Raw genomic sequence first — 144,179 nt, forward strand, 5'->3', positions numbered from 1 at the left:
GTTTTCCACTTTTAATTAGGAGAAATGTGCCTCACCAAATCTTAAGAAGGTAATATTCTATTAAACTACAATATTAATAATGATTAATATTTTATTTATTTTGTATAAGTGTTAATAACTTTTTTAGTTTTTCCATATGCAGTATAAGGGTGTAATATCGTCAACAAGAGGATGTCAACTTCCATCTCAATGAGTATGCATTCGTGGAAGTTTAATTAATATTAAATTTGTTATGAAAAAACACAATAGTTTACAAATTATGTAAAAATATATCAATGGGATAATATTTAATTTATTTGATAATTAATTTGTTATAAAAAATATTTATTTTAAATTTTTGTATTCTAATTATTTTGGATGGACCTAGTTTTAGTTGTTTTGTATTTTAATTATTTTTATATTTTTACTATTTTAATCACTTTTCACAAAATTAAAAAAAATATAAAATTAAAAAAAAAAAAAGAAGGATAACAAAGTCGCCTAACATATTTGGCAACCTTTAATTTGTATTTTTTAGCGACTCATATATTTAGCGATGCTTTAAAAAAAATCACTAATACATTTTTAGCGACAGTGTGGTGAAGTGTTGCTATAAGTGGAATGTTAGAATGCGTCGCTAAAAGTCAATATGCATCGCTAAAAACTCAACGATAGGTGACTGTCCTGGTGCGTCACTAAAAATCTATCTGAGTCACTAAAAACTCACAGATAGGTGACTCTTATCATGCGTCACTAAAAATCAATATGCGTCGCTAAAGATACAAAGATAGACGACTCTTATGGTGCATTGCTAAAAATCTATATGAGTTGCTAAAAACTCAAAGATAGGTGACTCTTATCATGCGTTGCTAAAAATTCAAAGATGGACGACTCTCATAATGCGTCGCTTATTTTTTATGGCTTTAACGACATGATGTTAGACGATTCTGTGCGATACATCGTTATTTATTTTGTACGATCAATTATTGCATCATTTATCAATGCGATTTTAGTAGTGCTTGTTGGTTTCTTAACATTTTTGTATTTCTCTAGCTCAGAGCGTATCTAGCCGTCTTTCTTCCATGATGGAAAAGGCAACAAAGAGGTGACTTAATCCTTTTCTACTAATTAAAAAAAAAAAAACTCGTCTAATAATAATATTTTCATGTATTCTTCATTTTTTCTTTACTAATTTTTCATAGTCAAGGATGGAGATGCCTTTTGCTTAAAGGGGCCCTTTAATTTTTTTTTTTTTCAATCGGTTTCTTTAGTAATTTTCAAAAACATTTTAATTTTGTCTGTTAAATTAAACTTCTGCCCCAATACATTAATTTTTTTCCTTTTATCTTTGTTTTGGCTTGAACATAGCTTCTAGATTTCATTCCTTTAATGATTTGCATAACCTCTCTGCCAAATGCTATTGACATTAATAACTAACAGATTAAGTCTATTTCTCCATATATCGTAAAATTACAGAATTGTTTTTTTGATCGTTCATGAATCGTTTTTTAAAGGTTTAAAATTTCAAATTTTTCTAGTTGAAATCTTCTATACAAAATGTTTATTAATGTGCTAATTTTTATCATACCTAAATAGTATGATATAAGTAAACTGTAATTTAAAAGTTTTGAGATTTCTTCAGTTAATAGTTGTTTTCAGTTTTTATATTTTATATTTTTTTGTTATTTTTTATGTTTTACTTTCATTTGATTAATTGTTGTTTAATGAGATCAATTTTAGTCTATAACATATGTAAATATCACATTATTATATATATATATATATTGCTGGATTTATTTTAATTTAAGGATAGTAAACATGTATAATAAAATTCCATTAATATATAAAAATGCTAACCTCCAAACACAACCATTGACACACTACCCTTAAACTGATCTTCTGAAAACTCTAATCACAAAATATGGTCTATATCTGCTCACTTGCCCTAGCCTTTTACAGCCACATGCAAGTCACAGACCTACCTATTATTTTAACATACACCAAAATAATAATATAAAATATGGGTAAGTCAAATGGGCTTCTAAGGAGAGTAGGTCCTCCAGTCTAGTGGGCTAACTAGAGTATTACAAAGAGTCTGTGCCCAAGGGCCATACTACACAAATCAGTAATCAAGCCAGTCTCATTAATGACATAAATTGGGCTCTGTAAGTGAGTAATTGATTATGCCAAGTCCACAACATATTTATATATCTAACATTCTCTCAATTGGACTATATAATCATCATCACAAACATACATCATCCAAAAACTCACTACAGAATCTCCGAAAACAAAACACCAGTTCATCTAAATATATAGCATGCCACCAGAGCACAACAATATACTAAATTAGGTTGTAAAGATTCTCTTAGTAAATCTCCAAAAACAAGATACCATTTCAACTTAGCACTTTACCTTACCACGTGCAACGTCCCAAAACACAATATCATTTTATCCGAGTATATTGTGTATCGATAGGATACAACAATATACCCAAACTAGCTAGTAGAGATTTACCATGGTATCTGTGGATCAACATACATATATATACATAGACTAAAAGCCTCAAATAGACCCGTGAATATAAGAAATAATAATATGTGTAATAAATGTCTCATAAATAAATAATGATCCACATACATCAATGTGTCAATATAATACTCAAGAAATAAATAATACTCAATATGGATATTATTGCAGAATACATAATAAACTCCCATTGACTCACAATATGCTCAACTGCCTAACAATCTTTTAAGGGATACATGCTCCTCAAATATGACTATCGGTAAAGCCTTAGTCAGTGGATCTACCACCATGTTGTAAGTCCGCATGTGAGCAACAGTAATGAGGGCCTCTTCAACTTTCTCTTTCACTACAAAATACTTTGCGTCAATGTACCTTGCACCAGAAGTTCCTTTTAAATTATTGGAGAAAGACATCGCTACAGTATTGTCACAATATATTGTAATAGGCCTCTCGATGGAGTCAGCTACTCCCACATCATGAATAAAATTTCGAAGCCAAACTGCATGATAGGTTGCCTCATAACACGCCATATACTCTGCCGCTATAGGCGAGGATGCTATCACAAATTGCTTAGCACTCAACCAAGACACAGCTCCTCCTACCATGATAAATATATATCATGTGGGAGATTTTTTATCATTCACACAGCTTTTATAATCTGCATCACTATAACCAACTACATCAAGAGAGTTGGTACGTCAATATGTCAACATATGATATTTAGTACCCTGAAGATACCTAAAGACTTTCTTAACTATTTGGTAATGAATTAGATCAAGATTGCTCATAAATCTACAAGCACACCCATAGTAAAAGCTATATTAGGCCACGTACAAACTTGAGCATACATCAAAGTACCCACTGTTGAAGAATAACGAATATTTTTCATTTCCATCCTCTCTCTATCATTCTTGGGACACTAATTCTTAGAAAGTCTTATGCCCTTTGTGGCTAGTACACTTCCAGGAGAACAATTGTGCATATAAAATCTTTTAAGAATCCTATCAATATAGGCTCTCTAAGACAACTATAACACATAGTTAGTCCTATCTCAAACAATCTTGATATCCAAAACAAAAGAATAGTCACCAATATCTTTCATGTGAAAATGGTTGCACAACATCTATTTCGTCTCAACCAACAGGTCAGTGTCATTAGTAGCCAAGAGTATGTCATCAACATATAACACCGAAAATATGAAACTGCTCTCACTGTCCTCACATATATACCTATCAACAATATTCTCCTTAAAGCCATTTTTGGTGACAACCTCATCAAACTTGAGATACCACTATCTCGAAGCCTGCTTAGGACCATAAATAGACTTCTTAAGCTTGCAAACTAAATGACCATTCCTTGTTTGCTGGAAGCTAATTGGTTGAACTATATACACATCCTCATACAAATCACCACTTAGAAATGCAGTTTTGACATCCATCTGGTGCAACTTCAAGTCATAATGTGACACAATAGCCACAACAATTCTAAAAGAATCCTTTGTTGATACAAGAGAGAATGTCTCTGTGTAATCAATTCCTTCCTTTTGGCTAAACCCTTTGACAACAAATCTAACCTTATACCTCTCTACTCTACCATTAAAGTCTCTTTTAGTCTTAAACATCCATTTGCAATTAATAGGCTTGCTACCCTCTGATAACTCAACCAAATCATAAACACCATTTGATGCTAGGGATTTCATTTCATCTTCCATTGCATTTAACCAAAAATTTAAGTGTGAACTGCTTATGGCCTCCTTATAAATGACTGGATCTAAATCATCACTTATATCAAACTCATGCTCCTTTAAGTAAACCTCACAGTCATTAGGAATAGCTGATCTTCTAGTCCTCTGTGACATTCTGAAAGACACATCAGCATCTGCAATAGCTGGAACATCCTGTTCTTCAACAACAAGTTCATCTTGACCAACTACTGGTTCATCAATGACTGGATTAATAATATCTCTAGTAGGAATAACAAGATTGAGAATGAAAACACTTTCTTCTCTAACTTAGGGATCCCTTGGACCATTACTGTCATCAAATCCAAAATCATCTTAAAAATAAATAGCCCTATCTGGCTCAATAATGTTGGTGGTATAAGATGGACAAAAGAATCTTAAGTTGCTAGATCCTATACCATAGCCAACAAAATGTCCACTGATAATTTTAGGATCTAACTTCTTAATTTAGGGATTATAACTCGAGCTTCAGCTTTGCAACCCCATATAATAATGGTGCAAATTTGGTGCAAATTAGGCTTTCTTCCTGTCCACAATTCAAAAGGGGTCTTTGGAACAGATTTACTAGGTACCTGATTCAAAATATAAGCTGTAGTCCTCAAAGCTTCTCCCCACAAGTAATCTGACAAACTAGAATTTGCGAATATACATTACACCATGTCCAACAAAGTGCGGTTTCTCTTCTCAGCTATACTATTTTACTGAGGAGTATCAGGCAATGTATGCTGAGCATCAATGCCACACTCACATAAATAAATTGTGAATGGTCCTGGGTTCCATCCAGTCTCATCATATCTTCCATAAAATTTACCACCTTTGTCATACATCACAATCTTTATCTTATTATTCTTTTGAAGCTCCATCTTTACATTAAACTCTTTAAATGCAGTCAAAAAATCCAACTTCTCACGGATAAGCTCAACTTGTCCATAACGAGAGAAGTCATCAATGAAGCTATTAAAATATATATAACCACCTAAGGCAATTGATGTGAAATGTCCACATATATCAGTATGGATTAACCCCAAAACATCTCCACACCTAGCTATCTTATCCTTTCTAACCTTGGAAGTTAATTTCCCTTTTACACATTCTACACAAGTTGATAGGTCATAGAAATCAAGATTAAAAAGTATTCAATTATTTTCCAATCTTTTCTATTATTTGCCTAGAAATATGTCCCAAATGCTTATGCCATAACGTTGAGGAATTATCATAAACGTTTGGGTGTTTGGAAGTAACAATAAGAGCAACAACAGAATTAACAGAAGAATTGAGACCATTATTAAATAAATAAAATTTATATAAATTGCCACATAAAGATCCAAAACCAACAACTTTACCATCCTTAAACAGTTCAACTCTATTATTACCAAACAACAAATTATAACCTTGACTAATCCAAAAGACAAACAGATAACAAGTTCCTTCTTATTAAGGGTACATAGAAAACTTCTTGTAATTCCAAAACATATCCAGTGGCAAGCTTCAACTTGATTGCTCCCATGATATCCACCTTCACTTTTGAACTATCTCCCATGTAAACATTCTACTTAAGACTGGTTGGGCCCTTTCGACTTATCATCCCCTGCATTGAATTAGTAACATGAATTGTTGCTCCAGTATCCAACCACCAAGTATATATAGGCACATCAATAATATTGGTCTCAATCATTATAATATTACCTTTCTTCTCTGGATTTCCTTTTAATTTCCAATAGTCTACCTTCTTGTATCCAATCTTGTTGCAGTAGCCACACTTCCCATTAAAGTATTCTTTCTTCTCTCTTATGTGATAAGAACCATCCTTAGGCACTTTGGGCTTGACATCAAAAAACTTTTTTTTGTTGGGCTTAAACCCTTGTCCTTTCTTCTGGAAAAACTTCTTATGTCTGTCTACTTAATGTGACACCATAATGATAGACCTCGACCTGTTTAATTTAATAGCATCCTGCTCCCTAACAAGAATTGCAGTCAACTCTTCTAAGCTACAACCTTCCTTCTTGGTATTCAGACTAGACCTTATATTATCATGGAAGACTCCTCATTATAGAATAAGTTAAGAACTCCTCTTCAATGTCCATCTTAATGTCATGACCCATCCAAGACCCCTTTCCAAAACCCTATATAAGCCTTGATCCTAGAGGAAACCCTACTAGGCTGTCCTACAGAAAATCCGACAGCATCTCCCCTAAGGATAGAGCATGTCCCAAAAATTTCCTGCACACACTTCTAAAAGCACCACCTTATTCCTCCCACCTCACTACAAATAATTCAATAAGTTTTCAAGACTTTGATAATAAAAGTAAAGGTATGTAGATAGGAGGAATAACTGAATAATAACATAAATACCCTTTTATTTCACATCCGCCCGCACTACCCACTTAGTACCATATATGTCAACATTGTTTTTCAAACATACTAATGCGTAATGTAAAAAGAAGGGTAATCAAAACAACCACCACAATAACAATAATAATAATAGGCTGTGATACTTGCTCGAAGGCTATCATATAAAATAATAATGATAATGAATAAATAAATAATAAAAACAATACTAATAACAACCATAATATTAATAATAGTGGTAACAATAAGGCATATAAGAACAATATCAGGAAATCAAATCATGGATAGATAAGGAAACATAAGATAAAACAATATTTCAAAATTCATAAACATATTATGAAATACGCACACTCGTATTGGAGAGACATATGATAACATCTAACATGCTATGCGATCCATGATATCAACTGTTGTTAGCACTCTGCCAGTAATACAGCCAGCGGGTAGTTGTCCATATTGGCTGTCAGATCTCGGACTTGTAGTCAACATAGTTACAAGACTAGTTATTCACAGACTATGTCGGATCATTATCCCCATACATTGTAGTACGTACAAACATAATATAACATGCGCATATATATATATATATAAAGGTACTTGATGCACCATACTATATACCAATGGTGGGCATCTCGAGTACTACTTGACGACGAGGTTAAAGAGAGAAACCTGCAAACGGTTACTTTAGCATCCCAATGGCATCGATACTATCAACAATCATCCTAGCCATGGAGGGGGCCAGTTGATGCTCACTATATAATACTTGCCAACCTTCAAATCCATGGCATCCCATAAGATGACCTAATATACTTACAACAAATATAATACAGAACACCAGCACACATATACCAATGGTGCCAGGCAGTACCCAGCATCCCAAATATCACTTTGACGGGGAGCTTAAAGAGAGAAACCTGCAAATGGTCACCCTGGCATCCCAACAACGCCGATGCTATCAATAGTCATCCTGGCCATGGAGGGGGGTAGCTGATGCTCACTGTATAATACTTTCCAACCCTCAAGTCCATGGAATCGCACAGGACGACCCTATACTTGCCTGCAAATCCCATATACAGTATAGAATACCAGTACTCTATGATGCCTAAAAAAAAATAAAAAATAAAAAAACTATAATCAATTTTATAATATTATAAATACCGAAATTCAATAAAATGCAATTGACTTTGTACAATTTTTGTAAATCCGTAAAATTCCATATTTCTTTTAAACCATCAAAATAAATCCAATAATCTCATAAAGTAATTCCTCCCACAATAATTTCAATTTCACAATTATCCAAATACACAATATATTTTATACACCAAAAAATAGTATTCTTCTTAAATCATTAAAGTTTATTTATGTAAAAACTATATTAAATCACATAAATTTCGCATATAATTTAATTCCCATATAAATACATTTTAGCATACAAAATAAATACAATAATTAATAAACACAATTAATTTCTCTAAACCATATAATAAACATTATATAATAAATACATTTAAATCAAATAAAATGGCATAATAAAATTGAATAACAATTTTCTTAATTTTTGAAACATATGTAATACTTTCAATAAGTGGTCATCAATATTTCCTCCAAAACCATATAATAAATTTTATATAGCAATATATCTAAATCACATAAAATGACACAATAAAATTTAATAACAATTTTCTTAACTAATTAATTAACTTTTAAGGCATACATTATATTTTCAAAATATTTAAATAACACAAAATATATGCAACAATAATCCAAAATAATTTGAAAAGGACCACTTACCCTAATGATGTTGTCCATTCTTGCTCTATTACAGATTTTTCCTTGAGTCCAGATCAATATCTAACACATACAAAAATATTACCCAATTAACATATATATTTTCCAGCAATACTAGAATATTCTAAATATTCTAAAACTCACTCTTGCTAACTCAGGATTTCAAAGCTGGGCTTTAGAAGAATCCGACTATACAATGACCCAAACCAGTATCTTTAAGAATTCAATGTTTCACTATTTACAAATAATTTCTTCCATGAAATTAATCATCCCATTGGTCTCTAATATCCACTGTAAGTCTACATATGATAATCTTTCTTAAAGACTATGCCCAATACAATTCACTTTCTACAGCAATTCATAATTTAACTAAAAAATGGTGAAATATTAAATACATAATCATAACTAGTGATTTATATGTCAAATGAAAGCTTGCAAGACAAGGATCGAGAATACTTAGCTCAATCACTCCAATCGCACTGCCTATGATCAGAAAACAATCGGAAAACTTTGATTGAATTTCAATTCGATGCATCTCTCAAATGGTATAGAATTTGAGCAAATGGAGGTCATATTCGAGATTAGAAGGTCCAAAGGGGGAAGGGACCGATCACATGACCAGTAGCCACTGAAAAACCGGCTAACCAGAGGAACATTGACCATTGGCGTTGGGCGTCGATCCTGGTGCGTCCATCAACCAACCGACAGGAGATTTGACAGCTGCCTTCCAGCGCATGTGGCCATCTGGTGGTCAAAAAGGGGCATGCCGGTGGGAACCCTAGAGGGAGAGGGAAAGAGAAGGAGAGAGAGGAAGAGAGAGAAAGAGAGGGAGGAAGAAGAAGGAGGGAAGGGGGTATTTTCCTCATGTGGGGCAAGAGAAAAAAAGAAAAAGAAAAATGAAATAAAATAATAAAATAATCAATAAAGCAATAATATAATAATATAATATTTTATTAATGATGACATGTGGCACTTTATAAATGTAAAACGTGGTACATCCCAACTGGTGACACATGGCATAAATCAAAGACTCCTTTGAATATTTCATTACCCGATAAAACCAATTGTTGGAAAAATAGATATAATTTTACAAACTCATAACTTTTCAACCGTGGGTCCAAATTAGGCATGACGCTAGTCTATGGACTCGTATTGACAAGCACTTTCATATGACATATGTGTCAATGCCAAAATCTAAGTAAATAAAAAGTCAACTCCGAACTTGTTGATCAGTCTGGATCGCATTTTGTTTCGACCATAATGTTCTATTCTTATCTTCGATTTTGGCATACCACCAATCTATGAACTTGTGTTGATGAGAACTTTGCCATTGTACCTTAGTAAACATGAAATTTTACCCACAGTAAAAAAGTCAACCATGGGAACCATTTGGTCAACATCGATCAACATTGGTCAAACTTTGTAAAAAATTCAAACTTAGGGCATTTTCTCAAGTCGGGGTATCATACTTAAGGTCCTTAAGCTTATTGTAATAAGAATAAAGTAACATGACATGATCCCTTATTCCTTTAACTCTATCATATTTATTATTATTCAAAAGGTCCAAATAATGATTCTTCTCATTCATTTCAAACTTTATAAACTTCTTTCCTATCTCCTCAAGAAGTTCCTTTGCTGTATTAACTTTTGAAATACTTGTATATATAGATTCGTCCATATAATTCTCTATTATCATCATACAACACTTGCTAAAGTGCTTCCAATCCTCATAAGGTTTCTTAATTTCTACACTACTCTCATCAGTTGGTATCTTTGGTGGATGCATCTCCAAAGTCAAATCTAGTTTCATAAATGCTAGGTTTATAACCAAAGTCTTCTTCCATTTTTGATAATTTGTCCCATCTAATTTCATCATGACAGTCATTGGCAAAAATTCAAGGTACTACTAGTTGTGAAAATAGAAAAGACAATAAAGCATTCAAAATATAAAACAACATAATTACAATTTTCCAGCCTTCAACACAAAACGCAAAATATAAATATTGCTAGGGTCATTGTCGCATAAAGATATCCTTTCACAGGCCAGGGATAGTCAACCAAATAACCACAATCAAATGCATTGAACTGAATCACCGACAGGATAACTCAGAACTTGGAATTCATGGTATTCAATCAACTTCCACTGCCATTCCAAGAGTCATACAAAGCAACTAAAACCACCAACAGGGTAGCCTAGCTACCCGTATAGACCTTGGTTATTTAGTGGGAGATAATTAACATGCTGACAATTTTATGAAAAAGGTAAATACAAAAAACAACCTATCCGTTATGCCAACACACATTACATTGGTACACATAACGCAGGAAAAATAAGTCTCACTACAGGTGAGTACTTAAAATCCCACACTACTATACCAATTAGGCATAAAACCTCTTTAAGGAAAGCTAACACAATACAATTCTGACCATAGGTATTTAATTAATCAACAAATAAATAAATAAATAAACAAATAGATCAATAAAAAAATAAATAAGCAACAAATAAATCAATAAATAATATAATTTTTTTACCTAATTTAAAAATCGGGTTGCTGACGTCAGCACAGATAACATCATCATGCTACGTCAGCACTCATGCCATGCTGATTCCATCGTCTTATGTCAGCACTTGCCTGCGATGTGTCATCTGATGTCATGATGACATCAGCATGATAAGTTATGCTGACATCAGCGCCATATGTTCATGTCATTTGACATCATGATGATGTTAGCGGATGGAACAGCACGTCATTGGACCTTTCTTCCATAGCTAGTCGGGTTAGTGGGTTGACCCAGTTTTATCAAAACAAGTCATGCAATTCGATTTTCAACCTGACTAGAAAATAGCTTTTCGACCGTTTCAGTGGTGGTCCAAGCTTTCCAGTGATGGGCAATGGAATCCGGCCTTAATTTTAGTCAATTTCAACTCAAAACAATGATTTATCACGTTGTATATGCACGGGTTCAAAGGATTTTGTTTTTTAATGGGCTTTTACGAAAAGATTGTTGTGTTTTAGATCAAAATTAGGGCATACATAATATTCCTTTCCACACAGAAAACAAGATCTTACTATGCCCAGTTACAGAATTTAATATAAATAATTTTTTTAAGCAAATAAAAATTGGATTACTCAATACACATGTATATATACATATTCGTTATATCATGCAATCATGCATATTCATCAAAGGAAGAAAAAATAAAATTAAAAACATATACAGATTCATATACAAATCAATGGCCAGTTTCATATATATATATATATATGTATATAATCTATACACAGTTAATATACACCATCGATGTAATAACAAAACACAACTGAATGTATTATGCATAGGCTCGAATACCAATTGTTGGATTTATTTTAATTTAAGGATCGTAAACATGCATAATAAAATTCTATTAATACATAAAGTTATTAACCTTCAAACACAACCATTGATAAAAATTAAATCTGTTATTCTGCAAAATAAAAACAATGTAATAGTAGTGATTATGACCACACTACTCTCAAACTGATATTCTTAAGACCCTAATCACAAAATTTGGCCTATATCTACTCACTTGCCCTAGTCTTTTATAGCCATATGCAAGGCACAGACGTACCCATTATTTTAACATACACCAAACTAATAATTTACTAATAAATATAATAATAATAATAAATATGGATAAGTCGAATGGGCATCTAAAAAGAGCTGATCTTTCAGTTTAATGAGCCAACTGAAATATTACAGAGAATATGTACATAAGGACCCTACTACACAAATTATTAATCAAGTTAGTCCTATTAATAGTATAAATTGGACCTTGTAAATGAGAAATTAATTTAGCCAAATCCAAAAGATATTTATATATCTAATGTATATAACATTGAAGAAAAAATTTAATGGTGCCTGTAATACCCTGATACGAGAAAATATTTCAGAAGTCGAATTTGTGATCATTTAACAATGATATCTTGCATATTTAAATGCTGTACAATTTTGTTATTTAAATATTATTATTTCCGGTCTAATTAAAACCCATAAACCCGTCAACTATCTTTATATCTGTATATATATTATATTAATTTATCTAAATTATTAATATTTTATTATTTTTAATTTCTTTTATTTGAGATTTTTTTTCACTCTTCCACTCACTCCTGTTCATTCTCCGCCCCCGATGACTGAAAAAGAAAAGAAAGAAAAAGGAACCAGCAACACCACTTCACGGCAGCCACCTCTACCAAGAATTCCTTTCAAGATTTGGTCACCCACCAAGAAGAGAACACGCGTCTCTCCTCTATTTTTCTCTTCTTTTTTTTTCATTTCTTCTTCTTCTTCTTCCGCATCCTGCTTCTTCGGCCCTCACCTTACTAAACCCATGGGGATCGGACTTTCACCGAAAAATTATGCCAATCCCGACGTCATTTCACCCCACTACCACCATAGCTACCACGCCCAGTGGACCGATGACCCACCCACGGCAAGATCACTCCGAAAGACCACCTAACGAGCCAGGAAAGAGGTAAACTCCGGTGGGCACTGTTTCGGCCCGGTTGTCGGAAATCAATGGGTTCTAGGTCAAGGGGCCGACCCTTCCACCATTTATGGATTTGCTGATCTCGAAATCAAGCTTAGATTGGCTCAAGGCTTGCTAGGCTGTGAAGAACGAAGGAATCCACTTTCGCAGCGACATTCAGGTAGAGATTTCGGTCATTAGCGGCCACCGTTGAGCAAGTAACCTTGCAAACCTATTATCCTACTCCCAAGCTTTATGTGGATACATTAATTGTCTATGCTTGTTGGATATTCAAGATTTTGCCATTGTTGGAGCTAGAATACCGTAAGATTTATTAATAATGGGTAGCATCCTTGTATATTTATGCAATGGTTTCATGAAGATCGAACTTTTTGTAAGGTTAGTTACTGAAGTTTATGAGTAATGACTATGGGATTCGAGTTCGGTGGTGGTAGTAAATTAGTATCTAATTAAGGCCTAGAGTTTTAATGTTTAGGTAATTTTGAATCTTTGATCATTTATTATGAACACTTTTGGTATGTGAATTTGGAGTGGTAATAGGATTGTTCTGTAAATGGGTTATGTGCTGGTGGTTTGGCGTTGCGTAGGCCAAGTTAAAAGTAATTTGGGGTAAACAAATAGCTTGGTCAAGGTTTGCTTTGATAAATGATATTGCTTAGTCATCGTAGCAAGTTTGTGAGTGGCATATACATATACATATACATATATATATATATATATATAATTGTATCTTGGCTTTCCTTATAACTGCTTGTAGAAGTTAGGCTGGTATAGATGTATAAAAGTTCCGTGTGCATATATATGTATATATACATTCCCCAGACCTCTAAATGATTATATATATATATATATATATATAAATATATATATAAATAAACTTATATATATGTATATATATATATATATATATCCCTCCTATGAGTATAACTTGATTAAGCATGTTTTAAAGTTTTATCTATTCAGTGATAATTTTTGAATGTATTAATCTGGCTTATGAGAATGATTTTGCTGGATTTGATGTATATGGCTTCGGGTCAATATTGAAAATTAAGGAGTACCGTTTATGGAATTTATTTTATTTTGAAATGTTTAAGTGATTTTTGAGTTGAACATTCTTTTGTGTGTGTATGTATATATATATAATATTTCGATACAGATAATTTATTCTCTTAAAACACTTATGAAGCTCTGTTAACTATTTATTCATTTTTCCAAGGTGGAAATTTTGGAATTTCTATGGTACTTGATATCACATTTATATGTATGCTGGTATATATATATATATATTTACACACACATACCAACAAAGGGAGAGAGTGTTGAATAAAGAAGAGTAGAGAATATGAATGGAAGTAAAATAAGGAGGCGACAAAGCCATCCAAGGAACAAAAGATAATTCAATAAATTATTGAAGACGGTAGAACCAGCTAAACAATATAAAGAAAATATTAAAATATTTTGATTATATGAACTGAAAATACATTGATTGAAAAATAAATAATTTAAAATACAATGCTTACTTGATTATGTAGAACAATGAAATATGAGAATCATTCGTTTCATTCAAGAGATAAAAATTAAATATGAAAAGGGGAGAAGTTCTGAAATCTGTTAAGAAAAGAACTCTCTTCTAGCTTTTACTAGCTCCTTCTTGATGGTGGTGGAGAGGCCCTTTTATATAGGCAAATAAGGGTTGGTTGAATGATTGCGTATTATGTTGATCTTGTGATTATATCGATGAATAGTATTAGTGAACAGTATATATTTTTCGGTGTTTTTACTATTCATAAACAGTGATTCTCGTGATCTATTTTTCACGAGAGGAAGACCGAAAGTAACTCAGTACTGTTAGAGATTCCAAATTTTATGCAGCTTGATTGATTATGACTTAGCCTTCCATTATGTTGGTGATGTTGATGGCTTCTTCATCTTCAAATTGGTAGGCATTATCTTCATCTTGGTCAAAATCTAGATCTTCTGATTCCTGATTATCTCCAAGATTAACAGTCTTGTGCTTGTCGAACATCCTGTGATAGGCATCCATAAGGTTTGGATATAATGTCTTGTAATGAAAGGAAGTGTAAACATCATTCTAGACGGTAGAGAAACTATTATGGATATAGATCTTGGTGTATTGAATTTCTTTGGTCAATAAGTATTTCTTATAAATTCCTTGAAGATTAAAATTATCGCCAAAGACAGAAGCTCTCCAATGGCGTTGTTGTTTTGTAAATGGAGCAGAATATCTTCGGAGTTTTTAATCAAATCGGAGGTGATTATTAGAATATTTTGATTTTTCAAAAGTGATTACATGCCGTACTGGTTCTTAACCGTGAATCCATTTAGGAGGGGTTGATGTGATGTGGATAGCAACATATCCTTGTTTTAAAGGGCTATAATGATGGGGTATGCAGAGGCACGTAATTCCTATTTTCAATAAATCTGGGCAAGCTTGGACTTGATCCATGTGGAAAAACATGATTGCTCCGATTAATCCCTAATTGAATAATTTGGCCCATGTGATTGTTTTTCTTTGAAATATAAAATTATGAAAGATTTCGGCAAACAGTACAACTTTGTGAACAGCAAATCCAATCTAATGAGGGCATCCCATGTGATAAAGTGGAATTGTGGCAGGGTCATATTTTTCACTTTTTTTTTTTTAGGGTAATAAGGCTGCTTCTGCATATATGTACATTCCCCTTAGACAGGTGTCGGGATGTTCTACAAAGAAAATGAGCATTTTTTGGAGAAAATTGTACTTCTCATAAAATTGTTTCTTTTTTATTGTCCAAATAACAGAAATAACTTTACTGGGTAAGTTGGTTTGTTGTAACCATTGATTAGGATAGAAAAAGATACGAATATTATATCAGGATAAAGTGTGAGATTTGGTTTAGATTGTGAAAAAATAAAGTGTACTATTGTTTTGGAAACTAGTGGAGCCTTTGTTTTTTTTTTAGACTGATCTATGGTTTGATTATATTTTTTGGCCAAACAAGTCTTGTAATTTAATTTATTTTAGAGGTGATTAGATTGGACACTAAGGACATCATTCTTATGTATTAAAGTTTGAATTTGGTATTTTCAGACAAGTTTTGGTATGTTTAAGTTGATTAACTTGGACTTCTAAGGGGTGATCTAAATATGAGTTGCACAAAATAAGGTCAAATGGGTTTTGTTGTGGGGCAATATATGTCCTACTCAATAATTTATTTAATTATCTTTTGTTCCTTGGCTGGCTTTGATGCCTCTTTAATTTACTTCCGCTCATACTCTCTATTCTTCTTTATGCAACACTCTCTCCCCTTGTTGGTATTAGAGTCATAAGTGTTCCAATCTATATCTTACTACTTTCTTTAGCATCCGTAGAATGTTATATCTGTTTAATTTATTCAGCTACATATTTGCTTTCTGAATCTTTATTTTCTTCAATTTACTCTTATTATATTGCTTCTTTTTTTTCCTTACTGAACTATAAATCTGAGTCTGAACTATAAATCCTAAGAGAGGTCTGAGAGGATGTCGGTCTGAGAGGTTTAGGAACTTTTATAAAGCTTTAGGATTTAAATTTTGAAAATGGATAGATTATTTCGGTCTAATTCTTCTACTAGGTCTAGATTAAGTGCTAGTTCTACATCATCACTAAATGGAAATCAAATGCCAGAAATAATTAATGAAAAACATTATAGTTTTTCTTCTAATGAATCAATCAATCACAACCGGCGTATTCCTCCAGTACCACATAGTGAAATTTATCATCACAAAACTCAGTCTTTATCCTTATTTAAAAGTGAGTCACATATTAAAACAGTTGAACAAGTTTACACAATCAACAAAGATCACGAAACCTGCCAACTACTTAGGAAGGATAACATTAAAAAACATAGACAAGATGGTCACAATTTCCTACACATAGGTTTAGTTCAAATCGGAATCGAACCCCTAACAAAATTAGGAACCAATTCATCTATTTTATTATGTCTTCTCGATGCCAGTTTTCAAAACTTTAATGAAAGTGTCTTTGGAATCATAGAAACAAGTTTATGTAATGGTCCAGTTCATTTTAACTGTTATCCAAATTTTCCAGTAAGTTTATCAGATTCATATATATTAAACGTTTTAACTTTAAATATAAAAACATCAAGCTATAGGTTCGATGAAGGTCGCCAACCATTAGTTCTAATTTACAAAATTCACTACAAAATCTCAGGAACTAACATGAACTTTAAAGCTAAAAAACATAATGCTAATCCAAATTTAATATCAAAATCTAAATATAAAAATCCTTAAAATGATTACATGGTCAATTTACCCTCTGATTGGATATTAACAAATGTCCGATTTCCAAACCTCATTCAAATATTTTAACTGATACCGAATTCATCTCATAGTCTGTAGATGGGTCAGTAAGAATCACATTTGATAGACAACCTAGATCTAATCAACTCTTAGAGAAACCTCCTCAAGACAATCTTTTACTAAACCAATCATAGAATCAATATCTTCTGATGATATATCTATAAAAGATCAAGAAATTGAAAAAGATTTACAAAGAATTAAAATCTAAGAATTAGAAAGAGAATTAAAACAATTAAGATTAGAAAGTGAAATTAAAAATTTCAAATTAAAATCAATTCATAATACTGGACAGGTTAGTCAACCTCATTACAGTGATGAAGAAATTCAATCAATTCAATCACCTACAGATTTAGATTTCATTGATCACCAATTAAACACACTTAATAAACCATTTAAACCACATTGGAAACAATTAAATCAAGAAATGATGTCTGATAAAAATCAAGACAAATTAATGAAATATAGACAATCACACACTAGAGATCATAAAGAACATATATAGCAAAGTTGGAAACATTTAATGTTACAAGTCCAATCTGATATACAATTTTTTGACTTTCTTGAAAAACATTATGATGAATTAAAAGATTTAAAAACATTAACCAAAGAAAAATGGACTAAATCATATCAATCAACAGTTATATCTAGTCATCCCCTAGTTGAAAAAATAATCATTCCACATTTAAATAATCAAATCATAGCTTCACCATTTAAAATTTTTACCATGAAAGTAAAGATTTAATTAATGAACCTAGAAAAGTTATTGAACAAAATAATTATATGAATCAAAGTATTATTACTGTAGGCAAACAATTAGATAAAATAGAAACAAAAATTGATAATTCATCCAAAGAAGAAAATAAACCACAGTCCCTTATAAAATTTCCAGATATTACAAAAATTCCAACCCTTCTAATAAAAACAAATCAATTCAGTCAACTTTTAAAAAAATTACAATTAAAAGCTTCAAAAAACAAAGCCTCCTCTTCCAATCTGGCCACTATTCACAATCACTCTTCCTTTGATTCAGAATCCAATCAATCTTCAACATCTAATCACCTTCATAGGCTTAAAAATAAAAAATCACGATTTAATAACTTTAAACAATGGAATAATAAACCCTTACCTTCAGAATTTCAAGAATCAAATCATTAAAATCAATTCTCAGTCAGTTTCGATAAATTATATGAATGAAATATTGATGGCTTAAAAGAACAAGAAATCTTAAACAATATACCTCGTATGTCAATGGTTGCTAATAGTTATTTTACTAATAAAAACCTTCCACAACCAGAAATTGTTCAATTATTAGTCTTAGGCTTTACCGGTACATTACATTACTGGTGGGAACAAGATTTAATAGATCAATCTAAATCAGAAATAATTTCCGCCACTAAATTAGATGAAGAAGGATTTCCAATATTTAAGGAAAACATAGGTCAAGGTGTCTTAGACAGAGTCAATACCTTATTAGCCACAATAATTAGACATTTTATAGGAAGCTCCACTGCTGTTACAGAAAGAATATATAGTCAATTAACAAATTTACATTGTCCAATTCTTAGTGATTTCGAATGGTATGTGTAAATATTTACCGCCAGAATTGTGATGAGAAATGACAGTAATCAACCTTTTTGAAAAGAAAAATTCATTAATGGATTACCCTAATTATTTGCTCGAAAAATAAAAAATATCTTAAGTAATGATAGTGGTCACATCAATTATGATTTATTAATTTATAGAGACATAGTCTGAATAATAAAAAACGAAGGATTAAAAATGTGTATTGATATATGAAAATAGCCAATTAATTAAATAATGATAAAAGAAAAACAAAATATGAATTATGAAACTTTTGTCAACAATATGGTCTATCTTCAATAGCACCCTCTAGGAGAAATAAAATAAAATAAAAAAATCAAATAGAAAAAGTTTCAGACATAATAAATATTCCACACATAAATCTTATTACAAAACCAATAAATCCAATGCTGATAAATTTTACAAATCAAATAAACATAAGATTCAAAAGATAAAATTAAAATTAAATCCTTCAAATGTAATAAATTTGATTATTTTGCTAACAAATCTAAAGTTAAGCAAACCATCAAACAATTAGAAATTCCAGAAGATAAAAAACAAAACATAATCAATGTCATAGGAATTTACAACACAGACAGTGAACACAGTGAAAACAACATTTACACTGAATCAAGTTCCGATAAATCCAATAATCATTCTGAATCAACTAGTGACACAGATAATCCTAATATCACTCTCAGATGTTTAGATGCTTGTTGTCTAGGTACTTGTTGCAATAAATCAAGTAATGTTTTAACTAATTCTACCGAAGAAGAAGATATAATCTTAGAATTACTTAGCAAACTAGATAATCCAGATGATAGGATAGAATATATGAAAAAATTACAAAAAGATAATCACTGCTAATCATCCCAACACCAATTAGAATGATAAAAGTTCGCAAAAAATATGTTTAACAGAAGCTTTAAAACCATTGAATAAATCCAAAACTGAACAGATAACTGTCCAAGATTTACAGGTTGAAATCAAAACAATCAAGTCTGAGATTAAAGAATTAAAATTAGAAAACCACTTAATCAAACACCAATTACAAGTTCTCCAAGAAAATCCTAAAAAAATTATTCACAGTGAACTTAATCAAATAGCAGAAGAAGAAGGATCTTTCCATGAAAATTGTTTAGCTTCAATTTCAAAAATCCAGTTTAGAAAATGGCATATACAAATTATAATAATCATTAAAGATTTTCAATTCACCACAATTGCACTTTTAGATTCATGTGCAGATTTAAATTGTATCCAAGAAGGTCTTATACATAATAAATATTATACTAACACTAAAGAAAGATTAAATTCTGCTAATGGAAGCAAAATAGATTTACAATATGAAATCAATCACGCATATATTTATCATAATAAAATTTGTTTCAAAATATTATTTGTCTTCGTTAGAAACATGACAGATCAAGTAATTTTAGGAATCCCATTTTTTTCTTTATTATATCCATTCATCACAGAAAATGATGGAATAATCAGCTATCCTTTAGATGAAAAAGTTAAGTTCGAATTTATCCAGAAATCCCATAATATTCAAACATTAAAAGAAGAGTCAATCTCCAAAACAATCATTCGAATCAATCACATTCCTTCTCCAAACTCTTATTCCCTTGCTCCATTTAAACTCTGTCTTGCTCTACCAATCCATTTTCCTTTTCAATTATGGATTTCTTTTACATCCCTATTTCTTATTTTACAACAGAAAACTTTTATATATTATTATATAAAAAACACTGTTTTCAAATAATCAGATCAAATTATTCATAAACACATTTTCCTTTTTCATTTAATAAACTTTCTTTGCAGCATGTCTTGACCAATTGGTTACATGGTTATCAGAAATGATTTCGTTCCAATTTGGAGTGGAGAAGTTGTGGAAAGAAATTTTCCAACACAATTTGAATTAGATGTTCCCTAAAGAGCTTTAATCAACTCTGTTTGGAATGCCACACATTTCGACAATGAAGATCAAAGATCTGAACTTTCTAATGCCTTAGATAACATTTGCTTTTATTCACAATCAGTTCGAGAAAAACCAAATAGTCAATATTTTTCTCATTATGTCATATTCAATAGTCAAAACCCAAGCCTCTATAAAACAAGGTCCCAAGTAGCCTATGAAATAGCTGGACAATTTAACATCCAATATTGGGTATTCTATAGTTTAAGAGAAGCCCTACAAGTAATCCTTCATGAATTGGGCTTGCAAGCCTTCATTCACCTGTGGATCAGAATGGATCCAGACTTCTTAAAAACATTTTCCTTTGTCCAAAGAAACAATCCTAATCAACCTTACAGTTCTAGAAGTATCCTTAGGATGCAACAATATAACATCCCTCCTATCACTGTTCTTGTTGATCCACAAAATCAATATGCTCCTGTTACCCCACAACAAAGTCCATTTGATCTTATTTTGTGCAATCCATACTTATATCACCCCTTAGAAGCCCAAGTTAATCAACTTAAGCATATCAAAGCTTGTCTAGAATGCCAAATTCAAACTTTAATACATAACAATGATGTCCTTAGTGTCCAATCTAATAACCTCTAAAAGAAATTAGATTACAGGACTCGTTTGGCCAAAAAACATAATCAAACCCCAGATCAGTCTAAAAAAGATAAAGGCTCTACTAGTTTTTAAAACAATAGTGCACTTTATTATCCCACATTCCAAACCAAGTCTCACATTTTATCCTGGTGTAGTGCCCGTATCTTTTTCTATCCTAATCAATGGTTACAACAAACTAACTTGCCCAATGAAGTTATTTATGCTATTTGAACAAAAAAAAAAAATAAACAGTTTCATGAGGAGTACAGCTTTCTCCAAAGAATGCTCATCTCCTTTGTAGAACATCCAGACACCTGTCCAAGGGGAATGTATGTATATGTAGAAGCAGCCTTATTACTCTCAAAGAAAAAGTGTGAAAAATGTGATCCTGCCACAATTTCACCTTATCACGTGGGATGCCTTCATGAGATTGGATTTGGTGTCTACAAAGTTGGACAGTATGCTGAAACCTTCCATAATTGGCTAAATTATTCGATTGAAGATTAATTGGAACAATCATATTTTCCTATATGGATCAAGCCCAAGTTTGTCTAGATTTATTGAAAATAAGAATTACGTGCCTCTTCATACCCTATTATTATAGCTTTCTAAAACAAAGGTATGTTGCTGTCCACATCACATCAACCCCTCCTGAATGGATTCACGGTTGGGAACCAGTACGGCATGTAATCACTTTTGAGAAATCAAAATATGCTAATAATCATCTCCGATTTGATCAAGAAGTCCGAAGATGCTCTGCTCCATTTACAAAACAACTACGCCATTGGAGAGCTTCTGTCTTTAGCAATCATTTGAATCTCCAAAGAATTTATAAGAAGTACTTCTTGGCCCAAAAAAATCAATACACCAAGATCTACATCCATAATAGTTTTTCTGCCATTTAGAATGATGTTTATACTTCCTTTTATTACAAGACATTATATCTAGACCTTGTTGATGCCTATCACATGATTTTCGACAAGCATAGTACTGTCAATTTTGGTGATAATCAGGAATTAGAATAAGATATAGATTTTGACCAAGATGAAGATGATGCCTATCGATTTGAAGATGAAGAAGCCATCAACATCACCAACATAATGGAAGGCTAAGTCACAATCAATCAAGTTGCATAAAATTTGGAATCTCTGACAATACTGAGTTACTTTCGGTGTTCTTCTCATAAAAAGCAGATCATGAGAATCACTATTCATGAACAGTAAAAAGCACTGAAAAGCATATACTGTTTATATATACTATTCACCTACATAATTACAAAATCAACAAGATACGCAATCATTCAACCAACCCTTCGTTGCTTATATCAAGGAGCCTCTCCACCACCATCAAGAAGGAGCTAGCAAGAGTTAGAAGAGAGTTCTTTTCTTGGCAGATTTCATAACTTCTCCCCTTCTCATATTTAGTTTGTAATCAAAAACTTGTAATCAATAGAGATAAACACTTGAGTGAAACGAATGACTTTCATATCTAATTGTTCTACATAATCAATTAAGCATTGTATTTTAAATTATTTATTTTTCAATCAATGTATTTTCAATTTATATAATCAAAATATTTTAATATTTTTTTTATATTGTTTAGCTGGTTCTACCACCTTCCATAATTTATTTAATTATCTTTTGTTCCTTGGCCGGCTTTGCCGCCTTTTTATTTTACTTCTGCTCATACTTCCTACTTTTCTGTATATATATTTATATATGTGTGTGAGAGTATATGGTTGTACATGTGTTTAGATATATATCTATATAGATATGGTATATATATTTGTTAAAGGATTTTACTTTTATAAGAATGGGTTATAAATTGTGATTGATTGAGGGTTTGATTTTATATTAAAAGTGATTATATTTCCCTAAACTTTGTTTATGGATTTACTAAAAATATACAAATTTAATTGTATTTTATAAAAATTTGAATTTTATAATATTATAAAATTTTATCAATTTTCAATGCACCATACACGTATCGGGGTTTTGTAGTTGTGGATGTAATTAACGTGTGGACGGATTTTTATGAGTGCACAGGTTTATTTATAGGATTGTCCTGTGGTTACCATCGGACCGAAGGTATGTAGGGTACAATGCACATTGAGCATCAGCTGCTACCTCCATGGCCAGATGACTGTTAGCAGCAGTATGGTGGGACGCCACGCGACCGTATGTTGGTTTCTCACATTAACCTCCTCGTCAAGCCATACTTTGGGACGCTGGGCACTGTCGGGCACCACTGGTATATAGCATGTGCATCAAGTATTTTTTATATATATATATATATGTTATATTTGTGTGTATCACACCGTACAGGAACAACAATCCGATGTGATCCATGAAGAGCTAGTCTCGTAACTATATTGTCTACTAGTCTAGGGGATTGGACGGCCAATTTAGACAACCACCTTGAACTGTATTGATAGTAGGGTACAGGCGACAGCTGGAATCATGTATTTCGCAGCATGTTGGAGGGTATCGTTTGTACCCTCGATACGAGTGTATATTTCATAATATGTTTTAAATTTTAAAAATATTATTTTATCTATTCATAATCTGATTTTTTAACATTTTACTTGATTGCTTTTATTATCATTACTATTATTAATATTATTTTTGTTATTAATATTGCTACTATTATTTATCAGAGTTACGTTTACAATTATTTTCATTATTATTATTATTATTTTTATTGTTACCATCATTTATTTTTATTTTTATTTTCACTTTTATTTTTATTATTTTTATACGGAATCTTCAGACAAGTATCATAGCCTACAGGTAAGTGATAGCCTTTGGACAGGTGATTACCTTCGGATAAATATGATAGCCCTCGGACATGTATGGTTATATAGTACCTCTCGGGCAAGTTATTAATACTATTATTATCGTTAATATGGTGATTGTTTTATTATTCTTTCTATGTTACGCATTGGTATATTTGTAAAACAATATTTGAATGTATTGGAAATTTACGGCACTAAGCGGATGGTATGGGCGGACATGAATAATTAAAGGTAATTCGTATTTTTAAAATATTGCTAATACATGTGCCTATAGATAGTTTGATTTCAAAGTGACGTAAATTGTGGAATTTTTTGTAGTAAGGTGAGAGAAATAATGTGGTATCATATAGGAGTGCATTTTCATGTAGGAAGTTTTTAGGACATATTCTACCCTTAGGGGAGACACTGCCAGATTTTCTACAGGAAGGTCTGGTTAGGGATGTCAATTTGTCCAGTCCATCCCGAAAACCGCAGTGCACCGCCCCTAACGGGGCGGTTTTTCCCCGCAAAAACAGGGTGACGGGACGGGCTTGGGATAACTTTCTTAGACCCGAAGCGGGGCTAGGCCGGGACCAGGGATTAAAGATCCCGGCCCGAACCCGGCCCGTATATATTTACCTTATTATTGTTTTTTATATATTTTTTTAATATTTTGAAAATTGAAACTTTAAACTTATTCCTTCCTTTTCTCCTAGCCGGCCCTAAACACAAACACATTCCTCTCACACAAACTCACCAGACACCAGTCAACAGTCACACTCCGGTCTCCACTCAACTCCCTTCCCTTAGCTCCACCACCATCTCCCTCAGCTCTCTCATCTCTACTTAGTCCAGCTCCATCAGTGCTGCCACCACCATCTCCGGTCTCCCTCAGCTCTCTCAGCCGATTCTTCTTCACAGTCGCGGCCACCACCAGCAAGCATCACCTCCTCCCTCAGGTTAGTCTTGATTTTCTTTTTTTTTTTTTTTAATGAAATGATTGAGTCATCTGAATAAGTTCCCCTGGCAGGGATTGCAATGAAGAACACTGGAAACGTAGAGGGATTTAAACTTTCCTTTTTTTTATATTATTTGGTTTTTGGATGGTTCTGTATCTATTGTAATATCCAGAAACTTGGATTAGTAATCTTGTTTGTGTAATATCCTATTACATTAATTCAATTATATGAAAAAAAAAATGGGGAAACCGTCCCCGCATCTGCACCGATTGGGGAATCCCCGTCCTCGCCCCGCTTCTAAAGAAACGGGGAAAACTGCGGGGATGAGATGAAAAATCTCCCACGGAGATGGGGACGGGATTTTACAAACCGATCCCACCACGCCCCATTGACATCCCTAGGTCTGGTAGGGTTTCTGTAACACCCCGTCCCACATCGCACCGGAATTCGTGCACGTTTACCGAGGTTGACCGTTGACCGCTGACCAAAGGGGTCAAAAGTTGACTTTTTGACTCGGTGAGAATTTTGAGTTGACTAGGGTACCGTGGCGAAGTGCACGATGCCACGAGTTCGTAGACTGGTAGCACGTCGAAAACGGAGCTACGGTTTGAAAGTTATGGACGAAACAAGTTGCGGTCCAAACTGTCCAAGGGGTGCCGGAGTTGACTTTTTGTTTATGGGGAATTGATCTTTGACTCATGCATGGTTGTGAAGTGCTCGTCGATACGAGTTCACAGACTAGCGGCACGCTCAAAACGGACATCCGGTTAAAAAGTTATGGATGTTTGAAGTTTACCGGATACCGTATTATTTTAATGTTTTTTGGGTCGGTGAACAGTGAAACACCACGTGTCAGTTTCTGATTGGTCCACGTGGCATGAACAGTGTCACACAGGGGTTTTATTTGTTAAAACACTCGGAGAAGAGAGAGAAAGAGAGAGAGGAGAGAGAGAGAGAGAGTCACCGGCCGCCGGTCATTTTCACGTTTTCCGGCCTAGTTACTGTACATGCACCGGCCAGCCAGATTGCCCACCTCATTTCCGGCAAAACCTCCAAATTTCACGGCGAACGGCCGCCGGACGCGCCAGGATCGGACCTCCGAAGTTTGGCGGCGATTTTTCCCCCTCCACCGCCGGCCACCGCGAATCGGCACTATTCCGGCCGATATACAGTACACGCGCCGTACACCTATCATCCTCTCCTCAAGTCCGGCCTACCCACCAAAAATCACGGCCATCGGACCACCGACGCGCCGGGATCGGAGCGTTTTCCGGCGAGGGGTCGGAAATCTTCAAACGGTGATTTCTCCGTCGTCCGACCTCCGTTTTGCTCACCGTCGGTCCCGTTGGATTGATCTCCTCACGATCTACAAGTCTACAAAATTTCACAGCCAACGGCCACCGCACGCACGCGCCGCCGGCGACGGTTGCCTGTGACCGCGGCGGCCCGCCGGAAAATACTGTTCCGGCGAGTACCCGAAATTTCCGGCCGGCTCCAGTCCGCTGTGTTCGACCTCCTGAATCCGAATCCGGCTTCCGTTTCCGCCAATTTGCGATGGTTTGGGAGAATTGCAGAGCCGAAACTCGAAAAGCTTTCCGGCGAGATTCCGACCCCGTCGGGTCCGATCACCGGGAAGTAAGACCGAATCTGTGATCAGCATCACTCGAGCTTCGATTCGGTATATAACTCGTAAATTCTAGATATCGTTTGTGTTTTGACCCCCCCGGTACCGGGTATTATTTACCCGAATAAAATATTAATTTATTTGACTGTCTGTGAATTTTGTTCTAGGAGCACCGGTGAGTCGTAGAATTGATCCCGTAGTGGATCATGGGTTAATTGCGTGCTCCAGGTGAGTGACCCACCTTCAAATTAATTTTGGGGAATTTAATTGATGAATATATTATGTGTGAATTAAATATTTGGAATTTAATTTCTATGTGCCAAATATTTATTGGATTTATTGTAGAATTATTTATGAATTTATTGGATTTAAGAAAATGCGAATTCTACAAATTTATGCCGTGTGGAATTATTTTATGGTTTTGAGGATTTTGAAATTGGTGTGGTTTTAATGGTAAATTGGGCACGATTTGATTTTCAAATATTTCAAAGAAAATATTTGGTTATGTTGCTGATTTCAATTTTTATAAAATATGCCCATGGAATATTATGAGATTTGACTATCATATTTCGAGAATTATTTATGCTTGGAAAAATGTGGATATTTAAATTGATGGATTTGGAAGTTGGTGGATTTGAAAATCATGGAATTTATGGCATTGATTATAAAGAAATTGTGGAGAATTTCCCGGTTCAAGCGGATGGATTATGCCCGCTATGCTTATGAAAAATGTGAAATTTGTTTTATGATTTAAATGTATGGATTTTATGATTTTTAGATGCACCGTGCACGTACTGGTGTTCTGATTATGTGATATGGTATATGTGATATGGATATTGTGCACACGGATATGATTAGCGCGCAGGTGGGTGTGAGTAGCGCGCAGGTGATATTATGAGGGTGTCCTGTGGATGCCATCGGAGAGGGTGGCCACCCCCCATTGGCCGGGACACCAGGTTAGCAGCGGCGCTGTGGGACGCCACGCGACCGTATGCCGGTTTCTTTCTATAACCTCCTGTCTGGCGATACCTTGGGACGCTGGGTACTGTTGGCGCCACTGGTATATAGTGGGTGCATCAACTGATTTCGGAACTGTGTTTTAAGAATAAAATGTTTTAAAACTGTATTGGAATTAAAATTACTATTACTTTTCGGATATTTATTTGATGTCTTGGTTTTCGAGGAATATGAATAAAGGGTTTTGTGAAAAGGTTTTAAAAGGGGAACCTTTCCAACTGAGAGAATTGTAAGGGTTTTGAGAGAAAATATTATTTCCAAATAATTATTATTTATATACCTATTACCGTGGTATTATATTGTATAGTAGATAGGGTCGCTCACTGAGATGATTAGCATCTCACACTCTTAAATTCCGTTCCTCTAGGTACCAGGTTGTCGGTGTTCATTCGGAGCGGACTTGATCTTCATCGCTGTTTTACTTCGTGAAGTATCCTGTTCTTCTTTTATTGCAGTTGTACTATTTCTTTCACTCTTGTTGTATTTATTATGCACTGGATTACTGTATTTATTTTGAAGTGCTGAAATTTGTGGAATCAACTTGTAGTACTGTAGGAGGAATAAGGGGACAATTATAGAAGTGTGTTTTCAGTGCAGGAAATTTTTGGTTAGTTCTACCCTTAGGGGAGGTGCTGCCGGATTTTCCGTTGGAAGGTTCGGTGGTATTTCCCTGGGATCAGGGCTTGTCTAGGGTTCCGGGGAAGGAATTCTGGACGGGTCCTGACAGTTGGTATCAGAGCTCTAGGTTCTAGTATTCCTAAGGGACTGTGCATTGTTGTGTGTCCCATCCGTGTCTAATCTCTCGTTTTACCCGTGTGAAAGCGTTCTTTCCGTTTGTCTCGAAGTAAATTCGTTGCCCGAGTTTGAATAACTCTAATCTTCGAGGGTGTCAATTAGGATCATCTAGCCTAACGGGGACTTCCTATGGCCTAGTCGATGGTCGAGGATGCATTTTCTTTTTGAAGGTCAAGCTTATCATCGTGAATGGTATCCGTTTCGTTCATGGAGGAGAAGGATGATTTCCTAAGGATGTGTGTCGATTGATTTCAAGGCGTCAAAATATTTTTCCAATCGATTATCAAAATTAAATGCTTTTCAACGTGGTATTGGAAATTAAAGGTGTTTTATTCAAGTATTTTTGGTTTGTGCTCGTACATGTATCTGTATGTTATATTGTTGATATTATACGGCACCATATGGAGGCGGCGAACCAATGTGGTCCATGCAGAGCTAGCCCCATGATCATGTTGACTACGAGCCCGGGGAATTGGACGGCCAATATAGGCAACCACCCTGGTTTGTATTGGTAGCAGAGTGTCGGCGACAGTTGGAATCATGGATCACGTAGTATGTAGACGGTGTCGTACGTACCTCCATTACAAGCGTGCATATTTTATTTTATGCTATGGATTTTAAGACCTGATTTTATGCATTTATCCGTGTTTTTATTATTGTTTCAATGTGGAGTTTTAACAATTGCCTATGCAAGTTAGGTATATTGAAAAATATATTTTATTATTTGTTTTATGTTATGGTTTTTCCAAGAGCGACTTAAGGGTTAAGTATCGCCAGTCGAGAATCCAAAGCAGGGTATCGTTGAGTTCAAAAAGGAGACCCTAAAGAAAACACGCGATTCAAGGTATGCGATACACCCCAAGGGTACCAAGACGTATGGAATGCTCACTAGATGACATTGTGGTTTGGCACGATAAAGGAAGTTGCAAGATCCGAATAAAGGTACTTAGGTCACCGATAAGTAAAAGTAGGGAGATGTAAATATGGATTTCGTGCTTAAACTATCATTCACAAAGAGAAGGTACGACAGCGTTTAGAGAATCAAGCAAGATCCGGATAGCGACTAAAGTTCTACTTGGTGGTTGATGAGGTTAATGAGATGAGGATGATTCCTTAGGCATGGTTGGATGTTTAAGCATGGTTATTTTTCATTCTAGAAGCTAAGATCTTGATATCTTATTTCCTTGGAGATTTAAGGTTCGTATTGATGGTGCTTCATCGATTCAAGGTGGTTGATATTGTTGGTGATAATTTACAATGATAAGGAGTATGATTTTTGGGACGGAGTTAGAATTTAAGAAGTGTGGAATACTTTATTGGGTTAAGGATCTAGTGATTTGTTCATAGTATTGGTGGTGATGCTAGAATTAGGATTTAAATTCTTTATTGCTTGAGGTGTGGATTCATGGAATTTATTTGAAATGGGGGAAACTTAGGGTTTTCAAGAATGGTATTTGGATGTTGAGAATTTTATTCATGACCTTGATTTAGTTAAAAGAAAGATTGATGTTTGTCGAGGTTAAGACTATTGGTTAATCAATGAGGAGCAAGGGTTTTCTAATTGTAAGTACTAGGAGGGTAATCGAAGACAAGTGAATTAATCTCAACCTTAACTTGGTGACACCAGTATTTGAGGAAATTAGACTTAAGTTCTAATCTTACCTTTTAAAGTGCTGATCGAGTCACGAGAGTTGGTTGTTGGTTTAAGGATGCATGCTTTAGAAGCACCTTATGGTTAGCGTTCGACTATGACCAAGACTTGCAGATCGTGTTCTCGTGGACCAATTTGAATATCCTTAATTAGTGGGCATGAGAATGAAAGTTGCACAAGAGGAAAGTTAAAGTCACTATTAGGCGTGATGGTAGTGTAGTGATAGTGGATAAGGCCTCTAGTATACTTGCTAAGTTACGCTGCCGACAAGTGGAAGCGGGAAAGCAGACATCGGCATGCAGCGTAATTCATGTGTTGTTGCTACAAAAGAACATCGAATACCTGTCAGTTGAGGAAGCGATGTGGAAACTCGAGGCACTACTTGTATGGGGCCACATGCCACATCTATACCGACCACAAGAGCCTCAAGTATATTTTCACTCAGAAGGAGTTAAATATGAGGCAAAGGCGATGGATGGAGTTGTTAAAGGATTATGACTGTGTGATTGATTATCACCCGGGTAAGGCGAATGTAGTGACAGATGCTTTGAGTAGGAAGGCTACTGGATCCCTTGCTCACGTCCAAGTCGTCCAACTACCTCTCATGGTGGAGTTGAAGAACATGGGGGTGTTAATGCATATGCACCCTTCAGGAGTTCTTATGGCTAGCTTCCAGGTACGACCGGTGTTGGTGGATCGTATAGTAGAGACCCAAATGGAAGATCCTAAGTTAAGGACAATTAAGGGCAAGGTACAAGAAGGTCTTGATCCGGAATTTTCCATAAGGAGGGATGGAGCCCTCGTGTATAAAGGACGACTTTGCGTTCCGGATATCCCAGGACTCAAGAAGGAGATTTTGGAGGAGGCGCACAGCTCGATGTATGCGATGCATCCGGGAAGTACCAAGATGTACCGGACGCTTGTTAAGTATTATTGGTGGATTGGTATGAAGAGAGAAGTGGCAGACTTCGTACCAAAGTGTTTGATTTGTCAACAAGTGAAAGCAGAAAGACAGAAGCCTTTGGGACTACTCCAATCTTTACCGATTCCCGTGCGGAAGTGGGAAGAACTCAACATGGACTTCGTATTCAAGCTTCCTTCCACACCTAGAAGGTACGACGGCATTTGGGTAATCATTGATCGTCTCACCAAGTCGGCACACTTCCTACCGGTACGAGAACGTTTTTCACCCGAGAAGTTAGCCCAGTTGTTCGTGCAAGGCATACGTGGGATCAGTTCAAGATGGCCTTCTCTACTGAGTTTTGTCCTCCTGCCTACCGTGAAGCAAGAAGGAGAGAGTTCGAGGAACTACGACAGGGGAACATGACGGTGACAGAGTACGAGAGGAGATTCCGAGAACTATCAGAATTCTACATGCACCTAATTCCCGACGATCACACGAAGAAGGTGAGGTTCATAGACGGATTGAAAGAGAGTATCGGCTACACCCTTTCTGGATCAGTACATCCCACCTATCAGTCCGCCAGGGATGCAGCGCTCGAGCTAGAGAGACAGGAGGAGATACACAGACCCTCGAGGCGCAGATCATTCGAAGGTTCGTATAGTGGAGTACCTCGACAGGGGGCAGCTAAGAAGAGCCATAGCTCAGGCTCAGACAGTGATGGGTTAAGCCCACGAGGCAGATTCCAGAGGAGAGATAGTTATCGCATGCCCCAGCCAGCTCGCCATTCGATCAGTGTGGATGCAACCTCGTATCAGCAGTCACGCATTGGTTCTCCGCGGATTTGTCCACTTTGTAGGGGGAATCATTCTGGGCAGTGTCAGATGGATGGTTTATGCTTTCGGTGTGGGCAGCTAGACCACATAAGGAGGGATTGCCCTTATGGTAGCGGCAGTGTGCTAGAAGCAGGTCGACGGACACAGCATACGGGGATATTTCCAGGACAGAGTTCCCAGGGGAGTCAGCCAGTAGGAGTTTCTTCGGGATCAGTCCAGCCGTCTGCAGGATCGAGTCGAGGTAGAGGAAGGAGACCCCAGCAGACAAGTCAAGGCCGGGTGTTTGCTATGACGCAGCAGGGAGCCAGGACTACGCCCGACGATTTCACAGATCAAGTGATGGAAGCAGACCTGATCCTGTTGGATCTATCCGGACTTGAAGTAGTGTTGGGCATGGATTGGTTGGCAAGTAACTACTTAGTCGAGGAAGCGACATGGGAGCCCGAAGCGCAGGTGCGTGATCAGAACCCTTGTTTGTTCCAGTGACGCGCGGAAATTTCGAGGACAAAATTTTTGTAAGGGGGGAAGGCTGTAACACCCCGTCCCACATCGCACCGGAATTCGTGCATGTTTACCGAGGTTGACCGTTGACCGCTGACCGAAGGGGTTAAAAGTTGACTTTTTGACTCGGTGAGAATTTTGAGTTGACTAGGGTACCGTGGCGAAGTGCACGATGCCACGAGTTCGTAGACTGGTAGCACGTCGAAAACGGAGCTACGGTTTGAAAGTTATGGACGAAACAAGTTGCGATCCAAACTGTCCAAGGGGTGCCGGAGTTGACTTTTTGTTTATGGGGAATTGAGCTTTGACTCATGCATGGTTGTGAAGTGCTCGTCGATACGAGTTCACAGACTAGCGGCACGCTCAAAACGGACATCCGGTTAAAAAGTTATGGACGTTTGAAGTTTACCGGATACCGTATTATTTTAATGTTTTTTGGGTCGGTGAACAGTGAAACACCACGTGTCAGTTTCTGATTGGTCCACGTGGCATGAACAGTGTCACACAGGGGTTTTATTTGTTAAAACACTCGGAGAAGAGAGAGAAAGAGAGAGAGGAGAGAGAGAGAGAGAGTCACCGGCCGCCGGTCATTTTCACGTTTTCCGGCCTAGTTACTGTACATGCACCGGCCAGCCAGATTGCCCACCTCATTTCCGGCAAAACCTCCAAATTTCACGGCGAACGGCCGCCGGACACGCCAGGATCGGACCTCCGAAGTTTGGCGGCGATTTTTCCCCCTCCACCGCCGGCCACCGCGAATCGGCACTATTCCGGCCGATATACAGTACACGCGCCGTACACCCATCATCCTCTCCTCAAGTCCGGTCTACCCACCAAAAATCACGGCCATCGGACCACCGACGCGCCGGGATCGGAGCGTTTTCCGGCGAGGGGTCGGAAATCTTCAAACGGTGATTTCTCCATCGTCCGACCTCCGTTTTGCTCACCGTCGGTCCCGTTGGATTGCTCTCCTCACGATCTACAAGTCTGCAAAATTTCACAGCCAACGGCCACCGCACGCACGCGTCGCCGGCGACGGTTGCCTGTGACCGCGGCGGCCCGCCGGAAAATACTGTTCCGGCGAGTACCCGAAATTTCCGGCCGGCTCCAGTCCGCTGTGTTCGACCTCCTGAATCCGAATCCGGCTTCCGTTTCCGCCAATTTGCGATGGTTTGGGAGAATTGCAGAGCCGAAACTCGAAAAGCTTTCCGGCGAGATTCCGACCCCGTCGGGTCCGATCACCGGGAAGTAAGACCGAATCTGTGATCAGCATCACTCGAGCTTCGATTCGGTATATAACTCATAAATTCTAGATATCGTTTGTGTTTTGACCCCCCGGGTACCGGGTATTATTTACCCGAATAAAATATTAATTTATTTGACTGTCTGTGAATTTTGTTCTAGGAGCACCGGTGAGTCGTAGAATTGATCCCGTAGTGGATCATGGGTTAATTGCGTGCTCCAGGTGAGTGACCCACCTTCAAATTAATTTTGGGGAATTTAATTGATGAATATATTATGTGTGAATTAAATATTTGGAATTTAATTTCTATGTGCCAAATATTTATTGGATTTATTGTAGAATTATTTATGAATTTATTGGATTTAAGAAAATGCGAATTCTACAAATTTATGCCGTGTGGAATTATTTTATGGTTTTGAGGATTTTGAAATTGGTGTGGTTTTAATGGTAAATTGGGCACGATTTGATTTTCAAATATTTCAAAGAAAATATTTGGTTATGTTGCTGATTTCAATTTTTATAAAATATGCCCATGGAATATTATGAGATTTGACTATCATATTTCGAGAATTATTTATGCTTGGAAAAATGTGGATATTTAAATTGATGGATTTGGAAGTTGGTGGATTTGAAAATCATGGAATTTATGGCATTGATTATAAAGAAATTGTGGAGAATTTCCCGGTTCAAGCGGATGGATTATGCCCGCTATGCTTATGAAAAATGTGAAATTTGTTTTATGATTTAAATGTATGGATTTTATGATTTTTAGATGCACCGTGCACGTACTGGTGTTCTGATTATGTGATATGGTATATGTGATATGGATATTGTGCACACGGATATGATTAGCGCGCAGGTGGGTGTGAGTAGCGCGCAGGTGATATTATGAGGGTGTCCTGTGGATGCCATCGGAGAGGGTGGCCACCCCCCATTGGCCGGGACACCAGGTTAGCAGCGGCGCTGTGGGACGCCACGCGACCGTATGCCGGTTTCTTTCTATAACCTCCTGTCTGGCGATACCTTGGGACGCTGGGTACTGTTGGCGCCACTGGTATATAGTGGGTGCATCAACTGATTTCGGAACTGTGTTTTAAGAATAAAATGTTTTAAAACTGTATTGGAATTAAAATTACTATTACTTTTCGGATATTTATTTGATGTCTTGGTTTTCGAGGAATATGAATAAAGGGTTTTGTGAAAAGGTTTTAAAAGGGGAACCTTTCCAACTGAGAGAATTGTAAGGGTTTTGAGAGAAAATATTATTTCCAAATAATTATTATTTATATACCTATTACCGTGGTATTATATTGTATAGTAGATAGGGTCGCTCACTGAGATGATTAGCATCTCACACTCTTAAATTCCGTTCCTCTAGGTACCAGGTTGTCGGTGTTCATTCGGAGCGGACTTGATCTTCATCGCTGTTTTACTTCGTGAAGTATCCTGTTCTTCTTTTATTGCAGTTGTACTATTTCTTTCACTCTTGTTGTATTTATTATGCACTGGATTACTGTATTTATTTTGAAGTGCTGAAATTTGTGGAATCAACTTGTAGTACTGTAGGAGGAATAAGGGGACAATTATAGAAGTGTGTTTTCAGTGCAGGAAATTTTTGGTTAGTTCTACCCTTAGGGGAGGTGCTGCCGGATTTTCCGTTGGAAGGTTCGGTGGTATTTCCCTGGGATCAGGGCTTGTCTAGGGTTCCGGGGAAGGAATTCTGGACAGGTCCTGACAGTTTCTTTGGGATCAGGACTTATCTAGGGTTCCGAAAAAATATCCTGAATGGGTCTGACAGTGCCTCCCTAAAAAAATATCCTAGTTTTGCCCTTGTTTCGACCCTACGTGCAACATATGGCATTTTTTTCTTTTTTGGGCGATCTGGCGGTAATAAAAAGAAATATTAGTATTTGAAGTTTCTTATTAACATACATCAAACCCATAATCTTATTGATTCATTTATTAAATTATATATACCACCTTCAGGTATGCAGTTTTTACAGGGGCAAACAAAGTGATTGGATTTGGGGCTGTTAAAGAATTGGCTCTAGCAGCTAGAGATGAGAAGAGAGGACAACAAGTTGTTCAAAAATTGAAGGAGCTTGGTTGTTTAGGTAATGTGTTGTTTCATCAGCTTAATGTGGCTAATCTGGCCAGTATTGCTTTTCTTGCTAATTTTATCAAAACCAAGTTTGGGAAGGTTCATATCTTGGTATGCCAACTAACGTTAATTTTTGCTAATCTTGTTCTAACCATTTTAATTTTAATTTTCTTTTTCATTTTATTTTCCTTGAAACCAATTTTATGTTTAACTTGAAGATCTGGATGGAAATTGGAAACATTTTACTTAAGAAACAAAAGATAAACAAGAACATATCTTTGAATTAAGACCATTTTCAAGGACTATAAGAAGTATTTTGAAGAGACATTGACTAGTAAACATTTTTATAGGGAAACATAAATAAGTATTGATTTAAATATAATATGTGGTTTGGTAGTGAGGTTTATATAATTGATAAGCCATTCACACCTATATTTGAAAGGCTTACTATGCAAAATTAATGATCTGGTGATATTTATTACGCAACGCTATGAAATAAAAGCGTCAATAGAAAGAAAGCCGCAACGCTGAAGATAAAGCGTGGGCTAAAATGCTAAAAATATATGGCGCTTTAAAAAATGGTAAAGATAAAGTATCGCCTAATACCAAAAATATGCGACGCTTTTTTTCGGTGTTGCTGGATAGATAATTTAAAAACATTAGCTGACGCTTTTTTAAACAAGGCATCAGTTAAAATGATAAATATTGGGCGACGCTTTTGTGACAAAAGCATATGCTATTATAATTTTATTTTGTAATTAAAACTTATTTTATTTAATTTTAGAACTGTGAAGAAAAATAACTATACTAAAGAAGTATATAATCTTTTTTATTTTATTTATAAATTTTAACATTCTCTTGCATTTTTTTATATATTTTATATCTAAATATTGAGCATCAATGAGTCAACATTGCATTTCAATTAAAAAAAAAAAAGGCCAACATTGTAAAAAAAAATTTCAAAGAAAGAAAAAAGGGAAGACATAGGCGACGCTTGTAAAGGCAAAAGAGTCACCTATGATACTGAAAGAAAGAAAAAATTTTAAATTTTTACTTCATAATACTAATTAATATAATACATATATTACCAAGATCTTTACACATTATATTTAACCTTTTAAATACAAAAATTGAATCAACATAAAATTTTTTATTATGCAAAATTGATCAAAGTGATAGCAGTAGTATGCCTAATGGAGACACTATTGTTCTCGGGTTTTCATAAGCTTGATTTCTACAGGTATATATATCAACACTAAATTTATGTATCCTATTTACTTTACTAATTCAATAACCACTTATTCCTTAATTTATCTATATATACATATTTACATAATTATATGCATGTATATAACCAAAAAAAAAAAGAAAAATATTAAATTAAAAAAAAAGGTAAATAGGCTACGGTGACACTTTCCTTCAAAAACGTTGCCTACGATTGCTTCTATTTTTTTCCTTTAAATGTTTTTTTCTTCTTTTTTTTTTTCAACAAAATAGGCGACGCTTTTACATTTTAATTAATCTTGTCATTGTTCAGCTGCAGAAATATAAGGCAAAATTATTAAGTTGTTCCTTTAATTTGTTTGTTTTTCAATGATAGCTTTCCGTCTTTTAAAATTAGCGTGTATGTTAAAATGTTTTTATTTTCTACACAATAGGTGATACTTTTGATGCTAAAAGTGTTAGCTGTGTGTTCTACTTTTTTTATTTTTTTTATTTGCGTTTCAATTAATTTTATCATTGTTCAGCTAAATATAAACACTGAATATATTAATTAGAAATATGAAACAAAATTATTAAGATGTTCCTTTAATTTGGTTGTGTTTCAATGATAGCTTATTATCATCTTTTCATTTTTTTTTTTTGCATTTTAATTAAATTTGTCATTGTTCATCTGCATATAAATCATGAATAAATTAATGAGAAATATGAAGCAAAATTATTAAGCTGTCTTTTAATTTGTTTGTGTTTCAATGATAGCTTACAGAGTTTTAAATTATCATAGCATGTTAAAATGTTTTTTTTTCCAACAAAATAGGCGACACTTTTATTGGTAAAAGCGTCGCATATTGTCTTCTAATTTTTTTTAATTTTTTTTTTTTGCATTTTAATAAATTTTATCATTGTTCAGTTGCATATAAATGTTGAATATATTAATTAGAAATATGAAGCAAAATTATTAAGCTGTTCCCATTAATTGATTTGTGTTTCAATGATAGCTTGCTTGCTTTAAATATTATCATGGCATGTTAAAATGTTTTTTTTATTTTTTATTTTTGATACAATAGGCAACACTTTTACTGCTAAAAGCATTAACATGTCATGCTAATTTTAAAAGGAAACAAGCTGTCATTTAAACACAAACAAACTAGAGGAATGGTTTAATAATTTTGCATCATATTTCTAACTAATATATTCGAGGTTTATATGGAATTGTACAGTGATAAAATTAATTAAAATGCCAAAAAAAAAAGTAGTACACAATAGACGATGCTTTTAGAAGCAAAAGCATCACCTGTTATGTGGAAAAAAATAAAATAAAATAATATTTTAACATGCCATGCTAATTTTAAAAGACAGAAAGCTATCATTGGAACACAAACAAATTAAAGGAACAATGAACAATTTACTAATTTTGCTCCATATTTCTAATTAATTTATTCAGGATTTATATGCTGCTGACTAGTGATAAAATTAATTAAAATTGCAAAAGGAAAAAAAAGAACACAAAAGACGGCGCTTTTAGCAGTAAAGCGTCACCTATTGTCTTGAAAAAAAAAAACATTTTATCATGCCGTGCTATTTTTAAAAGCAAGTAAGAAATATGAAGTAATATTGATAATTGCTTCATATTTCTAATTAATATTTTTAGTGTTTATGTACAGCTAAACAATGACAAAGTTAAGTAAAATGCAAAAATAAAAAATAAAAAATAATAGAATACAGTAGGCAACGCTTTTATGGCTAAAAGCGTTGCCTATTGTGTTGAAATATAAAAAAAAAAAAAAAAATTTAACATGCCGTTACAATTTTAAAGCAAATAAACTGTCATTGAAAGACAAACAAATTAAAGAAACAACTTAAATAATTTGGTTCATATTTGTAATTAATATATTTAGTATTTATATGCAGCTAAATAATAACAGACCTAATTAAAATGTAAATGAAAAAAATAGAACACAATAGGTGACGCTTTTAACATGCCTTGCTAATTTCAAAAGACAGAAAGCTATCATTAAAAAACAAACAAATTAAAGGAATAACTTAATAATTTTGCGTCATATTTCTAATTAATATATTCACTTTTTATATGCAATTGTACAATGATAAAACTAATTAATATGGGGAAAAAAAAAGTGCACAATAGGTTACGCTTTTAGCAGTAAAAACATTGCACATTGTGTTGAAATGTTTTTTTAAAAAAAAAATTAACATGCCATGCTAATTTTAAAAGACAAAAAGCTATTATTGAAACACAAACAAATTAAATCAACAGCTTAATAATTTTCCTTTATATTTTTAATTAATATATTCAGTGGTTATATGTTGCTGAACAATGACAAAATGAATTAAAATGCAAAAAAAAATAAAATAAATAAACATAACCCAATAGACGATGATTTTAGCAATAAAAGCGTCGACGAGTGTCTTCAAAATTAAAAAAGAAAATTACATGTCATGCTAAATTTAAAAGCAAATAAGAAATATGAAGCAAATATTTCCAGTTCCATCATATTTCTAATTAATATTTTCAGTGTTCATAAGTAGCTGAACAATGACAGAGTTAAGTAAAATGCAAAGAAAAAAAAAATAATAATAGAATACAATAGGCAACACTTTTGTGTTGAAATTTTAAAAAAAAAAAATTAACATGCAATTACAATTTTAAAAGCAAGTAAGCTATCATTGAAACACAAACAAATTAAAGAACAGCTTAATAATTTAGCTTCATATTTGTAATTAATATATTTAGTAAACATATGCAGATGAACAATGACAAAATTAATTAAAATGCCAATAAATAAAAAATAGAACAAACTAGGCAGTGCTTTTAGCAGTAAAAGCGTTGCCAATTGTGTTGAACCAAAAAAAAAAAAAAAAAAAAACATTTTAACATGCCATGCTAGTTTCAAAAGAAGAAAGCTATCATTAAAACACAAACAAATTAAAGGAACAACTTAATAATTTTGCGTGATATTTCTAATTAACATATTCATTGTTTATATGCAACCGTACAATGATAAAATTAATTAAAATATATAAAAAATTACCACACAATAGGCGACGCTTTTAGCTGTAAAAGCTTTGCCTATTGTGTAGAAAAAAAAAATATTCAGGGTGCCATGCTAATTTTAAAAAATAGAAAGCTGTATTTGAAACACAAACAAATTAAAGGAACAACTTAACAATTTTGTTTTATATTTCTAATTAATATATTCAGTGTCTATATGCTGCTGAACAATGACAAAATTAATGACAATGCAAAAAAATAAAAAAAATAAAAAATAAAAAAAATGAGAGAACATAATAGACAATGCTTTTAGCAGTAAAAGTGTTGCCTATTGTCTTGAAAATTTAAAAAAAAAAAAAACATTTTAACATGCCATGTTAATTTTATAAGCAAGTAAAAAATAGGATACAATATTGTTTATTGCTTCATATTTCTAATTAATGTTTGTAATGTTTATATGCAGCTGAACAATGTCAACGTTAAGTAAAATGCCAAAAAAAAAAAAAAAAAGGAACACAATAGGCAACGCTTTTACTATAAAAGCGTTGCCTATTGTGTTGAAATTTTTTTTTTAAAAAAAATTAACATGCCATTTCAATTTTAAAAGCAAGTAAGCTATCATTGAAACAGAAACAAATTAAAGGAACATCTTAGTAACTTTGCTTCATATTTGTAATTAACATATTTAGTGTTTATAAGCAGCTGAACAATGACAAAATTAATTTAAATGCAAATAAAAAAATAGAATACACCAGGTGACACTTTAGCAGTAAAAGAGTTTCTTGTTGTGTTGAAAAAACAAAAAAAAAAAAAAAAACATTTGAACATGTCATGCAAATATCAAAAGAAAGAAAGCTATCATTGATACACAAACAAGTTAAAGGAACAGCTTAATAATTTTGCGTCATATTGCTAATTAATATATTCATTGTTTATATGCAGCTGTACAATAATAAAAATAATTAAAATGAAAAAAAAATGATAAGCAATGCCTTTGGCAGTAAAAGCGCTGCCTATTGTTTTGGAAAATAAAAAAAAAAGAAGAAAAAAATATTTTAACATGCCATGCTAATTTTAAAAGCAAGTAAGCTATTATTGAAACACAAACAATTTAAAGGAACAACTTAATAATTTTTCTTCATATTTCTAATTAATAAAGTCTATGTCTTTGCGCAACTAAACAGTGACAAAGTTAATTAAAATGCAAAAAAATGAAAAAATTAGAACACAATAGGCGACGTTTTTAGCAGTAAACACTTCGCCTGTTGTCTTGAAAATAAGAAAAGAAACATTTTAACATGCCATGCTCATTTTAAAAGAGAGTAAGAAATATGAAACAATATTGATAATTGCTTCATATTTCCAATTAATATTTCTAGTATTTATATACAGTTGAACAATGACAAAGTTAAGTAAAATGCCAAAAAAAAAAAAAATAGAACACAACAGGCGACGCTTTTAGCCATAAAAACATTGCCTATTGTCTCGAAATTAGAAAAAAAAATTAACATGCTATTTCAATTTTAAAAGCAAGTAGGTTGTCATTGAAACACAAACAAATTAAAGGAATAACTTAATGTATTAGGAGTAAAAAAGTCACCTATTGTGTTCAAAAAAAGAAAAAAAAAACATTTTGACATGCCTTGGTAATTTCAAAAGACAGAAAGCTATCATTGACACACAAACAAATTAAAGGAATAACTTAATAGTTTTCTTTCGTATTTCTAATTAATATATTCAGTGTTTATATGCTGCTGAACAATGAGAAAATGAATTAAAATGCAAAAAAAAAGAAAAAAAAAGAAGAAAATAGACGATGCTTTTAGCAGTAAAAACGTCGTTGATTGCCTTCAAAATTAAAAAAAAAAAAAAGAAATTAACATGCCATGCTAAATTTAAAAGCAAGTAGGAAATATGAAGCAATATTGATAGTTGCATCTTATTTCTAATTAATATTTTCAGTATTTATAAGCAGCTGAACAATGACAAAGTTAAGTAAAATGCAAAAAAAAAAAAATAAAAAAAAAAAATATATATATATATATATATATATGCACAATAGGCAATGCTTTTATGGCTAAAAGTGTCATCTATTGTATTAAATTTTGTTTTTAAAAAAAATGCAATTACAATTTTAAAAGCAAGTAAGCTATTAGTGAAACACAAACAAATTAAAGGAACAGCTTAATAATTTAGCTTCATATTTGTAATTAATATATTTAGTAAACATATGCAGATGAACAATGACAAAATTAATTAGAATGCAAATAAATAAAAAAAAGAACAAGCTGGGCGATGCTTTTAGCAGTAAAAGCGTTGCCTATTGTGTTGAACCAAAAAAAAAAAAAAAACATTTTAACATGCCATGCTAGTTTCAAAAGATAGAAAGCTATCATTAAAACACAAACAAATTAAAGGAACAACTTAATAATTTTGCGTGATATTTCTAATTAACATATTCATTGTTTATATGCAACCGTACAATGATAAAATTAATTAAAATATATAAAAAATTACCACACAATAGGCGACGCTTTTAGCTGTAAAAGCTTTGCCTATTGTGTAGAAAAAAAAAATATTCAGGGTGCCATGCTAATTTTAAAAAATAGAAAGCTGTATTTGAAACACAAACAAATTAAAGGAACAACTTAACAATTTTGTTTTATATTTCTAATTAATATATTCAGTGTCTATATGCTGCTGAACAATGACAAAATTAATGACAATGCAAAAAAATAAAAAAAATAAAAAATAAAAAAAATGAGAGAACATAATAGACAATGCTTTTAGCAGTAAAAGTGTTGCCTATTGTCTTGAAAATTAAAAAAAAAAAAAAACATTTTAACATGCCATGTTAATTTTATAAGCAAGTAAAAAATAGGATACAATATTGTTTATTGCTTCATATTTCTAATTAATGTTTCTAATGTTTATATGCAGCTGAACAATGTCAACATTAAGTAAAATGCCAAAAAAAAAAAAAAAAGAACACAATAGGCAACGCTTTTACTATAAAAGCGTTGCCTATTGTGTTGAAATTAAAAAAAAAAAATTTAACATGCCATTTCAATTTTAAAAGCAAGTAAGCTATCATTGAAACAGAAACAAATTAAAGGAACGTCTTAATAACTTTGCTTCATATTTGTAATTAACATATTTAGTGTTTATAAGCAGCCGAACAATGACAAAATTAATTTAAATGCAAATAAAAAAATAGAATACACCAGGTGACACTTTAGCAGTAAAAGAGTTTCTTGTTGTGTTGAGAAAACCAAAAAAAAAATATATTTGAACATGTCATGCTAATATCAAAAGAAAGAAAGCTACCATTGATACACAAACAAGTTAAAGGAACAGCTTAATAATTTTGCGTCATATTGCTAATTAATATATTCATTGTTTATATGCAGCTGTACAATAATAAAAATAATTAAAATGAAAAAAAAAAAGATAAGCAATGCCTTTGGCAGTAAAAGCGTTGCCTATTGTTTTGGAAAATAAAAAAAAAAAGAAGAAAAAAATATTTTAACATGCCATGCTAATTTTAAAAGCAAGTAAGCTATTATTGAAACACAAACAATTTAAAGGAACAACTTAATAATTTTTCTTCATATTTCTAATTAATAAAGTCTATGTCTTTGCGCAACTAAACAATGACAAAGTTAATTAAAATGCCAAAAAAAATGAAAAAATTAGAACACAATAGGTGATGTTTTTAGCAGTAAACGCTTCACCTGTTGTCTTGAAAATAAGAAAAGAAACATTTTAACATGCCATGCTAATTTTAAAAGCAAGTAAGAAATATGAAACAATATTGATAATTGCTTCATATTTCCAATTAATATTTCTAGTATTTATATACAGTTGAACAATGACAAAGTTAAGTAAAATGCAAAAAAAAAAAAAAAAAAAAAAATAGAACACAACAGGCGACACTTTTAGGCTAAAAACATTGCCTATTGTCTCGAAATTGGAAAAAAAAATTAACATGCTATTTCAATTTTAAAAGCAAGTAGGTTGTCATTGAAACACAAACAAATTAAAGGAATAACTTAATATTTTAGGAGTAAAAAATTCACCTATTGTGTTCAAAAAAAGGAAAAAAAAAAACATTTTAACATGCCTTGATAATTTCAAAAGACAGAAAGCTATCATTGACACACAAACAAATTAAAGGAACAACTTAATAGTTTTCTTTTGTATTTCTACTTAATATATTCAGTGTTTATATGCTGCTGAACAATGACAAAATGAATTAAAATGCAAAAAAAAAAAAAAGAAAAAAGAAAATAGACGATGCTTTTAGCAGTAAAAACATCGTCGATTGCCTTCAAAATTTAAAAAAAAAAAGAAAAAAGAAATTAACATGCCATGCTAAATTTAAAAGCAAGTAAGAAATATGAAGCAATATTGATAGTTGCATCTTATTTCTAATTAATATTTTCAGTATGTATAAGCAGCTGAACAATAACAAAGTTAAGTAAAATGCAAAAAAAAAAAAATATATATATATATATATATATATACACAATAGGCAATGCTTTTATGGCTAAAAGCATCATCTATTGTATTAAATTTTTTTTAAAAAAAATGCCATTATAATTTTAAAAGCAAGTAACCTGTCATTGAAACACAAACAAACTAAAGGAGCAGCTTAATAATTTTGCTTCATATTTGTAGTTAATATATTTAGCGTTTATATGTAGTTGAACAATGACAAAATTAATTAAATGCAAATAAATAAAAAAATAGAACATAATAGACGATGCTTAAAGCAGTAAAAGTGTCGCCTATTGTGTTGAAAAAAAAAAAACATTTTAACATTCCATGCTAATTTCAAATGATAGAAAGCTATCAATGACACATAAACAAATTAAAGGAACGACTTAATAATTTTGCATCACATATTTCTAATTAACATATTCACTGTTTATATGCAATTGTACAATAATAAAATTAATTAAAATGGCAAAAAAAAAAAATAGTACACAATAGGCAGCTCTTTTAGCAGTAAAAGCTTCGCGTATTGTGTTGAAAAAAAAAAAAACATTTTAACATGCCATGCTAATTTTAAAGACAGAAATTGTCATTGAAAGACTAAATAATTTTGCTTCATATTTGTAATTAATATATTTAGCGTTATATGCAACTGAACAATGACAAAATTAATTAAAATGAAAAAAAAAATAGAACACAATAGGCAACACTTTTAGCACTAAAAGAGTCGCCTATGGTGTTGAAAATAAAAAAAATTAAAAAAAAAACATTTTAACATGCCATGCTAATTTCAAAAGCCAGAAAACTATCATTGAAACACAAACAAGTTGAAGGAACAGCTTAATAATTTTGCGTCATATGTCTAATTAATATATTCTGTGTTTATGTGCAGATGTACAATGACAAAAATAATTAATATGCCAAAAAAAAAAAAAAACTTAGGCAACACTTTAGGCAGTAAAAACGTCGCCTATTTTGTTGAAAAAGAAAAGAAAAAAAATTTTAAAATGCCATGCTAATTTTAAAAGCAGGTAAGCTATTATTGAAACACAAACAATTTAAAGGAACAGCTTAATAATTTTGCTTCATATTTCTAATAATATATTAGTGTTTATGTGCAGCTGAACAATGATAAAATTAATTAAAGTGCAACAAAAAAAATAAAATAAAATAAAACACAATAGGCGGCGGTGTTTGCAGTAGAAGCGTCACCTGTTTTGATATTAAAAAAAAAAAAAGCATTTTAACATGCCATGCAAATTTTAAAATCAATTAACATATCATTGAAACACAAACGAATTTAAGGAACACTTTATAATTTTGCGTAGTTTTTGTCATGTTTTATTACTATTCATATAATTAAGAAAATATATATATGTAGATAAATTTGGGCAGTAAGTCGCTGGTGAATTAGAATTGTACAAGATACCTAAATTAGTTCTTGAAATATTTGTGTATACCTAGATTTCATATAACTGAGGAGAGCATTTTCAAAATTGTTTTCTGTTTCTTAAAACAAAGATTTTTATGTTGATTGAATTGCTACATGAAGATCTTGGTAGTATAGTTTAATATACTTATTAGCAATATGAAGTATAGTATGGCAAAGTAATTTTTTTAGTTATTTGAATCATAAAAGGCGAATCCTTTGTCAAAAAAAGCATCGCCTATTTCATTTATTATTATTTTTTTGCTATAAAATTTATGAATTTTTTATTTGTAGTATTTAACTGAATGAATTTTTGCAATATGAGCCGACTTGTTTGTTAAACTAAGGAGCTGCATTTTCTTCTTTTTTTTTTAAATATCAAAATAATATGCAATGCTTTTGCCATCAAAAGTGTCGACTTATTCTACTTTTTCTTTTATCAATTTAATTTTTGTCATTTTTATTAATATATATATATATATATCCATATATAGATAAATTGAGGTATAAGTGGTTGGTCAATTGGCATGCTACATAAGGTATCGAAATTAATTGTTGAGATATCTATGTATACCTAGATTGTGAAATTAAAACTTATAAGAGAGCATTGTGTAATTTATTAAGCGGACTGTTGCCGTCCATATTGTTATCTGTTACTTAGAACAAAAAATTTATATCGATTGAATGGTTGCGTGAAGATCTTGGTAATATAATTTAACATACTTATTTGCAATATGAAGTAAATATTGACAAATTTTGTTTTTAGTTATTTGAAGATTATTAGATAATGCTTTTAGAAATAAAAGCGTCACCTATTTTTCTTTTATTTTCATTTTTGGATCATAGTTGATTTTTTTTTTTTTTTTTTTGCAAATTAACTTAATGCATTTCTTGCAATAATAATAACCAACTTGATTTTTGAATTAAGGGGCTTCATTTATTTTTCTTGTAATACTAAAACTATAGGCAACACTTTTACCATAAAAAATGTCGCCTTATTCTTCTTTCTTTTTTTTTTTTCAATTTAATTTTTATCAAATACTTTTATTAATATGCATTTGATTAGGCCAATATATGTATATATATAGATAAATTAGAGAATAAATGGATGGTGAATTAGTATGCTACACAAGGTACATAAATTAGGTCTTGAGATATCCGTGGATACCTAGATTGTGAAAACCTAAGGTTAGTAGTGTATCCACTAAGCAAATTGCTGCTGTCCAAGTTGTTATCTCATTTTCCATAACAAAGACTTTTGTGTTGATTGAATGGCTGCCTTGATCCGTAAGATTGACAAGTTACTTAATTAAGTAATGGTATATGAGACGCTTTTATGTTAAAAACGTCCCCCCATGTCTTCTTTTTTCTATTTTAAATTTTTTTTTGGCCATGTTGACTTATTTTTATTGTTGTGTTTGCAATTTGAACTTAACGTTTTCATTTTTAACTTATTTGTCTTATAGATTTAAGAATTTCAAAATTTTTTGAAAAGATGACGCTTTTAATCAAAAGCGTCGGCTTTGATTAAGTTTTTAGCGATGCTTTCGTAACAAGCATTGGATTTTATTTATACTTTTAGCGATGATTTCTCTAAAAGTGTCGGTTAATATGTAAACCTTTAGCGATGCTTTTTTAAAAACATCTGCTATATTTAAACATTTATAGACGCTTTTTGAAAAGCTTCGCCAAAGTCTAAACAAAATAATATATTTAGCGACGCTTTCAAATAAGCACGGCTTTGGTTCCAATTTTTTTTTTTTAAATTTCAATATTTTAGGGGACACTTTTCCATCAAAAGCGTTGCCTATTTACCATTTTTTGAAAATTTTTAGCGTCTATTTCAATCTTTATGCGTGTATTTCAATCCTTTTTCTTTTTAAAAACTACATCAAGTACAATACCTAATAGATGTTAGCTTTGGGGGCAATCTAAGAGAGATTTGAAGACTGGGCTTTTTTGAGTTTCACCTTTCCTTTGCCATTGTTGCCATCTGGAAGTTGGGTTTTTCTTTGTCACCTTCGTGGTTAGCTATGTTTCTTCTTTCTTTGTTATTGTCAATTAGGTGAGTTTCTTCATTTTTTGTGGCCGTCGGTGACATGTGGTAGGTTTGGTTTTTTTTTTTTTTCCTTTTTCTTTTTTTTTTCCTCCATTTTAAACATAGGTGAGCTGGATTTCTTCTTTCCTTTGTTGCCGCAGGTTAGGTGGGTTTGGCTTACTGTTTGCTGTATTGCATGAGTAGGTGGAAAAATCATGGGTCGTGAGTTGTTCTTCAAATTTAACCGGTTGGTTTTCTTAACCTTTATTTGGTTGATATTTGTTTGTGATTTTGCTTGCCATTGATTGGTTAGGTTGATAGGGAAATGGATAAGTCATGGATAACAAAAGATAGAACATCAAACGAATTTGCTAAGGGTGTGAAGGAATTTTCAGAATTTAGAATGAAGAATGCAAATGATTGTAATGCCATATGTATCCGTGCATGAAATGTGGGAATATGAAAATCCATACTACTAAGGATGTTAAAGGTCATACATATTGGAATGGGTTTGATATTAATTATCGGCGATGGATTTGACATGGTGAGTCATGTGATGATGGTATTAGGCCATCTTCTCATTTGAAAATATGAATATAGCATTTGATGAAGATGATAATGTAGTGAGGAAGATGTGGATTTCAATTCCATAGAAATGACTCGTGTTGCCTTTGATAATTTTGATAATGATCTGACTGAATTTGCTAAGTTGTTGGAGGATGCGGAGAAACTTTTGTACCCAGGTTGTACCAAATTTACCAAGTTATCAGCTTTGGTTAAATTGTATAACTTAAAAGCAAGATATGAACATTCTGATAAGAGCTTTGAATGATAATGTGTTGCAAACATCCATGTACAATGTCAAGAAGTCTTTGAGTGCTTTGGGAATGGAGTAGGAGAAAATTCATGTATGTCCTAAAAGTTGTATTTTGTTTAGGAAGGAATATGTGAAGCTTGATGAATGTCTTACATGTGGATCTTTTAGATGGAAAATTGGTAAGAATGAAGTTGTTAGCAATATTCCAACTAAGGTTTTACGGTACTTTCCTACTATTCCACATTTTAAAAGAATGTTTTGTAGTGCTGAAACAACTAAGAATTTGACATGGCATGCCAATGGGAGAAAGGTTAAGAAAGAGGAAATGCAACACCCTGTAGACTCTCCATCTTGGAAGTTGGTTGATCATTTATGGCCCAACTTTGCAGCAGAAGATAGGAATTTGAGAGTTGGGTGCGTAGCAGATGGAGTTAACCCAAATAGTTTGTTGACTAGTAGGTATACTTGTTGGCCTGTGATGATAGCTATGTATAATCTTCCTCCTTGGTTGTGTATGAAGCAGAAATTTATGATGCTATGTCTTCTAATTTCTGGAACTTGTCCGGTCATGCAGTGAAGGGATATTATACTTGTCCAATTTACAGTGAAAACACCTTTGCTAGAAAGCTAAAACATGGGAAAAAAATGAGTTTTACCAACCATAGGAGATTTCTTCCTCCAAATCATCCCTACAAAAGGCAAAAGAAGGCTTCTAATGGATTTCAAGAGTTCGGAGTGCCTCCAATACTGTTGACCGGAGAAGAAATCTTAAGTAAGCTTAGTGCAATGAGTTTTTATAACTTAAAAAAAAGGAAAAGAACTGATGATTATGAAGAATGTTGGAAGAAGAAGTCCAATTTTTTTTTTTTTAATTGGACTATTGGAAATTTCTCCATGTGCGACATAATTTATGCGAATCCCGCTTGTTAAAGTCCTTTAAAGGAACCACTTGGTTAAGGAAGCAACATGAGAACTCGAAACAAACATACGAGACCAGTACCCTTAACTGTTCCAGTGAAGCACAAAATTTCATGGACAAAATTTTTGTAAGAGAATAGATTATAATATCCCATCCTAAAATACACTGGAATTTTCACTCGTTGATCGAGTTTGATCAAGTTGACCGGGGTTAATCAAGTAGGTCCCACATTTGACTTTTTATTTTAGGTGGAATTTTGCATTGATTGAGGCACTGTGGTGAAGTATGTTTCAACCCGTGTTCATAGATTGGTAGCATGCCAAAAACAGAGTTATGGTTCAAAAGTTATGGATGAAAGAAGTTGTGGACCGGACTGTCCGAACAATGTCGAGTTGACTTTTTATTTTTGTAGAATTTTGTTTTGACTTGTACACTATGGTAAAATACTCATCGATATGAGTTAACAAACTAGTGGCTAGTTTAATTTGGATTTTTGGTTGCAAATGGACCTATGAAGTTTGATCAATTTTTCCCGAGACTAGTTTTACAAGGTGTAATTTTGGCTTGTGTGAAAAATTTGTGCACAATGCCCACCGACACTATGCCATATGTCAATCATTTGGATAGACCTATGAAGTTTGATTAATTTTTTCCGAGACTAGTTTTACAGGGCGTATTTTCGGCTTGTGTGAAAAATTTGTGCACAATGCCCATCGACACTATGCCATATGTCAATCATTTGGCCAATCCTATAAGTGCATAGTGGCACCATCGGAGGCTTTTCATTCGTGGATTGATAGGGGGAGAAAGGAGAGAGAAATAGGAGATAAAGAGAGAGAGAGAGAGGAGAGAGAAAGAGGAAAGAGAGAGAGAAACTGACCATCATCGTTCATCATGCTCTATTCAATTGCAGTGTGCACATGCTAGCCCATGTTTTAGCCAGCCTCGCAACCAGTCAAACGGCCAAATCCTATGGTAAGCACATCGGTGATGCACCAAGATCAACCTGATTTTTGGTGGTGGTGCTGTTTGCTTCGTCAGTCGATTTCTCTCAATTTGGCCACCCATTGTTCTCACCACCCATACCTTTGAGAAGCCACTCATTGACTGTCCTTCCTATCAAATTTGATGACCGGTGGTTTCCGAACACATTGGAGTTGGAGAGGTTTTCCAATGACAATGGCGGCTCACCAGTTCCCATGGTTTCAATGAGTTTTTAACCAAGCCACCACCCCTTTCCACTTATTTTGACCTTCCTGAGTTTAAATTGGAGGTCCATTTTATCCAATTCTAACTAGATTGGGAGATCTGGTGGCAATTAGTTATCCAAGCTTCCCAATTAAATCCCAGCCATTGCCAGTTCAATCTCTGAGAGGTAAGACGCGATTTATGATCCTTACATTGTAAGCTTCATTTTGGTATACATTTTGCCTTTTTGGATAAAGTTTGTGTTAGCTCCTTTGGGTAAACTATGTATAAAACACCCAATTAGAATATTATTTTAATCGGTGTTGTATTCTGTTGATATTTTAGGCCTCGTGTGAATCATGGACCGACCCTGTGGAGGATACCAAATTATCCACTTATTTCAGGTAAGTGGTCCATTTTATAAATTTATTTTTGGGCAAATTTAATTATATTATTGTGTTGCTTAAATTTCTGTAAATTCGGTGATGTGTTTAAAATTAAAGAAAAATTGTTATTAAGTTATTTTATGCAATTTATGTGAGTTTATGTATATAATTGTTGCATAAATTTATTTTATGGATTTGAAGAATATAATTGTATTAAATTTATTGTGCATACAAATATATCTTTATGTATATATAAATATGTGTGAATTGTATTTATTTGGACAAAAATGAGTAATTATATGGGTTTAGAAAAATGTATTAAACTAGGTGATATTTTATTAAAAATTTGGTATGTATCATATTGCCGAATTTTATGGTTTTTAGATATGCTATACAGTATTGGTGTTCTATACTGTATTTATGATTAGTGTGCGGATATTTATTAGGGATGCTTTGAAAGCTATGGGCAAGAGGGTTGGCAGACATTTTGTGTAGTGAGCATCAACTTCCCCTTGGCCACATGATAGCAAGTTATTAGCATTGGTGCCTTAGGATGCCAAGGTGTTTGATTGCAGGTATCTTTCTTTAACCTTCCTCTTAGAGTTGTGCTTAGGACGCCGAGTACTACCTAACACCATCTGGTATATAGTATGCTGCATTAGGTCATTCCTAGTTTAAAGTTTAAAAATTAAAATGTTTTAAAATATATTTTGTTCTATTTTAATTATTTATTTAAAATTTTGTATTAAATTATCTAAATTGCTATTTTATAAATTATTTACTTGTTGGATTTAAATTTTCCACATTGTATTATTTATATTTCCAAATTTATTTTATTATGATTTTATTTTATATCAACTTGCTGCATAATATTTTAATTATATTATATTATATTTTATTTTGACTTAAATAAATAATTGTTTATAGAATTATTTTTTTAGGTTATTTAATTTTATTTTAATTATATTTTTATTTACTAATTTGATTTTTGGGAATATAAAAACTATGAGTTTTTTTGAAAATAATATTAAAAAGGAGAACTTTTCAAACGGAGCGAAATAAAAAGGATCTGAGAGAAAATTCTTAGTTTTTATTTATTTATTTATATATTCATTTATTTATTTCTTATTAATTGTCTTTATTTTATAATATTATATCATATTTTATTCCGTAGTTAGGTGCCACTTATTGGGATGATTAGCATCTCATTATTTATCTGTTTTTAATCTATTCCCCTGGGCCAGATGTCAGGACCCGTCCAGAATTCCTTCCCCGGAACCCTAGACAAGCCCTGATCCCAGGGAAATACCACCGAACATTCCAACGGAAAATCCGGCAGAACCTCCCCTAAGGATAGGACTAACCAAAAATTACCTGCACTGAAAACACACTTCTAAAAACATCCCCTTATTCCTCCCACAATACTACAAATTGATTCCACAAATTTCAGCACTTCAAATAACAACAGCAGTAACCCAGTGCATAAATGATAACTACACGTCCAATACAGTATACAGAGCATTATACAACAAATGTGGAATTTATACAATGACAGATAAGAAGCAATACAAAGTAGAGAGGAAAAAATGGAAGAAAAACTTCTTGAACCTTCGGCAACGAACTGAGATGTTGGGCTTGCCCCGGACAATCAACGTCTCCAACCTGGACCTAGGGGAACAGAATTTAAGAGTGTGAGATGCTAATCATCTCAGTGAGTGACCCTATCTACTGTACACCTTTAATATTAATAATATAAAAATAAAGGAATTTAATTAACCAATACCGAACAAATAAATAAATAAATAAATAAATATTTGAAGTAATAATTTCTCTCAAAACCCTCACTATTCACTCCGTTGGAAATGTTCCCCTTTTAAAACATTTTCACAAAACCCGATATTCGTACTTCCCAAAAACCAAGGGACCAAATAATTTAACAACAAAAAATAAATAAATAAATACCCCAAATATAAATAAACTGCAATAAATTATAATAAATAATTTTGTCCTCTTTGGGGTTTGAAACTTTATTCAAAAATTACACCTTACAATTACACCTGACACACCACACCATATACCGGTGATGCCCTCCGATACCCAGCGTCCCGAGCACCGACTGGCGGGGGGGTTAAAGAGAGAAACCTGCAACGGCACTTCGGCATCCCGACAGTACCGCTGCTGAAACCATCTCCCGGCCAAGGGAGGGGCGGCTGTGGCCAATATCAAACTTGCCTGCCCAGTCCAATGGCAACCACGGGAGAAATAATACCGCACGCTAAACCACATAATAACCGCGCGCTACCACGTGTCCATACACCAGAAGACCAATACTGTATGAGTGCGTCTAAAAATAAACATTATTAACCAACCGTACCGTTTTCCAAAATTACCGTGGGAAATATATTAAATTATCACACTTACCATCCCACATATTTTTATTTAATAAACCGGCACGAAACATTGATAACCAACAAACCACAATTTTCCCGAAGTACGAGATGCAACCATAAAAATACCGCGGGCATAATTTATAAAATTTAAACAAATATTTTCGTAAAATATTTAACCCAATTATGCCCGGAAAATCAAATTTAAAACCACGTACAAATACTACCGAAATACACTTTGCTTATGCATAATAAATTAAACCACGATAAAACCATAATTAAATCACACCACATGAGCATAATTTAAATACCAATTTAAACATAATTAATTCCCCAAAAATGCTATAAAATCCAGACACAATCAATTACTGAAAATACTTGCTCATGTGTAATAAATACCATTTAATCACAATAAAATAATAATCGGGAATTTCTAATGATCCCAAAATTTCATTCAGCACCAATGGGTATATATATATAAAATAATATTTTTTCCGATTGTATTTAAAATACACCACATGAGCACCATTTACAGATATCAATTTAACACCACATAAATATAATTAATTACCCCAAAAATATTTTTAAAGGTGGGTCACTCACCTGGAGCACGCAATTAATCCAAGATCCACCATGGGATCAATTCCACGACTCACCGATGCTCCTAGAACAAAATTCACAAACAGTCAAATAAATTAATATTTTATTCAGGTAAATAATACCCGGTACCCAGGGGGTCAAACACAAACTTTAACCAAAATGGTCGAATAATATACCGAATCGAAGCTCGTGGAACGAGGAGCGCATTACCGGTCTCCATTGACCCCAATTCCGCCGAAGGTGGTTGGAATTTGGCCGGAAAGCTTCGGAAATGGACTCAGAGGGGTCGAAAATGGTGGGATAGAGGTATGGGACGGGCTGGGTTGGTCTGAAACGGCGAGAATCGCCGGAAAAACATAACCGGCCGCCGCCGGCTTCACTGGCCCGATCTGGGCGCGTCCGGCGGCGACAGGCCGGGAAATTTGGGGGTCGAGATCGCGGCGAGGTGGGCTTCCCTAGTGGCCGGTGCGTGTGGCATTCCGGCTACTGAAATCCGATCTAAACGCCGGTCAACAAAGAGAGGGTGAGAGAGTCAAAGGAGAGAGAGAGAGAGACAAAATTTCTGCGGTTTTTTGATGACTCGGGGAAGAAGGGAAAAAAAAGAAAAAAAGAAAAAGAAGGGTGTTTTCCCACGTGGGGAAAAGAAAAGAAAAAGAAAAAGAAAAGAAAAAGGAAAAGAAAAAGAAAAAGGAAAAAGGAAAAATAAAAATAAAAATAATTAAATAAAAAAATAAAAAAATAAAAAAATTATTATAATAAAAATAATTTGATATTAAACATGGTTGACATGTGGCTTCTCAACATGGTGACACATGGTCACCTTCATCAAGTCAAACGTGGCACATCGTTATATGTTCAAAAATAATATTAAAATAATACGGTATTTGAAAAACTCTACAGGTCCATAACTTTCAAACCACATGTCCAAATCGGACGTGCCACTAGTCTACGGACTCGTATCAACGAGCACTTCACAACCATGCATGAGTCAAAGCTCAACCTTGCATGAACAAAAAGTCAACTCCGGCACCCCTTGGACAGTTTGGATCTCAACTTGTTTTGCTCATAACTTTCAAACCGTAGCTCCGTTTTCAACGTGCTACCAGTCTACGAACTCGTGCCAATGTGTACTTCGTAACGGTACCTCAGTCAACCTAGAATTCCAATCGGATCAAAAAGTCAACTTTTGACCCCTTCGGTCAACGGTCAACAGTCAACCTCGGTTAACGTGCAAAAATTCCGACATGGTTCGGGACGTGGTGTTACACCAGATGTTAATAGGTGTTAACTATCCGGGGTACAAGCTAGCCGTTTCTCATCGCTGTCGTGTTCATAGAGAAGTTTTCTTCCTTTCTTTTATTTTCTGTAATATTTCTTTTATAATTCCCCTTATATTTTTATAAATCCTATAATTGGTTTAAATTTTAGTATGCTCTAATTACTATTGTGTTGGATTATTGTTATTTATTTATTTTTTGTGCATGTTCCTTGTACTATTTGGTTCACTGAATTTTGATACAAGTCAAATCTTTAAGAAGATGCTGTTGGATTTTCTATAGGAAGGTCTGGTGGGGTTTCCCTAATCAGGGCTAGCCTAGGCTCCGATAGAGAACTTCATATGGGTCCTAACACAAGTCAACATCTTCTCACTGGATGGTAGTAAAACAAGTCCTTTTGTATTTGTACATGACTATATTTCATGGCCTTGTATTTTTGTTACGAAAATATGATAAGAACAATAGGAATAGAAAAGCGAGAATAAAAACATAACACACACAGATTTACATGGAAAACCCTTGAGGAATAAAAACCACGAGTAGAGAGCAGCAACACCTTTTTTATTAAAAAGACCAGTACAAGAGGTGAGCAAATAGAGTGACTACAAAACTCAAAATACTACCAAAAAAATCCCAAAAGCATAAACATATGGTAGGAATAAATATAAAACCGAACTTCATTCAATTATTCCAGATCAAAGTTTTTTTTAACCACTTCCAAACAAAGTAGAACACATAGCACCATAAGTTGTCACCTGTGATTCATTATTTTATAATTTTGTATTGTCATTCCTCATCATACTTCCACAAACACCAAAAACAAATCAAACCCAACAACTTCTAAGCTTACCAATCGATTCCATTATTGAAATTAGTTCAACATGGAGCACCAAGGCTCGCATTGCATCGTCCTCCTCGCATTCTAATTTTTCCACTCTGGCCCTACAACTCCATGCTCAAACTAGCTGAGCTTCTTGCCCTCCAAGGCCTCCATGTCACTTTCCTCAACACCCAATTCACCCACAATCATCTTCTCCTTCACACTGACATTCAAGCTCGATTCGGAATTAACTCAGGCTTCCTCTTCAAGACCATCTCCGATGACCTTCTGGACAACCACCCACATTTAGGTGACATAGTTATGGAGGTTACGTTGAAAAGGTGGTAATCTTGCCACCTTGTGCAAGCCAAAGTTCACTAAGGTTTGCACCATCTTTCTTTCTTTACAAGAAATATTTTGTTGAATGTCTTAAAATAATATTTATGTCTATGTTTTACGTTCCTTTTAATGTCTTTTGAATGCCTAAGTTTTGTTGTGTTTAGCTTAGGAATTGTCTCTTTGTTGGGTATTGATTTTGTTTTGTAACATGACTATGTTCTGGAAATTGTATTTCTAGCAATATAGATCCATTGTTAGGGCTAACATATTCTGGACTTTTAGAACCAGGTTATGATTTTTGGATATGTTGTAATGCACATGTAAAAGAAAATATAGCAAAAAGAATGACTCAAAAAGGACTTGGAAGCCCAAGATATGTAGGTTGCAAGTTGGCATAACTGCTGAGATTTCCAGCAGTTATGGCCCACGGGTTTGAGATGAATTGGAGGTCTTACCCAATTCTTTTGGACCTGGTCTTCTTTGGATTTCATCCAATATTTCAACATGCCACATGTCAAAATTCAAGCAATTTGGATGAAAAAATCCCAGCCTTCCATCAGGTCAAAGTAGCATTAGCCGATTTGGTGGAGACAGTCTTCTGAATTTCAAAATCTCACCAACATTTGCCATATTTGTACACTTACATGTGCTGCTGGTATTTGAACGTTTTGTATCAGATTATTGGATGGGAAATATGTATTTTTTAAATTTTAAAGACTTATTTTTTGGGTCTCACACACATTCACATGTGTGAGACAAATTTTGTACCAATATAATACAACAATGAAATGAAAAACAAAATGAATTTGTGTTGTTTGGTTTGTGTGGCCTACTCTAGCAACTTCTCTTCTTCTTCATCTTCTTCTTCTTCCTTCCAAACTAATACCCTAACAAACCTCAATACCACCATACCAAAAACAAACATAAAAATCACCTAAATACCAAACCGAAAACCGAATTAAAGGTTATGCACAAGACTAACACCTTGTGTACAATACTCTTGGCCAAGTGAATCCAAAAACCACACCAAACTCCAACAGGTTATACGCTCAATCAATTCCAAAAGCAAGTTAGTTTTCAGACACATGCTGGTTTAAGGTGAACTTGGTTCAGAAAGTAGCCTTTCGGTGACTTGCATTGCATGATTGTGGATGGAATCTTTGGTGGGTTTGCTATGGATGTTGCCAATGAGCTTCACATTCCAATTATCCATTTTTGTACCCTCGGAGCTTGTTGCATCTGAGTTAACTTGGAGGTATCAATTTCTTCTTGTTTACGTAAGGTTGATGTTCATGTTTTCTAGTGAACAATTAACTTGGGTTTTAACCCATGTTTAAACTAGAGGGATCAAAAAGAAAAAAGCCTCCTTCAAAGAAACCTAGCTTCAGCATATAAAATTGATGAAGTATTAGAAAGAGCCAACAGATCCAGGCACGGCGGTTGGAGGAGACCATGAGAGGGGCCTAGGCTTCTTTAATCTCACAAACACTATCACGTGCGTTTAGTTTAAAATACAAATATTGGCTTGCTTTGATAAAAATATTGGCTTATTCGGTAGGACATGCATAATGGGTATTCATATTAAGGTAAAATATACAAAATCCCCACATACATATACTATATTAAAGAGTTATAATTAACCTTTTTATACACAAAACTTTATAAATTACCCCTTTTCCAGGAAAAAAAAAAAGAATAATAAAAATAAAATAATATGCTTTAAAAGGAGAATGGATTTAGATTCTCTCCCAATTTAAGTTTCAACTAAGATTTTATGCATCTCATGACATATAGTCATTCTCAATTATATAGTTAATATTATTTCATTCTTATTTTTTCCATTTTTACCCACTTCCATGTATGGTTATTTTGTCTAACTAAGGTTACTATGCAATAATTTAAAACTAATTATTAAATCTAATAGTTCTTCTTAATCATTTTATTAATTTATAATTTCATAAATTGTATAGATTTTTCCATTTGATTTGTTTTTCCCCCAAATTTTCCCATTGGATTTGTTCTATCAATTATCAAATATTAAATTTTAAAAAATATTCTCTTTTTTCTATGAAAATGTTTATTATATTGTTTAAATTGCTTGTTTAATTTAGGAGCTGATTTTTTTAAAAAATAAAATAAAAGAAAGAATTGGAGGCGTTGGTTTTCTTGGCTTGTTGCCACACTGGTATTGGTGTGTGGTTTAAAGATTAATTTGCTATGTGCATATCACTTATTCACTTTGCATAGTGTTTTATTAATAAACGAAAAATGGGTCTTTTAAAATTCTGCATGTACTTCTTAAGCATTGTCTTTCTTACAGACTAATTCGTAAGTTATTATATATACACACATGCATATATATTATACATAAAGAATTTTTTTTTTCTTTGAATAAATGGCTAAATTTTATTAAGAACTACAAACAAATCACAACAAAAACTCTTTGACGACTATTAACAGTACATAAACCATAATGATCCAAAAAAAAAAAAGTAAAAAAAGAAAAACCACAGTACATAAGCAATTTACGGCGCGCAAATCTTTCTTCAACTTGGGACTTAACCATGGAGGACCGTCCTCCATCCCAGATTCAAAAGAATCTAGAATCAATAGATAGAGCATGATGAGCTAAAACATAAGCCATAAAATTAGAGTCTTTCGCAGCTAAGAGCAAACCCATTAGTAGAACCCATAAGCTGTCGATTTTCTGCAACAAAAAAGCAGTTCACTCCAGACCCTCTGAGCAAATTAACAGCAGCTCGACAATCCGATACCAATTCTCCCATAAACAATCCAATATGGGCACAAAACATTAATGCTTTTTTAATAGCCATAAGCTCAACAGTCATAGGATCATAGAATTAGTCTAATGGGGTGTTTGGTAAAAGGGAAAGTATTGAAGAAAACTGATTCTTAATAATCAATTTTTTGGGATTCAGTGTCAAAAAATCAATTTTTTTAGGATTCTTTTTATATTGTTTGGTTAATTATAGAAGAAGATAGGACTTATAAGTAATTAAATAAATTTATACGTTAAAATTAAAGGATAAAATTGTATTTAAAAAAATATTTAAAATCATTTTTTAAGGAAATTTTAGAATGACACCTCTTTAGGAGTATCCACTTTCCTCTCTCAGTTTCCCACATTGTGAGATTTATTTTCCGCTGGAATCCACAAATTTCTCCTTTTAAAAATTATCCAAATAAGAGAAAATTTTACTTTCCTAAGAAATTTTAAATTTCCACTAACTTTACCATTATTCAAACACCCCATAAAGAATTTCAACAGTTCCATTGCATTAAGGTTTTACTTGCTTCTAAATATCAATTAGGAGACAATCCATTCAAGGAATGTACAAAAATGTTTTGACCTCGTTTATTTTATATTTAGTTATTTTTATTGTTCAAGATATTTTTTTTTAGAGATTATTGCATTTTAGTATCACTCAACTTTTATGGTTTTATAATTTCGACCATCAATACACAGTTTGTTGAAAATTGTACACGTACGTTTAATATTTTACTAATGGGGTAATAATGAATAATGATCATCCGATATGAGCTGGATGCAGGGTATCAAAGTGTAATTTTTTAAAAATAAAACCATGTCAAAATGTAAATTGCTAAAATTTGAAGATATTAAAATGCATTTAAATACCTTCTAATTTTAAAAATTTTAGCACACTCTATTTTAAAATTTAGTGAATTTTAATATAGCCATGTGCCATGTGACTTGCAGGTGAGATGGTCATGAAGCCCCATTAATTAAATGTAAAACATAGTTCAATTTGCAACAAAATGTAAATATATAGCGTAAATCATAACTTTCAAAGTTGAGTGCAATTTAACAATTATCCCCATTTTTAATTTGTGTACTTCTTAGCAAAAGATTTGGGCAATATAAAATTGTAGCGAAAACATTTTTAAAATTAATTTATAATCCCATTTATACTATATTACAATTTATATTATTTTTTTATAATCATAATATCATATCATTTATCAATTTACCAAAAAATATTTCTATAGTATAACACAATGGATATTTTAAATACAATGGAAGCTATTAATATAAAATACACTAAAGGTTTTTTCTTTTTCTTTTTTTTTGGCTTAAAAAATTATTGTAGTCAGTTTTCAATTAAAAATTTGTCAATACTGCTTAATTTGCAATGCTTTTCTATTGAATATAGAGTTATTTGTTATTTACAAGGTTTAAGGAGGTTTGGCCTATTTTGCAATAATGCTAGAACATATATATATATATATATATAGTAGTAATTTTCTTACGAATTTTATCTAGATAACATCTATTATTTTAGGTTACGCAAATAAATGCTGCTTTCACATGTATATTTTTAGAAGAATACGCGTTATTTTGGAATGTCATAAACTTATTTTTTCAAATAAGAGAAAATTTATATAATATATATTGAATTCTATTGCATATAGCTAAAATGGACATTCTCTATCTTTTATTGTTTTTTAGTTACAATGAACTTATAGATTTTTGATTTATCATATGGCTGAAATAATACATAAGTTTTTAAAGAATTGCATACTTTAAAGAAGATTATACGAAATTTAAAAGTTAAGAAATGTATTGACTATAAAATTAAAATTTCAAATGAAATTAATTTGCTTGTTAATGTTGCACAAATTTTATGTAGTATCTATTGTTTTTCTTTCTTATAATTTTTAAAGGGTATAGATAATATTATATATTATAGAAATATTTTTTTTTTTACAAACTGAGAAAAAGATTTTAATTAACAATAATGCTACAAAAACAAAAATATTTACGATAATGACATATGCTAAATATTATTAGTTAACATATTCATATAACTTAAATAGCGATGAGTGAATCCTTAAATGAAATATAATCCAATTAAATATTACTACATAGTCTGCCACATTAGTTGGTTAATAAATTTGTTAAATATTTTGATAAATCTAAAATTATTATTTGATAAGTGTTTCTTTAACTGTATATTAACTATTTAAACTTATCTAGTAATATTTCTTTAATGAAATTGTGATAACCACTTATGATAATCCTAAATCTTTGGTTGGGTTGGATTGGACCTAATGCTAAAATCCCCTGCTTGTGGGAGAATAATACATCGATAGATTAATAAGGAATGTGCTAGGCACAGAACGGTTTCTAAGGTACAGAGACCTTCCAAGTTTCTGTCGAGCAAGCAACCTAGCATACCTAGATCTCCAAGTTTTTGTTCAACAAACCCTCCATAGCCCAAGAGCCCAAGCAATCATCCTTAACACTTTTGAAGACCTAGAAGGACCAATAATCTCACACATACAAACCTTGTGTCCCAATATCTACTCCATTGGACATCTTCACATGCACCTTAAACTAAGACTTGCCAACCACAAAGCCTCATCTTAATCTTTCAACAATCTCTTTGAAGTAGATGTTGGAAAAATTAATTGAATATATATATATATATATATATATATGTAATACATGTGGATAGAACAATATAATGTAAAATAAAATTAATAAATATTTAGATAATTTAGAACCTGTATTTCCTTTAATTGATCTGTTTTCGAGAAGTTTAATCGAGGCCTGTGTGATACCACAGTGTCCTTAAGAAGTTTTACGTCCACCAGTGTAAGAGTTTTGTTACGAACGTCTCCCAGGATATAACGGCTGCAAAATCTTGGACACAGCACCTCCAAAACCTTTCGTTCAAACTTTTGCGTACCTTCACTTTACCACAGTCACTGTTTTTCTCTCTGTGTTTTTTCACGTTAATTCTTTCTTCTCTGAAAAACCTTTTTCCCTCAAAACTGAAAGAACATTAGAAAGGAACATGTAAAAACCAACTTTCCACTTAAAAGTCCTTTTCCCTTCAAACTCTCAACTCCCTTATTTACAAAATATTATTTAAGTTATTTAAACATGATTTCTCAAAATTCAACCAACCAAAAGGGACCCAAAGCCCAAAATCATTCACACATGTGGACCTGGGCCCAAAACTATAACAATCCCCCCGCATGAATGATTTGACTTCTAAAAACAAAGCATAACTCTGGTGGTAAAGTTCCGCAGCTGGAACTTGCATAGGATAGCAAATAACAACATAGCCTGCACATGATTCCTTCCTGCTACACTTCAGTTCTCACTGTTGTGTTTATTTTGGCCCTGAACACCTCCCTAATTCTGCAAGAGTTTCTAAAGAATTGCATCCTTAACAATTCTCCTTTGAAGCGGCCACTCTTCTTTCTCATATAGGTGCCACTCTTCTTTCTCATATAGGTGATTCTTATTCCCAATGTAATCAGCATAACTATGCATAGATCACCACACACACTTATAGGAATCATTACAATCATACTTTATGCTTAACCTCTTTCTATCACTATTTCATCATAGGAATAGGCAGAGGATTAACCCCCACAATGATCCATACCAATCTTTACAATTGCATTGTCCCATTGAACTTAGATCTTAGGATCTCTAGTTAACTAGGTTGGGTTTCCATCGTATTGACTTTATTCAAGAGCTTCAATCCTATTTCCCTCAACGACTTCTCAACTAATTCTCTATTTAACCTTTTGGTTAGCGAATTTGCAATGCTATCTTTTGACTTTATATAGTCTATTAAGATAATCACAGTTGAGATTAATTGTCTAATGGAATTGTAACTACGACGAATGTGTCTAAACTTTCCATTATACATAATATTTTGTGCCCTGCCAATCACAGATTAACTATCAAAATATAAACTTATTGCTGGCATAGGTTTAGGCCACCTAGAAATGTCCTCCGAAAATTGGTGTAACCATTCTGCCTCTTTTCCACATTTATCCAATGCGATAAACTCAGATTCCATAGTGGATCGATCTATCACAATTTGTTTTGAGGACTTCCACGTTACAGCTATACCCGCTAATGTAAACATATAGCCACTAGTGGATTTTGAATACTTTATATTTGATATTCAATTTGCATCACTATATCATTCTAATACAGTAGGATATCTTGTATAATGCAGTCCGTATTCACGAGTATATCTTAAGTACCTTAGTACTCTAACGATCTCTTTCCAATGATCTTCATTTGGATTACTTGTGTATCTACTCAATCTACTTATTACGTAGGCTAAGTTTGATCTGGTACAACTCATCAAGTACATCAGACTTCCAATCATCCTAGTGTATTTCACTTGAGATACACTTTCTCCTTTATTTTTGGATAAGTGTAAACTCTTGTCTATAGGTGTTCTGGTTATATTAGTAACATCATTACTAAGCTTAGCCAGTATTTTATCTACATAATGCATTTGACTAAAAATGATTCCATTCGAAGTCCTCGTAATTTTCATACCTAAAACCACATCTACAAGCCCCATATCTTTCATGTCAAATTTGAAATTTAACATGGCTTTTATAGTTCGAACCAAATTGTCGTCACTACCTCCTATGAGTATGTCATCTGCATACAAATATAGAATGACATATCCATTTTCTATATCTTTTACATAGATACATTTATCATTTTCATTTATTTTAAACCCATCTTTTAGCATGGCATTATCAAATTTTTTATGCCACTGCTTTAGAGCTTGCTTAAGTCCATATAAGGACTTTACCAATCTACAGACTTTCTTTTCTTGTCCTTAAATGGAGAAACCCTCAAGTTGCTCCATGTAGATTTGTTCATCTAGATCTCCATTAAAAAAGGCTGTTTTCACATCCATTTGATGAACTGCAAGATCCCACAATGCAGCGATCGCCAGTACCATCCTATGGAATTTATCCTCATTACAGGAGAATAAATGTCAAAATAATCAAGGCCTTTTTTTTACTTGTAACCCTTAATTACTAGCCTCGCCATGTATTTATTTGTTGAGCCATCTACTTTCATCTTCATTTTAAAAATCCATTTGTAACCCAAAGGTTTACAACCTGGAGGAAGATCTACAAACTCCCAAGTGTGATTCTATAGGATGGAATAAATCTCACTTTTTACGACTTCTTTCCATAAATTCGCTTCAGGAGAATTTATAGCCTCTTGGAAGCTTTGATGTTCACTTTCTAGCATATAAGTAAGAAAATCTGGATCGTAGCATTTTTTGGTTCTTACTCTTTTGCTACGTCTAATCTCAACCTCAGTCTCATCTTCATTCTCTTGTTCTCGATCACTATCAATATCATCATCACTGATAGTATTGTAAGTTCATTTTCGAAAAATGATGTATTTTTCGATTCTATTATTGTGTTCTTATGTATGTTAGCAATTTCTGGCTTATACACAAGAAACCGATATGCACTACTATTCTGTGCATATCTTATGAAGATGCAATCAACAGTTTTAGGACCTATCTTCACCTTTTTAGGTGTAAGTACCACTACTTTGGCTAAATATCCCCATACTCGTAAATATTTGTAAGAAGATTGTCTTCCCTTCCACAACTCATAGGGTGTCTTTACCTAATCTTTTCGGGGCACCTTATTTAAAAGGTCAGTCACCAACAAAATGGCTTCCCCCCACAAGTTCTGAGGTACTTCAGAACTTATCAGCATTGCATTCATCATTTCTTTCAAAGTTCTATTTTTCCATTCAACCACACCATTTGATTATGGTGAATATGGTGGAGTAACGTCATGTATTATGCCATGTTGAGCATAAAACTCCTTAAATGGAGTCACATACTCCCTACCACGATCACTTCTGATCACTTTAACCTTCCTATTGAGTTGATTTTCAACTTCCGTTTTATAGAGAATAAATTTATCTATGGCCTCATCCTTGCCCTTTAGCAGCTATCATTAATAAAGGTGATAAAATACTTGTTATCACCTCTAGTCGGTGCGAATTTTAAATCACATATATCACTATGTATTAAATCCAAAGGATCATTATTTCCATCAATTGTTTGATATGATGACTTCGTTGATTTTGCTTCCACACAAGTTTCACATTTATGGTTAGAATCAATTTCAAATGTGGGAATATGATTTAAGTTAATTAATCTCCGCAGAGAATTAAAATTAACATATCCTAGTCTACCATGCCACAAAATGGAAGACTCAAGTAAGTAAACAGAAGAACTACAGACTTTATTCATTCCTTTTGGCTTTATAATCATTACATTGAGTTTAAATAAGCCATTAACCACATAGCCATTTTCTACAAACATCCCAATCTTGGACAAAATAACCTTATATGAGTCAAAGAATAAGCGAAAACCATGTTTGCTTAGCAACGATCTAAATACCAGATTCTTGCGAATGTCTGGAATATACAGTACATTATTCAGAGTCAGCTCTTTTTCCGATGTCATCTTTAGGATTACTTTGCCCTCACCTTGGATTTATGAGGTAGCGGAGTTACCCATGAACAACTTCTCGCCATTCTTCTTTGGTTCGAAGGAAGTGAACATGCTCCTATTTGAACACAAGTGGCGGGTCACACCAGTATCTACCCACCACTCTCTAGGATTAGATCCCACTAAGTTCACCTCAGATATCACACCATTAAGGTCAATATCATCAACATCTCGAGTGATGTCCTCCATCACCTGTGCCTTTTTTCTCTTTCTCTTTGGCAATCTATATTCTGTGTGACCCATCTTGTCACAGTTAAAGCACCTGCCTTGAAACTTAGCCTTTTTGGAGATTCCTCCTTTAGGCCCAAATTTGGAAGCTTTTCCAAATTTTTACATTTTTATATATGTATATATATGTGGAGATTTGATTTATTTATTATGCTAATTGGTTGTTGTATGTATAATGCATATATATGTGTATATGTTAACATATATATATATTCAATTATTATTATTTTTTTCCAACAGTAGACAGAGGCTACATGGCATGGCTCGATGCTCATCCTCCAAAATCAGTAATTCACATCAGTTTTGGTGGCATTACGATCATGACAATAAATCAGCTTATTGAGTTTTTGTATGGTTTGGTGAATAGCAACACAAGGTTTTTATGGGCTGCTCGATTGGATTTGGTTGCCAGAAATGGCAAAGAACCCCAAATCCCACCCGAACTCTTAGAAGATCAAAGGAAAGAAGGTTCATAGTAGGTTTGGCACCTCCTCTTCCTTGCCCACCTGGCTATGGGTAGGCTTTTGACACACAGTGGATGGAATTAAACTCTAGAGTATAGTTGCTAGGATGCTTATGCTATGCTGGCCTTACTTTGCTGATCAACAGGTGAACAGTAAATTTGTGAGTAAGGTATGGAAGATTGGCATGTACATGAAAGACGCTTGTGATTGAAAAGTTGTGGAGAAAATGTTGAATGATTTGATGGTGGAAAGAAAGGAGGAGTTTGCCAAAGCAACAGATGAGATGAGTAGATTGGCAAGACAAAGTGTGAATGAAGGTGGATCATCCTACTGTAATTTGGATTGCCTAGTTAAGTATATAAGATTGATAGACAGTGGTAGACTGGGTAGTTATTAGTGATCGATAAGTTTGGCAATTTGCAAAGCATATACCATTTCTGTGGTTATTGTACCACTTAATTTTAATTTCAATAATATTGGTGATTTTGATTGTATTAATAATAGAATTGTAAAATTGCAAAACCAAAGTTCAAAATTTAACAAGATTATGACTAGCTAATAGGACCATCCAACATTTATTAGCACAACACAACTATCTATCTAAACCAAAAGAGAAAAAGCTATAACAGTAAACGAAAGATTTATGAAGTTATTGGCATGCTAGAGTTATGAAATATATGTAGCCAAACTCTCCAAATACATGCATGAAGAGCCAACTTGTCTTCTACAATCATTAACTTCTCTTTATAATACATGATTCTTTCCCTCATTCCTTGCCCCTCAGTCTCTACCATTACTCTCCTAATTTTTGTCTTTCTATCTTCCTTCTTTCTAGCCTTTACTCCAAGCAAAAACCAACTTTCTAAACATGGCTAACATATATTACGTTCACCATCTAATCATCAATACAAGGAACACATATCATAAAGGTTGGTTGCTACTGGCTAGATCATGTATATCAAAGAATTCATCTTCATTAATTGTTGCTAAGCTCCCAAAACTCACATAAAGTACAGAGTTGGGTGTTTGCTAGTTTAGTGTTTGCTAGTTTAGTCAGAAGATAGAACTCATGTCTTTGCTTGTAAGCGACTCGAAAAGGCATCGAATAAGTAGCAATGTTTGAGTAACATATTGTATATTTATATGTCTATAATCAAATTTAATGAGATATCCCTCTCAAGAAATTTATCATCTATATATAGAAAGTCAAACTCAGAATTAGTAGATGTGATAATTTTGTTTCGTAAGAATTTCTATTATAAGTCCACAGATTGCATCAACTATTTGGATTTAAAAATAAATAAATGATTTAATATGAATTTAGTGATAGATTAAAATTCTACTAGGTGAAAATCAACTTTATAAAGGTTGAAAAACAAATCCTAATGATAAAACTATAAAGTTGACCTAATAGGAATCCGGCTGTATATATATATATATGTATTATATTTTACATGATAAATAATTTAATATCTTTTAAATTCTCTCTGTTTATAGATCCAAATCACTTATCAATTCTAATAAAAAATGAAATTTAATTAGAGCGCCTCCCACCCTTTAATTAGACTTGCCGTGACTGCTAATGGATAATATAATCACTGTTATAGAAGCCAATTTTTTCATGTTCAACAGCGCATGAATTAGATAGAAGATTGTCCAAATTAAATTTTTAATAATACTAAAGTTACAAATTGTTTATCAAATTTACTTACTAAATAATGCGGCAAATAATATGGTAACATTTAATTGATTTTTTTTTTTTTATTTACTTATCCATTTAAGGGTTAAGTTATTATATGGATATGTTAACTAATAATATTTTAACATTTTGATATATAAATTTGTTGAACATTTTGATATTTATAGCATTATGTTAAAATTTTAAATTTCCATGATGCAAAACCATTAATTCAAAAGGCACATCACAAGGGAGCCAAATTTCTAACTATCAAATTTATGTTATCAAGCTGGATATAAAACATGTCAACTTGTATTTGTTAATGAACTTGGTTTTGTCTGAACGTGTTCCAATTCATTAACAAGCGAAAAAAAAGTTCGATTTGATAGAACTTTAAGTTAGATCCAACAAAATAATCTGACGAAAAGAGGAAAATTACATTCATATTATGTTTAATTTCTGATGCTCCTTGTTCAACATATAGAAACAATGTAAATCAACAAATTATTATGAAACTCCACATACTGGTCCACTTGGCACACGAAATGAACAAACTACATTAGGAAACACATCAAACCAGAAGATTCATGAACGCTGAGTTAGAAAAGTAAATTATCCTAAGGATGAAATGTGGCTAACTAAGCTTTCCAAGGATTTATATGAAGAAGCATCTTGTTTCAAGCAAAGATTAGCCTTCTCCTTCAACTTTGAGATTCTGAATCTTATTTCTTCCCCTTCTTTCTCCACCATTAGTTTTTCAATGGTTTTCTCTATGTAGCCTCTTTTCAACCCTTTTTCTAACTGCAATCCCACCTTCCAGACCTGGCTCACATATCTTGCATTCACCAATTGGTCACCGAAACGAGGCATACAAATCATTGGCACGCCCTCCCTAATACTCTCCATTGTTGAATTCCAACCATTATGGGTCCAAAATGCTCCAACAGCAGGATGAGCCAGAACTTCCTGTTGAGGAGCCCATTTCACGATGTTACCTCTTCCATTCAAATTCTCTAGGAACCCATTTGGTAATGATTCAAGCCACTCCGACCCATTGACCAATCCGGGTCGAACCACCCACAAAAAGGGTTGGTTGCTATTGGCTAGTCCCCAAGCTACCTCTAAAAACTCTGCTTCATTTAGATCTGCAATGCTTCCGAAACTCACATAGATTACAGATTTATGAGGCTGAGTATTTAGCCAGGAAATGCAGCTCTTATCTTCTGGTGTCAAACTGCTTGAAGAAGAATTAGAAAAGGAGGCGTTGTGAAATGGGCCAATTGGGAAAATAGGAATGGGAAATTCATTGCGCATTCTGGTCAGTTCAGAATGTTCGAGCTCTTCGAAAGTGTTCCAAATGAGTCCTGAGGAGGCTTTGGTCTCACTTACTACGGAGTCTATAACTTGATAAAATACTTCTGGTGTTGAGGTGACAACCAGTGGAAGGTCCTTGACTTTGAGATGTGGAAATTCGACCACTGGCTCTTCCAGACGAGAATCTTCAAGTAAAGAAAAGGAAGGGAAAGTTACAACTTTAATTTAGTGCTCAAATTATGATTATGCTTATTATGCAGAAATTATTGGCCTAGTAATAATGTTAAAATAAATAAATAAAACACGGATATTATCCATATTTGGGATATGAATAATTCCTTTGACAAACTTATGATGAATTTCATTGGAAGTTTGGAACAAAAAGATTGGCAATGAAAAGAAGGCAATAAAACAGTCCCTTATAACAGGTAAAAATAAAATCTCTTGAGCTACCTATAAATAAAAAGCCAGAGGTACCCTTATTTTAGGCAAATAATAATAATAATAATAATAATAAATAAAAATTAAATTCAAAATCAAAATCTATGCATGCCTCCGTCATGACCTAAAATTCAAACTTTGTTTAGCTACTATGATGCATGACATGACACTGAATTTATTTTATTTAGTGCTAGAGCAAAATTAGCTATTATTTGCTGACTCCAAGACATAAATATTTCTCAGGTGGGAAGGAAAATCCAGAACCAAAGATTTCTTCCCGAGGTGGAATAGCTAACATGGCGTAATTAGACTGCCCTATTTAATTACATTCTATATATGTGAAGTTTTTAACGTGTGATACGAGCTAGAGTGAGGTTAGGCAATTTTATTTATTTTTATTATTTTTTGTAGAGAGTTATGGAGACGAAACCTTTTGTATATGCTTTGAAAAATGGTGGGCAGATTTTAGAACTAAAGGAAGTATTAGCTATTATAACAACTAAGGGTGTTGATAGGACGACAAGTGACAAAACTAACAATGAAGGTACGGGATTGACTGTTGGACGCAAATCTTGAAACGGGACTGATCCTGATAAGAGAAATGGTCAAAGTATAGACAAATCTAAATCAATGTTATTAGTGCAAGAAGGAAGGACAAATTAGAAAGGTATGTCTTGATAGAGTTGGGAAGAAAAAGCAGAAAGAATCAGATGATAGAAATGGAGGATTTTTATTTTTTATTTATTTATTTATTTTTTGTGTGTTATAATAGTGCAAATGTGCTTTACATAACAAATAACTATGATTGTTATGCTTGGACCTAAACTCGGGTTGTTCCCTCCATATGAGTCCTAATAGAGATTATTTTGAGTCTTTAAAGGAGCTAGAAGGTGGAAAAGCTCTAATTGGAAACACTGCAGTTTTTAGGGTTGATAGAATTTGTATGAAATTAAAAGAGCATATGATGGTATCATCCGAACATTGACTAATATGAGGCATATTCCTAAAATAAACAGGAATTTAGTTTCCTTAAACATATTAGATGATAATGGTTACAAATATAAAGCTGTAAGTAGTACATCTTATAGTGTTTTAAAGGTTCCTCTGGTGGTCATGAAAGCTTCCAAGGTAATGGTTTACTTGTAATAGGTACCGCAGTTTCAAGTGAAACTTCAGCTTTTGTTACTAAAATTCTTACAAAATTATTCTATGGCATACGAGGCTTGGTCATGTTATTGAGAAAAAACCAAATAAACTCATCAAACAAGAGTTGTTAGGTGGTGATAAAGCTTAAAATTTCGATTTTAGTGATCATTGAATTTATAATAAGCATGAAAATTTGGAAATCTATATTGAAGTTCATAGAATCAAAGAGACTTTGGATTATATTTACTCTAACTTATGAGGATCATCAAGAACACAGTCTATGGGAGGATGCAGATGTTTCATGACTTTTATTTATGATCATTCAAGAAGGATGTGGGTTTATATGCTTAAAACCAAGGATGAGGTATTCTAGAAGCTTAAGGAGTAGAAGATTCTAACAGAGACGAAAACTAGAAGAAGGGTTAAAAGCCTCCAATATTGAAATGAGGAATTTAATCTTTATTTCAATGAGATATGCCATTATGAGTCATAGGATAATGAGACTAACATGTCAACAAAATGGTCTTCGGAAGAGAACGAATACGACCATTTTAGGCAGAGAGATATATTAGACGCATCTTATCCAATGCTCAACTTCCTATTCAGTTTTGAGTTTAGGTTGTTCATATAACAGTTTATTTGATTAACAAGTGTCATTTGCTGCAACTGGTTTGAAAATTTTTTCAATGTATTTTGTACATATCATTGATAGTAAATTATAATCTAAATCAATGAAGTACATTTTCTTAGGTTATCCATATAGTATTCATGGTTTTAAACTTTAGAACTCGTGCATTGACAAGGAAATGTGTAATCAATAGAGATGCAATTTTTCAAAAAATCTGAAATTTCTGGATTTGCAAATGAGAAGCATATTTCTAAAGATGTTGCAACAAGTAATGATACTTATGATCTTGAAGTGGAGTTACCCGATTCTCCAGTGGAGAATAAGTACTTCAAAATCAAGTTGAACGGCTTGTATTTGATGAAACGGAGCTGATTTTAGATGCAGTAAATCATGAAAGGCCATAGATAAAGGTCAAAATCTAGATGACTAGTATAATTTGACTAGGCATAGGGTTCGAAGAAAAATTAAAGAACCTACAAAATTTGGATTTGCAAATATTATTGCCTATGCATTTAAATTAACGAATGATATTGTTTTAGAAGAGCCAAAGATCCATCAAGAAGTTTTGAATTCAAAAGATTTAGGGAAATGGAAAGTTGCATGCAAAGAATGAATTTGAACAAGAATCAAACTAGAAAGCTATTGAACAACTAGAGGGAGCTAGAGTAGTTAGTTGCAAATACCCATTCATGAAGAAAAATGGAATTTTAGGTGTTGAGTCTATTTGGTTTGAGGCAAGACCCGTGGCTAAGGGTCTAATTTGAATTTTGTCATCGCTTTGGCTCAGAAGGATGTCGAATTATAGTAACTTGATTTTAAAACAGCTTCATCCATGTTTTGAAAATTAAATGAAGAATAAACAGGTTTGTTTGCTCATGAAATCTCTTTATGTTTTAAGTCAGTCATAAAGGCAATGATAGAAGAAATTTGGTACTTCCATGATTATTGGTTCTAAATATAAACAAGTATGATAGTTGTGTTTATTACATGAAATTATCAAATGAAGAGTATTTATATATATATTTCTAAGTCTATGTTTATAGCTTATAAGTTTAAACATGAAATTGAAAGGTTGAAGAGTTTGAAGAGAATTGAATTTGAAATGAAGGATATTGGTGAAGTAGTCGTTTCACAAGATAAGCATGTTGAAAAGGTTCTTGAAAAATTCACAATAAGTAATACTAAAACAATGTCTACACCTTTAGAACCTAATTTCAAATTGTCAGCAGCTCCATATCCTAAAAAGCCACAAATTATTGAAATTGTGGCAAAAGTTCTATATGAAATACAATAGGCTTTGTAATGTATTTGATTGTTTGTACAATGACCATAGACAAAGTGTAATGGACAAACACATAAGAAATCCTAGTGAAATTAAGTGGGAAGCACTGAAATGAATCCTTATATACAAGTGTAGGGTTCTAAATGTGTGGGGCTTCATGCATAAACTAAGTAAATACAACTGTAAATGTCTTTTAGGTTATGTGGTTTCTAATTGTGGTAGTGATAGAGATAAGGAAATTCTTCAGAATGCTATATTTTTACAGTTTAGGGAAATGCTATTAACTAGAAAACTAAAATATCGCAATATTAGCAGTTATACTTTCAAGCTCAGAGGTGTGAGTATATTCCACCATGCAGTCAAAGAAACTATATGGCTACAGGAAACTGTCAATAAGCTTGGTATATATTGATCAACATCAAGTTATTGTAAATTGTGATAACCAAATTGCAATCTTTGTGTTTAAAAATTAAGATTTTCCAAAAAGATTAAAACATATTAGGATAAGGCTTCACTTCATCAGAGATATAATTGAACATGGTGGAGCTAGTTTAAAGAAGATTGTTATGCAGAGAACCCAACTTACATGCTGACTAAGCTACCTGTTTCAACAGACAAGCTTAGGTTCTCAATGAGCTTGATGAAGTGAAATACCAATAAATTGGCAACAAGGCAAGGAAGTAAAGGAAGATTGAGAATGAATTTGCAGAATCCCACATCGCTTACAAACTCACACTAGACATGTATAAGTATGTAGGCTTAAAACTTCAAAAGATAACTTGGCTGAAACTTTGGAAAAGGTCCAACCGACCAAAAGGTTGCTACAAATTGAGGCACCATATCAATGGCAAATATAGAAAATTTTACAAAGCATCGTATTATATAACAAAACCCTCAAAACCCTTTTCAAAAAGTTTTCAATAACTGTTTTATATTTCAAAAATATCTATGGATAAAAGGTTAGAAATATCTTTAAACACTTAAACAAATATCGTCCAAATTAGACAGACCAATATCATTCACATTATATAGACCACACTCTTAAGAATATATGAAAGCACAAGTGCACATTGTATTACTAAAAGAATGTATGTCCTGTTAATCCAATCCAATGTCCGTACTAAAAATGGTATTATTTAACATCAACATATATAAATTTCTTACCTTTAGTAGAAGTTTTATTTTATTAATTTTTGTTCACTATTTTCGTTAAATTTTCACTTTTCTAATTTTGTTCTGAATTAAAATTTTAGTTAATAAATTATAGACAATTAAATTCTTAAATTTTTATCTTTTTCTTTTCTTTTGTTTTTTTTTTTTTTTGTGTGTGTGGGGGGGGGGGCGGGGCGCGCGGAAAGATCATCAAAAAATGCATTACTAAAAATCAGAAATAAAAGCAACTTGTTGGAGAATGGAACCTGACAACGTTGTTCCAATTCCGACCAAGATTCATGAATAGATAATGATAGAGAATGCTTAGCTGATAGATAAGCTGCCATATTAGCAGTCCTAGGAGTAAACACACATAGAAAACCAGAGTAATGACTTAGCGGACTTCTAATATCTGTCACAGCAAAACAACCATCCCCTATATAATCACCTGTGTCATAAATGAACCATATGATTTCTATAGAGTCAGTAGCCAAAACTCCACACCAAAGAAGCCAATATCAATACAGAAAGAAATAGCTTCTTTAATGCCAAATAATATTCCATGACCAAAGGCGAATATAGAAGAGGAAATGGCTTAGCTAAATCATTCATTACATTCCCTCGATTGTCTCGAATAACAACACCAGTTGAATGAGAAAAAATAATTATTAATTGCCCTTACATATCATATAAATGGCTATATTATTGATATAATTTACCCAAAAAAACAATTATATTATTGATATGAAATGGTGCCCCTTGGATATATTTTCTGCCTGTTGGCTAGTACTTTTGGTCAATAGACCAAAGTGGAAAGTATGTGACCATATGGTGGTAAATTCATTGTATTCAGTTCACATACATGCTGTAACACCCCGTCCCGAATCGCACCGGAATCCGTGCACGTTGACCGAGGTTGACCGTTGACCGTTGACCGAAGGGGTCAAAGTTGACTTTTTGACTCGGTGGGAATTTCGAGTTGACCAGGGTACCGTGGCGAAGTGCATGACGCCCTGAGTTCGTAGACTAGTAGCACGTCGAAAACGGAGCTACGGTTTGAAAGTTATGGGCAAAACAAGTTGAAGTGTAAACTGTCTAAAAGGTGCCGGGAGTTGACTTTTTCTTGTGATGTAATTGTGAGTTGACTCTTGTATGGTTGTAAAGTACTCGTCGATACGAGTTCATAGACTAGCGGCACGCTTAAATCGGACATCCGGTTAAAAAGTTATGGACGTTTGAAGTTTACCGGATACCGTATTATTTTAATGTTTTTGGGTCGTGAACAGTGAAATGCCACGTGTCAGCTTCTGAGTGGTCCACGTGGCATGAACAGTGTCACACAGGGTTTTAATTTTGAAAAACTCTCGGGGAAGAGAGAGAAAGAGAGAGAAGAGAGAGAAAGAGAGAGAGGAGAGAGAAAGAGAGAAAGAGGACCCGCCGGCCGCCGGCCATTTTCACGTTTTTCCGGCCTAGTTACTGTACACGCGCCGGCCAGCCAGATTGCCCACCTCATTTCCGGCAAAACCTCCAAATTTCACGGCGAACGGCCGCCGGACGCGCCCGGATCGGACGTCCGAAGTTTGGCGGCGATTTTTCCCCTCCACCGCCGGCCACCGCGAATCGGCACTATTCCGGCTGATAAACAGTACACGCGCCTGACAGCCTTGATCCTCTCCTCAAGTCCGGCCTACCCACCAAAAATCACGGCCATCGGACCACCGACGCGCCGGGATCGGAGCGTTTTCCGGCGAGGGGTCGAAAATCTTCAAACGGTGATTTCTCCGCCGTCCGACCTCCGTTTTGCTCACCGTCGGTCCCGTTGGATTGCTCTCCTCACGATCTACAAATCTGCAAAATTTCACAGCAAACGGCCACCGTCGGAAATTACTGTTCCGGCGACGGTTGCCGGTGACGTGGCGGCCGCCGGAAAGTACTGTTCCGGCGAGTACCCTGAAAATTCCGGCCAGCTCCAGTCCGCAGTGTTCGACCTCCTGAACCCAAATCCGACTTCCGTTTCCACCAATTCGCGACGGTTTGGGAGAATTGCGGAGCCGAAACCCGAAAAGCTTCCCGATAAAATTCCGACCCCGTCGGGTACGATCATCGGAAATTAAGACCGGATCTGTGATTAGCATCACTCGAGCTTCGATTCGGTATATCATTCGTAAATTTTAGTTATCGTTTGGTGTTCGCTCCTCGGGTACCCATTTGGGGATTACCCGAATAAAATATTAATATTTGTGGTTTTGGTACTGTGGATGTTTTAGGTGCACGTGCAAGTAGCGGAGTCGATCCTGCGGAGGATCTTGATTGAGATACGTGCACAAGGTGAGTGACCCACCTTCAAATTAATTTTGGGGAATTTAATTGATGAATATATTATGTGTGAATTAAATATTTGGAATTTAATTTCTATGTGCCAAATATTTATTGGATTTATTGTAGAATTATTTATGAATTTATTGGATTTAAGAAAATGCGAATTCTACAAATTTATGCCGTGTGGAATTATTTTATGGTTTTGAGGATTTTGAAATTGGTGTGGTTTTAATGGTAAATTGGGCACGATTTGAATTTCAAATATTTCAAGGAAAATATTTGGTTATGTTGGTGATTTCAATTTTTATAAAATATGCCCATGAAATATTATGAGATTTGATTATGAGATTTTGAGAATTATTTATGCTTGGAAAAAATGTGGATATTTGAATTGATGGATTTGGGAGTTGGTGGATTTGAAAATCATGGGATTTATGGTATTAATTATAAGGAAATTGTGGAGAATTTCCCGGTTCAAGCGGATGGATTATGCCCGCTATGTTTATGAAAAATGTGAAATTTGTTTTATAATTTAAATTGTGGATTTTATGATTTTTAGATGCACCGTGCACGTACTGGTGTTCTGATTATGTGATATGGTATATGTGATATGGATATTGTGCACACGGATATGATTAGCGCGCAGGTGGGTGTGAGTAGCGCGCAGGTGATATTATGAGGGTGTCCTGTGGATGCCATCGGAGAGGGTGGCCACCCCCCATTGGCCGGGACACCAGGTTAGCAGCGGCGCAGTGGGACGCCACGCGACCGTATGCCGGTTTCTTTCTATAACCTCCTGTCTGGCGGTACCTTGGGACGCTGGGTACTGTTGGCGCCACTGGTATATAGTGGGTGCATCAAATGATTTTCAGAACTGTGTTTTAAAAATAAAATGTTTGGAAACTGAATTGGAATTAAAAATATAATTGTTACCGCTTCTGGTATTTAATTGATGTCTTGGTTTTCGGGGAATATGGATAAAGGGTTTTGTGAAATTGTTTTAAAAGGGGAACCTTTCCAACTGAGAGAATTGTAAGGGTTTTGAGAGAAAATATTATTTCCAAATAATTATTATTTATATACCTATTACCGTGGTATGATAGTGTAGAGTAGTAGGGTCGCTCACTGAGATGATTAGCATCTCACACTCTTAAATTCCGTTCCTCTAGGTACCAGGTTGTCGGTGTTCACTCGGAGCGGACTTGATCTTCCTCGCTGTATTTGTTCGCGCAGTACCTTGTTCTTCTTTTACTGCAGTTGTAATATTTCGTTCACTTTTGCTGTATTCTGTATTTTGTAGTACTTCATAAAGCTCTGTATACTGTATGGGACACTTATGTATTTGTATTGCACTGGATTACTGTATTTTTATTTTGGAGTGCTGAAATTTGTGGAACCAGTTCGTCGTACTGTGGGAGGAATAAGGGAACAATTATAGAAGTGTGTTTTCAGTGCAGGAAATTTTGTGGTAAGTCCATCCCTTAGGGGAGGTTCTGCCGGATCTTCCACAGAAGGGTCCGGTAGGGTTTCCCTGGGATCAGGGCTTGTCTAGGGTTCCGGTGGGGAACTTTGGACGGGTCCTGACAGTTGGTATCAGAGCATAGGTTCTTGTAATCCTTAGGGACTGTGCATTGCTGTACAGCCCATCCGTAAATTCCTTCCTTTTGTAATCGTGCTTAAGTGTCCCTGTTTCTAAACTCTTGTTTGTTTCTTCAGTAATCGACTACGATGAGTCGGCGGGACACACGTAGAACTCGGGAACGCTCGGCTGAGAGTTCCGGGAGTCGATCAAGCCTTAGAGATCTGGTCTCTCAGCTAACTAGAGCCTTAGGAGGTTCAAGCTCTAGTAACCGATCCGTGGATCAGGCTCGACGTTTAGGAGCCGTGGAGTTCGACGGAAGCCAAGGTCCAGCTGCAGCCTTGAAGTGGCTATCCAGCATGGAGAAAATCTTGGAAGAGGGGATGCAGTGCCCCGATGAGGATATGGTGAGGATTTCTGGGTTCATGTTAGAGGGAGACGCCCGGAAGTGGTGGCAAATGGAGAAGACCCGCAGAAGGCATACGTGGGACCAGTTCAAGATTGCCTTCTCTACTGAGTTCTGTCCTCCTGCCTACCGTGAGGCGAGAAGGAGAGAGTTCGAGGGACTGCGCCAGGGAAACATGACGGTGACAGAGTACGAGAGGAGGTTCCGGGAGCTGTCAGAGTTCTGCATGCACTTGATTCCCGACGATCACGCGAAGAAGGTGAGGTTCATAGACGGGTTGAACGAGAGCATCGGCTACACCCTTTCTGGGTCAGTACACCCCACCTATCAGTCCGCCAGGGATGCAGCGCTCGAGCTAGAGAGACAGGCGGAGATACACAGACCCTCGAGGCGCAGACCGTTCGAAGGTTCGTATAGCGGGGTACCTCGACAGGGGGCATCTAAGAAGAGTCATAGTTCAGGCTCAGACAGTGGTGGGTTCAGCCCTCGAGGCAGATTTCAGAGGAGAGGCGGCTATCGTATGCCCCAACCAGCGCGCCATTCCATCAGCGGCGGCACGAGCTCATATCAGCACTCTGGGTTTAGCCCTAAGCCATTCTGCAGACGTTGCAATAGAGCACACCATGGGATTTGCCAGTTTGAGGGTGTGTGCTTTCAGTGTGGACAGGCGGGACATATTAAGAGAAATTGCCCTTATGGAGAGGCGGGAGTGTTAGGGGTGAGCCCACCATCACATCAGGCCAGTGGATCGCGGGGTCAGAGTTCCCGAGGGAGTTATGCAGTAGGAGGTTCATCGGGATCAGTCCCACAGCCTGTTGGACCGAGCAGGGGTAGAGGACGGAGGCCCCAGCAGACAGGGCAGGGTCGAGTGTTTGCGATGACGCAGCAGGAGGCCCTAGCTACACCGGACGTCGTGGCAGGTACGTTGAATATACTTGGTAATGATGCATTAGTACTTATAGACCCGGGAGCAACACATTCATTTATCTCCAAGGAATTCGTCACTCGGGTCGGTATGACCCCTACTTCTTTAGAATGTCTAGTAGAGATAGCCACTCCTGCAGGAGAATCCTTGTGGCCTAGCCAGTTAATCAAGGAATGTTTCTTCTGCATCGAAGATCAAGTGATGGAGGCGGACTTGATCCTGTTGGATCTGTCCGGACTTGATGTAATTTTGGGCATGGATTGGTTGGCAAGGAACCATGCATCTGTAGACTGTTTCAGCAAGGAAGTTACATTCAGGAGGCCAGGGTTGCCAGAAGTAGTATTCCGTGGAGGAGTTGGAAGGCCCTTACCGAGGTTGATATCTACCTTTACCGCCAAGAAGCTACTGAATAAAGGTTGCCAGGGGTATTTGGCTCATGTGATAGATACCCGAGTAAGTGGGGTCAGGTTGGAAGACATGCCCGTTGTGAGGGATTTCCCGGACGTGTTTCCTAAGGAGTTACCAGGATTGCCTCCGGAAAGGGAAGTTGACTTTCCCATTGAATTGATTCCAGGCACCGTGCCTATTTCTCTACCACCGTATCGGATGGCTCCAGCGGAGTTAAGGGAGCTAAAGGTCCAGTTGCAAGATTTGGTAGATAAGGGGTTTATTAGACCAAGTATATCGCCGTGGGGAGCCCCAGTTTTGTTTGTAAAGAAAAAGGATGGTAGTCTAAGGCTGTGTATAGACTACCGACAACTTAATAAGGTCACCATTCCTAATCGCTATCCGTTGCCAAGGATAGATGATCTATTCGACCAACTCCAAGGTGCCAAGGTGTTCTCCAAGATCGACTTGAGGTCGGGATACCATCAGTTAAGGATCCGAGAGTCGGACATTCCTAAGACTGCCTTTAGGACGAGGTACGGACATTATGAATTCCTAGTGATGTCGTTCGGACTCACCAATGCCCCAGCAGCTTTCATGGACTTGATGAATAGGGTGTTTCGTCCGTACTTGGATCATTTTGTCATTGTATTTATCGATGACATTCTGATCTATTCAAGGAGCCAAGAAGAGCACGTGAGGCATTTGAAGAAAGTGCTCCAAACTCTAAGGCAGCATCAGCTATATGCTAAATTCGACAAGTGTGAATTCTGGTTGAATCAAGTGGGTTTTCTCGGACATATCGTGTCGGCAGAAGGTATCTATGTGGACCCTGATAAGGTAAAGGCAGTGTTGAGTTGGGAGCGCCCTACCACTGTGAGGGAGGTACGAAGTTTTCTTGGATTAGCGGGTTACTACCGTCGTTTTATTGAAGGGTTTTCAAGGATTGCCGGGCCGCTTCATAGATTGACCCGAAAGAATGTTGAATTTAGTTGGACGGACAGGTGTGAACAGAGTTTTCAGGAGTTGAAGCAAAAGTTGACATCCGCACCTGTTTTAACTTTACCTGATGGGAATGAAGGTTTTGAAGTTTATTGTGATGCATCCCATCAAGGGTTGGGTTGCGTGCTAATGCAGAATCAAAGGGTGGTAGCGTATGCATCTCGGAAATTGAAGCAGCACGAACAGAATTACCCTACGCACGACTTAGAATTGGCGGCGGTAGTCTTTGCTCTAAAGAAGTGGAGGCACTACTTGTATGGGGCCACGTGCCAAATCTATACCGACCACAAGAGCCTCAAGTATATTTTCACTCAGAAGGAGTTAAATATGAGGCAAAGGCGATGGATGGAGTTGTTAAAGGATTATGACTGTGTGATTGACTATCACCCGGGTAAGGCGAATGTAGTGGCAGATGCTTTGAGTAGGAAGGCTACTGGATCCCTTGCTCACATCCAAGTCATCCAACTACCTCTCATGGTGGAGTTGAAGAAGATGGGGGTGTTAATGCATATGCATCCTTCAGGAGTTCTCATGGCTAGCTTCCAGGTACGACCGGTGTTGGTGGATCGTATAGTAGAGACCCAAATGGAAGATCCTAAGTTGAGGACAATTAAGGGCAAGGTACAAGAAGGTCTTGATCCGGAATTTTCCATAAGGAGGGATGGAGCCCTCGTGTATAAAGGACGACTTTGCGTTCCGGATATCCCAGGACTCAAGAAGGAGATTTTGGAGGAGGCGCATAGCTCGATGTATGCGATGCATCCTGGGAGTACCAAGATGTATCGGACGCTTGTTAAGTATTATTGGTGGATTGGTATGAAGAGAGAAGTGGCAGACTTTGTATCAAAGTGTTTGATTTGTCAACAAGTGAAAGCAGAAAGACAGAAGCCTTCGGGACTACTCCAACCTTTACCGATTCCCGTGTGGAAGTGGGAAGAACTCAACATGGACTTCGTATTCAAGCTTCCTTCCACACCTAGAAGGTACGACGGCATTTGGGTAATCATTGATCGTCTCACCAAGTCGGCACACTTCCTACCGGTACGAGAACGTTTTTCGCCCGAGAAGTTAGCCCAGTTGTTCGTGCAACGCATTGTAAGTCTTCATGGAGTACCGTTAGCCATCGTCTCCGATCGAGATCCGCGCTTTACTTCACGACTATGGCGGAAGTTGGCTGATGCACTAGGAGCAAGACTTAACTACAGCACCGCTTTTCACCCACAATCTGATGGACAAGCAGAGCGCACAATCCAGACATTAGAAGACATGCTAAGGTCTTGCATTATGCAATTTAGCGGTAGCTGGGATGAACAACTGCCACTGATAGAGTTTGTCTACAACAACAGTTATCAAGCGAGTACTGGAATGTCCCCGTATGAAGCTTTATATGGGAGGCAGTGTCGGACACCTTTGTGTTGGAGTGAGGTAGGAGAAGAGAGGCTCCTTGCAACAACTAATGCGGTCGGATCTGAGTATTTAAGGATGACCTTGGACAAGGTGAAGATCATTAGGGATCGATTGAAGGTTGCCCAAGATAGACAGAAGAGTTACGCCGATGTGCGTAGAAAGGATTTGGAATTCGAGGTAGGAGATTGGGTATTCCTAAAACTATCTCCATGGAAAGGAGTAGTACGTTTTGGACGACGAGGTAAGTTGGGTCCTCGTTATATTGGGCCTTACGAGGTTACGGAGAGGATTGGCCCGGTGGCGTATAGGTTGGCGTTACCGGAAGAGCTAGCTCGAGTACACAACGTGTTTCATGTGTCGATGCTACGGAAGTATATTGCAGACCCTTCGCACGTACTCGAGAGTCCGGATATAGAGATAAGGGAAGATCTTTCGTATGTGGAGCAGCCAGTACAGATTTTGGATCGCGAGGAACGCACGCTACGCAACAAGACTATTCCTCTAGTTAAGGTCTTATGGCGGAACCACTTGGTCGAGGAAGCAACGTGGGAACCCGAAGCACAGATGCGTGAGCAGTACCCGTATCTGTTCCAGTGACGTGCGGAAATTTCGAGGACGAAATTTTTGTAAGGGGGGAAGGCTGTAACACCCCGTCCCGAATCGCACCGGAATCCGTGCACGTTGACCGAGGTTGACCGTTGACCGTTGACCGAAGGGGTCAAAGTTGACTTTTTGACTCGGTGGGAATTTCGAGTTGACCAGGGTACCGTGGCGAAGTGCATGACGCCCTGAGTTCGTAGACTAGTAGCACGTCGAAAACGGAGCTACGGTTTGAAAGTTATGGGCAAAACAAGTTGAAGTGTAAACTGTCTAAAAGGTGCCGGGAGTTGACTTTTTCTTGTGATGTAATTGTGAGTTGACTCTTGTATGGTTGTAAAGTACTCGTCGATACGAGTTCATAGACTAGCGGCACGCTTAAATCGGACATCCGGTTAAAAAGTTATGGACGTTTGAAGTTTACCGGATACCGTATTATTTTAATGTTTTTGGGTCGTGAACAGTGAAATGCCACGTGTCAGCTTCTGAGTGGTCCACGTGGCATGAACAGTGTCACACAGGGTTTTAATTTTGAAAAACTCTCGGGGAAGAGAGAGAAAGAGAGAGAAGAGAGAGAAAGAGAGAGAGGAGAGAGAAAGAGAGAAAGAGGACCCGCCGGCCGCCGGCCATTTTCACGTTTTTCCGGCCTAGTTACTGTACACGCGCCGGCCAGCCAGATTGCCCACCTCATTTCCGGCAAAACCTCCAAATTTCACGGCGAACGGCCGCCGGACGCGCCCGGATCGGACGTCCGAAGTTTGGCGGCGATTTTTCCCCTCCACCGCCGGCCACCGCGAATCGGCACTATTCCGGCTGATAAACAGTACACGCGCCTGACAGCCTTGATCCTCTCCTCAAGTCCGGCCTACCCACCAAAAATCACGGCCATCGGACCACCGACGCGCCGGGATCGGAGCGTTTTCCGGCGAGGGGTCGAAAATCTTCAAACGGTGATTTCTCCGCCGTCCGACCTCCGTTTTGCTCACCGTCGGTCCCGTTGGATTGCTCTCCTCACGATCTACAAATCTGCAAAATTTCACAGCAAACGGCCACCGTCGGAAATTACTGTTCCGGCGACGGTTGCCGGTGACGTGGCGGCCGCCGGAAAGTACTGTTCCGGCGAGTACCCTGAAAATTCCGGCCAGCTCCAGTCCGCAGTGTTCGACCTCCTGAACCCAAATCCGACTTCCGTTTCCACCAATTCGCGACGGTTTGGGAGAATTGCGGAGCCGAAACCCGAAAAGCTTCCCGATAAAATTCCGACCCCGTCGGGTACGATCATCGGAAATTAAGACCGGATCTGTGATTAGCATCACTCGAGCTTCGATTCGGTATATCATTCGTAAATTTTAGTTATCGTTTGGTGTTCGCTCCTCGGGTACCCATTTGGGGATTACCCGAATAAAATATTAATATTTGTGGTTTTGGTACTGTGGATGTTTTAGGTGCACGTGCAAGTAGCGGAGTCGATCCTGCGGAGGATCTTGATTGAGATACGTGCACAAGGTGAGTGACCCACCTTCAAATTAATTTTGGGGAATTTAATTGATGAATATATTATGTGTGAATTAAATATTTGGAATTTAATTTCTATGTGCCAAATATTTATTGGATTTATTGTAGAATTATTTATGAATTTATTGGATTTAAGAAAATGCGAATTCTACAAATTTATGCCGTGTGGAATTATTTTATGGTTTTGAGGATTTTGAAATTGGTGTGGTTTTAATGGTAAATTGGGCACGATTTGAATTTCAAATATTTCAAGGAAAATATTTGGTTATGTTGGTGATTTCAATTTTTATAAAATATGCCCATGAAATATTATGAGATTTGATTATGAGATTTTGAGAATTATTTATGCTTGGAAAAAATGTGGATATTTGAATTGATGGATTTGGGAGTTGGTGGATTTGAAAATCATGGGATTTATGGTATTAATTATAAGGAAATTGTGGAGAATTTCCCGGTTCAAGCGGATGGATTATGCCCGCTATGTTTATGAAAAATGTGAAATTTGTTTTATAATTTAAATTGTGGATTTTATGATTTTTAGATGCACCGTGCACGTACTGGTGTTCTGATTATGTGATATGGTATATGTGATATGGATATTGTGCACACGGATATGATTAGCGCGCAGGTGGGTGTGAGTAGCGCGCAGGTGATATTATGAGGGTGTCCTGTGGATGCCATCGGAGAGGGTGGCCACCCCCCATTGGCCGGGACACCAGGTTAGCAGCGGCGCAGTGGGACGCCACGCGACCGTATGCCGGTTTCTTTCTATAACCTCCTGTCTGGCGGTACCTTGGGACGCTGGGTACTGTTGGCGCCACTGGTATATAGTGGGTGCATCAAATGATTTTCAGAACTGTGTTTTAAAAATAAAATGTTTGGAAACTGAATTGGAATTAAAAATATAATTGTTACCGCTTCTGGTATTTAATTGATGTCTTGGTTTTCGGGGAATATGGATAAAGGGTTTTGTGAAATTGTTTTAAAAGGGGAACCTTTCCAACTGAGAGAATTGTAAGGGTTTTGAGAGAAAATATTATTTCCAAATAATTATTATTTATATACCTATTACCGTGGTATGATAGTGTAGAGTAGTAGGGTCGCTCACTGAGATGATTAGCATCTCACACTCTTAAATTCCGTTCCTCTAGGTACCAGGTTGTCGGTGTTCACTCGGAGCGGACTTGATCTTCCTCGCTGTATTTGTTCGCGCAGTACCTTGTTCTTCTTTTACTGCAGTTGTAATATTTCGTTCACTTTTGCTGTATTCTGTATTTTGTAGTACTTCATAAAGCTCTGTATACTGTATGGGACACTTATGTATTTGTATTGCACTGGATTACTGTATTTTTATTTTGGAGTGCTGAAATTTGTGGAACCAGTTCGTCGTACTGTGGGAGGAATAAGGGAACAATTATAGAAGTGTGTTTTCAGTGCAGGAAATTTTGTGGTAAGTCCATCCCTTAGGGGAGGTTCTGCCGGATCTTCCACAGAAGGGTCCGGTAGGGTTTCCCTGGGATCAGGGCTTGTCTAGGGTTCCGGTGGGGAACTTTGGACGGGTCCTGACACATGCTGTGGAGGTGAAATATCTAACGTGGTATAAAGGCTGCCCCATTTAATTACATATTTTGTATATATGTGGCATGCAATATGAGCTAATTTTTATAGAGTTGTCAAAAGAGGATAAGCTTTCATAGCTAGTGAGCTTGTATAGATGCTTTTGGATGCACTTTTGTTATATGGCCTATAATATTGTTTTGTTTGCAGCCATACCATTTTGATAATAATTTCATTTTATTGTGTACATGCCTGTTACAATATATTGGCAGACTCACTAATAGAGGCAGCCTATAAACTTGCTTAAGGAGAATGTATTCTTGTATGGGATTGTGGAGCAGTTAAGACTGCTATAACTCAATGGAAGTTTTGTAATCTGCAATAATGTCATTGTTATGTTAGTATATGATTGAGTATTACTTTGTGAGCCCTATGTGTATGTATGTGGATCATTATAATGTGATGCTTATTTCACATATTGTTACTCCTTATGCTAGCAAGCCTGTTTGAGATTTAGTTTCTATCTATATGTGTATGTTGATCCGTAAATACCATGACGAGTCTCTAATACCTAGTTTGAGTATATTATTGTACGTTGTCAATATGCAATATGCTTAAATGAAATGATATAATCTGTTGGGGGATTGCACGTAGTAAAGTAAATTTCTATTATCTAAACTGAATTTATGGCATTCAAAGTGCTCAGTTGAAATGATATCTAGTTTGCAAGAGATTTACTGATAGAATCTCTACTATCTAATTTGGTATATTGTTGTGCCCTATTGACATGGTACATGCTTAGATGAAATAGTATTTTGATTTGCGAGATTCTATAATAAGTAAATTTATTGTTATTTGTAATGATTATGCAGTCCAAGTGGGAGATTATTAAATATTTTATATGGACTAGCTATAATTATATGACTCCTCTTACAATCCAGTCCTTAAGGTTTTAAAAGGCCTCGCAGTGGTTAAGGGGAATACTCTTACAACCCCTACCTACCAGGGGGAATCCTCTTACTGGCTCTAAGGTGCCCCTCTTACAACCCCTACCTACCAGGGGGAATCCTGGGGAATCCTCTTACTGGCTCTAAGGTGCCCCTCTTACAACCCCTACCTACCAGGGGGAATCCTCTTATAACCCAGCCCTCAAGGTTTTAAAAGGCCTCGCAGTGATTAGGGAGAATCCTCTTACAACCCCTACCTACCAGTCCCACTGGCATGGGCCTCAGGCTCAACTACGATATTATCTGCTTTAGACCCAGCCCTCATGGTTTGGTTTCCAGCCCTCATGGTTTGGTTTCCCTTGAAAGGCCTCACAAGGGAAAAATATACACACGCTCATATAAGCTATGCTTTGTTTCCCTTTCCAACCGATATGGGACTTCACAATATATACTATATTATATTTTTATTATTACTATTATCAAAATAATTATTATTTATTATTTTGTATATATATATATATATAGATAAATTGGGAAATAAGTCATCAATGAATATATATGGTGCATATATTGAGTGATTAGGGTTTTAAAGTATCTAAAATGCCTATTTGGTGAAAACCTGAGGGATAAAGGTTAAGAAAAAGTGTCTATTAAATACTACTCCTGTCATTTTTTGTTATCTATTTTATATATTGAAAATTTTTATATTGATTCAATTACAACATTTAAAAGGTTAATAATTTAATTTAATATAATTATAATTGTATGCAGATCTTGGAAATACAGTGCTATAATTAATACATGTTTAACTTTTATGTTATACTAGCACTAACACAAGTTGACGGTTCTTGATATGTAAATGAAATGTTCAGATCTGGTTTTTGAAACTACAGGGTATGGGATCTAAAATTATTTTAATATGATTTTTGCTGAAATGAATTGAAAAAATAAGTAAATGTATAAACAATTTTGGATTTCATATGAGTATCATGTGATCCTTTTTTGATGGGATTTGTCATATTAAATTTGGACAAATTGGAACTAGAGGTAGCTGATGCAAATAAAAAGTCAAAAAATCAAGACCCCTAAATCAGAAAAGTTAAGAGTAACTAAAGTGTAATTTTCTCTATTTCAACCGAAAATAAAGAAGTATAATTTTTTTCTAATTTAACACAATTGCAAAATAATTCTTAATCACGATGATATTTTGTACAGTCCAACCACTTAACTTATACCATGATTATGATATCTCCAAATATCTTTTTGAATCAAACAAGTAATAGTCGGTGGACCCTAAAACCAAGATAAGATTAATTCACCATGGCTGATCTTTGATACCTTGCTATGAAATAAAAATAAGAAAAGAAAGCACACACCTTGTATTGGGATGTAACCCCTTTCCCGCAGAAGTGGCAACGCAGCAAAAACAAGAAAAGACGAGGCACTCTCAGTCTTAAGCACAATCCTTGGAACCTTAAGACTCTCAGCAACTGCTTGAGTGAAGTAAAAAGTAGCATCTGAAATCAAACAAGCAACAGGCTCCTCTGAAACATCGCATAGCATCCTACCCAAACATTCCCTAAATGGATCGACATATTTGGTATTAAGCAGCGAAAGAAAAGCGAAACCATCGTGGATGGAGGCCTCACTTTCGGATAAGCCTTCGCCGATCGAGTGGAAAGTGAAATGTGGATAGTTGGAAGGGTTGGGACAGTTGAAAGAAGTATGAATGATAGAGATGGAGAAGCCTTTGGAATAGAGAATATTGGCAAGCTGAAGCATGGGGTTTATATGACCTTGACAGGGCAGTGGAAAGAGTACCAATTTCCGGCCTTTCCTATCCATGTTTTGGCTTCTCTAACTCTCCAACAATTCTCTTAGTTCTATATATATGGTAAAACCTTCAAGTCAAAAAATGGATGAGTACGCAGGCACTGGATTTAGTAGAATGACGAAGATCGCGTGGCGTTTAAATACTAGCTACTTATGGATTTTGAAAGCTTAAAAGACATTTTGTTTGTTTTACTTTGGTCCAACTTGCAACCAAACTCGGTCTAAGCTCCCTTCCCTACACACACACTGCCTGGCAATATTTGTACTAGGTTTATATTGCATATTAATGCTGAAAAGACAAGAGTTGCATCAGCATTTGTCCCAAGCAATAAGTAGTACATAACTTCAATCACCTACACACTGGGTCTCTCTCATAAATACTACCCAACGATAAGTAGTACATAACTTCAATCACCTACCCACTGGGTTTCTCTCATAAATACCACCCAACGATGAGGACATGGTATTAGTGGCCTGCCAGTTCCATGGAGTGGAATGGGAAGTGTGGGTAGTTGGAACAGTTGGGAGAGTTTAATGAGAGGTAGGGATGATGGGTTCTAGAAGCCTTTGAAATGGAGGACATTGGCAAGCTCAGGCTTTATATCGCCTTGAATGAAAAGTTAGTGGGACGAGTACACATCACCTCCGGCCCTTCCTCTTCAAGTTTGGGCTTCTCTCAAACCAATCTCCAAAAATTGTCATCTTTCTTATTTACATATATTCGGTTCCCTACCGCCTTGCCTTCTAAAATTAGTCTCATCCCGAACTCATGTGGTGTTTTTTTTTTTTAACCGCGACAAGATGAGAATTCCCCAGCCGGGAAACAAGGTGGGATGTGAATTACCCATTTCCCCACCATAGAAAAGGACAAAGAATTATTAAAAAGTAGTTTATTTTTTAACAAAAAAATATTATATTCATATTATTAATATAATTATATTTAAGTACAGAAAAAAAATATAAAATATAAATACAAATATATAATATATAGGGCAAATATGAGATAAGAAATATAATTGACATCCCCGCTTCTATTTTGACCCTGAATATGAATTTTTGCACCGTCTACAATCCAATTCTTTGTTTAACCAAAGATTTCCCAGTCCATTGGGGATGGTTCCCATGGAAATAAGGGATTGAGCGGAAATTGTCATCCCTAATAGTAAAACCTTCAAGTTTGAAAAATGGACAAGCGTATAGGCATTGGACTTAAAGAATAACTAAAAAAATAAAAAATAAAAGCTTGGATGGTGTGGATTGTGTTGTATAATGGTGAAATGATAGAGTGCATGAGAAATTGTCCAAAGTTTCTCTCTCTTTTTAGGAAAATATCAGGATTACTGGAAAAAAAAAAAAAAAGTAGTATCTTTTTTTCTCTATCGTTTTAGGAAAATATCATAACCCAATCTTCCCAAAATCCTACCTATGATAATATTAGCTACTCTAATGTCATCAAGCAAAATAACCAAATAATGCCAAGTTAAAGAGACTTAAATTTTAGAAACACTATTAATCAAATCATCATTTTCCGTATTCAATAATAGAATTTAATCATAGCATAATATCAATACAATACCAAAAACATCAACACAACTCAAATCTCCAAATATTCAATGCAAATTTTATAAGAGAGAATACATTTCTTACATTTCTTAAATAAACATGTAAGTCTGAAATTAAATCAATGCATAAGATTCCAAATATAGTAACCTAGATAAATCCAACTTAACCTCTAAACCTCGATTTGGTACTCTGCTTCCAATAACAACAAACCACTAAACCTCAACTGCTACATTAGCAGTTAAGTGAAAATGGGTTAGTACGAATACTCCGTAAATAGGGTTTCAGATAACCACACAGAATTTCAATAAACTAGTATAGCAAAATAATATACAATAAAATATATGTCATGAGATGCAATCATGCTATGGAAATGGAATTTGCCAACATCTTATGAATCCAGCAAAAAATAATTGCTTAATAGTAAACTCTTAAAAAAGACTAACCTCATTAAATTCAGGTCTTGATGTAACACTCCATCCCGAGGTACAACGGAAATTTTCCGACTTTGACCGTTGACCGTTGACCAAATGAGTCAAAAGTTGACTTTTTGACTCGGATGGAATTCTAGGTTGACTGAGGTATCGTTACAAAGTACACGTTGGCACGAGTTTGTTGACTAGTAGCACGTCGAAAATGGAGCTATGGTTTGAAAGTTATGAGCAAAACAAGTTGAGGTCCAAACTGTCAAAGGGGTGTCCGAGTTGCATGGTTGTGAAGTACTCGTCGATACGAGTCCATAGACTAGCGGCACGTCCGATTTGGACATGTGGTTCGAAAGTTATGGACCTGTAGAGTTTTTTTTAAAATACTGTATTATTTTAATATTATTTTTAAATGTGTAACAATGTGCCACGTGTGACTTAATAAATGTGACCATGTGTCACCATGATGAGATGCCACATGTCAACCATGCTTAATACCATATTATTTTTTAATATTATTTAATTATTTTATTTTATTTTATTTTATTTGTATTCCTTTTCTTTTTTCTTTTATTTTTTTTTCTTTTTCCCCACGTGGGAAAAAATGGCCACTGGGCCCATTCTTCTTCTTCTTCTTCTTTTTCCTTTCCCTTCCTTTCTCCCTCTCGGATTCTCGCCGTTTCTTCGTTTCCGGCCACCGGACGGCCAAACGCGCCGGCCACCGGTGAAGCCCGGTTCCCCGCGACCCCGACCTCAAAGTTTCCCGGCTAGACACCGCGGGACGCGCCTAGATCGGGCCGGTGCAGTTGGCGGCGGCGGGTTAAGTTTTTCCGAAGATTCTCGCCATTTCCAGCCAACCCAGCTCGACCCATACCTCTATCCCACCATTTTCGACCCCTCTGAGTCCATTTCTGGGGTTAGATTGCCCGAAATCCCCACCGTTTGAAAAATCCCTCAAGTTTAAACTCAACCGAAGCTTTCCGGCCAAATCCCGGCCACTGTCGGTTGAATTGAGCTCAATGGAGGTCGGTAATGTGATCCTCATCTCACAAGCTTTCCATAGACTTATAATTTGTCAATTTTGGTTAACGTTTGTGTTACACCCCTGGATACCGGATATTATTTACCTGAATAAAATATTAATTTATTTAACTGTGTGTGAATCGTTGTTCTAGGAGCACGTGTGCATCGTGGAATTGATCCCATGGAGGATCTTAGGTTAATTGCGTGCTCCAGGTGAGTGACCCACCTTTAAAAATATTTTGGGAGTAATTAGTTATATTTATTTGGTGTTAAATTGATATCTGGAATTATGCTCATGTGGTGGAAATTTAATTATAATTGTGGAAAAATATTATTTTATAAGTACATATATGTTTATTGATACGAAACGGAATTTTGGGTTATTAAGAAATTTATGATTTTTATTATTGTGATTTAATTATATTTATTACGCATGAGCAAGGTATTTTCATTAATTAATTGTGTCTGGATTTTTATATTATTTTTTGGGCATAATTTGTTTAAATATTTTAAGGAAAATATTTGTTTAAATTGGTGGTTTCAAATTTGATAATTATGCCCGTGGAATATTATTTGATGGACTTTGTGCTACGAGAAAAATTATTGGTATACTGTTATCGATGGTTTCGTACAGGAAATGTTAAAGGAAAATGTGGGATGGTGAATTTGAAAACTGGTATATTTTCCACGGTGATTTTTGGAAAATCGGTACGGTAATAAGAAATTTAATAATTGGTTTTAGACGCACTCATACAGTATTGGTGTTCTGGTTGTATATGTGGATTAGCGCGTAAGTTATTATGTTTCCTGTGAGTTGCCATTGGACCGAGGGCAGGCAAGTCTTATATATTGCGCATCAACTGCCCCCCTTCGTGGCCGGGATGACGATTTCAGCAGCGGTACTGTCGGGACGCCGAAGTGCCGTATGCAAGTTTCTCTCTTTAATCTCCTCGCCAGTCAGTGCTCGGGATGCTGGGTATCGGAGGGCATCACTGGTATATGGTGTGGTGCGTCAAGTATAAATTTTCGGATAGAATTTCAAACCCCAAAGTGTTCAAAAAATTCTTTATTATATTTTATTACATTTTATTTATATTTGGGGTATTTATCTATTGTTTATTAAATTAATTAATCCCTTGGTTTTCGGGAAATACAAATAACGGGTTTTGTGAAAATGTTTTAAAAATGGAACATTTCCAACGGAGTGAATAGTGAGGGTTTTGAGTGAAATTATTACTTTCAATTGTTTATTATTCGTTTATCTATTTAATTGTTGGTATTAATTAAGTTCCTTTATTTGTTATATTATTAATATTAAAAGTGTTCAGTAGATAGGGTCACTCATTGAGATGATTAGCATCTCATATTTTTTTAAATTCCGTTCCCATAGGTGCAAGGGATGGTAGACGTTTTTTCGGAGTAAACCTAATCTCCGTCGCTGTCTCAGTTCGAGAAGTTACATTTGTCTTCATTTATTTCAATTGTAATATTTCTTTCATCCTTGCTGTATTCTATGCTTAATAGTACTTCATGAAGCTCTGTATACTGTCTCAGACATTTATGTATTAATTATGCACTGAATTAGTGTTATTCATTTGGAGTGCTGTAAATTTGTGGTACATCAAACCCTTAGGGGAGGTTCTGCCGGATTTTCCATTGGAGGGTCCGGTAGGGTTTTCCTGGGATCACGGCTTGTCTAGAGTTCCGATGAGGAATTTTGTATGGGTCCTGACACTTGATCACATGTACAATAGATCAATACATGTTAGACAAGAAAACTAATCATATTATATAATTACATATACCATTTTTGTGACTTGGGAAAATGTCTTAGCACCTAATTGATGACAATTATATTTAACAACCTCCTATACCTAGGTAAGATATCTCCATGCCAAATCACCAAGATATAAATGATACTATATGTAACACCTTGTCCCGAAATATACCGAAAATTTCTCAAATTTGACCAAGGCTGACCGGGTTTGACCGTCGTTGATTGAGAAGGGATCAAATGTTGACTTTTTGTTCCTGATGGAATTTCACATTGTCCGAGGTACCGTTAAAAAGTACACATTGTCACGAGTTCATAGACTAGTAGCACGTCGAAAACGGAGCTACGGTTTGAAAGTTATGAGCAAAACAAGTTGAGGTCCAAACTGTCCAAGGGGTGCCAGAGTTGACTTTTTTTTCATGCAAAGTTGAGCTTTGACTCATGCATGGTTGTGAAGTACTCGTCGATACGAGTTCATAGACTAGCGACACGTCCGATTTGGACATGTGGTTTGAAAGTTGCTGAACTTTGAAGTTTTTCCGAGACAGCATTTACTATTCATGGATCTGTATGTGTGCAAACAATGGTGCCACGTGTCAAAAAAATGGACCCACCCTTGAGTGTACAGTGGCACCCACAGGCGTTTTGACTGAGTGAGAAGGGGAGGGAGGAGAGAGAAGGAGAAAGAGGAGAGAGAGAGAGAGCTAGAGAGAGAAACCCAACCGACCAACTGCCGTTCACCCATTTCCAGCCACCAGAACAGTACAAGCACCACCCTAGCTTGAAGCCCACCTGAAAACCGGCCGGCCGGCCAAAAATCACGGCCAACCGACCGCCGACATGCCCGGATTGAGACTTTTTCCGGCGGCGGTGCCAATTACTTCAAACCCATATTTCTCCCTATTCTGACCTCTGTTTGCCTCACCACTGCTCTCGTTGAGTCACCCAGCCCCGATCTACCTTTGCACCAAAAATCACGGCCAGTGGCCACCGGACGCGCCGCTGATGGTGGCGGATTCCCGTGACCACAGCAGCTCGTCGGGAAATCTACTTTCTGGCAAGTTTCCAGTTGTACCGCCCATTCTTTCCCACTAATTCGGACCCTCTGAACCCAAATCCGGTGTCCACTTTCCTCAATTCTTCACGGATTGTCAGAATCGAAGACCTAAAATTCGATAGCTTTCCGGCGAGATTCCGACCACCTCGGGTCCGATCTCCGGGAAGTAAGACCAGATTCGTAATCCTCGTTCCACAAGCTTCGATTCGGTATATTACTCACAAATTTTGGTTAACGTTTGTGTTAAACTGCCTCGGGTACCGGGTATTATTTATCCGAATAAAATATTAATTTATTTGAGTTGTGTAATATTGTTGTTCTAGGAGCACGTGTGCGTCATGGAATTTATCCCATGGAGGATCTTGGGTTAATTGCATGCTCGAAGTGAGTGACCCACCTTCAAATTAATTTCGGCAATTAAATTTGCAAATATTTTGTGTGAATTGAATATTTGAAATTTATATTCTATGTGATAAATATTTAGTAGATTTATATTTGGAAATTTGATGCTCAATTGAGTGAATCAAAATATTTATATATCAAGAAATATTTGGATCTAAAGAATTTTATGAAATTGAAATTGAAATTATTAATTATTGAATTAATAATTGAATATTTCATAAATATGTTTATGTGTTCGATATTATGACAATTTCTATCTAGAATTGTATTGCCAATTTATAACGTTTTTAATATATGTTTTGGTGCCAAAAGAATATATTTGGGAATTTAAAGAAATTGTGGTTTTGATTTATTTTAATTATTGCTATGGTTATTATTCAATTATTGTGCACAATTATATGAATTAATTATATATAGAATTTATATGATTTTCATATTACTGATTTAAATTGATTTTTGAGAATTTGAGAAAATTATAGATTTAAATTATTATGTTTAAAAATATTTATGCATTGTGGAAATTATTTTATGGTATTGAGGATGTGGAATTAAATTATATATGAAATTCATGTGGTTTTAATATTATTTTTGGTATGATTTGATTTTAAAGATTTCAAGAAAAATATTGATTTAAGTTATGGCGCTCTCAAAATATATATTTATGCACTTGAAATATTATCTAGTTGATTTTATGATATGAGAAAAATTATATAAATGGCTTGACCTTATGCCAATGAAAAATTTGTACATTTAAATTGATGGATTTTAAAGTGATGGATTTATGATGAGGACTAAAGAAAAAATGTGGGATGGTGAATTTGAAAAATGGTATGATTCCCACGGTGAGTTTTGGAAAAATGATTATTTTTAAAAATAATATAGTTATTTGTTTTAGACGCACTCATACAGTACTGGTGTTCTATACTGTATATGTGGATGAGCGCTCAAGTTATAATGTCTCCCGTGAGTTGCCATCGGACCAAGGGCAGGCAAGTTTGATATTGGCCATAAGCCGCCCCCCTCCATGGCCGGGTTGACGATTAAGCAGCAGCGCTGTCGGGACGCCGAAGCTACCGTATGCAAGTTTCTCTCTTTAACCTCCCACCGAACGATGCTCGGGACGCTGGGTATCGTAGGGCATCACTGATTTATAGTGTGGTCCGTCAAATATTCTTTTTCAAATATAAATTTCAAATCCTAAAGTTTTAAAGCCGTATTTGAATTAATTGTATTTAATTTGTTTTATCACCTATTTCCAATTAGTATTTTCTAAAATATAATTATTCATATTTTATGTCACTTATTTTAAATCAATGTTTTTAAAATGCATCTTGCCGTATTTTTATTATATAGATTGGTTGAATATTTTAAAATGAATTTTTATAATATTTTAACCACTTATTTTACAAGACTATTGTAATTATTTAAATTATATTTTTGATACTGTTTATTTTAGTTTATTAAATCAAATTTTATAAATTATATATTGAATTTTACTTTTATGTTATATTTCTTTAATGCAAGTATTCTAAATTTATTTTATTATATTTCCTTATATTTTATTCGTATTTGGATTATTTAATTATTTAATAAATCAGTTATTCCTTGATTTTTGGGGCATAAAAGATTGGGTTTTGCGAAAATGTTTTAAAAGGGGAACTTTTAGATTATTTATTTACTTATTTATTCTTAATTAATCAAATGTGCTATAATTATCGTTACTATTATTATTGTACAGTGGATAGGGTCACTCACTGAGATGATTATCATCTCATATTTCTAAATTTCGTTCCCCTAGGTGCAAAGATTGGGAGACGTTGATCGTCCGGGACGAGCCCGATGTCTCAATTCATTGCCGAAAGTCCAAGAAGCATTTCCTGCCTTTTTCCTCTCCATCTTGTATTGCTTCTTTATCTGACATTGTATTAATTTCATATTTATTTGTATAATGCTCTATATACTGTATTGGACACATTTTATTAAATACTGTATTAATTCCCTGTTATTATTTTGGAGTGCTGTAAATTTATGGAAACAAATTGTAATAAGATGGGAGGAATAAGGTGGTGTCTATAGAAATGTGTTTTCAGTGCAGGAAATTTATGGTAAGTCCAACCCTTAGGGGAGGTTCTGCCGGATTTTCCATTGGAAGGTCCGGTAGGGTTTCCTTGGGATTAGGACTTGTCTAGGGTTCCGGTGAGCAATTTTGAATGGGTCCTGACACTATATATAATACCTAGGTGGATGTCTCGACACCAATACTCAACCTCATCCTTGGTGGGACCATGCCAAGCAACATGACAGCCTAGCATAAAGCCAACAATCTACACATATATCAATCACCAATAATCTAATCATAATATCTGCCAAGCTAGTTTGAGGCTAAATCCATATCCATATAATCAATAATCAATAATCATAATATCGTTCGAGCATGCTCCCAGACAAATCTATATCCATATCGATATGCCAAACCAAGTAAACTTCAAGCCTAAATCACAATCATAAAACCAATCCAACAGTGCTCAAGGTCTACATCAAAATCCAAATCAAAACTAGAATCTCATTATCAAATCCATAATAGCAAAAAAAAGAAAAAAAATCAAGTGAATTCCAAACAATATAGGCAGCAGTGCCAAAAGAAGTTTTAAGTAAATCAATCTAGGTCCAAAAGTCTCCAATTCCAATAGTACGAGAAATCAAATTATTTGTTTAGAAGCAACTTTGTGCCATGGATAGTTTAAGTAAAACAACTCATTTCCAAATAATATACAAAACCAAAATGTCATTACGCAAAACCAAATATTTATTAAATAATTTTCCAAAACCATTGTTTCACCAAAAATCCTTTTCCAGTGTATTCAAATACAATAATTAGTGTATGCCAAGCATGCCATGTGATGATTGATGCAAGAAAAACCAATAACATTTCCTAAAGTTTATTGAACTTTTAGATACTTGCCATTATATCAAAAATACTTTAATGCATTAATCCATATGCAAAAATAGTTAATATAATTTTTTTAGAAAAATACAATACTGCTAAACTTTGGAAGAAATAGGTGCTATCCACTTCCTAAAATCATGATATTCAATAAGTAAATCAGTTTAAACAATTACAACATTTCCAAGATAAAATGTTTTACAGCATGATATATGCCGAAAGCATTACCATAGATCAATAAAAGTCCTATTTCTATTCTAATTTCAGTAAAATAATTTCAAATAAATCCAAAAATCATAATATACTTAAATGCATGCCATATATATAAGTATATAAGAAAAGGTTCTAGAAAATGAGCCACTCACAAATTGTGCCTATTGAAACTCAATTCACGAATGGACCTCCTCACTAGACTTGTTTAGGTGCGCCTTTGTGAGGTTAAAACCACAACCTAGTTGATATCCAACCCAAAACATCGAACAATCCACTTATAAAAAATCACTTTCAACTTAAAGTAGTGGAGAAGCATAAACGACTCACTTCATTTACAATATTGCATTTTCCAACCCCAAAGCACCAAACCCAAAACAGTTTATCTTCCTATCAGGGTCTCCAATATAAATAGCAAGGTACTTTCACAAACTAGTCCAAACATATATCTCAACTTCCAATAAAATAAAAATGAAAGTCCAAATAAAATTCCAGTCTCCACAATCATCAAACCCAACTCCAGAGACTTAACCAATAATTTTAAACACATCCACATAGATCACTTAATAGATCACATTAAGCATATATCAAAAGTTAAAACTTAACCTCAAGAATTTAATATCAAATCTCAAAAACAAGCTCCAATTAAAAAATTTACATTTCCAAATCTCTTCCACAAACTCAAGATAACTTAACCTTAAAAATATCTTAAATCTAAGTTTCCAGGAGTCGTCCAGTTTTTTTTAGTTTTTTTTTATTTTTTTATTTTTTTTATTATTATTTTTTTTTAAATTCAAAAGTCTTCCAAATTCATTAAGTTCATATGCCCAAAAATCTTCCAAAAATTCAAGAAATTTCAAATTAACCTCAATTTATTTTAAATCCAAAATCATTATGCCAAAAGAAATTCAAACTTAGCTCCAATAATCACAAGAAAGACAACTTCCTTTAGATCCGCAAAACTATATGGCCAACAATCTTCCAAAGTACAAAATTCCATATCCAACATTTTAAAGCTCCAAAAATTTTTAAAATTCCAAAAATTAAACTTTGAGAAACTCCAAAAATAAAATTCTAAACCTCAAACTTACATGCACGTAAGTTCCAAATTTTTACCTCAAACATTATGCATCAAAGATTACAAATCCAAAATATAAGCTCAACTTCCATGAATGTCTCCACCATATTGTTTTCAATGTCAATTTAGTATTTAACAGTTGCATTCAACAACCTTTTTAAAATTTTTTTTTTCTTTAAACAAGTTATAATTTGTTAAATATATTTTAGGCTATTTTAATAAGATAACTTTTTTTTAATCAAGTTATAATTTGTTAAATATATTTTACCAAATGCATTAAAATTTATTATAATTTTTCAAATATATTCAACTAAATATTTATAATTTATCAAATATAATCAACTTTATATATTGATCAAATATATTACTTGCTTAAAAAGTTCAATTAAAATTATGATATTTGACTTTTCACTGCGAGGGGAGTTTTGCTGTATCGTGGCAAAATACTTGTCATTATAAGTTCGTAGACTAGTAGTATACCAAAATCGAAGCTGAGAGTAGAAAGTTATGGTCAAAGCAACGTGTGGTCTAGACTGATTAGCAAGCCCAAGGTTGGCTTTTTATTTATATGGATTTTGATGTTGACTCATATACCATGTGATAATGCTCATCGATACGAGTCCGTAGATTAATGACAAACATAATTTTGAACTACGATTGAAAAGTTACGGATCTGTAAAATGATGGTTATATTTTTGGAACTGACTTTACTCAGAGTGGAATATTTAGAGTGGTCTCTAATGGATGCTATGTGTCACCAATCGTAATGCCACATGTCACAGATCGATAGGTGACATGTGTCACCATAAAATAATAATAAAATAATTTTTTTCTTTATCTTTTTCCTTCTCCCTCCCTTTTTTCTCTCTCTTCCCCCCAGAAAGAGCCCCCCTCTCTCTCCATTTACCGGCCAAATTGACCGTGCTCCGTCAGCCAGACGACAACACGCACTAGCCAGCAGGGGAGCCCACACTGGATGATGTCGATGGCCAAGTCTCCCGTTGTTTGGTTAGCAAATGTGCCAGAAACGATGCTTCGATGCGTGCAGTTGGTGTCCTTCCATTCGCCAATTTTCAAGCGCTTTCTGACAATGATCTTAGTTTTTTCCCCTATTTTTTGGCCTCCTAAGTCCAAATATGGCCTCCATTTGTCCAAATTCCAAGTGGTTGAAGATACAGTAGTTTGAAGTTTGGCCAAAACTTCACGACCATTTGCTGGCCACCACTGGCAGCATTGAAACCAACGGGGGTTAGTATTATGTTCCTCATCCCTTTAACTTTCCATTAGTACCTTGTTTATGAATTATGGGTATTTGGATAATTACCATTTTGAGTAATTTTTTGCATTTAATATGAAAATTGGGTGAAATTGTACATATATATGTTTAGATATTTGTGTATATATATGTGTGTGTATGTATGTTTGTATATACATATATTTTGTATATATATATATAGGTGTAAATGTATATATATATATATATACTTGTTGAAAGATTTTGTATATATATGAATATTATAGTGGTGTATTTGGAAAATTACCATTTTTGAGTAAATTTTTATATTTAATATGAAAATTGGGTGAAATTGTACATATATATGTTTAGATATTTGTGTATATATGTGTGTGTGTGTGTGTGTGTGTGTGTGTGTGTGTGTGTGTGTGTGTGTGCTTGGATATACATATATTTTGTGTATATATATGTAGGTGTAAATGTATATATATATTGTGAGTATATGAATATATATAAATATATATATATATATATACTTGTTGAAAGATTTTGTATATACATATGAAAAAACATATATATATATATATATATATGAATGTATATACGTACTGGTGTATATATATATATATGAATATATACATGTATATAAAATATATTTGTTAAAGGATTGTATATATATATATATATTTGTGTGAGTGTGTGAGTATAATTAAATTTATATATAAGTATAATTAAATATATATATATATATATATAAGTATATTTGTTATATAATTTTATATATTTTCTAATTTATTCTATCGAATTCTAATAGTTTTGTTGTCTAACTCATATTGTAAAACATGGAAATCTAAATCCTGTCAAAGAAAATCCTGTTAGAGAAAAATATAAATCAAATAAAGCCCACGTTCTATAAGCTTAAGCTCTTAGGATCAGTGGTATTTCAACATGGTATCAGAACCAAGGATCCAAGAGGTCCTAAGTTCAAAACTCAACAACTCCATCTAATATAAATAATAAATGAAAAAAGCATGTAAGAATCCAAAAAGAAGCCCAAAAGAGGTGGGCGTACATTTGAGAATGAGTGTTAGAGAAAAATATAAATCAAATGAAAGTCCACCTTTCATAAGCTTAAGCTTTTGGGATCAATGGTATTTCAACAAATCCAATCTACTTTGAAGTGCTAAAGTTTCCCTCTGAAAAATAGGATTTCTTATTGTAATGATAGTTTTCATAAATTTCTCTCTCTGCATAGAAAAAATGTTAGCAAGCCTATAAGATGTCACAATTGCTTTAAGCTATCAGTACAACAGCCTCTCTAGCTACTCTGTAAATGTAATAGAATTAGTTATTTTATCATTTTTCTTTTGTTATGATTATTAATGTAGACATACAGCTAAGGGACATGAAAGACAGGATGCCATTAACCTAGCCACACTATAAGAAAAACAATAATAGGCAATGCAATTAAGCATCGTGTAAAATAAAAGTAAATGCTTAACAAAGCATCACTTGATATGGTGTCGCTAAAATTATCAAAAAAAAAACTGATGCTTTATAAAGCCTCGCCTAATTATGTATCTAGTGACACTTTTTTTGAAAAAAACATCACTTGATTTGTATCTAGCAATGCGGGGCAAAGGCATCTTTTTGTGAAAAAAGTCTCCCGTTGATTTGTTATACTATAAAAAATATGAATACTCAGTTTAGAAATCTTAAAACTGATCTTAAAATATTAGAACCAACTAATTATAAACCAAATTCTAAATTAGCTATTTTAAGTGGGGAAACAACTCCCGTAAAAAACTTGAATGATGATGAATTTTGAAATATTAAAGAAATACTGGCGAGAACTTTATAAAGATCCTAAATTAAACATAGAAGAAAAAAACAAAATATTAGAACAAATAAAACAAGTTTGTGTAGAGTATGAAGAACTTTTAGAACACTTTGTATATGTTTTTAAATTAGAACACTTTGTATATGTTTTTAAATTAGAGGAAGAATCTGAAGAAGAACAAACATCTAAAGAAATTAATTCATTACAAGAAAATTTAGAATCTAAAGATGAAACTTCATCTAAATCTACAGATGATGAGGAAAATCCTAAGATAAGAAAAGCTAAATAACCACATTAAGAATTTAAAAATGAATTAGAATATGAAGGAAAAAAAATTAAAGAATTTTATATTAAAATAGGACAAACATCAGGATAAATTTAGAAGGTGAATCTACACCCACTACTGTTACACAAAGAATAGATGATTTAAATAAATAGCCTATAGCCCAAAGAGGAATTTATTTAAATTTAGATAACATTCCTTTTAAACAAGTAGCAAAAGTTATAGATGAATGCACACAATCAATGTCTATTCTAATAAATAATTATCGAACAATATGGACAAAAGAAAGATTTTTAGATTATTTAGCTAAAACATTTTAGGGAGAAATCCTCCATTGGTTAAAACTATGGGAATCCATAGCTTTAGGCAAAGCTCAAAAAGAGAATATGTTGAAAAAATAAACATGGGCTGAATTATTATAAGCTTTAAGTAAATTAGTAAAAGAACAATTTTGTGGTATGGTAGATGAAACAACAGTACCAGATGTTACATATATGTTGTCCAAGTTGGAATTATGCAATATATGCTATTTTGAAGACTTTTATGAATTATATAGAAAAGTTTTTTTGTAGTTTACCTTATGATCAAACCAATCATTGGTTAGAGCAATTTTTTCATAAATTATCAAACCCATGGGATGAACTAGCAATTAAAAATTATGATGATTGGTTAAAGAAAATAGCGAAACTAGACAGCTTAGGATTAAGAATAAACTTTGTCTTAAGACTAGTTAATGAAAGATGTTTAAAATTGAAAGCTAAAAAGCAAGTAAAAGTTTCTATAAATAAAAGATGTTGTGATAAAATTCTTCAAGAAAAATATAGGATGTACAAAATCACCAACAACAAAAATAAAAACTAGAAAATATAAATGGAAACCTTTTAAGAAAAAAGGAAAGAAATTTTTTTCTACAAATAAAAAATACATAAGAAAGAAATGTAAACCTTCACAACCAAAAAAGAAATGTAAATGTTTTATTTGTAATGAAGAAGGTCATTACGCACCAGAATGTCCTAAAAAAAGAAAAAGTGTCAAAAAAGTAATTAAAAAACTAGAATTAGAAGATCTTGAAATATTATTTGGTGAAGAAATTTCAAATGAAGACGAAATACTTTATTAAATGGAATCCGAAGAGGAAACTTTTGATTCTGAAGAAGGATTAATTTTTATGCTTCAACAAGAAGAAATAGATGATAAAGAAAATGAAACAATAACTTTAAAAGATGTTGTAGGAAAAATTATTTCTATAACAGAAGAAAAAAATAACCATTTAGAAGAAGAAAGATAAAAAGCTAAAGAAAAAGATATTTATAAAATCCAAAAATTTAATATGTTTTCTACAAAAATATTTGAACATTTTAGTAGAAATACACAATGTAACACCCCATCCCAAAATACATCAAAATTTTTTTAAGTTAACCTTAGTTGACCAGGAGGGGTCAAACTTCGACTTTTTGATTCGGATAGAATTCTAGGTTAATTGATGCACCATTGTGAAGTACACATCAATCTGAGTCCGTAGACTAGGAGCACGTCAAACGGTTTGAAAGTTATAAGCAAAACAAGTTGAGGTCTGAAATGTCCAAGGGTGCCGGAGTTGACTTTTTATTCTTGTAAAATTAAGCTTTGACTCATGGATGGTTATGAAGTACTTGTCAATATGAGTTCATAGACTAGTGACACGCTTAATTTGGACATTTCATTGACAACTTATGGACTTGCAAAGTTTTCCGAATATCGTATTATTTTAATATTATTTTTAAATGTGTGAACAGTATGTGCCATGTGTCAATGGCTGGCCAACCAGTCTAGCTCCCCTCTAATTTTCACGGCAATTGGCCATCGGACTCACCATCGGTGGTGGTGGATTCCAGTGGCCACGGTGGCTCATCGAAAATCCACCTTTGGCGAGTTCTCGATCACCCCACCTACCTCTTCCCACTAATTTAACCTTCCTAAATCCAAATCCGAAGTCTTTTTCCACCCAATTGTTACTGGTTTGTGAGATCCAAGGTGATACGAACCTAGGACGACCTGCTCCTAAACCCGTATTATATCAGCCAGAATCTTAATTAAGTACAAGTTCTAATGGAATGGACCTCAACCCCTAACCAACCTGTGGTTAGAAACCTTGGTATAATGTAGACGCTACAATAGGGGATGGAAAACCTATTGATAAGTCAAGCTAAAACAACCAATTCTCTAATGGTGTTTTAGGTGTTCTCAAAGAACAAAGAGATAATTAATCTCACAAGTATTTTCTTAATCAAATCAAAGTTGTATTCATCTTGAAAAATAAGCCTTTAAATAGGTTACAAAGCCATGAAATAAACCCCTAAAAATAAAGAAAAACCAGCCACCACACATAAAGAAACCTAGTTGGCCGAAACTATACTTCCTTTCCTAATCTAAGTTTGATTAATTAATTCCTTTATATTAAATTAGGAATTAATTAATTTACAATGGAAAGAATAAAATAAAAACCTTCCTGAAGTTATTTGTCCAGAAAATAAATAAATAAAAGCCAAAAAGTAATTAGTTTCCTAAAACAAAAAGTAAAAACAAAATAGGAAACTAAAAATGCTAGCCTTTTGATCTAGTTGACTTTGATCAATCTTTGACCTCTTTGAGCTTCAAATCAGCTTCTAGATGCTTTTTAGGATGCCAAATAAGCTGAATATGAAGTCCCACACGTTTCCCATGATTGGAAAAATAAGAAAAGGCTAATACAGTAAAATACAATAAAGTCAGCAAGCAATACAGCAAATTCGGTCAAATTGTTGATGCTGTCCGTACAAGCCCTTTTTTATTGCATTTGGGGCTGATTTAACTTGATTCCATGACCTCTTAGGCATATGTATTGAACCCATAAAGCATTGGAACCATTTCATGCTTCCCGGACTTCAAAAATGTGCCAAAACCGTCACCCAGGTCCGTATCGGCTTCCACCACTTGGATGCTTAGAATAGGCTTTGTATCTTCAAATATGGACAAGCTCTGTTGAGATTGATTACCCCCTATATAAATAATCTCAAGTTGTCCTTAAATCTCTTAATTTGAGCTCTTGTGATTGGCCTAGTCTTCATCCGTGTCGAGTCAGCACCCCAGCGGGTTATCGGTTGAGCGGGCTCGGGAGGAATCACATCATAAGGACATTAAACCCAAAACTTTTCCAGCAAGATTCCAGCCACCATGAGTCCGATCTCCAGGAGATAAGACTCAATTCATGATCCTCGCATCGTAAGCTTCGATTTGGTATATCATTTGCGGATTTTGGTTAACATTTATGTTAAATCCTCCGAGTAACCGTGCATAATTTAATTGGTTTTGTGTGTTGTTGATATTTTAGGAGGCACGTATGAATTGTGGAATCGATCCCATGGAGGATCTTGATTGAATTGCATGCTCGAGCTGAGTGATCCACCTTCAAATTTATTTTCGGGTGTTAAATTATATATATTTTGTGTCAAATAAATATTTGAAAAATATATTCTATGCGTTAGATGTTTAGTAAAATTTCTATACGAATTTATATTGCCAAATTGTGATGATTTCGATGTATGTGTTCCTGTTTATATAATTTGGATTAAAAGGTTTATGATTTCAAATTTTATTAAATTATTGTTGAATTTAATTGTAGAATATTATGTTTGATAAAAACATATATTTATATGAATTTATACATTGTGGGATTTTATGCGATTTTAATACAAATTTTCATATACTGATTTTGAGGGGTTGAAGGAATATTTATTTAAATTATTGTTAATTTCATTGATGGATTTATTATGTATTTGAAAATATATTTATAGGAATTTTGATTTAAACTATTATGCTCATGAAATAATTGTGCATATAAATTATATTCTAATTTTAAGGAAATTCAAATTTAAATCTTATTAAATTATTGTTTAGAAAATTTTTGGTATTTTGATGCATAATAAATTTGTTACATGGTTTTAAGAATATATAAATTTCATGGGATTTAAATATTATTTTTGAGCGGATTGATTTCACGGATTTGAAGAAAAATAAATAAATAAATTTATTATACATTAAGACGAATTTCAGAAATTATTTAGTTATTGAAAAATTTTGGATACATATATATACCGTTGGATTTTGAGATGATGGATTAATTGATGAATTGGAATTGATGGGTCTTAGCCCTTATTTTATGAAAATTTGAAATGGTATATATAAATTGGTTTTAGACGCACCCATACAGTACCGATGTTCTATAGTTATGGCTGTGATTAGCGTGGGGCGGAGTCTGATGAGTGCGCAGGTTTATACTCTCCCGTGGTTGCCATCGGACCAAAGGTAGGCAAGTTTGAGATTGGTCATAGCCGCCCCCTTCCATAGCCGAGATTGATGTTTATAGCATCGGCACTGTTGGGATGCCAGGGCTGCCTGAATCCAGGTTTCTCTCTATAACCTCCCCGTCAGAAGGTGCTTTGAACCGCTGGGCACCGTCGGGCATCACTGGTATATAGTATGATGCATCAGGATATTCTCGACATAATTTTCAAAACGAAATATTTTAAAATCGTATTTAAAATGTATTTAATGGAGTTTTTACATTTATACCAATTGATATTTTAAAAATGCATTTTACCATGATTTTATCATTTAAATTGATTTTAAGATTTAATATGCATTTTATTATATTTTACCACTTATTTCAATTTGATGTTTAAATTGATCTAAATATTTCTTTGATTATTTCTTTGATTTAATTAGTAAATTTTATAATTTATGTAATGAGTTTATTTTTATTTTTATGCCAAATTCCCTTAATATAAGTTTAATTATGATTTTATTTTATTTCATCTTATTCTAGATTTAATAAGTGGTTTTTAAAATGCTTTCAATGTAAACTTGATATCTAAATTATTATTTGTATTTTTTGTGCATCTTAATTTATTGCATTTTATTTATTTAACATTTCCTTAATTATTTCTTATATAAATTTTATTGTGATTTGTTTTATTCTATTTATAACAATGTGTTACAATTTAATAATTGTTATTGAAATTATTTTTAGTTCTCATTCTGAGTTTAGATCTTTAAATTATTGTATTTTATTTGCAATTTATTTAATTAATTATTTCTTGAGTTTTAGGGTATATAAATATTGGATTTTGTGAAAACATTTTAAAAGGGGGAACATTTTCAACTGAGTGAACTGTGAGGGTTTTGAGAGAAATATTATTTCAAATGCTTAGTATTTATTTATTAACTTATTTATTATTAATTGATTAAGTTTATTTTATTATTATGCTAGTATTAGTATCGTATATTAGATTATAGATTAGGTCACTCACAGATGATTAGCATCTCACATTTTTAAATTTGTTCCCTTAGACTCAGGTTAGTAAATGTGATCGACCCGAGCGAGCTCGACGTCTTTATTCGTGGCTGGAAGTCCAAGAAGTCTTTCTTTCCTTTATTTCTATCTTGTAATATTTCTTTCTACTTCTTGTTATATTAATACTTATACTTAGAAATTTTATAAGGGTCTATATACTATATTGGATATTTATATATAATATTGCACCGGTTCCCTATAAATTTTCAACTGCTGTAAGTTTGTGGAGTAAATTGTAGTAAGGTAGAAGGAATAAGGTGGTGCATATAAAAGTGTGTTTTGTGTACAGGAAATTTTAAGGTAGGGGAGATTCTGCTGGATTTTCTATTGGAGGATTCAGTAGGGTTTTCCTCGAATCAGAACTTGTTTAAGGTTCCAGTAAGGAATCTTAGACTGGTCCTGACACACAAGCTAAATGTACCCAAGAAGAAACTGTTGAAATACCTCTATTAAATAAGTAAAAAATTTTAAGATGGGTTAAAAAATATCCAAAAGCAAAATATATACATATGGGATTAATCCAAATAAAAATAACTGATCTTTTTAGACTAGGACTAGATACTCCTATTTTAACAGTGGTCTTTGATAATAGATTAAAAGATCCACTTCAAGCTTTAATTGGAGGAACACAATCTAATCGTGTTAATGGAGTAGTACGGTTTAACATAAGACCTAACTATTTTCTATTTCTTTCAAATACAAATTTGGAAAATTCCATAAAAATAAAAATTCATATAATATGGATAATGAACAACAAGATTTATCTATACAATAGAGAACAATCCATGAATTAACAGAAAAAACTAAAGCATACATAAATCCATATGATAAAATTATAGTTCAATCATATGAAGCTCAACCATATGATGCTGAAATAAAATCAAAATTATCAAATTGGAAAGATTTAGAAACGCCAAAACCATGGTTAATAACTAATCTCATAGGAAAGTATATGAAATTACAACCAAATATTATTGAAATCCAATCATTTAGAAATAATTTGTATTTTAGAGATAAGAGGTCTCTAGAATGAAAACAAGATTTTCCTGTTTCAAAACAGTTAGAAAACTTTAAACATTTGAAATCAAAGGGAAAAGAAAAGGAAGGTGAAACATCCAAAAATGATGAAATTCAATCAAGAATTAGTCAAAGTAAAATGTCTGTTACGCCAGGAACAAATTACTTAAGAAATGAAGAAATAAAAATGAATGAAATATTTTATTTTAAATCAAAAAATCAAGAAATCATATTTTCTCCTGGAATAAGTAAATCTAAACAACATATGTATTAGGACATTTCAATTTTCAAGGATATAAACCTTATGATCTTTATATTCTATTAGACAAAGGAACAACAATATGCTCTTGTCATTCTAATGCTATTCCACTAGTAAAATTGATATTAATGAAAATACCCATAAAGATCACTGGAATTCAAGGTCAATCATCCATAATAAAATATAAAGCTAAAAAAACTGCTATATGGATGAAAAATAAAAAAAATTATTATTCCTAAAATAATAGCCTTTTTTGAAATGCATGGAGATTTTATTCTAAGAAATAACTTTATAGAAAAATATCTCCCTATAAATATCAATAAAGAAAGTATAACTTTAGGAAAAGATAAAATTGAAATAAAAATTTTATCTTACAATAAACACAAATGCTCAAAAGGATTATTTCCAATAAAGAAAGAAGCAATGATAAAAATAAGTGATGCAATAGCTCAAAACCATCAGGTTCATAATATTTTTAGAGGAAATTTCGGAGAAGATCCATTAAAAATATGGAATAAATCACCTCAATTTTGTTCATTAAAATTTAAAAATCCTGACATTATAATTAGAGTCAAACCAATGATTTATACAAAAACTGATATAAACGAATTCAAAATTCAACTAAAAGAATTACAAGAAAAAGGACTAGTAAAAGAAACTAAGAGTCCACATAGTAGTCCAGCATTTATGATAAGAAATCATGCTGAAATTGTTAGAGGAAAAGCTAGATTAGTAATAAATTATAAAAGACTAAATAAACATATAGAATTTGATGGGTATTTTATCCCTCGAAAAGATGTTCTAATTAATCAAACTAAAGGTAGCAAAATCTTTAATAAATTTGATTGTAAATCTAGATTTGGGCAAATAAAGATAACAGAAGAATCACCCTCTTAATACATTAGGCGAACATTTCCATTGGAATGTAATGCCTTTTAGCTTAAACATAGCGCCACAAGTATTTCAAAGATGGATGGATTCTATTTTTGGAAACTTTAAACAATTTTGTGTTGTCTATATAGATGATATATAATTAATTTTTCCAAAAAAATAAAGAAGAATATAATAATCACATAAAAATAACTATAAATCAATTTTAAAAGCATGGGATTATTATTTGAGAGAAAAAAATGTTACTAGAGAAAGAATCTATAGAATTTTTAGGAATAACATTAGATAAATCATGAATAACATTACAAGAACATATAATAATAAAATTAAGAGAATTTCCAAATGAAACAAAGGACAAAAAAAATTCCAACAATTTTTAGGAATTTTAAATTATGGAAGAAATTTTATCAAGAATTTATCTCAAAAAGAGATACCTTTATTAGAGAAACTAAAACAAAATCAAGAATTTTGTTAGACAAACATAGATAAAGAGTTAGTAAATAAAATAAAAGAAGAAATAAAAACTCTACCAACAATTTATTTTCCTCAGAAAGGTGATAAATTAATTCTTGAAACAAACATGTCTTATCTAGGTGGGTGATGTGTATTAAAAGCAATACCCATAGAAAAATGGAATGAAGAAAACATTCCACTACGTATAAACAAAATTACTAAGAGAAAACCCCTTAGTAAAAGACTTCAAAAGAAAGAATTATTATGTAGATATAATTCTGGTAAGTTTAAACCAAATAAACAGAATTATATTATATTTGGAAAGGAATTATTAGCTATAAAATTTGGAATAAAAAAATTTCATATTTATTTAGCACCAGAAAATTTTATTTTACGAACAGACAACCAGGTTAGGTTGTAAGTGATTTTCTTGTTGATAAGAAAAACATAATAGATAATTGTAGACAAAACATTTACAATTATATTTTTATGTATACTTCTAAGATAGAACATCTAAAAACATATGAAAATTGTCTTGCTGATTATCTTCGCAAGAATGAACAAGGATAAGCAATCCTGGTTAACAGTTCCAAAAGCTCCAAGGCCTAGAATTCTTTATGTAACATTCTAATCCGAGAAAATGCCCTAAGTTTGAAATTTTGATCAAATTTGATCAAAGTTGATCGAGTTTGACCAAGTGGATCCCAAGATTGATTTTTTACTATAAGAGAAATTTTATGTTGACCAAGATACCATAGTAAAGTACTCCTCAACATGAGTTCGTAAACTAATAGTACACCAAAATCGAAACTGAGATTGAAAAATTGTGGTCAAAATAGTTTTAGAAGTATTTTAATTATTTACTATTTGAGCCTAACATATTTAAATGTTACATTATTTTATTATTAAATTATTATTTTTGGCTAAATCAAAATCCATAACTCAATTTCACTGTATACATCCTATATATTATATTACTTTAATAATATATATTATTTATTCATTTTTAAATTTTTTCTCATGCTATTGACTGGACTTTTACTTTTCACTCATCTTCTTCATCATCTCTCACGGGGAGAAAAGGAGAACTAGGGAAGAAAAAAAGAAACCAGCCCATGGGAAGCCAAAAAAAACATGACCATCGGCTTTATCCCTTTTCATCAAAATTTTTAATTTTTTCTATCCACCCATCCAAACAATAAATACCAACTTGAAGCCCATATCACTAGCAACCCTTAACTGCCTTTATGTTGCCGTGAAACGGCATGGATTGGTCGGAAAATACACAAATCCAATGAGCTTTCTTAAGCTCCGATTGCCGAATTTTAATGGGTTTCAGACCGTGGGTTAGCTCTTTTCCCACTATTTGGGACACTCTAAGTCCGATTCTAAGCTTTGTTTAGCTCCATTAGTATTTTTTGGTCGATATGAAGAAACTCACTTAAGGCCATGATTTTTTAGTGAAATTCCGACCATCACCGGCTACATCGAGTCTAATGAAGGTTAGCATATTGTTACTTATCCTTTGGACTTTCCATTGATACCTAGATTATGAATTATTATTGAGTATTTGGGAACTTGCCATTGATATAGCTAGGATTTGTATTTATGTTGAAATTAGACAGAAATTGAACAAGTCTTTAGGCAATTAATGTTATAATTAGGTTCCTAATGATTATGAGGAGCTAATAAAATAATTAATTTCAATTAATTTTTAAGATATTGAAAAATTCCAATTTTGAGCTTTAAGCTAAATAGGTTCATAATGTAATTTGTCCAATTGGATGTCTAGTTTTGTATTTCTTTAGTTATGAAGTGAAACTGAGAGATCTTAGAATCCTAGTCGTGTTTCCATTTGCTTTTATGGAAACCCAAGTAATATTTTCATAACATTTTAGACATCCAATATTGAGCTTTTAGACATCCAATATTGAGCTAGTAAGTGTAAACGGACTTTTATAAATTTTTGTAAGTTTATTTATTGCGTTTGATTGGGATTATTGTATGAGCTAGCATGTGTGCAGATTGAAATATCTATATATATATTGTTGAAAAGGTGGCAATCTTGCCATCTTGTGCAAGCCAAAGTTTATCAAGATTTGCACCTTATTTCTTTCTTTACAAAAAACATTTTGTTAAATGACTTAAAGCAATATTTATATCTATGTTTTATGTTCCTTTTAATGTCTTTTGAATGCCTAATTTTTATTGTATTTAGCTTAGGAATTGTCTCTTTTTTGGATATTGATTTTGTTTTATAAAATGGCTATATGCTGGAAATTGTGTTTTCAGCAACATAGGTCCATTGTTGGGGCTGCCATATTCTGGACTTTTAGAACCAAATTATGATTTTTGGATATGTTGTAATAAACATGCAAAAGAAAATATAACAAAAAGAATTACTCAAAAAGGGATTGAAGCCCAAGATATGCAGGTTGCAATTTGGCATAACTGCTGAGATTTCTAGCAGTTACAGCCCACGGTTTCTTTTGGATCTGGTTTTCTCCAGATTTTATCTTTAATATTTTAACATGCCATATGTCAAAATTCAAGCAATTTCAATGAAGATATCACAGCCTTCACAGCCTTCTATTAGGTCAAAGTAGCATTATCTGATTTGGTGGAGACAATCTTTTGAAGTTCAAAATCTCACAAACCTTTGCCATATTTGAACATTTTGTATCAGATTATTGGGTGGGAAATATGTATTTTTTGAATTTTAAAGACCTCTATTTTGGTCTTACACATATTTCACATGTGTGAGACAAATTTTGTACCGATATAATTTTACAATGAAATGAAAACAAAATTAATTATGCTGTCTAATTTGTGTGGCCTACTCTTAGCATTTTCTCTTCTTCTTCATCTTCTTCTTCTTCCTTCCAAACAAAAACCTAACAAACCTCAATATCATCATTCTAAAAAAAAATACAAAAATCACCTAAACACCAAACCAAAAATCAGATTAAAGGTTGTGCACAAAACTAACACCTTGTGTACAACACTCTTGGCCAAGTGAATCTAAAAACCACACCAAACTCCAACATGGCATTAGAGCTTTTTTTTTTTTTTAACCATTGAAGGACCTTATGAGCTTTCTTTCTAGCCTATTTTCTTGTAAGAGAGCCTCCCATTTCATACCTTTCACTTTTTATTTAAAGTGGTATAAAAATCTAGCTAGAAAACTCACCAAAAATCCAACTCAAGAGTTATTTTCTTTAAAATCTGGTTTTATGTCATGGCTTCTCAAAGTTTTGCACCACTTGTTCCACCAAAATTTGAGGGCCAAGACTGCTTTATTTGGAGCATAAATATGAAAGCCTACCTACAAGCCTTTGGACTTTAGGATGTGATGGAAGAAGGTTATGAAGTTGAGGAATTGAGAGCAAATGTCGCACAAGCATAAAGACTTGCACATGAAACTGAGGTAGCCAAAGGATTCAAGGCCTTGATAGCCCTTCATTCTTCGCTGAGTGACTCCATCTCACTAGAATCATGTCTTGTACAAGTGTTAGAGAAGTTTGGTTAAAGTTGCAAGAAGAATTTGAAAGAAACACTAGGACTAGACAAATGCAAGTTTTAAACTTAAGAAGAGAGTCTGAAACAATTAGAATGAAAGAAAATAAGTTGGTTACGGGCTTCACCAATAGGCTACTAAAGGTTGTGAACCAAATTAGAGTCCTAGAGAGCCATTGACCGACTAAATGTTGTAGAGAAGGTATTGGTGAGCTTACCCTGAAAAATTTGAAACTAAGATTTCTTCCCTCGTGGAATCAAGAAATCTTAATGAGATTACTTTGAGTGAGCTTATCAATGCCCTCCAAGCAATCGAACAAAGAAGAGACATAAAAAATGAAAAGTTTTTGGAAAATGCTTTTATGTCTAATTAAAGTAAAAAGAAGGACAAAAAGAACAAGAACAAGAACAAAGGAGCAACTGGTTATGGAGGTTTCAACAACAACAACAATAATTTCAACAATAACAACAATGCAAGGTAACAACAAGGAGAACAATAACAAAACCATAGAAGTTATCAATCACGCCCCCATTGCAAGAAGCATGGATATGTACCAAACAAATGCTTTTGGAAACCGAATGCAACTTGTGACAAATGTGGACAAAAAGGACATGTTAGCAAAGTATGCAAGCAAATGTTGTAAATGAGGAGGCTGAGACTTTATTTATGGCTACATGCCTTAAAGCTACAAGTAGTGGTTTTGATTTGTTAGTAGATAGTGGTTGTTCACACCACATGACTTTTGAAAAAACCAACTTTATGGAGTTTGACGAATCCTACAAGACAAGGGTGAAGATTGGGAATGGAAGCTTCATGGATGTAGAAGGAAGAGGAGACATCTCATTGCACACCAATAATGATACCAAACTTATCCAAAATGTTTTATATGTGCCTTCATTGTGTGAAAACTTGTTGAGTGTTGCACAATTGGTTGAAAAGGGATATGTTTTGAACTTTGGTTATATGGTTGTTTGATATTAGATGCTTGTGGAAATGAGGTATTTAAAGTTGCCTTGAAAGATAAAAGCTATAGGTTGAATTTACTAGATAGTGAACAAGCTTTGAGAGGCAAAGTTGAGTCCATTTCTCAACTTTGGCATAAAAGAATTAGTCACTCTAGTTATGGTGCAATGAAGAATACTAATGCTTTGGTAAATGATATGCCCTTGATTGATGATGTGAAAAATATTTGTGAAGTTTGTCAATTTGGAAAGTCCACTAGATTACCATTTCCTAAAATCGATGTATGGAGAGCCAAAGAGAAATTAGAACTTGTTCATTCGGATGTGTGTGGTCCCATGATTGTGTCTCCTTTGAGTGGTTGTAGATACTTTCTCACATTTATTGATGACTACTTTAGGATGTGTTGGGTTTATTTCCTCACACATAAGTCACAAGTTCTAGAAAAGTTTATGGAATTCAATAAGTTGGTTAAAAATCAAAGTAAGTCCATTTTGAAGTACTTGAGGACCGGCAATGGTGGTGAATACACCAGCCTAGCTCTTGAAGATTTTTGCAAAGAAAATGGTATAATTCATCAATTTACCACACCATACACACCACAACAAAATGGTGTGTGTGAGAGGAAGAATAGGACATTGATGAAGATGGCTAGGTATATGATACGTGAAAAAAACATGCCAAAGAAATTTTGGGCCGAGACTCTCTATACTACTTCTTACATTCAAAACCGATGCTTCACCAAATCCATTGAAGGCAATATACCTTATGAGTTGTGGTTTTAAGAGAAACCATCTTTGGAGAATGTTAAAGTGTTTGGTAGTATATGCTTTCTCCATGTTCACTCACACATGAGAGATAAGTTTGACAAGAAAGCAAATGTTAGTGTCTTGGTGGAATGTAGTGAGGTTACCAAAGGTTTTAGGGTCTATAACCTAGAGACCAAAAAGGTTTGTGGTAACTAGAGATGTGAAGATTGATGAGAATGCAAAATCGGATTGGAGTAAAGAGGAGTTATTGGTGAATGACGATGAGCCGCGGTTTGAAAAAGAAAATGAAGAAAGAAATGTTGAAAACAACAATAAGGAAGATGACAATGATGAAGACAATGAGGAGGATGATGATTTACTCCAAGAAACCATTAAAACCGATTTGGAGGTTGGTGATGGTGTTAGAGGGGAGAGATCTTTGTCCAAGATTTATGGAAGGTGTAATGTTGCACTTGGTGACCTTACATGTGTGCAGGAGGCCTTGATGAAGAAAGAGTGGAAGGAAGCAATGGATGTGGAAATGGAGATGACTGAGAAGAATGAGACTTGGTCCTTGGTCACTAAACTAAAAATTAAGAAAGCAGTTGGTGTCAAATGGATCTTTAGAACTAAACACAATCCAGATGGTACCGTTTGCAAACACAAGGCAAGGTTGGTGGTCAAGGGTTATGACAACAAGTCGGAGTTAACTATAAGGAGACGTTTGCACCCGTAGCAACGATGGAAACAATTAGACTCATCATTTCTCTTTCGATTACGAAGCAATGGAATGTGTTTCACTTGGATGTGAAATTGGTATTCTTGAATGGTGTTTTGCAATAAGAAGTGTATGTGGAGCAACCCGAGGGCTATGTGGTTCAAGGGCATGAAGATAAGGTTTATAAGCTTCACAAAGCCTTATATGGTCTTAAGTAAGCACCTAGAGCTTGGTATGGAAGGATGGATGGCTACTTTATTGGGCGTGGCTTTAGGAGGAGCCAAAATGAACCCACCTTGTATGAAGAAAGCATAATAGTGGTCTCTTTGTATGTGGATGACTTGTTGGTCGCCGGTGAGGACCCAAGGAATGTGGATAAGCTAAGGCATGAACTTGAGGAGGAATTTGAGATGTCTAGCTTGGGTATCATAAATTACTTCCTTTGTGTGGAAGTAACGCAATGCCAAAGAGGAATATTTATATCACAAGAAAAGTACATCAAAGATCTCTTGAAAAAGTTTAATCTTGAAGAATGCAATCCAATGAGCACTCCAATGATCCAAGAAGAGGAGTACCAAAAGGAAGATGGCACATCAAAGGTAAATCCTACTCTTTATCGATCTTTGATTGGTAGTTTTCTTTATGTGTGCTCATCTGGACCAGATATTATATATGACGTGTGTGTGCTTTCAAGATACATGCAAGCACCCACCTAAACTCATATTAGAGGTGCCAAAAGAGTTCTTAGGTATCTTAAGGACACTAATGATTATGGAGTTTGGTATGAAGCAAAGGATGAGTTGAAGCTTATTGGCTATTTGGATAGTGATTGGGCAGGCTGCATTGATGATATGAGAAGTACTTTAGGCTACTTTGTTTTACTTGGGAGTGGTCCTTTCTCACGGAATGCAAAGAAGCAAAGCACAATGGCTCAAAGTAACGTAGAAGCCGAATATATTGCTTGCTCAACTTGTGCAAACCAATGTATATAGTTAAGGAAGTTGATGGGAGATCTTGGTCATACTCAAGAAGGTCCAAACATCATTAAATGTGACAACACTTCAACAATTTCAATAGCCAAGAACCCAGTAAAACATGGAAGAACAAAACATATTCCAATGAAATATCATTCCTTAGGGGAGTTTGAAGATCTTGGAGAAGTTTATTTGAAGTATGTGAATTCGGATGAGAACCGTGTGGATGTGTTCACAAAACCACTTGGAAAGACCATATTTGAGGCATTGAGGACTCTCCTTAATGTCTCTAGTAAGATTACCAAGGAGGAGTGTTGAAAAGGTGGTAATCTTGTCGACTTGTGCAAGCCAAAGTTCACCAAGGTTTGTACCCTCTTTCTTTCTTTACAAGAAACATTTTGTTGAATGTCTTAAAGTAATATTTATGTCTATGTTTTATGTTCCCTTTAATATCTTTTTAATGCATAATTTTTGTTGTATTTAGTTAGGAATTGTCTCTTTGTTGGGTATTAATTTTGTTTTGTAAAATGACTATGTGTTGGAAATTATGTTTCCAGCAACATAGGTTCATTGTTGGGGATGGAATATTCTGGATTTTTAGAACCAGGTTATGGTTTTTGGATATGTTGTAATACACATATGAAAGAAAATATATTAAAAATAATGATTCAAAAAGGACTTGGGAAGCCTAAGATATGCAGGTTGCAAGTTGACATAGCTGCCCAAGGGTTTGAGATGAATTGGAAGCCTTACCCAATTCTTTTGGATCTAGTCTTCTCCATATTTCATCCTTAATGTTTCAACATGCCACGTGTCAAAATTCAAGCAATTTCGATTAAGATATCCCAGCCTTCCATCAGGTCAAAGTAGCATTATCCGATTTGGTGGAGATAGCCTTTTGAAGTTCAAAATCTCACCAACCTTTGCCATATCTGCACACGTACATGTATGGCTTGTATTTGAATGTTTTGTATCAGATTATTGAGTGGGGAAATATGTATTTTTTGAATTTTAAAAACTTCTATTTTGGTCTCACACACATTCCACATGTGTGAGATAAATTTTATACCAATATAATTCAACAATGAAATGAAAAAAAAAAATTAATTGTGCTGTCTAATTTGTGTGGCCTACTCTTAGCATCTTCTCTTCTTCTTCATCATCTTCTTCTTCCTTCCAAACAAAAACCCTAACAAACCTTAATATCACCATACTAAAAACAAACATAAAAACCACCTAAACACCAAACCAAAAATCGGATTAAGGGTTGTGCACAAGACTTCACTTTATGTACAATACTCTTAGCCAAGTGAACCCAAAAACCACACCAAACTCCAACATATATATATATATATATATATATATATATTATGAATATATGAATACATATATGTATTTGCTAAAAGGTTATGTATACGTATGTGGATATATGTATACATAGATGTGTGAATATATATGAAAAAAAAAAAAAATATATATATATATATATATATATGAATATGTAGGTATTTATTAAAAGATTGTATGAGTGTGTGTGTATGTGAGTATATATCTAAGTATAATTAAATATATATATATATATATAAGTGTGCAGGCCGTCTATAGTACGGACGGTCCTCATGCGGACCACAGTATTGGTGACAGTTTTTCATAGTATTAGTGACGATTTTCTAAAAAATCGTCGTTAATACTATGAAAAACCGTCACTAATACTGCGGTCCTTATGCGGACCGTCCTCACCATAGAATTTCCATATAAGTGTGTATGTGCACATATATACGTATATTTATGATTGAATGTGTAAATATTCTCTTATGGATGTTTATGGATATATTTGTTATGCTTAATTGTAGTTATTTGCTAAATTTAAATTTAATATGTTACTTGCATTTAGGTTACGTTTGGTTAAAAGAATAGTTATTTCTAAAAATTAAGGATTAGTAATTCCTAGTAATAAAAAAGGTGGAATAGATTATCTATTCCTATTATTTAGTTTGGTTAAAAAAAAAAAAGCAAAAGAGTTAATATGAAACTAAAAAAATATCAAAGCATAAACAAAAAGAGCGTAAAGTAGCGTATTCTGTATTCCTTTATTTTAGGAAACACAGATTCTAAGCTTTTTAAAAGGAATAGCAATTCCTTATTTTAAGGATATAGGATTCCATAGAAATAAATAAGGCAAATTTTAAAAATCCAACCAAATAAAAGAATATCAAAATTTTAGGAATTCTTATTCTATTCCACTATCTATTTCATAAACCAAACTTATCCTTATATTGTCAGATTATGCCAAGGTTTTTATATGTTGTATTTGATTTCAGCTAATGTTATGCATTATTCGAAATGAAAGTCTTTATATATGTGTGTATATATATATATATATATACATTTTTTGTTGTTTAAAATTTTAAAAATATTATGTATGTATTAAAATTTAAAAAAAAAAATTGTTATTTGATTTTAATGTGTTATTTTTATGTGATTTAAATATATTTGTTATATAAGATTATTTTATAATTTGGGAGAAACTATTTATGTGATTATTTATTGTTGGGATTATTGTTCAATTTTATTGTTACAATTATTTTGCATAATAAAATATATTGAGTGAAATTAAGTGGTATGTAAATTGTATATGATTTAATATGAATTTTGCATAAATAAATTTTAAGGATTTAAGAAGAATAATAATAAATTTTAAAATATATTATGTATTTGGATAATTGTGAAACTGAAATTATTGTGGAAGAAATTAATCTTATAAAATTGTTGGATTTATATGGTTGTTTAGAAAAATATATATGAAATTTTATAGATTAGTACAAGTGTACAAATTCGGTTGTATTTTATCAAATCTCGGTATTTATAATATTATAAAATTTTATAGTTTTTAAATGCTCCATACAGTACTGGTGTTTTGTACTGTATTGTTGATTAGCGTGCAAGTATGTATAGCTATCTTGTGGGTGTCATGGACCTGTGGGTTGGTAAATATATTTGCACCGTGAGCCTCAATCGCCCCCCTCCTTAGCCCCAGGATGGTTATTTATTATATTATGGTTATCTTGTGGGTGCCATAGACCAAAAAATTGGCAAGTGTATTTGCACAATAAGCATCAATTGCCCCCTTCCCTAGCCGTAGGATGGTTGTTTATTATGATATGGATCAGCACGCAAGTTATGTTCATGGTCCTAGTGAGAGAGGGTAAGCAAGTATAATGCAAGGTGGACATCAGCCATCTTCCCACTTAATCGTAGGATGGCTGTCATTACGCATTAGCGTGCATATATGTATAACCATCCTATGGGAACTATTAGGTCCGAGGTATAGTAGGTGTAGTGCACAGTGAGAATCAGCCACCCTTCCCTCGATCGAAGGACGATTGTTTTAGCCATGACAACTTATTAGCAATTGGTGTCGTGGGACGCCAAGGTGACTGATTGCAGATTCTCTCTTTAACCTCCTTGTCAGGTGGCGCTCGGGACATCGGATATTATCTGACACCACTGATATATCGTATATTACATCAAATATATTTTCCATATATACGTATATACATTATTGTTATTATTATTATTTTACTAGTTATATTATTTTTTATAATTATTATTATCACTATTACTAATTATTATTGTATTTATTATTATTTTTTATGATTATGATTATTATTATTATTATTATTATTATTATTATGCTTGTATGTACCACACCGTACTAGGGCAAAGATCTGATCGATCCATAAATAGTTTAACCTTGTAACATTGCTACCTACGAGTCTAGGAGGTTGGACGACCATCATAACAATCATCCCGAACCGAATTGGTAACAATGTACCTGCGATAGCTAATATCCTGAGATTGCATATTAGCATGATATATGGTATCGTATGTACCCCACTACGAGTGTACATATTTTGTAGTACATTTCTAAATTTTAAAAATTTTATTTTACTTAATTTTATTTTATTATTTTAATTCATAATTGTGTTTTTACCCTTATTTGTTATTATTATTATTATTATTATTAAAATTACTAATTGTTATGGGATTATTATTAATTGTTGTTAATCACTTACTATTATTATTGTTATTATTATTATTATTATTATTATTATTATTACTATTTATTATTTTTTTTGTTTTTAATATTGTTATTTTTGTTGTTGTTGTTGTTGTTATTATTATTATTATTATTATTATTTTAAAGTTATTATCATGTGTTATTGTTATTATTATTATTATTATTATTATTATTATTATTATTATTTTAAAGTTATTATCATGTGTTATTGTTATTATTATTATTATTATTATTATTATACAGAGCCTTCCGGCAAATATCGCAACCTTCGAACAGGTATAATCACCTTCAGTCAAGTGTGATAGCTTACAGACAAATGTGGAAGCCCTCGGGCAAGTTGTATTATTGTTATTAATATTAATATTATTATTCTTGTCTTATCACATCTTTTATTTATATTTATGCATTTGGTATGTTTGTAAAGTGATACAGAAATATAGTATTGTACTAAGTGGGTGGTGTAGGTGGACGTGAATGTTTAAAGGTATTCTTTGTTTATTAAATTATTTCTAATGTACATATATATTATATATATTCTATTATATTTATTCTTATACTTTGCTATTGAAGTGATGTTTATTGTGGAAAATTTTGTAGTAAGGTGGGACGAATAAGGTGGTATAATATAGGAATGTTTTTGTGCGGAAGATTTTTAGGGCATGTTCAACCCTTAAAGGAGATGCTGCCGGATTTTTCATAGGAAAGTCGAGTTGAGTTTTCTCTATAATCAAAGCTTATCTAAGATTTTTATAAGGGATCTTGGATGGATCCTAATATTTTATATGGTATTTGAAGGATTCCAAAAGGAATTTTCACCTCATGGAAAGTTTGTTATCCACAGGTAAATACATATAAAGGAGCTTTATACAAAAGCTCTAATCATCTAGAAGAAACTAAAAAGGCTTATCAAGATTACATTATAAGAAAAGTTAATAATCAAATTTTAGAAATACAACAAAAATTTTTTCCAAATATTCCTGATTTCTTTAATTTAGAAATGCCAAATAATATATATGAACATTTAAATGGGGTATGGAAAACCCATATCCCCAAGGAAATAGTAAAGGAAGCATAAAAGTATTCCAAGTTCAAATGAGCAAACTAGCTTAAGGAATAGCAGAACAAACTGCTAAAATAAATGATTTTAAAAAACAAATTAATAGATTAAAAGAAATATCTTTTCAAATCATCACCCCAATAATTGGAATGAAGATTTTTCCTATGAACAAATTAATAATTTTCATAATCCAATCTCTTTCATGCAAAGTGATAAACAATCACCTTTCTTCGAAAAAATTAAAAAGATATGTTTATTTGAAAAAGCTAGACAAGCTCTTCCTTGTCATTTATTTATGTCAATCCAAGAAAAGACTCATGATCATGAAAAAATCATTAAGAATATATTAGTTGAATATATAACTAATATAAATACTACTGATAATCTTCAACCAAATCTCAATTTTTCTATAAACCATGAATCTTGGAGTTTTAACATATATTGAAATTGGGAATTGCTAATTTAATAATCTTTCAAAGTTAAGTTATTGATCAGCTTAAAATTTTTTCCCAATTGATCAAAGCAATGGCCTATCATGTGGTAAAATATCACAAAAGAATAAAGCCTCACCGAATTTAGTATCTAAAGATGCTTTTTTTAAAAAAAAAAAAAATACCTAATTTAGTATCTAGCAATGCTTTTTCTAAAAAAAATCAACTTATTGGTATATAGTGACACTTTTTTAAAAAAGTATTGCCTTTTATTATATCTAGTGATGCTTTTTTGAAAAAGCATTAGGTATTCTCATATAATCTAATGACCTTTTTTAAAATGCATAAGGTATTCTCGTACACCTAGCAACTGTAACACCCTATCCCGAAGTACATCGAAATTTCTAAAATTTGACCAAGGTTGACCAGGTTTGACCGTCGTTGACCGAGAAGGGGTCAAATGTTGACTTTTTGTTCCTGATGGAATTTCACATTGACTGAGGTACCATTAAAAAGTACATATTAGCACGAGTTCATAGACTAGTAGCACATTGAAAACGGAGCTACGGTTTGAAAGTTATGAGCAAAACAAGTTGAGGTTCAAACTGTCCAAAGGGGTGCCGGAGTTGACTTTTTATTCATTCAAAGTTGAGCTTTGACTCATGCATGGTTGTGAAGTACTCGTCAATACAAGTTCATAGACTAGCGGCACGCTTAAATTGGACATCTGGCTAAAAAGTTATGGACATGCAAAGTTTTTCGAATACCGTAATATTTTAATATATTTTAACTTGAGTGAACAGTATATGCCACGTGTTGTATTTTCAGCCAATCCCATGAGTGAACAGTATCACCGACCGGTGGCTTTTATTTTGGCCAAAACACATGAGCCGAGGAAGGAGAAAGAAAGAGGGGAGGAGAGAAAGAGAGAGAGCTAGAGAGAGAAACCCAATCGGCCAACCGCTGTTCACCCATTTCCGGCCACCAGAACAGTATACGTGCCACCCTAGCTTAAAGCCCACCTAAAAACCGGCTGGCCAGTCAAAAATCACGGCCAATCGACCGCCGACGCGCCCAGATCGAGACTTTTTCTGACGGCGATGCCGATTACTTCAAACCCAGATTTCTCTCCATTTCGACCTCCATTTGCCTCACCGCCAGCCCTGTTGATTTACCCATTCCCCGATCTACCTTCCCACCAAAAATCACAGCTAGTGGCCACCGGACGCGCCGCCGGCGGTGGCAGATTCCGATGACCACGGCGGCTCGTCGAAACTCGACTTTCCGGCGAAGTTTCCAGTTGCACCGCCCATCCTTTCCCACTAATTCCGACCCTCTGAACCTAAATCCGAGGTTTTTTTCCTCCAATTCGAGATGGATTGAGAGAATCGAGGACTTGAAATCCGAGAGCTTTCTGGCGAGATTTCAGCCACCTCGGGTCCGATCTCCGGGAAGTAAGACTAGATTCGTAATCTTCTTTTCACAAGCTTCGATTCAGTATATTACTCATAAATTTTGATTAACGTTTGTGTTAAACCCTCCGGGTACCAGTATTATTTATCCGAATAAAATATTAATTTATTTGACTCTGTGTAATATTGTTGTTCTAGGAGCACGTGTGCATCGTGGAATTAATCCCATGGAGGATCTTGGGTTAATTGCATGCTCGAGATGAGTGACCCCCCTTCGAAATTAATTTTGGGAGTCAAATTAATTATATTGTGATATTTTAATATTTGAATGTTTTTACTTTATGTTAATTGTTAGATAAATTGTGAATTAAATTTTGATGCCCATATTTATAAATTGAAATGTATGATTTTTGATAAATTATGGAAATCTAGATTTTATGACAATTTGATATTTAAAGGAATTGTAAAAGTAATATTATGTGATTTATTACAGAATTTATTTGTGAATTTATTTTGATTAATAAAAAAAATGCATTTATATAAATTTATGCATTGTGGAAATTATTTTATGGTATTGAGGATTTGTGGAATTAAATTATATATGAAATTCATGTGGTTTTAATATTATTTTTGGTATGATTTGATTTTAAAGATTTCGAGAAAAATATTGATTTAAGTTATGGTGCTCTCAAAATATATATTTATGCACTTGAAATATTATCTAGTTGATTTTATGATATGAGAAAAATTATATATTATTGATGGATTTATGCTGGTGTTATTAAAGAAAAATGTGGGATGGTGAATTTGAAAAATGGTATAATTTCCACGATGAATTTTGGAAAAATTGGATATTTTAATAGTAAACTTGGTTTTATGTTTTAGACGCACTCATACAGTACTGGTGTTCTATACCGTATATATGGATGAGCGCGCAAGTTATAATGTCTCCCGTGAGTTGCCATTGGACCGAGGGCAGGCAAGTTCTATATGGTCCACATAAGCCGTCCCCCTCCATGGCCGGGTTGACGGTTTAAGCAGTGGTACTGTCGGGATGCCAAAGTGACCGTATGCAAGTTTCTCTCTTTAACCTTCAGCCGAACGGTGCTCGGGACGCTGGGTATCATAGGGCATCACTAATATATAGTGTGGTGCGTCAAGTATTATTTTTCTGGTATAAATTTCAAATCATAAAGTTTTAAAGCAGCATTTAAATTAAATGTATTTAATTTGTTTTATCACCTATTTCCAATTAGTATTTTCTAAAATGTATTTATTCATATTTTATGTCACTTATTTTAAATTAATAGTTTTAAAATGCATCTTGCCATAAAAATATTATATAGATTGGTTGAATATTTCAAAATGAATATTATAGTATTTTTCTACCACTTATTTTACATGATTGTTTGTAATTATTTAAATTATATTTTTGATACTATTTAATTTGATTTATTAAATCAAATTTTATGAATTATATATTGAATTTTTCCTTTATGTTATATTTATTTCATGCAAGTATTCTAAATTTATTTTATTATATTTCATTACATTTTATTCGTATTTGGATTATTTAATTATTTATTAGATTAATTATTTCTTGATTTTTGAGGCATAAAAGATTGGGTTTTGGGAAAATGTTTAAAAGGGGAACCTTTCCAACGGAGTGAATGGTGAGAGTTTTGAAAGAAAATATTTTTTTCAATTAATTATTATTTATTTAGTTATTTATTCTTATTTAATCAAATGTGCTATAATTATCGTTACTATTATAATTGTACAGTAGATAGGATCACTCACTGAGATGATTAGCATCTCATATTTCTAAATTCTGTTCCCCTAGGTTCAAGGATTGGGAGACGTTGATCGTCCGGGACGAGCCCGACGTCTCAGTTCATTGCCGAAAGTTTAAGAAGCATTTCCTCCCTTTTTCCTCTTCATCTTGTATTGCTTCCTTATCTGACATTGTATTAATTTTATATTTATTTGTATAATTCTCTGTATACTGTATTGGAAACATTTTATTTAATACTGCATTAATTCTCTGTTATTATTTTGGAGTGCTGTAAATTTGTGGAAACAAATTGTAATAAGATGGGAGGAATAAGGTGGTGTTTATAGAAGTGTGTTTTCAGTACAAGAAATTTGTGGTAAGTCCAACCCTTAGGGGAGATTCTGCTGGATTTTCCATTGGAAGGTTCGGTAAGGTTTTCATGGGATCAAGGCTTGTCTAGGGTTCCAGTGAGGAATTTTGGACGAGTCCTGACAGCAACGCTTTCTAAAAAAGCATCCGGTATTCCCATACACATTTAGCAATGCTTTTTGAAAAGTATCAAGTATTTGCATATACATATAGAGATGGCTTTTAAAAAGGTGTCACCTATTCCTGTCTAGAAACACTTTTACAAAAAGCATTGGCTCTTTCCATATCTAGCGACCCTTTTATCAAAAAAATATTGCCTATTCTCTTATATATAGCAATGTTTTACCTAAAAGCTTCATCTTTCTTTTTTTCATTATTTTATTTTGAATGATGCTTTTAATTTTATTAAATTAGGATTTTTTATAACTAGCTCCATACCAAATAATTAATAGACAACAAACTTCAAATAAACATTTGCATAACAAAATAATATTTCACATAAATTAAATATTAACTCATATAATAATTTTACTATTTGATCAACTATTGTATATACTTATGTACAAACAAAAGCAATTAAACTACTATACTCATTAAGATGAAAGGTTTGAGATAAAAATTGATGCTCATTCAGCTCTAAACTGGTTGACATCACCTTGTGATCAAGTTACACCCTCATACTACATATGAAAAAATTATGTTAAAAAATTATTAAAACGTCTGCATTGTAGAGTTCCATATCTTTCATAGACACGCTTTAGAATTTTAAATGTACGCAGCTTTAAAATCCTCTAAGCAAATTAACTAGCATTTTCGAAAGAGGTACACATAATAGATTGTTAGAATTGGTATTAGATCTCTGTCTAAGTCGGAACCAATATATGAACTTGACAATATGAAGTGACAATCATAATGCGTTTATAATTGTATGATTTGAATGTTTTTATTTTTCATTTTTTTGGAATATATTTTATGATGTTATCATCATTGATCCACAATCATAACGGATCTAACTTATCACTTGCTTTTCCATTTTTTTGCATTCAAGAGAGAGGCATTTCTTGATAGATTTTACTAAATATATATGAGATAATCGCACACAAACACAGTGAATAAATTGATCATTCTTCTAAATATCATATTATCCAATAGCAGGGAGTCTTAGGATTTAGAAAAATATAGTTCATTATAGTTTGTTTCGAACTTCTTACTAAAAATTCCCATATGTTTTGAAACTTGCACAACAATAAACAATCAGTGTGCAAGAGGCTGCTGCCATATAGGCATCTCTCTCAACCTATTCTCTTTCTCCTAGATCAAACATAATAATACCACGATAACTCCAATTAAATAACCCCATATCTTTTTATAACAAACACAGAATAATAATAATTAATAATAATAAATTTATAAAATAAAGATGAGTCTATAAACTTGTTAGGGTTTACAATTGGGCCATGACATAAATATAAGATTTCTTTGGCACAATGGGTCAACCAAAGAATAAATAAAAAATGGCACCAATGAGTCTTATTGCAATGTCAGTTAAATAAGGTGTCATATCTCATCATTAGGTCAGCAAGACCTTGTAAGTGGATTAATCTGATTATGTCCAATCCCTATAATTATTCTAACATTTGTTTGTCAAAAATAGACATAAGAGTGGAGATGATCCATGGCTATTACCTAAGTAAGGCCATAAGTACTGTGATAGATGGTGGGCGTCATGGGTCATGGTTATTGCTGTTTGGGAGTTGAGTCTTCTCGGATGAGGTTCACATGGTTGGGTGTGAGTTTCTTACTCAATTCACATGACTAATGAGGATTTTGTATCATTACTAGATGATTGGAAAGGTTAAGTATTGCGTCTTAGCTTGGAGATGATGCTCATTGTTTTAATGCTAAGTGCATCATTGGCTTCTAATTTGGGACAGTTTATGTTTGCTTCCAAGCCGTATGATGATTTATCTAGTTTTGGTCTTCATTGATGAAGTTTGATTTCAAGTTTGGGGATGGATTAGCTTCTTTAAATTTAATGGCTCCTTCTAGGGCAAGCTTTTTTTCTATTTGGACGTTGAATTTTAGGTTTTTTGGCTCAAGTTTCTAGATGATCTTACTTATAGTAAGGCTATCCTTCTGATTTGTTTTTTCTTCTTCTTTTTATGTATTGTACTTTTTTCTTATTTTTTAATAAATTTGTTCCGGATTGTCTAGGGTATCCATCCTCATTAAAAATGGAGATTAAATGTAAAGCCCCAAAATAATTTATCAAAAAAGAAAAAATGTGAAGCCTCAAAATATAAAAGAGGTGAAATGGGCCAAAAAAATATAATAAAAGGGAAAGATCACAAATGCACATGCCTCTCTAAACACATGATTTTGCCCACCATTCACTTACTCTAATGGATGAATTACCAATTATTCCTCTTTTTATTGATGGACTGATAGAGGGATCTCTTCTTCTCTCACACTGTTTTTAGAGAATGAATATATATATATATATATATATATATATATATATATATATATAAAGAAAGAGAGAGAGGGGATTACTTCATCCATGACTACAAAATTTGCTTTCTTTCCACCAAACTCACCTTTATACGAAGTGATTAAAATGATGCTACTGAATTTTTGCTTCTTAATCTTTTTCTCCACCGTGAAAATATCGACATTTTGAAGCTTTCCACCCATGGAACAAAACATACTTCAATTTGAAAGTCCAAACTGTGCAAATAGATGTGTATTAAATAAATCACATGAAAAGAAAATTAAAAAAAAATAATAAAAAAAATCCTAATAACAGTTAACTAATCAATTAATCAAACAAAGGAAAATATGCAAAAAAATTCAAAAAAATAACAAAAAAGCCACATTACTTCGGGGTTAAAGATGATATACACCCCGCCCGTATAGTAGGGATGGTGTAGGGAGGGAGCGGGATGACCAAGTAGTGGAGGGGTCAAGTAGTCTTACTTAATTTTAGGGATAAATAACTTTTGTAACTTCTAAAATCACTAAATTTCGTTTTGGGATCTCTAAAATCAATTTCTTTACATTGATATGTTCTATTTTCAAAATCTTTACAAATCGGTTCAATTCAATCAAAAATTCTAAAAAATTCTAAAAATCCAAAAAAATACTAGATGCTCAAAAAGAATTTATGAGTCCAAAAAAATACCGGATGATAAAAAAATTTCCAAGAGAATGATAAAAAATACTAGATGTTCAAAAAGTTTCCAAAAACCCAAAAAAATATTATATGGTTAAAGAAAATTTTGAAAGCCTAAAACGAATCCTAGATGTTCAAAAAAAATTCTGAGAGCCAAAAAAAAACAAAAATTACTAGATATTCAAAAAAATCAAAGAGCCTAAAAGCAATACTAGATGTTCAAAAAAAATTTTAAGAGCCCAAAAAAATACCAAATGGTTAAAAAATTTTGAGTGCTCAAAAAAATATAAAATGTTCACAAAAATTATGAGAGCTCAAAAAAATACTAGATGGTCAAAAAAATTTCGAGTGCCTAAACAAATAACATATAGTAAAAAATTATTCAAAGAACTTGGAACTGTTTTGTACTATCTGTTATTTTGTTGAGCACTCAAAATTTTTTTAATGATCTAATATTTTTTTTCAAGCCTTTAGAAAAAAATTTTATCATATGATATTTTTAATGTCCTCTCTCAAAATTTTATTTACCATCTAATATTTTTTTGGCCCCTAAGGTTTTTTTATTATCTGGAATTCTTTTTTGGACACTCAAAATTTTTTTAATCATCTAACAATTTTTTCAGACTTTCAAAATTGTTTGAACATCTAGTACTCTTATCATGCTCTTGGAATTTTTGAAGTTTCAAAATTTTTTAAACATTTTATTTTTTTAGGTCGCTTGAAATGTTTTTTACCATCTGTTTTTTTTTTTTTTTTTTTGCCATCTAATTTTTTTCCAACTCTTAGATTTTTTTAACATTTGATTTTTTTGGGGTCTCATGATTTTTTTTTTAATATTTGGTATTTTTATCATGTTTTTAAAATTTTTTAACCATCTGATTTTTTTTCTTTTTAAGGATTCTCAAATTTTTTATAACATCTGGTATTTTTTAAGGCTGTCAAATTTTTTTTACTATCTGATATTTTTATCGTATTCTTAAAATATTTTTTTAGCATCTATTTTTTTTTTTCAAGCTTTTAGATTTGTTAAACATTTGGTATTTTTTTTATCTCTTTGTTTTGAATATCTAGTATTTTTTATTGTGCCCTTTAAATTTTTTTTTAATTATCTGTTTTTTTTTTAATTTTTTTTTTTAACCATATATAAATTTTTTGGACTTTCGAGTTTTCTTTTTGGACATCTAATATTTTTTTTGGGCTTCCAAATTTTTTTAAATTTTTAAGTGTGAAAATATCAAAAATAAATTAAAAGAATCAGATTTGGAGGTCACATGTACTGCACATGTCCCAAATTTAACGGTTTTCGTTAATTTTAACCAAATTGGACCAATTTGTAAAGATTTTAAAAATAAATGGTATTAATGTGAGAAAAATAATTTTAAAGATCCCGAAATGAAATTCAATGATTTTAGAAAGTACTACTAAATGAATTCATCCGTTAATTTTATATACACACAGCTTCCATAGTAAGGATCTCTCAAGATGTGTTATGAAGGGAGAGATGTAAACAAAATCGAGTTTCCTACTTTGGTCTTTAAACTATATTGTATTTCCCATTTTGGTCGCTTAAATATAATGTTTTTTTTTTTTTTTCAGTATAATCCATAAAACCCCCTACAACTTCAAGCAAGACTACCTCGTCCCCTGTCCGCCTTATCCCTATCATAGAGGTGGAATGGATCATCTTCAACCTTGAACTAATATGATTTTTCTTTTTTCAGATTTTCCTTTTTTTATTTTTTTATTTTTATATTTTCTTCCAACAATTTGCAAATAAAATTAAAATTATTATTAAACTAAAAGAAATCCAGTAACATTAGGCTTTTTCCCCCTTTTTTTTTAAAAAAAAAAAATTATACCCATTTTTACCTTAAAAAATGGGAGTTTTTCCTCCTTTTTTTTCTTAAATTTTTTTTTAACCCTCTTCTTCAAGAACCTATAACACAATTTAATGCGAAAAAACAAAATCCATAGAACAACCTAATAAATAACCCCCACAAACCCTTCTAGATCTTCCAACTGCATATTTTGAAATGCCGTTAAAGCCAATAAATTAAAATCCAAACAACTCTATCAACATCCACTTCCCTTCTCACTCTCTATCCCTTGCCAAAAGAGACTTTTCAATAGTAACTGTGCGAAAACAATACCAATGAGCATTTGCCTTTGGGCCCAAAACCCAGTTAAAAATTCAACGGTTTTCTTTTTTCTTTTCTTGGAATTTATTTAACTAAAGCATTGGATTTTTTTTTTTTTTTACTAAAAAAGTAAACATAGATATAGAGGAGGAAAAAAAAAAAAAAAAAAGCTAGAGAGAGTGTGAGAAATAAAAATCTTTTTTGAAGGGTATATATCATATTTCCTTAGGTAGGACAATCGGATGGTGTACAAAAATATATGTTTATACATGTATAAAAACATAGTGTGAATAGTAAACATATACCGTTTTTTATCAATTCTAATATAAATCTTATTATTTGTTATCACTGACGACGATCATAATTTTATATGTTAAATTTTAATTGAAGTATTTCATTATATTATTTTTTATTTCTAACACATTATAAATGAACTTTTTAATTGTATCTGTTTAAATTATTATTTGGTATGTAAATCCTATTGATAATCATGTATTAATAATGACAAATAGTATTTTCTCTATAATCTTCTTATGTGGAATCAGAGCCCCAAATACTCTCACTAGCCTTTTTTGTTGTCTTTTATTTTTTTTATCAATTCCATAATTTATATTTTGGTTATTTAAATAAAAATTGAGTTTTCCTTTTGTACTTGATAGTGAATTCCTCTTACAAATAATAAAGCTACAATACTTGCCTGAAGGTTACAATACCTGTCTGAAGGCTGCAATACCTACCTAAAGGCTAATACAATTGCTCAAAAGCTATAATACCCAATATACCATATGACATATCAAAGCATAGTCCCTTGAGGTCGGTCAATTGTAAATATGCTACTACCAATACGGCAAGAGGTGGTTGCCTATGAAAGTCATCGAACCTGCTAATTTCGTAGGCAGTAGAGATACAATGCTAACATCTCCATGGGCCTAATTAGGTCGCTGCCCCAGTATGATATAGTACACCTAGCACATAACATAATATATATATATATATATATATATTGAAAGAACACCTAATACACCATACGATATATCAGTGATACCAAGTGATGCTTGGTGTTCCAAATACCACTTGATAAGTGTGGGGAGAAAAGAACCTACACCCAGCCCTATTAGCGTCTCAATAGTGCCGGTACTAAATAACCTATCATCCTACGACCAAGAGAGTGTGGCTAATGTCTTCATAGTAGAAATACTTGCCTACTACCACTCATCTTAACGCCCATAGGAATGGATAAATCTGCAATTCTTCGGCTGTAGCGAGGGCGACTGATGTTATCACCGTAAAATACCTACCTAACTTCACTCACCACAGCACACAAAAAATGGCTAAATATAACATACATGCTAATCCATAAACATAATAGTATAAAACACCAGTACTATATAGTGCATCTACAAACTAACTAATCATATAAAAATACACTATTACGAAAATATTAATTCCTCGTAATTACATTTTTAAAACCATTATTAAATGTTTTAAACAAATAAATAAATAAATAGATAAGTAAGTAAATAAATATTTATGAAATCCAAAAGATAAATTTTATGGAAATATACAACGGTAAGTCATTTTAGTATTAAGCATTTTTACAACTTTTAATTTTCTTATATCAGCACAAATAAATAAATAAATAATTACTAATAATTAACCTTACAAAAATCATATACATGTATTCATTTATACTCATATATATATATATATATATATATAAATATATAAACATATACGAACATATTTTAATAACATATACACTTTATCCAAACTATATTTCTGATAGCTCATTTCGCAATTAAACCCATAAATAAACTAATGAAGCTATTTTTAAATCAACATAAACATCAAAAATCATTTTTTAGAATTTTATAAATTACTCAATTAACATTAATTTTTTAAATAACCATTTTAAACCCAACTTTTAATAATAACTAAGTAAATGAATAATTATAAATACATATTTACTTACACACATACACATATATCTATAAATATATACATATAGGTGAATATAAATAGATAATCTTATAAATCATAAATAAATGTATATATACCTGTGGCTAAACATAGCTTGACACTGTATATATATATGTCTATATACATATATACATATATACACATGAATAGATATTACATTAGATCCAAAACGGATAATAGACCTTAAATCATCCTTTCTAAGTAATACATTTTAAAACGTAGATCACCAAGAACAAATAAATAAACTGTGATTCGGCTTTGATGAATGCCATTGAGAAGGTATTTCCTTTAATGAATGCCATTGAAACTTCTACGAAGATGTATATTCATCTAGAGGGTGATTGGGTTCTACAACAACGATATTATAGCAATTTGGATGTTGATATTTCAAGATTATGGTTATCTAGTATGACAAACAGTAATTACGACAAGAGCCTGCTGATGTGGCATGTTGCTACTGAGCTCTGCTACTACACTGATGATGAGAACATTGCTGATAAAAAGTATCGTGAATGCAGTAAGCTTGTATCAGATTACCTGACATACCTGTTGGTCGAGACGCTAAAATGATACCATCAATGGCAGGTATTGCGAGGGCAATTTCCTAGAATCCTGTTGAGGAAGCAAAAATACTTCTCCACCAACAGAAATTTTCTTACCTTAATGAGGAATGTCACAGCCGAGCCTGTCATCTTATCCTTGCATACAATACAATGCTACTTTGACCATCCAGCATATGAGAGGATCTGGATCTGTGCTTTCTGATGCATGTCAGCTTGCCGAGATGCTGAAAGAGTTGGGGAGCCAGAAATGGGAGATGATATACAGTGTATTAGTGGAAATGTTGTGTTACGCAGCATGTAATTGCAAGGCAACTATCCATTACCAGCAACTAAGTGAAGGTGGGCAACTCCTTGCTTTTGTTTGGTTGTTAATGATCCCTTTTGGCTTGTCGGACCTCTATCAAGCAAGTGACGAAAGAATTACAAGAGCAAAATGATTGTTAAGCTCTTGTAAATGAGTATCCGCGGTCTCATACTTATCACAGCTTTTTGAAGTCCCTGCAGCATTTTGTAAAAGGTGACTGGGACTTTTAATCTTTTTCTTAGGCATGTGGAACACTCTGGAAAAGTCTGTAATAACATTTATTCATGCTTCATTAATTTGGAGGAAAACCCAGTGTTATGAACATGTAATAATTTCAGCACCAGTAGCAAAATGCAAGACAAAGAAACCTCAATTCAGTTATCAAACAAAGACGCCCAATACGCAATGAAGGTATAATCAAATGCGAGAAAACAAGCCCATCAGATATTAATAAGCTATGAAAGCAAACATGCAATTCAATATTCTGAAGATATGAAAACCTTAACTGTCTTGAGCAATGATTGATTGTATAATCAAGGTCCCCATATCAAGAAGTTCATGAAAACGAACATGAATAGGTCAATGCCATAATTTAAAAGTATGTTAGCATAATTGCAAAATAATTGCTAAACTCCTGCCCAAGCCAGTATAAACTTTTTTTTTTTTACTTTTTTAATATAAATCCAATACAACATCTATGCAGACTCTGATTTAAGCTCTGCAGAGCATCGTCACCCTATTTTTGCTATAACTACAACATTCTCGATATCTACTTAAGGACCGATACACTGACATTCATGGGGTTTCCTACGGGTCATATTTTCTCTTCCTCTTCAGAATTTTCTAACTATATAACAAATCCATGAAAATAGCACAGCCAACTTCAAAATGGTAGTTTTATTGGCTTATAGGGATAACTTGGTCCCAAAGAGTGATAATTTCCCATCTCATAATTTGGCAAAAAGCCAAATTGTGAAGTGGACAGACCTAACCGTCCAGTTATGTTCGCCAAAATGCCCCTCATACCCCCTTAGTATAGTTACATGACCTCATTCAAAGTGGAAAACCCATGAAGGATCATGAAAACTTTTTTGAAAGTAGAAAGAAAAATTCAACACAATCTCATCATCTGAACTGTTATGGGCTTCCTGTCAAAAAACAATTGCTACTGCCAAGAAACGATATGTATTCATACCAAGAAAGGAAATGTTTTTCGAGTTGTTTCAATGGCTTTGCTGATGATTGGCCTCATGTATTGTTCTCTGGTCGTGAACAAACACCATGATTTTCGTATATTTGATGTTCACATTACCTATGCCTTGCTCATTAATGCCATTTGCCTTGATGCAATATTGTTTTTAATGCGCATCCTTTCTGATTAGACCATTGTGGCTTTCAAAAGCAAAGCTTCCTCCTCCTTTCTAGCTGAATTACTCAAGGATCTCATTCCCTTTGAATGGTACGGCAGGTTTAGAAATACATTGAGAAATAAGTACTTGGTACCGTCTACTCGATTTCTGTTTCCTTGATGGTCTGAAACTGGCCCAGGGTTTGGCTTCACCGGCTGTTGCCTAAAGAAAATCCTTAGATGTGGCCTTAAGAAATTTTCATGTGGAACTAAAAACATATCCAACAACGAGTCACTGACTATAAAAAAAATGGAGTTATCATCTTTCTTGTGCTGCACCAGAAATCTTCGGTTGCCAGTGACACTAGAAAATCTAGAGGTGATTGGGTTCTACAACAACAATTTATAGCAATATGGATACTGATATTTCAAGAATATTGTTGTCTACTTTGACAGACAGTGATTACGACCAGAGCCAGCTAAAGCTGCATATCACTACTGAGCTCTGCTATTACACTGATGATGAGAACACCGTTAATAGAGTATCGTGAATGCAGCAAGCTAATATCGGATTACCTGATATAATTGTTACTTGAGAAGCCTAAAATGATATCTAGAATGGCAGGTATTGCCAACGTCAAATTCCTAGAATCCTGTGAGGAAACAGAAATACTTTTTCGCTTACAGGAATTTTCTTACCTTGACGAGGTTGTTATAAAGCCTGTCATCTTATCCTTGCATCGGTTACGTACTGCTATTTTTACCTTCCTGCAAACGGAAGGATCTGGATCTGTGCTTTCTGATGCATGTCAGCAAGCCAAAATGCTAAAAGAGTTGGGGAACAACAAATGGGAGATGATACCATTACTCAAGTGAAGGTGGACAACTCCTTACTTTTGTTGGGTTGCTGATGATGCATTTTGGCTCGTGCGAGCTGTATCAAAGTAGTGATGAGAGAACCAGAAGAGCTAAATGATGTTAAGCTATTTAAACGAGATTCTATGGTCTCCTATTTCTCTGTAAAGGTAATCGAGAGTCTGGAGCAAGACATTGTATTATGAACATGTAATTACAGCATCAGAAGAAAAATCCAAAATAAACAAACCTCATTCAGTAATCAAACAAAAACCCCTGATTAACAATTAAATGAAAGTCCAAGCAGAGAGTTCCAGTCAGTTTTTAAGGTACAACAAAACGCATAAAAAATAAACAAACAAGTAAGCCTGTCAGAGATCAATTCACTATACATGAAAGCAAAAATGCAATTCAATCAGATATGAAAACTGTAACTGTCTTGAACTATGATTTTTAGTATTTTCAAGGTCTCCATATCAATAAGTTAATATAAAAAGAACCTACGGCCAATGAAATAATTTAAAATTATTATAGCATAATTGCAAAATAATTGCAAAAAGCCAGCTCAAGCCATATAAAAACTACTGATTTTTTTTTTTTTTTATGTAATATAAATATAGTATCTATACAGACTCCTATTCAAGCTCTGCAGAGCATCATCAACCTATTTTTGCTATGAATACAACATGCTCCATATCTACTTCTATAAGGACCTATACATTGACATTCATGGGGTTTCATGTGGGTCATATTTTCCTTCCTCATCAGAATTTTCCAACTATATAACAAATCCATGCAAGTAGCACAGCCAACTTCTAAATGGTAGTTTTATTGGCTTATAGGGACAATTTGATCTGAAAGAGTGGTAATTTCCCATCTCATAATTTGGCAGACAGTCAAATTATGAATGGACAGACCTAACTGTCCTATCATGTTCGCCAAAATGCCCCTCATACCCCCTTAGTATAATTACATGACCTCATCCAAAGTACAAAACCCAAGCAGGATCATGAAAACTTTTAAGAAAGTAGAAAGAAAAATTCAACTCCATCTCATCATCCGAGCTGTTATGAACTTCCTGTCAAAAAACAATTGCTACTGCCAGAACTGCTCAGGCCACAAGGCTTGTCGCGAACTTGGAACTTCACAGTACGCGTTCCAATATCGTCTAATATCTCAAGACACTCCTGCAGATCCGATTCACTCACCAACATCACCCATTCCTCTTCATCATCTAAATACTTGAGTTGAAATGTCCCATTTTGCAACTTGAACCGCCGTGCGACTTCCTCATACAGTTGGAAACACCCTGCAGAAGGCTCAAACTTGAACCTGATTGTATCTTCTTTATAAGTAGCTTTCACTGTAATTTTAGATTCACCATCAACACAGTTTCTTTTGCCTTTAGGATGCTTATGCTCATCGAAGCCCTGAGACCCCGATGAGCAGTCGTTCACCATTGAACCAGAACCATTTGATGAGTCAGTCATGCTTGAAGAAGTAGGTTGGTTATGTTCAAGAATCCCATCGTCATCATCCCCTCCTGCATCCATCTCATCAGCAGCAGCCATGGAACTTGAGCTGCGGGATGCAAAGTGCCAATCAGAATTCTCTAATTTCATACTGTACTTGTTTTGACTCAGTTGCTTTACTCCTTTTACAATATAAGAAGGAAGGGAAGCATTTTCAGGACAATTCTGAAGCCTGGTGACAAAGGTACATGGTTGATTTGATCCAGTATCAATTGAAATTGGCATAGAGCTTCCATTAGAATTAAGTATGGGAGTATTAAGCTTCTTGGATTCCATCTCACAAGAATTTTGAATCGGGATGTTTCCACCCACACAATACTCGTCTTCTTCCAGCTTAATTACGAAATCCTCACCCTCAGTAAAAGGCACTGTAGTGGCTTGAACTGCATGCTGGGTAATCAGCTCTGGGTTCCGCATTGATTGGATCTTCTCAGGGAAGAGCAGATTTTTTTGTGTATCAAAATCTTGGATTACAGAGGCTGTTGCCATAAACTCCCCAGTAGTTGGGTCAAACTTCAAACCTCCTTCCACCCCCTTCACAGAATCAAGCACAGACTGTATTTTCCTTAACGAACGATTTACCTTATTTATCTTACGAGATGGCCATCTTGATATTCCATGCTGCCTACAGATCCTTTTCAGTGTAGTAGGACACACTACACAAAAAAATAAAAAATAAAAAATAAAATAAATAAATAAAATTTATATATATAGTACAATTCGCTTAAAATATTATTTGACTTGATTCTATTGTTCAATAAAATGACATAAATCAGTGTCATGTCCCTATCCAATAAAGAAATGTATCCAGAAACTCCTAAATACCCAAAATTTGAAAACATTTTCTTTATACTTGGTAATGCATCAGATTTTTTTGAATGTTTCAATGGAAACATACTGGATATACTAGATGACACTAACATAACAGTAAAAAGTTAATAAATTACAAAGGAAAAATTACTAAGGTTTGTTGGCAAACTTCTTTGACTAATACTTAAATCAGACGTATTTGTTGTTCAAAGGAAAAATTAATTAAAATTACAACTATTAGATAATTGATAACGTACAAGAAAATGATGCATGTAAGAAACTACATTCATTAGCATATTCTACTTTGTCAAGGATATAGCAACTTTGTATTCTAATTTCGTGTATCCATGTTAAGTATTCCAAGAGTGTAAAGAATTAATTTATTTGTGTATCTATCATATTATATCTATAGCCCACCCAAGCTACTCTGGGTTTGGTTTTTGCTCCATTACCTACATAATATAGGAGTAATCTTCTGCTCTTTAATTCTAGAGGAAAAACTTTCTTATGCACGGCACATTCGATTTCAAACGAATTTATCAAAATAAGCTAAGGTAAATGATCAAGTTTATACAGCACTACAAAAATAAATTTACGCTGTATTTTTATAAATATAAATCTGTCATCAATTTGAATTTTTAAATCATGTGCAATAACTTTAAGGGAGAGAGAGAAGAGGAAACCAATGCATAATAACCAGCAATAAACATAAAACTCAGTGCTTTAACAATAAAGCAAACATGGCAGAGTCGCACCTCCAATGCTTTTTGCAGCATCTTTAAGACTTCCAGAGAAGTATTGCTGGAGGACACTCAAGCTCACATTTTTCTCTGCTGTATTTCTCTTTTTCTCCATTTGCCTTCTTGGTCCGCCCACAGCCTACAGAAAGTCAAGACTGTCAGCTCATTCCCCAAATTGTTTGAGACTCACCAAGAACATCTCAAATCTCTGCAGGTAATCAAGTTTAATAAACCCACTGAGAGACATTTTCTTTATAGCGTGAAAACCTTAATGAGAATTGATATTCCCTTTCTTATACTTTCTTCTGCAAACTAATGATGCTTTAGGTTCCCTTTTTTTAAGGCCCAATTACAAAAATATCATACTTATACTACCTCGCAACTAATCTCTATTTTAGGCATGTATTGATTTAATACACATGCATAAGTGCAAGCATGCATACATATACTGGAATATGTATGTATGCATGTATCTATCAGTATAGATAAAGGTATATACTACATACATACAAAGGAGAATACGACACTATTGTCTATCAAATTATTAGAAATATAAAGTTTTCATAATGGAAGTAACTTACATTAAACAGTTTTCTTCCGACTTTAAATATAAATCAACCCAGTCAGATCTCTTAAAGGATAGCAGGACACATTTCGCTTACAGTAATTTAACCCGAAAAGAAAAGGATGCCTCAATTACATTACATAAACAGGTAATAAACTTCTTAAGAGCCACTAAAACCAGCATATGTTAAAAATTAGACAGAATATGACCCAGAAGCATGGAACAAATTACTTGCAAGTATACATAGAAGGACACGGCTTGAAATAATACCTGTTCACAAGGAATATCTGCTTCAATTCCCTCATTCTTTTGGTCAGGAATATTCAAGATCATCCCCTCCATGGAATTCACATCACTATCTGATAATGCATTTTGTGAATTTCCCCTTGACATAATAGGGAAGTTTTGAATTGATCCCTTCTGAAATTCAATATCAGAGAATCCTGCCCCACTTAATTGTGTCTCTGAAACTGTTCTCAAGCTCTTGCATATTCTCTGCATGGTTCTGGAGAGGTTGTTTAACAAAAGTTGTTGCTCCAAAGCCCCCGTCATGTTGACAGGGAGAAATAACTCTAATATGTAATCTTCATCACCTGTGTAGGTGCTCCTTAGCCTGATTGCCACAGCAGCATTCAAACCAAATTTCCGTGCATGATGAACAAGTGGATACTCATATATATTATATGTTTTCACATCAGGAAAGAAGAAGGGAACATTTGATTGAAGGGCTTTTCCAGCTAAACCTTGCCCTTCCTCAAGATAATTTTCCACACATGAACGCACAAAATCTAGCATTGCTCTATCATTGACATAACAAGCCGTTTCCTCAATGCAAAGTATAGATTTTCCATTTGAACTTTTGTTACCCTCTCTAACGTGTAGTCCCATATTTTCTTTACCAGCTCCTTCAGTATAACAACATGGAATCCATGTTAAAGCTAGTGGTAGTCTATGTGCATGACATACAACTCGTAGAACATCAACAATCTCAGCTAATGCATCTTTTTGGTTCTCGGAAAGGCACTGAAAATACAAAGATCAAAGTACGAAATGCATAAGTAACAAAAGTTGCTTACTATTTTGTTTTTTTTTTTCTTTTTTCTTTTGGTGGTAAATGGGAGAGAATCCATGAAAAATAATACAGTGATTTTAATAAGTACCTGGGGAAGAAGCCGAGGAGGCACACTGGTCCTTAAATTCACAGCCTACAAACAATCATGGTTGTAATGGGTCAACTTTATGATTTCACATATAACAATTCAGGAGTTAAATATGAACTGCATACTCAATTTTCAGTAAGTGCTCCTCAAATTGATGCTAAGCATTAAAAATAAATGTCAAAGATAAGGTTCTCAGCCAAATTTTTTAAAGCAGCCGTCTAAGAACTATAAGATGGTTCCAGGAAAAATGATATGAAGAGAATAGTGAAAAATCATTCCTCATACAGGAATATCGGCATGACGTTCAGAATTTAACAGAAAGAAAGGACTCGGATAATTTTAATATGATATTGACATGACATATAAGCATGGACTAAATGCATCGAAAAAGAAAAGGGTGAAACAACAAGAATTACAGATGTCATATGCTTAGAGGGGAGAACTATAAGTTCAAATGATGAACAATTCTGAATAAATGCATCAAATTCAGAAAACACATCCAAGTTTTTACCTTTCAATCATGATTTTATTTCCATAATAGAAACTCGAGAATTTTAAAATAAAAATGTCAAAAATGAGCAAGGATATTTTTTTGGTTATTAAAAAGAGATAGGATATTGCTCCATCAAAACTACGGGTGGCCTCATTTAGTTACCATTGAAATACACACATAAAACAAGATGTCGAAAACAGAAATAGAAAATGAGAAAGAGTTTCACGCGATGTGCAAACTGAGAGAAAACTAGCCTGGAGTGAGCGACAAACAACTTCCATCTCTGAGTCAAAATTGGATTTCTCTTTTGTAGTGACAAGTTCCAAAACTGCACAGCATGACACTTCAGGCTCAGAATCAAAAACTGGTAGGGCAATAGAACCACGGACCTGATGATTATGTGCATGATCTGCCCTCAGATACTCAGTCTTGCTGTAATAACCAACATTCGAAGTCCACTCTGGAATTTTGGACATAAACACACGGCCAGGAAGCCCTGGGAAAGAGCCTTGTTTCCCTTCTGCAGAGAATCTATACAACCTTGACACTTCACGATATCCTGCAAGCATATGATCAAGTAAATAGGGCCGTTCACAAGTGCTCAAGAAGTACTGGTCACCATGCTTCATGGGAACCCAGACTTGCGCCAAAATTCCCCCGCCAGAAGACTCTTTAAACAAGGATAGTGCCTTTAGCATTTTCTCATCAAGTGACACCGCCGGCGGCCTAGAGATAATGGAATTTGCTACATCCACAACATTATTTTGCTGAAAGGAGCCATCGCTTTGTTTTGTAACTGACTCATTAGCAACATTAGAATTTGATGACAAGCCATATTGGTTGTCCACTTGCTGAAACACAGTTTTGTCTCCATAATTAAGGGGACCCTTCTCTAAATTGAAATCTCCACCAGCTTCAGCCACAGGAAGTGACCCAATACTCTGTTCAGTGAAGTTGAAGGCATCCATAGGCGCGTAAGACACCGATGGATATGAAGGCAAGCCATAAGAGGCAGCCATCTGATCTACTGCTGGTGAGCTATCGCACCATCCAGCATAATTATCGAAATCCATGAACTCTGAAATGTTATTGAACATATCCTCTGCCAACGAATTCCTAGTGCCACCATCAAATGAAGCCATACTCTCTACCTGCGCTCTTGAAGATGCCCAATTCTCAATCCCCTTCTCTTTAGATGAAATAGGGTATTCCATTTTCAGGTCAAACTCTTACAATTCCAGTTAAAGTTCTATCCTTCCCTCCTTGTTGTCTTTTCTCCATATGCATACCAAGACTCTTAGCGTTTGTCATCATTTCACCTTTCACTTTATGCTTAGATATCACCTTAACATATCACCAAATACACCAATCAGCACTCAAAGTCTGCACCACCCATAATACAAAATCAGTGTTCTAATCTTTCGCGTATGCAGCACAAAGCAAAGAAAAACAAAAAGGTGGAAAATTTATCACTATTCCACCACATAATAATAATAACAATTATTTATTCGCGAAAAGTTAGTAAAAAATTTATGAGAAAAATGACAAAAGAAAGACACTATCAATATTTATGTTCCCGGGAAACCGCCGTATGTTACTGCAAGAAAAATCCACAGCTCATAATCAGCAAACACTCACAAAACCCATCTCAGATTCGTCCTCACATACACAAATATGCTTATGTATGAATATGTAAGCATGCGTATGCAACATGGGGCATCAAAATTCAACAAAA

The 144,179-nt window shown here is 33.8% G+C and overlaps 2 protein-coding genes across 6 annotated transcripts in view; both read right to left on the reverse strand.

The window, feature by feature from the left end:
* Positions 1-68,902: 68,902 nt before the first annotated feature.
* Positions 68,903-89,165, reverse strand: LOC107405662 (UDP-glycosyltransferase 76B1). The gene is made up of 2 exons (XM_016012744.4): positions 88,465-89,165; positions 68,903-69,983 (listed from the first exon to the last, which is right to left on the reverse strand). Exons 1-2 carry the CDS (start codon positions 88,931-88,933, stop codon positions 69,097-69,099), a joined length of 1,356 nt encoding a protein of 451 aa, XP_015868230.2. The 5' UTR covers positions 88,934-89,165; the 3' UTR covers positions 68,903-69,096.
* Positions 89,166-137,712: 48,547 nt separating this feature from the next.
* The window catches only part of LOC107403836 (protein NLP9), a 7,018-nt gene continuing 551 nt past the window's right edge, over positions 137,713-144,179 (reverse strand). For 4 of the 5 annotated variants that reach the window (XM_016010747.4, XM_016010745.4, XM_048477211.2 and 1 more), the window contains 5 exons: positions 142,699-143,827; positions 141,952-141,996; positions 141,062-141,814; positions 140,242-140,365; positions 137,713-139,332 (listed from right to left, as the gene is read on the reverse strand). In XM_016010747.4, the coding sequence (XP_015866233.3) occupies positions 138,212-139,332; positions 140,242-140,365; positions 141,062-141,814; positions 141,952-141,996; positions 142,699-143,658 (3,003 nt within the window). In that variant the 5' untranslated portion in view covers positions 143,659-143,827 and the 3' untranslated portion in view covers positions 137,713-138,211. The remainder of the gene's footprint in view (positions 139,333-140,241; positions 140,366-141,061; positions 141,815-141,951; positions 141,997-142,698; positions 143,828-144,179) is intronic. The other variant, XM_025068392.3, reaches the window with a different exon arrangement.

Source organism: Ziziphus jujuba, chromosome 3, assembly GCF_031755915.1.
Source record: "Ziziphus jujuba cultivar Dongzao chromosome 3, ASM3175591v1".
Classification (NCBI taxonomy): Eukaryota; Viridiplantae; Streptophyta; class Magnoliopsida; order Rosales; family Rhamnaceae; genus Ziziphus; species Ziziphus jujuba.

Bases quoted from the DNA above. Each gene is read 5' to 3' on its own strand.
- LOC107405662 (XM_016012744.4), bottom strand. From the start codon at position 88,933: ATGGATAGGAAAGGCCGGAAATTGGTACTCTTTCCACTGCCCTGTCAA. The intron at 69,984-88,464 runs GTGTGTGCTTTC...CTTTACTTGAAG, and splicing joins GGGTTACATCCCAATACAAG to ATTCTCGTCTGGAAGAGCCA.